General features: G+C 40.3%; 1 protein-coding gene across 6 annotated transcripts; it reads right to left on the bottom strand.

The window, feature by feature from the left end:
- Positions 1–25,777: 25,777 nt before the first annotated feature.
- On the bottom strand, positions 25,778–116,555 carry JPH1 (junctophilin 1). Of its 6 annotated transcripts, none has more exons than XM_039464759.2 (6): positions 115,799–116,555; positions 109,745–110,504; positions 55,668–55,786; positions 45,543–46,189; positions 38,277–38,372; positions 25,778–28,462 (listed from the first exon to the last, which is right to left on the bottom strand). In XM_039464759.2, exons 1-5 carry the CDS (start codon positions 116,175–116,177, stop codon positions 38,292–38,294), a joined length of 1,986 nt encoding a protein of 661 aa, XP_039320693.1. In that variant the 5' UTR covers positions 116,178–116,555; the 3' UTR covers positions 25,778–28,462; positions 38,277–38,291. The 6 variants fall into 6 exon arrangements, with proteins under 6 accessions (XP_039320693.1, XP_010349739.1, XP_003940742.1 ...); XM_010351437.3 differs by lacking the exon at positions 25,778–28,462 and adding an exon at positions 35,799–38,139; XM_003940693.4 differs by lacking the exon at positions 25,778–28,462 and adding an exon at positions 35,799–38,106.
- Between the last annotated feature and the right edge of the window lie 8,587 nt (positions 116,556–125,142).

Genomic DNA, 125,142 nt, shown 5'->3' with positions numbered 1-125,142 from the left:
CAATTATTGCATGAGTGACAGGTACCTGTTCTCCCATCTATGCCATGGTGGTCCGGGGACCTCCTAAAGGTTCAGATGCAGAACTGTGGGTGTGGTTTGGTCTGTGAGCAGCTGGGCAGAGCTACCACTCACACACACATGGTTCTACTTGATAGGCACGAAAGGCCCTCCCACTTAGAAATAACTTCCCCAGAAGCCCATATTGCCTGACCTTTCACTAATACAGATTCCTTGCTTCAAACTATCAATGAATGACAATTAAAAATAGGACTAATTCTTCAAATGATACTGCTTTGCAGCTATTAAGTCATTTCATTCTCACAACAACCTAATGCGGCAGGTATTGTCATTATCCCCAGTTTACACATGAGGATGGAAATGCAGAACTATGAAGGAATTTTTCCAAAGCAGGTCACACGAGGAAGTAGTAGAGGCAAGATTTGAATCCAGGCAGACTGACTCCAAATTTGTGCTATTACACTATGCTTTTCTAGAAAGAGCAGCATTGAGCCTTATTAGCAATTAGTTCCTTAGTTTAAATTACAGCAGCTAATATTTAATGAGCATTTATGGTGTGCCTAGCACTGCATCAAGTGGTGTTTATTATTAAATTTATTGTTAATAAAACCCATAGAGTAGGTACTGCTATTTGCATTTTACAGATGAGAAAAATAAAACTTAGGGCAGATAAAGAATTAAATTAAGGTCATAATATAAGCAGGAAATATGGAAACAGAATTTGAAATCAGGCAGTTTAACTCCAAAATCCACACATCCAATGGCTACGTCTGACTGTGATGTACAATTGGGTGAGACCAGACACTTGTGAGCTGTCATGCTTAGTTTGTCAGGGGGAAAGCAGGTGTTGTGGGGAAGGTCAGTCCAAGGGCTCTGTGGCACTCCTGGGGAGAAGAGGTCTTGGGACACTTTTCACCCCTCAATTCCATTTGGGGCTCACTTTGCCCACTGTCCAGCTCAAATTTGAAGGTATGGCTTTATTTACTAAAGCCTTACCTACCAGACCCAACATTCTATCACTGAACTTTAAAACAAAATAAGGTTAAAGATCTTCTATTTCAACATCCCACCCAATGCCACACGTAATCTCCCTGTCAGTACCAGCATTCTTATTTACAAGAACTTGTCTTTCTCGAGGCAACCATTCCTCCATTACAGCTTGCTATGGTAGTCAAATTATTGAACTGTAATCTCTCCTCCTGTAACTTCCATGTCTACCCTCCAGAGGCTAAATGAATCAGGTCCCTCTGAGGCAATCAAGAAAGCTATGTTCTCTGCTTCCACAAGACCTTTGCTCCTGCTATTTCCTCTGCCTGGAAGGCTACTTCCTCTCTTCCAACCCATTTTGTTAATTTTGACTTGTCCTTTCACTTCAGTATGGTCATTTCCTCAGAAGGCTTTCCCTGGCCTCCCTGACTTGGTCAAATCTCCCAATGATGTACTTTCAGAATATCATCGTCTTAGATCATGTTCTTTAAAAGCAGAGCCTGGGGTGGGGGATGTGTGTTCTCACAGTTTGTTGAGGGAGCACTCCCCAAAAATTGCAAGGGAGTAAGGGAACCAAGATAGGGAAGGAGAAAGAGCCACAGAAGAATATGGTTTCTGGTGAGTCTGGTTTAGCCTGATTTGGAAGGCAGTGCAAGAGGGTAAACTGAATCTGTCCTTCCTTGAGGCAAATGTTGAGGGCTCTTGCACTACTACCTCAGTCAGTGGTTGGCCATGGGCTGTCATGGGTGGGAGAACTTCCAAGCACTTCCTGCAGGAAATGTCATGGGCAATGCTCAGGAAAGGCTGCAGGCATCAGCCATTAGGCAGACTGGCAGCAGCTACATGGGCTTGCTCACCAAACAAGCTAAGGGCATCGCAGAGGTCCAAGTGGGGCACCAGCAGTGTGTGCTACAATCACAGCCTCTCCTTCATGGAACTTGCCCAAATAAGACTTTTACATTTATGTGCATGGTTATTGGATTGAAACCTGACCCTTCTGTTGGAGCATAATCTCCTTGTGGCCAGAACCTGAGTCTTATTGAATTACTTAGGAAGTCAATGTCTTTGCTTGCACAGTTTCCACAGTGCCAAGCACAGGGCTTGTAGATAGTTTGGTGTTCAGTGAGGACTAGTTGAATGAATAAACAGATCAACAGATAAATGATTGAAGCCTACTTCCTCTTCTAGATGGTAACAGTCTCGTTTATGTCCATATCTCCTTTCCTACTTTTCAGCTTTTAGACACTTTCAGTTCCCTTCTGTCTTACAGAATCTTTTCCTTTCTGGCTTCCTTAAATTACATTTTCTACCCTGTCTAGGAATCCTATATCCTGGTTATTAACAAGCTGGGGTGTCTAGAGACATTTATCAAGTATAACAACCCATAATTCCTAGGGGCCTCAGGGAAAAAGACAAACAGCAGATATCCTTTAGATAAGGTTCTTTCAATGTTCCTTTCTGAGTGTCAGGGTAAACAGTGGTGAATTACACTCGTTTTTCTTCTGGAGATTTTCATGGCTAACTTTCCATTGGCCTTTTGCTGTATCCCACTACCCTGCTTTATACTATTTAGACTGCTGAGGATTTTAAATTCGTTTTTGCTAATCTATCTACTGGCTAACGAAATTAGCCAAATCCCACCTGTTGTCATATAGATTGTTGAGGGGTCAGGGCCCAGAAGCAATGGGATGAGAGAAGCCTAAGTGTTGATGGTTGAGAAGCTGTTTGGAACCTAAATGCTTTTAGAATGTTTAGGGTACCGAGCATTGGGTAGAGAGTGTTCTAATGGGCGATAGAAGGTTCTGAGGCACAACTAGTCTGGCTTAAATTCTAGGAAAGACTTTATTGGATTAGGAAATGGAGTTCCAATTGTGTTTTGCCTTGATGAAATATGTGCATGTGTCTGATTTAATCAGTCACCCTTATTCATAGCTTTCAAATTTGTGAACTTTCTTAAACACTGTGAGTTTTTTTGAGTTTTTTTTCCTCCTCATCAGCTGTCATCAGTGTTAGTATATTTTATGTGTTACACTAAGGAGATAATTCTTCTTCCAATGTGGCCCAGGGAGGCCAAAAGATTGGGCACCCCTGTGGTTAGCAAGATGCTTGGAATATTGTCTCATTGGTGCCTAGCCACAAAAACTGGTCCCTGGCAGAGCTGTGAGGATGTTCACAGCGTGAGACCATTTCACTTTGCACAGAAGGACTCTAAGTCACAGAGAATATGGAGAGGGTGACATTAGAGTATACCGGCACAACATGAGTTTGTGTTAATGAATTTCTCTCTGTTCCTGGGTATAATGGGTCACACCTAATACTTCTAGACTGGATGCAGGGGTGCTTCAATTTACTGAACAGAGTCAGAGTTGGAAATGGGATTTGGAGATTAGGCCTTCCATACCCAGTATTGTAAGTGCTGTGTATGTGTTTGGCTGATAATCCTTCCGTTTCTCGGTGTTGGCTCCCTGTTGTAGAGGCAGAAGCTGATGACTTTGAGGCTGCGTTACAGCAGAAGATTGCCTGAAGAATGTGACCATTACTCTAGCTTCTGGAAAATGTAATCGTGAGGATTCTCACTTAGGTCATTTAGCTCCAAAGACATGGCTCCCTAGGCCTGCAGTTTTTATACTGGCTGCCAGTCAATTTTAGAATTGGTGTCAACATAGAAACCTCTGCATGGCCTTGGAGTCTCTGATGTTGATCCTACAGTCTGACAGATCAGATTCCAGGATGATGGGATTTTGACTGTCTCTAAATTTCAGGCAAAGTCAGTTGAGGACACCATAGGCAGGTGTTCTCATACATTCTTGGTTTTAGCTCTGTCCCTTTGCGTTTCAGTCATTCAGCAGAAATTCATAACCTTTTATGTATTGTGGTTTAAAATACTTTTGATTGTTTACTGCTTGTTAGGCTATGTAAAAGGCCTAATGAGATATACTAAGAAAAACAAGGATGTTGGGCTGTGCTAGAAAAAAAAAGGACTTATATTTAATGTTTTGGTTAACTGGAGAAATAAAAAGAATTTATGGAATGGAATAGCTCCCAATCCACTGGCTGGGGTCTAGTGCCCTCATTTGTACACTGCTTACTAGGTTTCTAAAAAAAAAAAAAATTAACTAGTTTTTTTAATTGAAAAATCAATGCATGCGTTAGTCTGGGAAGCCACCTGAAGAAAACCTGAAGTGCTACTGCTTAATTGGGAGGTACAATGCCAAGGCAGCAGGAGCAAGGGAAGGCATGTTGTGGCAGGGAAGGATGGGAAGCAAACACCAGGTGGTGTGTTACTGTACATATACATAGAAGGTGGCTGCTGTTCACAAATGCATCAGCCCCATGGAGTGGCTCTGGACAAGATATGCAGAAACACCATATCCTGCAGCAGTCTACGGAGGGCTGAATGATGAAGACATTTATTTGTTGGTTCTTTCTCATTTCCTGTCCTTCCATAGTTAAAGTTCACCCTATGGGGTGTTATTGGCCCTTAGGTTGCATCCCCTGACTGCTTGGCAGCTGTTGTAGAAGTCAGACCCCACAAGGTGTCACTTCATCTGAAGCAGTGGGAAGAACCAGAGACTTTGACCATTGATCTCACGTGGGTGGACCAGTTTGTCACAACAGCAGTAAGTGGGTAGGGCAAGCGAAAGAGGTCAAGGAGAGGGCTGAAGCTAGAGAATCTGAGGTAGCCCATAAGGACGGATTCCATATAGACATGGTAAAAATTTCAGTGATACCAAAGAGTATACAATAAATACATTTTCCTTCCAGCCCAGACCACCAAGTTACCGTCAGTAGTTTACCCTAACATCTTGTGTATACCATTCATCTATGTTTATAAGATCATATGTTACAAGATTTTGCTGCTTGTAACAGAAACCCCACATACATGGCTAGAACACGAGAGAAATTTATTGTTCTTTGTTGTGTAGAAGTCCGAGGAAGGCAGGAAGGCAGACTAATGGCAGCTCCCTCATTCTGCGTCATCATGTTTAGCATGGTTTCTATCCTCGAAGCTACTTTATCAGTGCAAAAGAAAAAAAGAAGGACAAAAGATTGTCTCCTAGCTGTGGTGGTCTCATTTAAGCAGTTTTCTCAAAGGCTCTACCCAATAATTTTCACTTCGATTTCATTGGCCAGGCCTAGCAGCAAAGGAGGCTGGGAGGCTGAGAAATAGAACCTTTTAGACAGGTATTTTGCAGCCAAATAAAATCAGCATTTATTTAGTAAAAATGAAGGAAAGAATGAATATTGGGTAGACAACTAGCAGGTTCATTTTACACAAATTCAACACCTTGCTTTTTATAATGTAATGCATCTTGTTCAAGAGTAATGTATGCAGACACACTTCATTAATTTGAATACATGCATTGTATTCTACTGTGTTAAAATACTAAAATTTACTTAATATGTTCTCTATGGGTAAAAATTTAAATTATTTATGATATTTTGGCTGTCATAAACAGCACTACAATTAACATCGTTAGACATATATACTTACTCATTATTTGAATATATATTTTCTAGGATAAATTTACAGATGAGGAATTGCTAGATTAAAGGGTTAGCTGCATTTTGAATTTTACTATATATTGTCAAATGGCCAACCAAACTGCTAGCATTAATTTTCATTCTCACCAACAGTACATAAAAGTTGCCTATTGCCTTCCACCCCAGATAGCAATGTGAGTTATTGAACGTTATGGCATTTTCCAATATGATAAGTAAAAATGCCATCTTACGAATTTGATTGTCATTAATTGTCTCCTTAACCTTCTAAGTGATTATAGAAGTGGTCAATCCCACCTATTTCCTAGCCCAAACCAGTTAGATCAATGGGCGATTATGTTACTCTTCACAATTTATGGAAAGGAAGATTTAGATTCTCAGTATGTAATCCATACTAGTCATGAAACATTTTTTAAAAAAGAACAGCTTTATTGAGGTATAATTTACATACCCTAAAGTGTACAATTTAATGTGCAATTCAGAGGTTTTTAGTATATTCATAGAGTTGTGCAACCATTGCCATTATATAATTTCAGGACATTTTCATCATCCTCAAAATAAATCTTGTACCCATTAACGATCATTCCCATTTCTCTCCCCTCTTACAGTCCTTGGAAATCCTTAATTGACTTCTTTTATGGATCTGCCTATTCCGAACATTTAAATATAAATGGAATTATACAAATATGTGACCTTTTGTGTGTAGCTTCTTTTACTTAGCATAACGTTTGTCAAGGTTCATCCATGTTGCAGGATATACTAACACTTCATTCTTTTATTCCATTTTTCATTGTGGTAAAAGGTACATAACATAATATTTATTATTTCAAGCAATAAGTATACAGTTTAGTAGCATTAAATACATTCACAGTGTTGTATACCTATCACTACCATCCAGCTCAGATCTTTTTCATCTTCCCAAACTGAAACTTTGTACCCATTAAACAGTAACTACCCATTCTCCTCTCCCCCAAGTTCCTGGTGACCACTGTTCTACTTTCTGTGTCTATGAAGTTGACTACTCTGGGTACCTCATATAAATGGAATCATACAATATTTGTCCTTATGTGTCCGGCTTATTTCACTTAACATAATAGCATAATGTTTTCAAGAACATTCATATTGCAGCATATATCTAAATTTCATTCCTTTTAATGGCTCAGTAGTATGCTACTATATGTATATATCACATTTTGTTTATCCATTAGTATACTGATGGACATTTGGGTTGTTTCTACCTTTTGGCTATTGTGGATAATATTGCTATGAACATTGGTGTACAGATATCTGTTTGAGTCATTGCTTTCAATTCTTTTGTATATATGTCAGTGGGTGTGAAGCAGTATCTCATGTGGTTTTGATTTGCATTTCCCTAATGACAAATGATGTTAAGCATCTTTTCATGTGATTATTGACTATGTGCATAATTTTTCCTTAGAGAAATGTCTACTCAATCCTTTGTCCATTTTTTAAATAGACTTTTGTTGTTGTTGTTGTTGAGTTAAAACAGTGCTTTAAACAATCTGTATTTCCAATACTGTTGATATCTTCTCCTGACTGCTTATTTGTCAGTTTCCTTTTTTCTCCTATTATCCTGTGTCTTAGTTTGTTCAGCTGTGGTATCATAAAATACCACATACTGGGTACTCTATAAGCAATGAAAAGTTATTACTTATAGTTCTGGAGTCTGGGAAGTCCAAGATTTGGTGTCTAGTGAAGGCTTCCTCTCAACTTCAAGATGGTGCCTTTTAGCTGAGTCCTCTAATGATGGAAGAAGTGAGCATTTCCCTTGTACTTCTTTTGTAAGGTCACTAAATCCATTCATTAGGGCTCTGCCCACATAGCTTAATCACCTCCTAAAGGCCCCACTTCTTAATACCATCATGTTGGTGATCAAGTTTCAACACATGAATTTCCTCAACAAGTTTAGACTATAGCACCTTGCTTTGATGCTCTGCAATCATCCACCTCTTAGCTGATCGTCCACCTCTTAGCTGTATCTGCTCTTTATAGAAGATTCCTTGATCAGTCATTCACAGCTCTCCACTGCCTTCTTATTTTTATTCTCCATACCCTAATAATTCCAGGTTACTCGTATTTAATTTTCAAGCTTTCATGACCTCAGGACTTAATTTTTTATGTAAGATAATTCTGTGCCCTGATGTTAAATTTGTAGTCAACTTGATGCATCTAAAATAAATGTATATGATCATTTTTTTTTTTTTACTTTGTTTTTGTCCTGTTCCCTCTTAACCAATTGTGTGCTGGTTAAAGGGGCATAGAGCCCAAATGAATAGCCACTGGAAAATTGATTTTCTTTTTTTTTGTTTGTCATTTTTGGTTAGTTATCTTGGTAGATGTGAATTGGTATTTCAATATGGTTTTGATTTGCATTCCCCTAATGACAGATGAGGCTGAACATCTTTCACATGCTTATTTGTACATGTTCTTTGGAGAAATGCCTATTCAAATATGTTGCCTATTTTTTAATTGGGTTATCTGTCTTTATATTTTTGAGTATAAATGTTCTTTATATGTTCTAAATACAAATCCCTTAAAAGATATATAACTTGAAAATATTTTCTGTCATTCTATAGGCTGTCTATTCACTTTCTTGATGGTATTTTTTTCTTTTTTAAAATTGTAGATTCAGAGTTCATATTCAGGTTTGTTACATGGATATATTGGATAATGCTGGGGTTTGGGCTTCTATTGAACTCATCACTCAAAGAGTGAACATAGTACCCAATAGGTATTTTCTCATCCCTTTCTCCCCTCCCCACATTGGAGTCCCCAGTGCCTGTTGTTCCCATTTTTATGTCCATGTGTACTTACTGTTTAGCTTCCACTTATAAGTGAGAACATGTGGCATTTGTTTTCTGTTTCTGCATTAATTCACTTAGGATAATGGCCTCCAGCTTCATCCATGTTGTTGCAGAGTATATGATTTCATTCTTATTTATGGCTAAGTAGTATTCCATGGTATATATGTTCCACATTTTCTTTGTCCAATCCACCATTGATGGGCACTTATGTTGATCCCATGAATTTGTTATTGTGAATAATGCTATGATAAACATTGGAGTGCAGGAGTCTTTTTAATAGAATTATTTCTTTTCCTTTGTGTATATACCCAGTAGTGGGATTGCTGGGTTAAATGGTAGTTCTATTTTTAGTTCTCTCAGAAATCTCTGTGCTGTTTTGCATAAGAGTTGAACTAATTTTCATCTCCATCAACAGTGTATAAGAATTCCCTTTTTTCTGCATCGTCATCAACATCTGTTATTCTTTGATGTTTTAATCATAGCCATTCTGACTGGTGTGAGATGGTATTTCATTATGATTTTAATTTGCATTTCTCTGATGATTAGTGATGATTAGCATTTTTTCATACATTCATTGGCTGCATGTATGTCTTCTTTTGAGAAGTGTCTGTTCATGTCTTTTACCCACTTTTTAATGGAATTATTTTTGTTGTTGGTAGTTTAAGTTTCTTTTTTTTAAATTTTTTAATTAATTTTTTAAATTGCATTTTAGGTTTTGGGGTACATGTGAAGAACATGCAAGATTGTTGCATAGGTACACACATGGCAGTGTGATTTGCTGCCTTCCTCCCCTTCACCTATATCTGGCATTTCTCCCCATGCTATCTCTCCTCACCTCCCCCCCGTCCCTCCCCCATTTCCCCCCAACAGACCCCAGTGTGTAGTGCTCCCCTCCCTGTTTCCTAGTGTTCTCATTGTTCAACACCCGCCTATGAGTGAGAACATGCGGTGTTTGATTTTCTACTCTTGTGTCAGTTTGCTGAGAATGATAGTTTCCAGGTTCATCCATGTCCCTACAAAGGACATGAACTCATCATTTTTGATGGCTGCATCGTATTCCATGGTGTATATGTACCACATTTTCCCTGTCCAGTCTATCATCAGTGGGCATTTGGGTTGCTTCCGGGTCTTTGCTATTGTAAACGATGCTGCAATGAACATTCGTGTGCATGTGTCCTTGTAGTAGAATGATTTATAATCCTTTGGATATATACCCAGTAATGGGATTGCTGCGTCAAATGTAATTTCTATTTCTAGGTCCTTAAGGAATCACCACACTGTCTTCCACAATGGTTGAACTAATTTACACTCCCACCAACAGTGTAAAAGTGTTCCTATTTCTCCACATCCTCTCTAGCATCTGCTGTTTCAGATTTTTAAATGATCACCATTCTAACTGGCGTGAAATGGTATCTCAATGTAGATTTTTTTTTTTTTTTTTTTGGAGACGGAGTTTTGCTCTTGTTACCCAGGCTGGAGTGCAATGGCGCGGTCTTGGCTCACCGCAACCTCCGCCTCCTGGGTTCAGGTGATTCTTCTGCCTCAGCCTCCTGAGTAGCTGGGATTACAGGCACGCGCCACCATGCCCAGCTAATTTTTTGTATTTATAGTAGAGACGGGGTTTCACCATGTTGACCAGGATGGTCTTGATCTCTTGACCTTGTGATCCATTCGCTTCGGCCTCCCAAAGTGCTGGGATTACAGGTGTGAGCCACCATGCCCGGTGGCTCACATATAGTTTTGATTTGCATTTCTCTAATGACCAGTGATGATGAGCATTTTTTCGTATGTTTGTTGGCCTCATGTATGTCTTCTTTTGTAAAGTGTCTGTTCATATCCTTTGCCCACTTTTGAATGCGCTTGTTTGTTTTTTTCTTGTAGATCTGTTCTAGTTCTTTGTAAATTCTGGATATCAGCCCTTTGTCAGATGGGTAGACTGCAAAATTTTTTTCCCATTCTGTTGGTTGCTGATTCACTCTAATGACTGTTTCTTTTGCTGTGCAGAAGCTGTGGAGTTTGATTAGGTCCCATTTGTGTATTTTGGCTTTTGTTGCCAGTGCTTTTGGTGTTTTGGTCATGAAGTCCTTGCCTACGCCTATGTCTTGAATGGTTTTGCCTAGATTTTCTTCTAGGGTTTTTATGGTGTTTGGTCTTATGTTTAAGTCTTTAATCCATCTGGAGTTAATTTTAGTGTAAGGTGTCAGGAAGGGGTCCAGTTTCTGCTTTCTGCACATGGCTAGCCAGTTTTCCCAACACCATTTATTAAACAGGGAATCCTTTCCCCATTGCTTGTTTTTTTCAGGTTTGTCAAAGATCGGATGGTTGTAAATATGTTGTGTTTCCTCTGAGGCCTCTGTTCTGTTCCATTGGTCTATATCTCTGTTTTGGTACCAGTACCATGCTGTTTTGATTACTGTAGCCTTGTAGTATTGTTTGAAGTCTAGTAGTGTGATGCCGCCTGCTTTGTTCTTTTTGCTTAGGATTGACTTGGCTATGCGGGCTCTCTTTTGGTTCCATATGAAGTTTAAGATGTTGCTACAAAGAGAATAAAGTACCTAGGAATACAACTAACAAGGAACGTAAAGGACCTCTTCAAGGAGAACTACAAGCCATTGCTCAACGAAATAAGAGAGGATACAAACAGATGGAGAAACATTCCATGTTCATGGTTAGGAAGAATCAACGTCGTGAAAATGGCCATACTGCCCAAAGTAATTTACAGATTCAACGCTATTCCCATCAAGCTACCAATGACCTTCTTCACAGAACTGGAAAAAAACACCTTAAACTTCATATGGAACCAAAAGAGAGCCCGCATAGCCAAGTCAATTCTAAGCCAAAAGAACAAAGCGGGAGGCATCACACTACCAGACTTCAAACTATACTACAAGGCTACAGTAATCAAAACAGCATGGTACTGGTACCAAAACAGAGATATAGACCAATGGAACAGAACAGAGGCCTCAGAGGAAATACAACCTACCCACAACCATCTGATCTTCGACAAACCTGACAAAAACAAGCAATGGGGAAAGGACTCCCTGTTTAATAAATGGTGTTGGGAAAACTGGCTAGCCATGTGCAGAAAGCAGAAACAGGACCCATTCCTGACACCTTACACCAAAATTAACTCCAGATGGATTAAAGACTTAAACATCAGACCTAATACCATAAAAACCTTAGAAGAAAATCTAGGCAAAACCATTCAGGACATAGGTGTAGGCAAGGACTTCATGACCAAAACGCCAAAAGCAATGGCAACAAAAGCCAAAATAGACAAATGGGACCTAATCAAACTCCACAGCTTCTGCACGGCAAAAGAAACAGTCAGTAGAGTGAATCGGCAACCCACAGAATGGGAAAAAATTTTTGCAGTCTACCCATCTGACAAGGGGCTGATATCCAGAATTTACAAAGAACTAAAGCAGATCTACAAGAAAAAAACAAACAAGCCCATTCAAAAATGGGCAAAGGATATGAACAGATACTTTACAAAAGAAGACATACATGAGGCCAACAAACATACGAAAAAATGCTCATCATCACTGGTCATCAGAGAAATGCAAATCAAAACCACATTGAGATACCATCTCACACCAGTTAGAATGGCGATCATTAAAAAATCGGGAAACAACAGATGCTGGAGAGGATGTGGAGAAATAGGAACACTTTTACACTGTTGATGGGAATGTAAATTAATTCAACCATTGTGGAAGACAGTGTGGCGATTCCTCAAGGACCTAAAAATAGAAATCCCATTTGACCCAGCAATCCCATTACTGGGTATATATCCAAAGGATTATAAATCATTCTACTACAAGGACACGTGCACACGAATGTTCATTGCAGCACTGTTTACAATAGCAAAGACCTGGAACCAACCCAAATGTCCAACGATGATAGACTGGATAGGGAAAATGTGGTACATATACACCATGGAATATTACGCAGCCATCAAAAACGATGAGTTCACGTCCTTTGTAGGGACATGGATGAACCTGGAAACCATCATTCTCAGCAAACTGACACAAGAGCAGAAAATCAAACACCGTATATTCTTGCTCATAGGCGGGTGTTGAACAATGAGAACACATGGACACAGGGAGGGGAGCACTACACACTGGGGTCCGTTGGGGGGAAATGGGGGAGGGGCGGGGGGTGGGGAGGTGGGAAGAGATAGCATGGGGAGAAATGACAGATACAGGTGAGGGGACGGAAGGCAGCAAAGCACACTGCCATGTGTGTACCTATGCAACAATCTTGCATGTTCATCACATGTACCCCAAAACCTAAAATGCAATAAAAACAAACAAACAAACAAAAAAAAAGAAGTTTAAGATGTTTTTTTGCCAGTTCTGTGAAGAAGGTCATTGGTAGCTTGATGGGAATAGCATTGAATCTGTAAATTACTTTGGGCAGTATAGCCATTTTCATGATATTGATTCTTCCTAACCATGAACATGGAATGTTTCTCCATCTGTTTTTTTCCTCTTATTTTGTTGAGCAGTGGCTTGTAGTTCTCCTTGAAGAGGTCCTTTACATTCCTTGTTAGTTGTATTCCTAGTTGTCTTTGTAGCAATTGTGAATGACAGTTTGTTCTTGATTTGGCTCTCTTTAAGTCTGTTATTGGTGTATAGGAATGCTTGTGATTTTTGCACATTGATTTTGTATCCTGAGACTTTGCTGAAGTTGCTTATCAGTTTCAGGAGATTTTGGGCTGAGATGATGGGGTCTTCTAGATATACAATCATGTCATCTGCAAATAGAGACAATCTGACTTCCTCCCTTCCTATTTGAATACCCTTTATTTCTTTTTCTTGCCTGATTGCTCTGGCTAGAACTTCCAGTACTATATTGAATAGGAGTGGTGAGAGAGGGCATCCTTGTCTAGTGCCTAGATTTTGAAATCTAGTGTCTAGATTTCAAAGGGAATGCTTCCAGTTTTTGCCCATTCAGTATGATATTGGCTGTTGGTTTGTCGTAAATAGCTTTTATTATTTTGAGATACATTCCATCAATACCTAGTTTATTGAGGGTTTTTAGCATAAAGGGCTGTTGAGTTTTGTCAAAGACCTTCTCTGCATCAATTGAGATAATCACGTGGTTTTTGTCTTTGGTTCTGTTTATGTGGTCAATTATGTTTACAGACTTGCATATGTTGAACCAGCCTTGCATCCCTGGGATGAAGCCTACTTGACCATGGTGGATAAGCTTTTTAATGTGCTGTTGCAATCGGCTTGCCAGTATTTTATTGAGGATTTTTGCATCTATGTTCATCATGAATATTGGCCTGAAGTTTTCTTTCCTTGTTGAGTCTCTGCCGAGTTTTGGTATCAGGATGATGTTTGTCTCATAAAATGATTTGGGAAGGATTCCCTCTTTTTGGATTATTTGGAATAGTTTCAGAAGTAATGGTACCAGCTCCTCTTTGTATGTCTGGTAGAATTCGGCTGTGAACCCATCTGGACCTGGGCTTTTTTTGGGTGGAAGGCTCTTAATTGCTGCCTTAACTTCAGACCTTGTCATTGGTCTATTCAGGGTTTCAGCTTCTTACTGGTTTAGGCTTGGGAGGAGGCAGGTGTCCAGGAATTTATCCATTTCTTCCAGGTTTACTAGTTTATGTGCATAGAGTTTGTAATAATCTCTGATGATGGTTTGAATTTCTGTGGAATCTGTGGTGTTATCCCCTTTATCATTTTTTATTGCATCAATTTGGTTATTCTCTCTTTTCTTTTCTATTAATCTGGCTAGTGCTCTATTTTGTTGATGTTTTTGAAAAACCAGCTCCTGGATTTATTGATTTTTTTGAAGGGTTCTTTGTGTCTCTATCTCCTTCAGTTCTGCTCTAATCTTAGTTATTTCTTGACTTCTGCTAGGTTTTGAGTTTTTTTGATCTTGCTCCTCTAGCTCTTTCAATTTTGATGCTAGGGTTTCAATTTTAGCTCTATCCTTGCTTCTCTTGTGGGCACTTACTGCTATATATTTTCCTCTAGAGACTGCTTTAAATGTGTCCCAGAGATTCTGGTATGTTGTGTCTTCATTCTCGTTGGTTTCGAAGAACATCTTTATTTCTGCCTTCATTTCATTGTTTATCCAGTCAACATTCAAGAGCCAGTTGTTCAGTTTCCATGAAGCTGTGCGGTTCTGAGTTAGTTTCTGCATTCTGAGTTCTAACTTGATTGCACTGTGGTCTGAGAGACTGTTTGTTATGATTTCCATTCTTTTGCATTTGCTGAGGAGTGAGTTATTTCCAACTATGTGGTCAATTTTAGAGTAGGTGTGGTGTGGTGCTGAGAAGAATGTATATTCTGTGCATTTGGGGTGGAGAGTTCTGTAAATGTCTATTAGGTTTGCTTGTTCCAGGTCTGAGTTCAGGTCCTGGATATCCTTGTTAATTTTCTGTCTGGTTGATCTGTCTAATATTGACAATGGGGTGTTAAAGTCTCTCATTATTATTGTGTGGGAGTCTAATTCTCTTTGTAAGTCATTAAGAACTTGCCTTATGTATCTGGGTGCTCCTGTATTGGGTGCATATATATTTAGGATGGTCAGCTCTTCTTGTTGCATTGATCCTTTTACCATTATGTAATGTCCTTCTTTGTCTCTCTTGATCTTTGTTGCTTTAAAGTTTATTTTATCAGAGATGAGAATTGCAACTCCTGCTTTTTTTTGCTCTCCATTTGCTTGGTAAATCTTCCTCCATCCCTTTATTTTGAGCCTTTGTTTATCCTTGCATGTGAGATGGGTTTCCTGGATACAGCACACTGATGGGTTTTGGCTTTTTATCCAGTTTGCCAGTCTGTGTCTTTTGATTGGGGCATTTAGTCCATTTACATTTAGGGATAATATTGTTATGTGTGAATTTGATACTGTCATTTTGATGCTAGCTGGCTGTTTTTTTTGTTAGTTGATGCAGATTCTTATTTGTATTGATGCTCTTTACCATTTGGTGTGTTTTTGGAGTGGCTGGTACTGGTTGTTCCTTTATATGTGTAGAGCTTCTTTCAGGAGCTCTTGTAAAGCAGGTCTCATGGTGATGAAATCTCTGAGTACTTGCTAGTTTGCAAAGGATTTTATTTTTCCTTCACTTATGAAACTTAGTTTGGCTGGATAGGAGATTCTGGGTTGAAAGTTCTTTTCTTTAAGGATGTTGAATATTGTACCCCACTCTCTTCTGGCTTGTAGGATTTCTGCTGAGAGATCTGCTGTGAGTCTAATGGGCTTCCCTTTGTGGGTAACCCGTCCTTTCTCTCTGGCTGCCCTTAGCATTTTCTCCTTCATTTCAACCCTGGTGAATCTGACGATTATGTGCCTTGGGGTTGCTCTTCTTGAGGAATATCTTTGTGGTGTTCTCTGTATTTCCTGGACTTGAATATTGGCCTGCCTTGCTAGGTTGGGGAAGTTTTCCTGGATAATATCGTGAAGAGTATTTTCCAGCTTGGATTCATTCTCTTTGTCACATTTAGCTACACCTATCAAAAGTAGATTAGGTCTTTTCTCATAGTCCCACATTTCTTGGAGACTTTGTTCATTCCTTTTTACCCTTTTTTCTCTATTCTTGCCTTCTCGTTTTATTTCATTGAGTTGATCTTCGACTTCTGCTATCCTTTCTTCTGCTTGGTCAGTTTGGCTGTTGAAACTTGTGCATGCTTCGTGAAGTTCTCGTGTTGTGTTTTTCAGCTCCATCAATTCACTTATATTCCTCTCTATGTTGTCCATTCTCATTAGCATTTCCTCAAATCTTTTTTCAAGATTCTTAGTTTCTTTTCATTGGGTTAGAACATGTGCTTTTAGCTCACTGTAGTTTCTTACTATCTACCTTCTGAAGTCTGATTCTGTCATTTCATCACACTCCTTCTCCATCTGGTCTTGTTCCCTTGCTGGTGAGGAGTTGTGATCCCTTTCAGGAGGAGAGGTGTTCTGGTTTCAGGTGTTTTCATCCTTTTTGCACTGGTTTCTTCCCATTTTTGTGGGTTTTTCCACCTGTTGTCTTTGTAGTTACTGTCTTTCAGATTGGGTCTCTGAGTGAGCTTCCAGTTTGTGGATGCTAAAGTTACTTCTTTTTCTTAGCTTTCCTTCTAACAGTCTGGCCCCTCTGCTGTAGGACTGCTAAGGTCCACTCCAGGCCCTGCTTGCTGGGGGATCACCTGCAGCAGCTGCAGAACAGTAAGGGTTGCTACCTGTTTCCTCTTCTGCTATCTTTGTCCCAGAAAGATGCCCACCAAATGTCAGTCTTTTCTCTCCTTTATGAGGTGACTCTGGATATACAGGGGTCAGGGAGCTGCTTGGGGAGACAGTTTGTCCTTTACTGGAGCTCAAGTCCTGAACTGTGAGCTCCATTGTTCATTCAGAGCTGCTGGGCAGGTACGTTTAGGTCTGCTGCAGCAGAACTCATAAACTCCTTTTTTTCTTTCCCCAGGTGCTCTGCCCAGAGTTTCCGTTGTGCTGCTGCCTTTTTTTTTTTTTTTTTTTTTTTTCCTTTCAGGGCTGCCCTGCCCAGCAAGGAGGCAGCCTAGTCCCTGTCTGCCTGCAGAGGCCTTGCTGAGCTGCTGTGGGCTCCACCCAGCTGCCGTGTGATCTTCCCTGCAGTCCTGTTTATATGGGGGTAGTTAGAACAGCCTCGGCAATGGTGGCCCACCTGTTATGGCGGACTCGCTCTGTAGTGACAAGTTGCCTTGGCAGTGGCGGGTTGCCTCAGCAATGGCGGGCTGCCTCAGCAATGGCAGACTGTCTCCGTAGTGGTGGAGTGTCTCAGTAATGGCAGACGCCCCTCCCCCACAGAGCCGGACTGTCTGGGGTTCAGCTGTGCTTGCTGTGAAACTCTCAACCAGGAGCGTTTTCAATTACTTTTTTTTTTTTTTTTTTTTTTTTTTTTTTTGGGAGGTTGTGGGTGGGAACAGCCGAGCCTGAACACCTGGCTCCCTGACTCAGAGTCTTTTTGTTGTTGTTGTTGTTGAACAGTCGACTCTCTCCCAGAGTTCCTGTTGCCTGTTGAAAAGGGTCGGGAATCTCTCGTGCCGCGACCCACTGAGCTGGCTGAAACAGCGGTGCCGAGATTCCTGGTGGTTTTTTTTAACCTAGGAATCTCCTGGCCTGGCTCTATTTCAGATGAATAGGTGACTCTGCCATCTCAGGGCTCTAATTGCCAGCTGAGAGGGCACCCGGACCAGTGTCTTTTGTACAGAGAACCGCCGTGCCATGTTGCGGGCAAAGCAGCCGCTCGGGTCAAAACAGCCACACCGGCTGGCGGAAACAGCTGTGCTGGTGACCTGTGGGGCTTTTCCGCCTGTGAATCTCCTGGTCTGTGGGCAGTAAAAATCTGTCTGGAAATGCGACATCCACTCACCCTCTGCACTTTCACTGGGAGCTGCAATCCTGAGCTGTTCGTAGTCGGCCGTCTTCCCCCAAAGTGGCTTTAAATTTCTTACAGATTCTGGATACTAGTCCTTTGTCAGAGGCATAGTTTGCATGTTTTCTCCCATTCTGTAGGTTGTCTGTTTACTCTGTTAATTGTTTCTTCTGCTGTGCAGAAGCTCTTTGGTTTAATTAAGTCCCGTTTGTCAATGTTTGGTTTTGTTGCATTTGCCGTTGCAGTCTTAGTCATAAATTATTTGCCTAGGCCAATGTCCAGAAGAGTTTTTTCCTAGGTTTCCTTCTAGTATTTTTTAGTTTAAGGTCTTGCATTTAAGTCTTTAGTCCATCTTGAATTGATTTTTGTATATGGTGACAGGTAGAGGTCCAATTTCATTTTTCTGCATGTGTCTAGCCAGCTATCCCAGCACCAGTTACTGAATAGGGTGTCCTTTCTCCATTGTTATTTTTGTCAACTTTGGCAAAGATCAGTTGGTTTTAGGTATATGGCTTTATTTCTGGGTTCTCTGTTCAGTTCCATTGATCTATGTGTCTGTTTTTGTACCAGTACCATGCTCTTTTGGTTACTATAGCATTGTTTGAAGTCAGGTAAAGTGATGCCTCTGGCTCTGTTCTTTTTGTTTAGGATTGCTTTGTTTATTTGGGCTCTTTTTGATTCCTTGTTGGTGTTCTTTGAGCACAACAGTTTTAAATTATGATAAAGTCCCAAGTTATTTAGGGTTTTGATTATTTTGTTTTTGTTTCTATATGTGCTTTTGGTGTCATAGCTAAGAAACCATTGCCGAATCCAGGATTATGAAAATTTATTCCTATTTTTTTTTTTTGCTAAGAGTTTTATAGTCTTAGCTCTTACATTTAGGTCTGTGATTCATTTTGAGTTAGTTTTTGTATATGGTATGGGCTTAAGGGGAAACATTTATAAAAACCATTTTTATGAAGCAGAAGTTTTTTAAAATTGTTATTATATCTAAGCAGTATACTTCCTCCCTTAGGTTTAGCTCATTTTCCTTCAGTAAAGATTTGTTCATTCATTCATTCAGCAATGATTTGTTGAGCAACTGCTTAGTGCCAGGCTCAAGCATACAGTGTGAAGGAGAATAAGGAGTAGTATCTATTTCTAGTGGGCTAACACTGGAAAAGAAAAAAAGAGAAGGAAATCAACAATTACTGCATGCTACAGTAATAGGAGAAGTGCTTAATTCTGCTTGAAGAGGTCAAGGGAGAGTGCTTCTCTGGAGAAACAATGACTGACTTAAACTTTGGAGAATGGAGTTAAAATGTGTCAGGTGAATGAGTGTGGTGGGAGAAAGATGATATTCCAGGAGGGTGAAAACAACATGTAAGAAAAGTCACGGAGTCTATGAAGAAGCATGGTGCATTTGCAGACATGAACTATGTAGTTATTTTTCAGGGCATCATACTGGGAAGTTTTAGTACAATTCTGTTAGCAAAACAAAAATAAAACAGAAACAAGAAAAAAACAGGTGAACAGACCTTGTTCAGGAAGTCCTTTGCTATAACACAGATTAGAAGTTATTAAAGGCTTACCTGAATCAGAGTTAGTGAAAATGAGGGGGGACATAGAGTCAAGGAACACTTAGGAAAGTTGAATTGATGGGAGCTGGTAATTGATTAGATTTGGGCAGTGAAAAGGAGATGCCTAGGAGACAGCTTTGGAGTATGGGGGGATTGGAGTGCAGTTCACTGAGATGATGAATTCAATTTGGGGCCTAACTATGGTTTGTAAACTTATCTACCACATTTTAAGTAACTTTGGACCAGACCCAAACCTTTCAAGAATTCCAAATAATGTCATTTAAGTGCTTTAGTCTTCAAAGTCCAATTCAGTTCTTTTACATTTGACTTATTAAAATAGAAGAATTTCTTATGCTTTGCTAATGTATCTCTAAATCAGGCTCATATTCTTTTGTATACCTCTGTCCTGCCTTTAAAACTTTTTTTTCCCCTTTTCAATACTCTTTTAAAATTTGTGTTGAGCTAGCTTACTGCAGCTGGGGAAAGAACCGAGGAGCTCTGATTCCCAGCACTGCTTTTCCCCTCTGCTTCCCTGTGTAGAGTTTTCTCTCCATGTTGAAGAACTTGTCAGATACAAATGGATGCAAAAGAATTTGTTTTTCTATTTGTTCCCTTCATAAGAGCATTGCATGGAACTAGCAGATTCCTCAGAAGGAGAAAACACTGCTTGTTAGAATAGGAAATGCAGATAATTGGCATGCTTCCTTTCCTGTCTGCCAACACTGGCCTGAAAACAAGCCATCATTGAGTGCAGCTTTTCCTCAGTGCAGCTGTGGCTCCCAGCACTCAGTGTCTGTTCTTTGGGGATTAGAAACACATTGATCTGAACTGTAAAAGCTGATGGCTAAAGACAGTTCGATTGCATAAGTCATCTAAGAGGCTCTAATTAATGAATCACTGTTCGGTCAGTGGGGCTGCCCAGGTGGTGAGTGAGCTGCCTCTTTGCTTCTGTTTCTCTTTTGCCATTACCCACCATTTCAATGGCAAGGTAGTGAGTATCCTCACGATTGGGCCAGGAGACCCAAGGGGAGCCAGAGAGGCAGTGTGTATGTGTCTCCTTTGCTAGAGTGTACGCTGCTTGAGGACAGGGGAGTAGAATTTATTTTTGTATTTCCCGTAGCACCTAACATGGTGTTCTTCCAGGAGAAAAGTTAGTTCAGTTTAATTCACCTAAGTAGCCTTGCTCTGAGAAGGTGGCAGATTGGCTTCATCTTTGACTCTTTCTCTTTCTTGGCTTATTCTCAGGTGAGCTAATGGGGCTTGGAGTAGGCATTTGAGCCATGACTCCAGATCTCTAGAGAGAGAAGGCACAGGATTTCCTTCTCCCTGGTATCTCGAGAGGGCTGAGGGATTGGCAGAAGAGGAGAGATTTTCTCACCTTGAGGTCTAGGGAACACTAACCTTTCTTGGTTCCCCATGGAGGCTGAAGCCAGAGAACTCCTACCTGTATTACTTTCATCTGGTGATCCCAATGGCCCCCCTCTCTGAGCCTCAGTCGTGTGGTCCTGGTGTGCTGGCTGGCTTGTGGCTTCATCTGCTCATGATGGTCTACCTTCCACTCATCATTGGTTTTCCCATTTGCCAAAACCCCCAACAGCCTAACTTGGTTGTTTGTAGGGCTGGGGTGGTCACAAAATCATGAACAAAGAACCACAGTCCCTGGATATGAAAGGCAAGTGAGGTATCTGGCCCAGGTGACTCTCTCCAAAGCTAAACTCTTTCCATAAATAAGGTAAAAAGGAATTTGAACAAAATACATCATAAAAAATTTTAAGGCATTGAAATCACAGCATTAAAAGGGCGTTCTACAACAAAAGAACTATGATTTTTAAAGAAATTCAGCAGATGCATTTTGAGTACTTAGTATTAAAATAAAACTTATGCTAAATGCTATAGATACAGTGATGACTGGGGTTGTCCCTTCTCTTGAGGAGTTTACAATCTACTGAAGAAGACAGACATATGGATAACTAGACATGGAGGATGACATCAGAGCTTACGTAAAGTAGGAAGAAAGTGTTTCACATATAGAAGCAGGAGCTATTAATTCTAAATGGCAAGATAATGGAACATTTTCAGAGAAAGTGTTGTTGCAGCTCAGATCTGAGAGATGAGAAAGGTCTCAGCAGTGGGAGGATGAGGGGAAGGACAGGCAGGGCTGTGAGGAGTGCTGGGCTTGGGAACAATGTGTGTAGGCCTGTGAGGCTGGAGAGAGGTCACGGGAGCTGAAGCTGGAAAGTGGATTCGTTCCACAGGTATAGAAACAGCATCAAGGACCTAAGACTGGCATCAGGCACAGATAGCTTTCAAGGATTATTTTGTCACTCCCAGTTGTGTGGCCTTCTGCAATGGCACTGTTACCATGAAAAGAGAAATGCTGTAAGAACTAGGAATAATATATGCACAATGTTTAAGGTACATCGTGGCCTCTTGGGGTAGGTTCGCTGTCTGAATAAACAACCCAGAGAGAGGCATAGGTATGTTATCTCCATTTTTATAGTTGAGCTATTTGAGATGGAAAGAGTTGAAATAGTTTGTTTAAGCTATTTCAACAAGTAACAATTCCTGTCCAGATGTGAGCCCACCTTTTGCCCCTTGAAATACACTGCTCCATGGGGAGAAGGCATGACGTGCAGAGGGGCAGTATAAACAACATGTGTTGCTGCCTTCAGAGTGTGCAGTCTGGCTTGCTAAACGTGAAGGTTGGACTGCAAAACAGAAGGGGCCACAGTGAGGCAGTGCTAGAGGGGCTCAGAGGAGGCACAGTCCCAGTGAGGGGCAGTGGTGGTGGGGGATACTTGGAGGAAGTAGATCTTCCCCCTGGAGTTGCTGAAGAGAGCAAGCAGAGAGGGAATCCCTAGGTGGGGGCTACTGGGATAAGGCGCCAGTGACCTTCGTAGGAATGAGGGACTTACTCCTCTGGCTGTCAGACATGCTGCTGGCCCTCAGCTGCCAGTCCTTTGGGGACTGTCTCTGCTGAAGAGACTGCCTCGCCCAAAGCCCTACCTCCTTCCACACCCAGGAACTAATGGAGCGGGGCTTATAGGCTTGAGTCTTGCCCAACTTCTGCTAACTCTGAAGGCTCTGTCAGAGCTCATGGTCCTCATGGAGTCAGCTAAGGTCCTCTTTGGGGCTGCACCTGGGGTAACCGCTCCCTCACCCACTCTATCCTCACCATAGGTGCTGCTGGCCCAAGAGTACTACTAGGCGTCTGTATGTCTGTGAATCTGTTTTAGCTTCCCAGGGAACCAAAACTGTGACATCCAGATCTGGATCATAGCTGGTAGCTTTGGACTGCAGCTGAGTCTGCAGGATGCAGCCCACCCCTGGGTGCTGGGTGGTGAGAGATGAAATCAATATAGGTGGCTGATGGATACCCCAGAGCCTGCTAATGTGCTCTGACACAGGACCTGTGGCCTATCATCCTCCACCTCCACCCACCCCCTTAACATTCTTTTCTACGAGGGACACATTCTTTTATGCCTGATGGGTCAGAGCTTAAGGGTATGTGTGTGGCGGGGTGGGATGGTGGTCAGGGCGAGGGAGGACTGCAAAGTGGAGACAGCTGTCTTTTACACGGCTCTGTAGCCCTCACTCAGTGGAGAGAGAAGCAGAGTGTGGGAAAGGAAACCTGTGAGTGACTGGCTGAGAATGAGGCCCAGCATTGAGCTGGAAGGAGAATCAGAGTCTAAGAAGGACGCCTAGGTGGTCTAAATCTAATAAAAACCTGGGCTCACTTTTGATGAATATGAAAATATCATGCTCAATTATAAATATTAATATGAGTACTTTCATTTAAGTGATTTTTTTCCCCCTAAGATATATATATTTTTAATATATTTAGGGCCGGACATGGTGGTTCATGCCTGTAATCCCAGCGCTTTGGTGGCTGGTGCCTGTAATCACACCTCAGCCAGGAAGATCATTTGAGGCTGGAAGTTTGAGACCAACCTGGGCAACACAGTGAGACCACACACACACACACACACACACACACACACACACACGTGTGTGCACACACACATGCACACACACACTTTATTATACATATTTCATAACATTGTTATATACTCTAAATCAAATACACTATATATATAGTTATATACTCTGTACTCACATAACATGATATTATAAAATATATATATGGTATAATAAAATGGTTACTATAGTAAAATAAATGAACATTGGGTTAAAACATAATTAAACAGGCATAAATAAATAGCACATCATAAGACGAAAGCAGTTATGCCTGAAAGGATCACAGATGTGCAGAGTGGAGAGCCCAACTTCTGCAAATCCCCCCAGGAGAGATGGTTCCATTGGGATTTATTTTCTGTAGTTTGGATCAAAAAGCAAGTTATTCTTCATTCTACTTACTGAATGTAATACTATCATTTATAAAGTAGAGACTCCCCATTAGAAGCACAGCAGCCTGAGGCTGTGTGTATGTGAAGCTGGAAAATCTGGCTGGCCCAGTCAGTGGGGATCCCCTTAGTGTTAAGCAGCTCCTTGGGGAACTTGGGGGTCCTTCAGAAGTCCTCTTGCATTCCAGTCACAGGAGGGCACAGGCCTGACAAAGTACCTCAGGCCTGCCTGGCTTGCCTGTGTGTGCACAGATGTAGCCCTCGTTTCCAATGAGTTTTCGGAGTGATTTACCAGAGTCTGCCCTCTGCCCTCTCCCCTGGCTGATTTCTTATGGCCAAGTACTGGCCGCTGAGAAACTGAGACCCAGCAGGGGGCCTGGATCCCATGGTGGAGGTAGCCTCTGACTTTCTTGAGACACTGAGACCCTTAATCAGAAAGAGGTGGATCTGATCTTAGGAATACACGGGGACTCGTTTCCCTGTTTCTTCTAATATGTGGGGCAGCAAAGCTGGTACCCAGTTTTGAATAAGAAAGCATGAGGATCAGAGCTGAGTTTTGGAAAGATTTGGCTTTGTATCTCTGGCAAGTCCTGGCTGCAGCAGTGGAGAGGACAGATTGAGGCCAGGGAGACCAGTTTGGATGTGTCTGTGACCCTCCAGCTGGCAGTAAGGAGGAGCTGCTATGGTAAGGAATGGTGGTTGTGGGAATGGAAGAGGGGATCATCTGAGGCACACTGGAGGCAGCAACAATGGCTCAGACACAGAGAAGTCCGGTTTCAGCCCTGAGGGAATGGTGGCTGACAATGCCATTAAAAGAAACTGGGAAGTCAATTCTCACAAACTCTGTGAGACAGGCTTCAAAAATAGATCTGGTTTCAAATTCTAACCCTATTACTACCAGCTGTGTGGGTGCCACTGGATATACAAGTTACCTTAGGGAGTCCAATTTGGTTTTCTTTTTTGTTTATTCTTGAGACAGAGTCTCGCTCTGTCACCAAGGCTGGAGTGCAGTGGCATGATCTCGGCTCACTGCAACCTCTGCCTCCTGGGTTCAAGCAATTCTCCTGCTTCAGTCTCACAAGTGGCTGGGACTGCAGGTGCATGCCACCATGCCTAGCTAATTTTTATATTTTTATTAGAGACGGGGTTTCACCATATTGGCCAGGCTGGTCTCGAACTCCTGACCTCATGATCCACTTGCCTTCGTCTCCCAAAGTGCCGGAATTATAGCTGTGAGCCACTGTGCTCGTCCCTTGTTGTTTTTTTAATTTGTAAAATTGGGGATGATGATGATGATGATGATGATGATTTCATAGTTATTTATTGCAAAGAATAAGTGAGAAAACATCACAGCATTTTCAAGAGGCCAGCACAAAATTGGCACTCAATAAATGGAAGTGGTGAAATAGAGTCTGATTAGTACAATTTATGAGGTTGTAGAGGAAGTCGGCCCCTCAGAGAAGAGTGAAAGGTTCTATTTGAGCTGCTCAGGGAAGGCTCATGGAGGAGCCAGAGATTGTGCTAGTGTCTATTCAGGGTCTTTGAGGTCTTAGGAGCCCAACTATTCTAAGCACAGAAATGAATTAATTTATAAAACAGTCTCTTATTTTTCAGAGTTAGATGCAAATGGCAAGCATGGAAATTACTGATAATCTCTTTCATACATAAGGTTGAAATAATTTTCTTCCTCTTTTTGCAATTTTAATAGCCGCTGAGATTTTTAAAAAAGGGAATTAAACCATAATGACATTTATTGTTTCATAAACATGAAACGTTCAACAATGTTATTAAGAATGCAGGTTCTTTCCCAATTCTTGTTGGATTTTTCATCTTACACTTGTTGCCTCATGGTTGCAAGATGGCTGCCATAGCAGAAGGCATCACTTTTAAGTTCAAGACAGACAAAAAAAAAAAAAAAGAAAAAAAAAAGGAAGGTACAACACCATTGAACTCTCTGATACCTAGCCCTCTTATCAGCAAAACAAGTTTTCTAGAAGAGTTTCATTGGCCAGAATTAGGTCACATGGTCATGACCAAGGATTAAAAAGTCTGAGAGGAAAGCAAATTATCTGGCAAAGAGGGACAGGATTGCCTGATAATGATTCTGTACCCTAGTGAAAGATTGTTAAGCAGCTGAGATTCTGGCAACTTAGAATTTTGGTTTATCCAGTGATTTATCATTTATCTGTAGATCAATGAACATTTTCTTGGATGACTGTTGTTTTCTAGAGGATCAGAGAACTGAAAAGGCATTTGAGAAGACATGTTTTTGCCTTTTTGGTTTTCCAAGGCCTACAGATGCTTTAACTCTGTTTCCTTTTTTTCTTTTCTTTTCATATTTCAATAAGTAAGTAGAAGACCTCTCCAATTAGATAATGAAAACATATTGGTGGACTTCAAGATTAAAGTTTGTTGTTGCTTTTTAAATTTATTTCTGAGTTCAGCACTCAGTTGCACTGGAAGATGAAACAACAGGAAGGAGTACAAAGAAGCTCGTGTCACCTCGTGCAGGAAGGGGCTATGCAGTAGTGATCAGCAGCTGTTCCTCTTGTGCCCTCAAGCCTGAGATTAAAAAAAAAAATCTTTATTTCAATAGAAGCTGAGATTTAAAAAAAATCTCAGCTGCTATTAAAATTGCAAAAAGAGGAAGAAAATTATTTCAACCTTATGTATGAAAGAGATTATCCTTCTGCTAAAGAAAAACCCTCCTTGTCCTTCATGTTTCAGCTGAAGATAGCTTAAGCATCTAAATATACTTAACAGTAGTTTAATTTATCAAATTCCTTGTTCTAAAATGACTTAGAAAAATTGTATATTTGATTTGATATTCAGTGACTTCAGCGAGTTATGTAATAACCTCAAACACCTTTGTAGTAAAAAAGAGCTTCAAGTAGTGAAACTACAAAATAGTTATTGTTTTAAAAGGCAATTTTAAGAAATCTTAATTTTAAAAAATCTGAAGGTGGGCAGTATGATGGTTGCACAAAAATGTGAAAGTACTTAGTACCACTAACCTGTACACTTAAAAAATGGTTAGAATGGTGTATTAGACTGTTTTCACACTGCTGATAAAGACATACCTGACACTGGGAAGAAAAAGAGATTTAATTGGACTTACAATTCCAAATGGCTGGGGAGGCCTCAAAATCATAGTAGGAGGCAAAAGGCACTTCTTACATGGTGGTGGTAAAAGAAAATGAGAAAGAAGCAGAAGTGGAAACCCCTGATAAACCTATCAGATCTCATGAGACTTATTCACTATCATGAGAATAGCACAGGAAACACTGGCCTCCATAATTTAATACCGCCTCCTGGATCCCTCCCACAACACATGGGAATTCTGGGATATACAATTCAAGTTGAGATTTTGGTGGGGACACAGCCAAACCATATCAAATAGTAAGTTTTATGTCACGTATATTTTACCATACTAAAACAAAAATTTACTGAATGTACCCTTGTTAAGCCTGCTTAACAAGAGGCCTGCTTCAATGAATAGGTAAAATAATTTGTAAAGAGAACAAACAGTTGCATTTAAGTGTTTTCTTGTCTCTCTACACTTAATACATATCTTGATCACAGTGTTCTCTTGAACCTTGGACCTGTGTATTCTGTCTACTTGGCATGTCTCATAGACACCTCAGGTTCACGTGTCTAAAAGTGAATTCAGTGTCTTCAGTTCACCTGTGGACACCTGCTCCTCCTCTTCTGTTCTCTATCTGTGCAGCCAGCTGCCCAAGCCAGAAATCTGTATGCCATTCTTGAATTCAACTTTTCCTTTTCCTTTATCCTCTACATCACTGATCACCATGTAGGTTAATTCTATCTCAATGTTGCTCTAATCTGTCCACTTATCTAACCTTCACAGTTGCCACACTAAGGTAAATAAAGACTCAGGGCCGGGTGCGGTGGCTCATGCCTGTAATCCCAGCACTTTGGGAGGCCGAGGTGGGTGGATCATAAGGTCAAGAGATCGAGACCATCCTTGTCAACATGGTGAAACCCCGTCTCTACTAAAAATACAAAAAATTAGCTGGGCATGGTGGCACGTGCCTGTAGTCCCAGCTACTCAGGAGGCTGAGGCAGGAGAATTGCCTGAACCCAGGAGGCGGAGGTTGTGGTGAGCCGAGATCACGCCATTGCACTCCAGCCTGGGTATCAAGAGTGAAACTCCATCTCAAAAAAAAAAAAAAAAAGACTCAGGAACTCTTATCTCTGAAATAAGCTCCAAGCATCCATTTTGCCATGTACTGATCTTGTACTGATCTTAATATGAGTCTTTCCAAGGAAATAAGAAATCATTTTCTCAGCCAAGGTAGATGATCTGCTGGCCTTCTTGGAGATATTATCAAGTTGCTTAGCAAACCAGTTTTATAAAGGCACTCAGCCATAATTTTTGAAAAATGGAAATGACTGATCTCTCAGCTGGACTTTGGCATATGCTTAAAACTTCTTACCCTTCCACAAAATATTTAACCCCCCACTCCCCTTTTAGCATAGCGACACCGACAATGTGGGGCAAAAGTATTGGGGGATCAGGTCCTCACGGAGTGTTAGGGAAAATGGCTATCTTACATTAATGTGTGAGTTGTCCAAGGACAAGGTTATTTTAGCTTCATCAATTTACTCATCAATTAATTAACACTTATTCAATATCTATATGTATGGGGCACTGTTAGGAGTAGAGAGATGGGACAGTCTCTACCTGCAGAAAGCACACGGCCTAGGGGTAGAGATAGATGGAAAAGCGGATGATTGCTTTGCAGGATGGAGTGCTGAGAATAGAGCAAGGTGGTCTGGAGTCATGGAGAAGGGCATTTCTCACAGCCAGGGATGATCAGAGAAAGCTTTCCAGACCTGGAAAGTAAAGAAGATCTGAATTTAAGATCCAGTCCTGATCTCACATCTGGCCCTTTTCCCATTTCAGCTAAGAATGTAATCAATGTGACAAGGCCCTGGACTTTCACAGTCTCAGTATTATTTCACTTTGTACTTCCTGCCTACCAGTCAGGCTGAGCATCTTCTCATGTTTACTGACCCTCTGCATTTCCTCTTCTGTATATCATTGAGTTTTATCATTTGTGGAAAATCTTAGTATTGAGAATAAATCTCTGAGGCAGATAGGGAACTTGGTTTTTGCTCTTTGAAGGATTGATGTCCTAAGTCCTCCACACATCTACAGACTAAGAATCAGGGTGTGTTTTCCTAAAAGCCCCCTTGCTTCCTGCCAGTCTCTGCCTTCTTGCCAGTAATCTGGCTTCCTAAGGGAGGTCAGCAGGACATGATGGAATCTGTATATGCAGACACCATCGTCATCTTTAACAGTTTTTTTCTTTCAAAAGTAAGCGAGAAAGTCTACCCAGATGGACAGAGGGAGTTATGTGTAGTTTTGCAAATGTGAGAACTGTCTGATAAATCGAAGTATTTGAGTGTGCAAATCTTAAAGAATGAGGTCCAATTTCATATCTGGTATGAGAGAAATGTCTATAAACTACTACATGGATTTGAGAATAACTCTCATTCATGTGACAGAAAATGCATTGCCTTCAACCACAGTTATCAATGTCCCAATTAACACAAGGACTCAACATTTCTGCTATCTTGCCTCATGGCAGGCAGAAGGACTCTCCAACTGTGCTTTGTGTTTTAAATGCCTGGTGGCCAGAAGACAGAATTAAAGCTGCCTAAAATGTAGGGGAAGCAACACTCAGGACTTAGAGCCAGAAGTACCTGGGTAGGATTCTTGGCTCTGTTACTTAACAGCTGTGTTCTGTTAAGCAATTCTCTCTACCTCTCTATGCCTTGGTTTTCTCATAGGCAAAATAAAGGAAATACCTCCTAGCTCTCTCTGAGAGATTAAATAACATGATAATAAATTATTATACAGATGTTATATGTGTGTACGTATTCTTTTCCAGTCTTTCTTCTCTTTACTATATCACACACAGCCAAGCAAAAGGCCTTGAGTATGTAGTTGATGCCTAATACTTGTTAATTGCTTTACTAAATACTACAGCAGTTCCTTTAGGGACCACTTTGATGTGGCTGCCTGATCTGCAGCATCGGCATCACCTGGGAACATATTAGAAATATAAACTCCTACACCTAATCGATCAGAAACTCAACAAGCTGTTTTCACGTCTAGGCGATTCTAATGCTTGTTAAAGTTCGAGAACCACTGATATAGTCTCCTTTCTACTGTGGTCAATATAGAATGAGTTTGATAAAAGAATGTTTTACTGGCCTGGGCATGGTGGCTCACCCCTGTCATCCCAGCACTCTGGGAGGCCAAGGTGAGTGGATCACCTGGGGCCAGGAATTCAAGACCGGCCTGGCCAACATGGTGAAATCCATCTCTACTAAAAATACACAAATTCACTGGGTGTGGTGGCAGGTGCCTGTAATCCCAGCTACTCGGGAAGGCTGAGGCAGAATTGCTTAAACTCAGGAGGCGGAGGTTGCAGTGAGCTGAGTGTGCACCACGGCACTCCAGTCTGGGCGACAACAGTGAAACTCCGTCTCAAAAAAAAAAAAGAAGTTTTAATGACATAAAAAGTAACATTTAAAGTCCCAGGAGGTGACTTTCATCTAATGTCATATTTTCATTAAAATAATTGATATGTTTAAAGTAGAATTGTTTCTTGTTGCTTATTGAAGAAAAGCACAAGAGTTTAGCTTAACACAGGATTTGAGATAAGCTATCTGGATGTCTACACTGAACTGGAATAGATACGTTTTTATCTTTTCTATTCTTTATACAAATGAATTACCGAACTTATAAACTAATGGTTGCTACCCTGACTACTCAGCTATGGAAGATCTAGCATGATACTTTGCCATGCTATTATTTCTCATTAAATATATTAATTTTATTTAAAGCCAAAACCATTTGTCTGTGTTCATAACCACAGTGATTAAACATAATAGCTAGGCCTGTTAACACATTTCTGCATATCAGTGAAAATCCTGAGGCTCTACACACACCAGGAAGTTTGTTTCTACAACCAAGAGTATAATCATTGTGGGAAGCCTTTGTCAGGCTCATTTCTTATACACCTTAATTGTATCTTTTTATCATGCAGTCTTTGTAACAGACATTAATGCATGGTTGTACCTAGTGGATATAATGAGTACTCTGTGTTATTGAATATTCCTAAGCCTCTTATGAAAGCTGCATCAGTAATCACCAGTGTACCTTCTGATTAGCATTAAAAATCTTTGAATTTTATCTGCCCTTTGCTTTGGAGAAGAAACCCATTTAATTTTGTGAATTACAATTTGATTCTGTATGTAGAGTACATTTCTTAGGGCGGGACCTGATGCTTAATGACCTAAGGCTTGTAGGATTTTTTATTTCAGTGAATTTAAAGAAGTATCAATTAAGCATATAATAAATGTTTGATGTAGAAATAAGTAAAAATTGCTAATAAGGCCAGGTACAGTGGCTCACGCCTGTAATCCCAGGGCTTTGGGAGGCCAAGGCGGATGGATCACCTGAGGTCAGGAGTTTGAGACTAGCCTGGCCAACATGGAGAAACTCTGTCTCTTCTAAAAGTACAAAAAATTAGCTGGGTGTGGTGGTGGGCACCTGTAATCCTAGCTACTTGGGAGGCTGAGGTAGGAGAATCACTTGAACCTGGGAAGTGGAGGCTGCTGTGAGCCGAGATCATGCCATTGCACTCCAGCCTGGGTGACAAAAGCGAAACTCCATCTCAGAAAAAAAAAAAAAAAAAAAAAAAAGCTAAAACTGACATTATTAACATAATAGTATCTACTCTATGTTGAGAGTCTACTATGTGCTGAGGAGTTTACTGAAGTTACCTAATTTGATATTAAAAACACTATGAGGCAGATATTATTGTTCCCATTTTGACACCAAAACAATCCTTAGAGTGTACCAGAATTGGACACATGGTGTTTGGTGCTGGCCTACCATATGGGGACGACTCAAAAGGAAGTGTATGCTTGGTTTCATAAAAATGACATCTGAGAAAGGAAGATCAGCATACCCAAATTCAGTTATTCTTACACTTCTCTAACTGAATTAATATCCTCAACTAATCTGACCCGTCTGTTAAACTTCACTGGTGAACTCTGAGTCTGAGCATGCTACTGGTGTGGCGATGCTGACAAGGAGCTGTGGTCAGGTGAGAGGGAGAGCTCAGGTTTTGCAGGGGACTAAGGGACTAAACTGTACTGAACACACAGGCAGTGTTAACATTCCTGAAAGCTTGCAGCAGGGGAGCAGAAAGGTTTGGAATGCTTCCTTTATAACCTACTCAGGTAGTCTTTAGAATGTCAAAACAAATCCACGTGAATTGTTGATGATTTGAGTGAACCAACGAAAACTCCCAAATATAGTCTGCCAGGGCATTTTAGATTAGTAATACTATTTTGTGAAGAAAAAAATGAACACTATTATTAGTAAAAATGGAAAACGATTTCTATACACAATAATTTGAATGGAATAAAGCTGATACCGAGACACAAAAATTATGCTGAATTCCCCACTTTACTTGCTGTATCATGACAAATTGAATGTAGGTAACATCAAACCTTATTTTGAGCACTTAAATATCTCATTCTTTGGTGCTCTATTATGTGAGATTTTATAAATTCTTGCTTTGTTTCAGTGGATAAAAACACACTTCCTTTTTGATAATGTATGAATTAGAATGTTTCCAATCTTGACTTTTTATTTAGTCCAATTATATGATGTAAAACTGCCTTTTTTTTTTTTTTTTTTTTTTTTTTGAGATGGAGTTTCTCTCTTGTTGCCCAGGCTGGAGTGCAATGGTGCAATCTTGGCTCACCCCAACCTCTGCCTCCCTGGTTCAAGCAATTCTCCTGCCTCAGCCTCCCAAGTAGCTGGGATTGCAGGCATGTGCCACCACGCCTGGCTAATTTTGTATTTTTAGTAGTAGAGATGGGGTTTCTTCGTATTGGTTAAGCTGGTCTGGAACTCCTGATCTCAGGTGATCAGCCCACCTCAGCCTTCCAAAGTGCTGAAATTACAGGCGTGAGCCACTGCATCCGGCCAAAACTACTTTTATGATTTCTCTGTAGTTCTTAGGCCATGGATTCTACCACCTGTTGGTGCTATAGCAATTCTATGTTTGAGCACCTCCTTGGGGGCTTTATCCACTTGCAAAGCAGCTTTGTGACTTCTAGGTAGGTACTTGCTTTACTGGTCGGAAGCAGTTGTTAAAAAAATGTACATAAAATAATTAATCATGTCCATAAAATAATTAGATAATCTTTGGCTTCTCCTGACCTTTGCTTCCGCTTTTATGTGCAGATGATGTGATATTTATGACTCTTTTCTTCCAAATATATGTTGTAAGTGGCAAGGCTGTGACATATACATTCCTGAAACCAAAGACCTTCTCTGTTTTCCCATAAGCAAATATCGTCATGAATCCCAGTGCACATGTTTAATACTGTTTTTGACATTTTATGAACGTGTTTGCTTGGGTCGAGGCAGGGGACAAGGAAGAATGTATACATCAGTGTTATAATCTTCTGTTCATCTCTGCCTCCATTCAAGGATTGATATACTCTTTACCACACTAGGCAAACAACTTTATCAACCACCAGCTGAACAAATTTCAGGGCCTCACTTTTGTGTTAATTCCATGATGGCTTATCTAAATCAGACTTCAGATTCAAGAGAATACCAGGGAAGGTTTATGGCAGGCGTCCCCAAACTACGGCCACCCGTGGGCTGCATGCGGCCCCCTGAGGCCATTTATCCGGCCCCCCGCCGCACTTCAGGAAGGGGCACCTCTTTCATTGGTGGTCAGTGAGAGGAGCACAGTATGTGGTGGCCCTCCAGCGGTCTGAGGGACAGTGAACTGGCCCCCGGTGTAAAAAGTTTGGGGACGCCTGATTTATGGAATATTGACATAAGGTATCAAAAGAATACCACAACATTGGTCCAAACCTTTTTATGTCTTCTAGGTTTTATGTGCAACTTCCATGTTAATTATTGAGCTCAAGTTCAAACACAGATACCAAGTTCATATATAACATGCCTCTTTAAAACACCATTACATAAATGTTAACTTTTGGTAATGATAGTTCATATTTTATAAGGTTCAAATACATTACTATATAAATACCTTGCTAAAAGTGATGAAACAGTAGGATTGTAAACACACACTATTCAGAACTTCTGAAAGACTCTGCTATAGTAATATCAACTTAGAGGCATATGATTGAAATGGAGCATATGATTGAAATGGGCTCATTCAACCCACACTGCTACCCTGGATTCATGGTATTTGCTATCACATCCTCATGGGTGACGGGTGGCAGTGTGGAATAATGCTAGCCAATATGTGAAATGAAAAAGCACAGGATTTAGTATCAGATCTGGGACTCTGATACAGATTTTTATGATTTTATGGCTACGTGATCTTGTACAAGTCATTTAACTGCAGGAAAACTTTCACAGGGAGATTGTAAGAATCCAATGAGACACTGATGTGAAAGCTCTTTTTAAAGCAAATGTCTCGTATTCTCCTATACTGGAAAACACTTGTTAGCACAGAGAAGGAACTCCGTAGGTGTGGCCTTTAATTTTCCCAGCAAGAAAGACTCACGTGTCACCACTAAAGCAAGGACATCCCATAACCCATGACCTAATTAGCCATTATAAAAAGACCCTTAGAATGGAGTCTTACCATATTTTTCAGTGTGTCTGAGACACAAATAGGAATTTAATAATTTTATCCCCACTTCTTTCAATCAGTTAAACACATATACAAGGCATTTACTATGTGCCAGGCACTATAGTATAAACATTTAACATAAATAAGGTCATTTCATTCTCATCATCACCCTGTGAGACCAGTGCTGTGACTATACCCACTTACAGATGAGGAAACCAAGGGCATGGATTAGAGAAGGATCCACAATCAATCATGACCAAAGCCAGAATTTCATCTATATTGACAACATTCACCAGTATTCATTGTCTTCTCTATCTTTGCTATTTTCTCCTATTCCTATAAACCAGACCCCTATAGAGGCCATTGCATTTCAGCACCTTTGGGGTGAGAGCAAACTGTCAGAACATAAAATTCTTACACCTGGAGTAACCAAACACAGTCTGATGAACTGTTACACTGTACTAGCAGAATATGCCACGTCTACAGCCATCTATTAAGTTGGGAAGATGTGGCCATGTAACTTTCTGAAGCATGGCAGGAGAGCTGCAAATGGCAGGGAGGGTATGCCTGGGGAGCCTGCTAGCCACAACTTTTGAGAAACAGTTATTGAATTAAAAGAGCATGTAGAATATTTTCCAGACTTCCCAACCACACAAGCTTCACCCTAGCTTTGGCATCAGTGCTCCAAATGTGTGGCTTGGACACGAATCTGGAATCAACTATCTCTCTAGCACCTTGTGCTTCCCTTCCCTGCTTCCAAAGTCTGTTCTGCATTCTCTTCCTTTAGGATTTGCTAGGAGATTAATTACTGAAGTTGAGTAATCTGTTCAGCCCTTGAGGTGATAACTCTGTGCATTATTTATATAAGGGGCTCCAATATCTTAGCCGTCAACAGGGGTGATGAATCTGGGAATTTAAAATCTCCATGGCAGCTCCCTGGGAAGCTGTTTTGGAGATGTCCTTTTATCATAGTGCACAGGTGGCTTCCCTATGTGTTGAGCCAGCAGCTTAGGCAGGTACCTTGGATGATTTCAAAGGGAGCACAGTGGCTGGAAGTCCTGGTGGTGGCGGGTTTATTCAACCCATATTGTGCTTAACCTTCCAGGAATGCACCTAAGTGGCAGGGGTCACAGCAACATATTAATTTATTTGGGGCACAATGGTAAAAAAAATTCTAATCAATTGAAAAGTGCCCATGTAGGAGGGAGATTTACTTCATGTTTTCTTTAAAAATAAGAGCAGTCTTTAAACTCTGGATAAGGCACTAATCCAATTAATGAAGGCATTAAGCAGAGCAATGAAACTTATTTTGCAAAATTATCTGAAAGGTCCAGGATGAAAGAAACGTAGAAACAATTGGTGGAGCAGTATAACTACATTCTGCCACATGGTTTCTTTGAGCATTTCCCCCCCTTCTATTTCTGCTGTTAATTTTTCAGCAGATCTCTTTCAACACCACCACCAAACCATTCCATATAATTCAAGACAGTAATTTACTCACAAAGAAAACACACCTCCACTTTATTAATAACCAACTTTTTTTAATTAGAGCAGATACAGTTGTGAAAACTGTACATTATACATTTTGGTTTCAAGGATTATAAATAAAGGAACTCACAGGTAGGGAGTTCTTTTTCACAGCAAGAAACTTTAAATAAAGTCATGTTTAAGTACATTGGCAGACTTCATGTGCTGTCCAAAATGTTGAGTACAGTATAACAACCCATTAGAAAGAGCCTTCATGTAAAATACAGCTGTGCACATTTTAGAAAAATACCAACAATTTGAGCTTTGTTTTAAAAAAGCTTATAAATCATACATATATTTATAAATGGGACCAACATGCTCACTTTATAAACATATCCTCTATCTGTTACCCATTATTTCCAAAACATTACACATTTTAAATAAACACTTAATAAGATTAAATATTTTATTATTATTTTTTTAAAAACCAGCTTTCCTAGCATGAGGAGCTATGGGGTTCAGGAGGGGCGGTGAGAGTACTGAGACTGACACAGGAACTTTAAACGTTTGTTCTTAGGTAAAAACGGACTTTCCTAAATTTAAAAGTCAAAGCAAAATGTAAAAAATGAATATACAAGTTGTAATTTTTCATTTGCTCTCTTTCTGCCTTCTTCTTTATTCCATATTGGTCACACCCAGGATTTTCAACATATTGCGCTTCTGCAAGAAACATCACTGGGTTACTACCCTGCAGGTGACAGCCCACTCAGTGCACATCTGTGGTAACCAGGGAATTGTGTGAACTGTCTCTTCTGCATTGAAAAGGTAGCTAATATGTAAAAAACAAAATCTGATGAAACCATGCAAATCATGAAAATATTTCAGAGAAGCTCCCCCCTGCAATGTAATGTTTTAAAAAGATTTAATAAGATAGATACCTTTCTTCCCCGGATTTCTTTTGAAGTAATTACTTTGATAAAGACCATTTAGTTTCTCTACGTAAGCATGCTTCTGAATAATAAAGGGTAAATTGTAAAACAGCAAAACCCCAGAAATGTCAGAATGACGAAAGACTGCAAAAGACACATATTTGAAATAAAAATGTCTAAGCCTATAAAATTTGAAATGAAATTACAAAAGGAGTTTGAAAAACAGGAAAGGCAGAAAACTGAGAGGCAGTGATTGAACGAGGCTTTATGTTCTACCTGAATGTATTCAACAGACATTTAAGTTGGAAAAAGAAAACAAGAAAGAGCAGAGCAGTTTATTAATAGCATCTTGCTTAACTTTCATGGGAATTAACACAGCCACCGACAAGATTTTATTTGGTTGTAAAGTACGTCAGCAAAGAAACTGAATCCTTTAAACACTGATTACTGCAATCCATGCAACGTTTGGACTATACTTCTTAGAATTCTGTTGTCTTTCAGCTTTTAAAATTTAGCACTTTCTAAGTACATAAATAATTCACCTCAGTAATGTTAAAAATATTTAAAATTAAATTAGTTCTTAGGAAGGCATAGTGTCTTCAAATTGCTAAATTTTAAAGATAACCTTTTACAAGTGTAGGAAGAATAAATGACATAAAAGATGGTATATTGCTATCAAAATAAGCACAATTTTCACTAGCATTTTATTGTTTCTTTTCCTTGAGATGCAACACGTGTATTTTATCCGGCCAGGACTGCAGGTGGTAGATGACTATACATCATATTTAAATAAACAGCAAAAATGAACAGAGTCGTGCACAAGCAAACGAAACGTTCTCTCCCAGAACATTCCAGGAGATGTTAAAGCAGCAGGTCATGGCATAAGACTGGTGAGTGATGCTGCTACCTATTTCTTCTAATGAGATAGGAGTGAATGTTGGAACCACGTCCACAGCAACACAATCCTCCGACCGCATTCCTCGGGCAGTCGTTTCCCCAGCTCCCTACTAAAAACGTCAGATGGTAAAATAGTAAGGCAGCTGTTGACTTCCATCAAAAAGAAAAAAAAAAATGCAGCTCCATACATTTCCAGTTTAGTCACACTCTGCTAGGACAGATGGAGTAGCCAATGCCAAGAACTTCGCCGGATGGGGCTGCTTCAGCAGATTTTAAAAAAGAATTATTATTAAGTTTTGCTCTCCAACATGGCTGTGTGCTTCAGCTCCCAGAGGACCCCAAAGCCACAAAGCATTCCCAGGGGAACCGAACAGGTCCTCTGGCTGAATTTTCCGAGTTTCAGCTCTCTCGCGATCCCATTCTAATTCCAAGCCTCCTTCCCTGTGTCTGAGTCTGCCTGGGGTCGGCCATTTAAAGGGCTGACGGCACCACTGCAGAGAACTGTGGGCTAACACCACTAGTTGTCATGACTTCACTGAAGGGTCAAAACAGTTATAGCATTAAGTAACTATGTTGAATCACATTCAGGCGTAGCCAAAATTAAAGTGAAAGACAATATGTCATTGTTAAAAAAATAGCAAATTTGAACATGAGAAAAGAATGTTATTAACTATGATTTTAGATAGAAATTAAGGCGATTCTTACCTGTCCTAATTCCAATCAAGTTAGAAAGTGAACAAAAAGAATGGCCAACCCGATATTCAACAGCATGACAAGGACAATCATGATTGAATTAGGGCCCTGAAAATGAAACAGAACAAAATAATTGTAACTTTTCTATGTTAACATCAAGATAGCACCAAAGCCAATTACTGAAAAAAATAAGAAAATTAACACGATTGCAGTAAATAAGGAATAAAAGATGATAGCAGTTCCCAAAAGGTATAGACTAAAAATGGCAATGCTATGTTTAGACGGAGACATTTCAGAACTTTCACTTAAAAATGAATCCAGGCTTGAATTAGTTTAAAAATGTTTTAAACAACTGATCTACTTCATTCACCTCAAAACAATGGACAACAGCATGGGCTGAGATGCAGCTCACAACAACCGGGCCTGTGAACTGCTAGGAGTTAGAGGTGCATTTGTTGTTAGGATGAGTTGAGATGAGGAAGAGCTGCTTCCTCCTCAGGGCAGATAGAATATGACAGCAAAATCTGTAGGACAAAGCTGCCCTCAAGGAAAAATTCAGGGAAATCTCAAAGCAAGGTTCTCTACCTCTTGTTTTCTCTCTGGTCCTCTGTTTGGACACTGCCCTTTCCGTTAAGTAAAAGCTGTAAGTGAGAAGTTGGAGATGTTCAGAAGTTATCTTCAGCCCTAGCTTTTTAAATTTTTCTAACCACAACCACAACATTTCAGAAATCAAGTTATATTTTACAAACTACAGGATCCGATTTTGATAAATATCATAATACCAGATAGTTCAAAGGCCCCAAATTTTACTTGTTTAAACAAACCAAATTCATATAATCCATCTTTTCAGATCTGCTCCATGAAGAAGCCACCTGTTTGTTATTGTGTGGTATTTACTGTTAAAATAGTGTCTAATTCTTATATAGCATTAAGTGTTCTAAACTGGCTTTATGAGGCAGGTAGTTTTATTGTCCTTATTTTACAGATGAGGAAACAGTGGACTCTATATATTGAAGGAGAGTACACTGAAACAGTGGCTTCAAAGGTATTAATGTTTTTTTTGGATGTGGGGTAAGTGAATAAGGGAGACTGGAGCTGTCATTAGTCAAACACTCATCAGTTAGGGTCTAGGGTTTGGGTCACTCATCACTTACTCAAGAAGGTCTCTTCCCTGACTGAGGCCACATCCCCATGGTAGAGGTCAGAGGACCCTTCTCTTTCTCTATAATATGTTTCACACTTCATTGTCCTTTGTTGTTTAACTGCTATTTCCCCCCACAAGACTCTGAGCTTCAGTGGCAGGGGCCCTGTCTTATTCCCCGATATGTACCCAGTGCACAGACACATGACATTGCCCAATTCATTCAGGCAACCAATATTTAATGAGACCCTACTATCTTCCAGCACTTTTCCAAGTGCTGTGGATGTGGGTTGTTTTGGTTTAAGACAGGCTCTTCTCTGTCACTCAGGCTGGAATGCAGTGGTGTGATCTTAGTCCATCATAGCCTTGACCTCCCAGGTTCAAGCTATCCTACCACCTCAGCCACCTGAGTAGCTGAAACCACAGGTGCATGCCACCAAACCTGGAGATGAGGTCTCACTATGTTGCCCAGGCTGGTCTCAACTTCCTGGCCTCAAGCGATTCTGCCATCTTGGCCTCCCAAAGTGCCGGGATTCCAGGCGTGAACCACAGTGCCTGACCCAAATGTGGGTTTTTAAACAAAACAGATTAAATCACTGAATTAAATGAAGAACAAACAGGGTAATGAGTAAAATGGGGGAGGGAGAGGAAGTAAACATGGGTCCCCTTTAAGTGGGGAATATTTAGGAAGAGGAAAAGCACCAGTTCTTAAACCCCAAGTAAATGGGGGGAAAATAAACATTTATTGTAGGTTTTTATAATGCCGGACAGTGAGCTAAGCATCTCTGACATCTCAGAGTAGATTTTTTTTTGTTTGTTTCTTCTTCACATGTGATTATTAGTTCCATTTTATGGAGCTTAAGAGGATAAGTGTCTTGCTCTAGTTTCCTCAGTGAGTCTGAACATATTAGAACTCGAATTAAGCTTTAGTTTGGCTATTTCAGTGCTCCATGCTCTTTTCTCTATATGTCTTATTAAAGATGCAGACCTTAGTTTAAAGGCAATTTCCCATTAAGTTCTTAAAAATGACATTTTCATCTATATTCTTTAATTTCCACAGTATCAGAAAAATATCAAATTGTGATAATAACCAACTGCTCTTTTAGAATAGTTGTGTTCTGAATTAACAGTAGAGTCCTAACCTGTGCAACTCCTCCATTATAGTTAATTTAGAGCATAGAAATATAACAGGAAATTCTTATAACTCAGAAAATAGTGGAGATACTCTTTCACTGCCACAACTGAGCACAGATTAAGGGAATGGTATTACAGGCTGAGCATCCCTTACCTGAAATGCTTGGGACCCTAAGTGTTTGGGGTTTCAGATTTTTCCTGATGTACAGGTTGAGCATCCCAAATCCAAAATTCTAAAATGCTGCTATGAGCATTCCCTTTGAGCATCATGTTTGTGCTGGAAAAGTTTCAAATTCTGGAGATTTACAAAATTTTAAATTTTTCTGGCTACATAGTATTTGTATATATTTATAGGGTATATGAGATGTTTTGATACAGGCATACAATGTGTAATAATCCCATCAGGGTAACGAGGTATGCATCACCTAAAAGGTTTATTCCTTGTGTTCCAAACAATCCAATTATACTTTTAGTTATTTTATTTTATTTTTTGAGGTGGAGTCTTGCTTTTGCCACCCAGGCTGGAATGTAGTGGTGTGATCTTGGCTCACTGCAACCTCCACCTCCTGGCTTCAAGTGATTCTCCTGCCTCAGCCTCCTGAATAGCTGGGACTACAGGTGTTCACCATGCGGCCTTGCTAATTTTTATATTTTTAGTAGATTCAGGGTTTCACCACGTTGGCCAGGCTGGTCTCGAATCCCTGATCTTTAAGTAATCCCAGCCTCCCAAAGTGTTGGGATTACAGGCGTGAGCCACCATGCTTGGCTCTCTTTTAGTTCTTTTTAAATGTACAATTAAATTATTATTGACTATAGTCACCCTGTTGTGCTATCAAGTACTAGATCTTATTCGTTCTATGTTTTTTTTGCATCCATTAACCACCCCGCTTCTCCCCATGTCTTCACTTTCCTTCCAGCCTCTGGTAACCATCCTTCTACTCTCCATCTCCATGAGTTTGATCACTTTAATTTTTAGCTCCTACAAATAAGAGAGAACATGCAAAGTTTGTCTTTCTGTGCCTGGCTTCTTTCACTTCACATCATAACCAGATTTTGGAGCATTCTGGAGGTTCCACGTGTGCTATATACTTTGATTAGATTTTGTCATAAGTGTTTTAAGAATTTTGTATCATTTCAACCCTTCTGGGCTAGTGGATTTATTTTATAATTCTCAAAGCTAATTTAGTGCTATGAAAGATGAGGAAAAATACACCTGGTTAGAACAATACAACATAGACTTCAGTGTCTTACAGTGGATCCAGGAAAGTGAAATAGCGGAGAATGTCCCTTCCATGAAGACCACTTCTAAAGTCTAAGGGGCGCCTGAACCTTAACTCCCATTTCATAAATCCTTATAAGATTCTGTGAATTTATCTAATCCCTTTGAATTAGTATTTTGAATCTGTATATTCTCTTGATTTGAATTTAGTTTACTATCTTTTCTTCAGTTTTTAGCTCACATATCATTGTACTGGCAATCTAGATTCAATGAATAGTGAATGAGTGCTTTATCCAGAATGAAACATCCATACATATATATGTTTTCTATTGCACACACACACTTCTCCTGTATATATTCTAACATACACACACATATATATTTATCCTACCAGGGTAGCTCCACTTAGAAAACTATTTTTAAAGGTGACTCAGTGAAGATGAGAGCAAACTAGACATGAAAGAGTCAAACAGTAACCAGGTGAAAAATAAAAATCCGGGATGCTATGTTCAGTGACAGATACTAAGCCCTGGCCTCTGTGTTCTTTATATACCTAGGCACAGGATAGAGGGTAAAAATCTCTAATGTTAAGAAAGTCCCATAAATATGACTATGGTGGCCAGTTGTAGCTTAAAATAGCAAAATGAAAAAAAAAATCAGTCTTGCTTTTCAAGACTGACTGGGACAAGTATAATACAAGAAGCTGTAGCAGGGCAAAGGGTAAGTCTTGATTGGAAGAGAAATTTTCAGGCGCTAAGAAAATAAAAAACAGGAAAGCAAAATACAGAAAGAAATTCTAACAAATGAAATTAACTTTTTTTTATTTAAGAGATTCTCACTCATATTTAAAACTGTGAGCAATTTTCTGCTAGAAGAGTTATTATGGTTTATGTGAAATCTAAAGCTTCTCTAGTTAGAAACACGTGAGAAGAACAAAGTTTAAGTATTAATAGCAAAGTTTAATTATATGTATTTACGTTTTCTTGGGGTGAGGTTCAAACCCGATTTGATGGGGATGCTTTAAATTTTACACAAATTCAAAAGAAAGATTAGATAAACCACAAAGCAAGCTTGGAAACAAATCATAGCTGAAAAATAAAGTGCAGTCGTTTTTCAGAATGGGCTGAGATACCTAATTGGAAAACTCCTCACTTGTCTACTTGACGGCAAGATGCTAAAGATGCCTCCTCTGATCCTACCAGAGTTGTCATATGGCAAAAAACCTACAAAAATCTCAGGATCACATAGATGTGTGCCCCTAGGACTGAGTCCATATTGCAAACATTGCCCACAGGGGTCACAGAAGTTTCTTGAGGAAAATATTCCTCAAGGAAGAAATCAATGCCATAGCCTCCCTTCTCCTACCTCTCATACTCAAGTTAACTAATTTCCTGTGTTAGTTTGTGTCCCAGGAGATTTTCTGTATGTCCAGGAGATCAATATCCAGGGTGATCCTGAGGATGGATCAAATCTATTTGAGTATTTCTCAACTGCTTATGCTTCAAGTAGCATTGTGTTGAAACAAACATCATTATAATAGCCAATGTTTTTTGAGCACTTATTCTGTGCTAGGCACTATGCTAAGAACTTCTAAAGTATTAACTCATTTAATCTTCACAACAACCCTGAGACAGGTACAGATGAGGAAACCAAGGCACAAAGCAATTAGTAAACTGTCCAGGGTCACACAGCTGGTAAGCAACAGAACTGAGACTTGAACCAAGGAAGTGTGGCAATAAAGTTCAATCCCGTGAATTTTAAAATTATTTACAAATGTCTAACTTATACAGTGTCTTTTTCTCAAAACCGTATGTAGTACTCCGCTGTCTTAAAGGTCATCCACTGACAACCTTTATGATGACTGTGTCACTTCCTAACTCTCTGGAGTAGGGAAGGCAGCTTTCTATTATACTATTAGGAAGACAATGTTAATTGTTAGAACCACATGAAGGTGTCGAGTCAATCTTGAATTTTGCAGAGGCAGTCTAAAGCTCAGGGTGGCTGTGGACCTGCCGGGGTCTCCTTTCCCCCTTGGGGTGTAGAGGGGAACCCTAAGGACCAACTACTGTCATGGAGTATGCTTGGCTTACTGAAAGTATCAGAGGATTCTGCACATAAGTAAAACAGATTTTTTTTTCTAAGTTAAGAGGCTGTGAATTTATCAAACATATATATACTACTGCTTTACAGAGAGCCTCTTCCAGGTAAGAGCTGGGTAATTCGACATTTTTTCCTCCTATCACAGCCTGATGCATAGGACACTGGGGCATATGCTTCCCCTAGAAGTCAACTAAAAAGCCCACAAATGGCTACCCAAGGTGTAAAAAACATGGCCTTGCATTGTTTGAATTTTCCACCTTGTAAATCAGGCAAACTAATATTGATATATGCGAGGCCTTATTAACCTGAGGATAAACATGCTGAAAGTTAAATGAGAAGTAACCATTACATTTAACGAATTCAACAGTGGTTATTATAGTTATAATATCAAGATACTGACATATTAAGGATAAAAAAAATCTTTAAAATGAATGCTTACTGAAGAGTCAGAGTCTTAAAGTTAGTCTGTTTTGAAAATAATTTTTCTCCATGTAGGTGGACTTTAAGGAAGTTAGCCGAGTTAATCTGAATAATTTATGTTTGGCTAATTAAAAAGTTGAAAATTTGAAAAAGAAGAGAACCAGAACTAGTGTTTTATAGATATTAACAAAATAAACGCACTTAAGAAATTTCAAGCGTAAGTCAATTGAACAGAGAAATTTTAATTGTTTAATCCTGTGAATAAACAGACAAAAATAAGAAACTGATGGCTGTGCTATATTGTTGGCCAAGATACTAGTTCACACCATTATGCAAATAGGTCTCTGTAATTACTAGTGAACACTAGGTGTGCAACGTTTAACACCTCTGTTCTAAAGGGATGTGACCAGCTCAAGAGGTCACTGATTAATTTTTTAATCAATAATTAGTTAGCTTCAAATTTTATAAACTCTATAGAAATTGATAAAATACTAATTGCATATATTATTCAAAAAATCTCATTTGAAAGAGGGTATATAAAGATTTTTCGTTAACACAGAGCTTTTGTGGCTGAATAATAAATATCTTAAATGCTCAAGATTAATTGATACTAATAACCTGCATCTACCAGAAAAATGAAATTGTAAGAGTTCTCACACATTGAAGACAGAAGACCAAAGAAATTCTCTTGAACTGTTGGAAATTTTTAGTTCTCTTTTGGGAAAGAAAAATGTTCGAGCTGCGAAGCCTGGCTGATGAAAATCTAAACTAGACATGTATGAGAAGAATTCACAAAGGCTAGAGGAGACTTTCTTTTGTGTAAAGATGTTAACCGCTGTGGGGAAAACAGGAGGGCTAAGAACTTGGTGGCACCCTTTTCCTAGAGTTCTGAGAGTGGCTGGCTCTTGGCAGGGGTCATGATTCCTTTCTAGCAATCAGAGAGCAAGCTACCAGGAAGCTCACCAAGGCACACTGTTAAAGCCTTGCTAAAACGTGCTAAGATGCTGTGCTAAGCTGGTCAGGTCTTACCTACCTGAATTACATCTATAGTGGGGCTGAGTGAACACAGGGATGGTGGGGCGAATTTCTGCCTGGAGAGCTCTTTACTGTCTCAAGGTACAAATGTCTTACGTGCTGCTCTGAACAACCCTGTGCTCCTAGAACCCTGGTTAGCTTGGCTGTGATCAAGATGCACAGTGACCTCACATAGCTCGCTGAAAGAACCAAAGGGAAGACAGAGAAAAACAGTACTTGTAGGACTTACTGAATTGGCTTCTTTTTCCAAAGCAGGACATGAATCATTGCTTGCTGGATTCTTTGGTATAGCAAGTTCAGACTTCTTAGCTTTTGGCTCAGCTTTGCTTTCTTTGGCAACTGGTTTTGTCACAGATTTGGAGGGACTCCACTTGTTAGCGGATGGCTTGTGCACCAGTGCTGAGGAAGACTGGCTAGATCCATCGCCGTCCTCCACATCTACTGGAGGGTGCTGGGGGGCATTCAGCTTCACGTAGTAGCCGTGATACTGAGAATGCAGCTCCCCATTACTGGGGTTAGGGATGTGATGGCGGCCAGAGTACTTGGACTGGGGCACAGCCGCTCCTGCCTCCTTCGTCGGAGCCTTTGACATCAAGGGCTTATTGACAATGGCCATCACCTGCTCATCAGCCACACTCCTTTTGTCTTGGTTGAGTCTCGCCCCTGAGCTGGGGTTTTGCTTCTTCACGGGCTTTGGGGAGGAAGTGGGAGAGTGGCTGTGCATGGGACTTGTCTCAGGAGATCTTGGGGGTGTCGTGCCTTTGCGATAAAAATGAGGAGATTCCTTTGGTGTAGGTGGCTTTTCTGGTACCTTTTCTTCTGGATTTTCTTTAGCATCTACACCTTCCTGAAATCTCTGTTTGACATAATCAGGGCCTGCCAAAAAAATTAAAAAAAGAGGAAGGTGGTGATAAAAAGTACAAAGGTCTGTACTTTGTATATATTTTGCTAAATCAGATTAACCTTTTCTATTTTAAAAAGATATATTCGTAAGTCTTTGACTAAGTACACATTTCATTTTCTAGGGGAAAAGTTTATTTATTATGGAAAGGCTGCTTTAAGATAATACAGAATATAGACAGTTCTGGCTTCCCTAATAATTACATTCTTTCTGCCTCCTTGCAGAATACAGAGACAAAATTCATGTTGATGGAACACTGGTCGCAATATCATAATTAATCTGCTTATTCAAATTATGTGGTATAACTAAGACATAGGAAGTGTATACCTGTATAAGGAAATAAGCTGACTACTATATGTGTGTGAAAATTTTAAAAAGTACACTGTAAGGGGAGAAACTGTAGATAACATTTTTAATGATCTGTCATCAAACACTCATTAAAACAGCTTCTGAGGCTTAGGTTGCACTACACAAAGTCACTTCCATGTAGCCATTCACAGCTATGGAAAACATGGATTTGCACAAGCCGTGTTTTCTAGGTATCAAAGTCTAGACAAGGCAGTTGTCTGGTTCTGTTGCTTTCGGATTTTTTTTCCCCTTTTTTATATACCTCAGGATTGTTTATAAAAATCATGGTTTTTTTTTTTTTTTTTTTTTTTTTTTTTTTTTTAATATATAAATGGGAACAAATTTTCATTAAAAAAGTGGCTATTCTTCTAAGAGAGGAGAAAAAAATGAAAAAATAAAAACAGCAAAAAAAGTGTCCCTGCTGCATTGTGATTTTGTGGGGAGTGGGCTGTAAAGAAACAGGATATGTGCCACAAGATGTCCAGGCCCTGGGAACTCAAGGAGGCCTGTGGTCCAGAAAGGGGTGGCTCTGGGGCTGCAACAGAGTCCTCAGACTTCTAGGGCCTTCAGCTCTCAGCAAGTCATGTGCATACTTTGGCTACCACTCCACCCATCTGCCACTTGTCTCCTCGGAAGGTGAGGTCAAGGTCACATGCAACGCAGTTGGCCCTCTTCCTTGCAAATGGGCAGAAGCTGACAGTAATCTCTCGAGTATACATGGAAGACACTGTTCCCACCGACATGCTTATAGAGAGCTGACAGGCTCTTGTCAATTCCACAGCACTGCATCTGTTCATTTTCCTTCCTGTCTTCCACCCTCAACCCCAGATAAACTCACTAAAAGATTTACAGAGGGGCTGAACACCAATTATCCTTAATTATGAAAATACATACTGCATACTTATACTTTCAATTGCTCTTTTTTGTGGTGGTCTGAGTAATAAGTTATTGTAATGAGACTGCTATTTAATCATACAAAGAATTTTCCAAAATGTAAAGCCTCACCAAAATTTTAGGGAGTAGGTGTTATTATCCCTATTTTACTGAAATGGAAACAGCTATAGCAGCTGAGAAAGAAAAAAAATCATATAGCTTTCATGTCTGTTTTAAGAAAAAACATGATGCAACATGTAATATTTTAAAGCCAGCGACAAGAATTCCTGAGCACCCACCACTGCAAGTTATATTCAGGGCACAAAACATAATAGTATTATCACAGTTTCCACCTTCTAGAAGATATATCCACTCCTTGGGATTCAAGGTTCCCAAATCTGTCAAGATCGCACATTGACAATTGAGACTTGCTTTCTAAACTGGGTAAGCGCTCCCTTTATGTAACTGACAATTTTCTTTGAATTCCTCCATCCAAAATGGCAGTGTGAATTCTCAGGCCAGTGAAAGGTATCTCGAATGATGAAAAGGGGCAACTGAAAGCATTCAAAAGGTGATGTCCTTCTGTTTCTGAATTCTTTCTTGGTGCTGTGTGTATGGACATAGCACCTAGAGGAAGCAAAGCAGCATGAGCACAAAAAAGGGGTGTTTTCTATTAGCCAATCTATCCCTGCTCTTTAAAACTCATTGGGTCATTGACACTGGTTTGTCATGGAGAAGTACCTTGTGATCAACTGCTGATGTATTTTAACAAAATCCCTCTTCTTCTGTGACAAAGTATATTCTCCAATAGATCTTGATGCAGTGTGATGCTTACATACTTTTCCTTCACTTTTCCACCCAAAATTTCACTACGGTTGGTTTTCTTTGTGCTTTACTGATATTTGACTTCATAGCATTACTAAAATACCCATCTAGGTATGGTAGTGAATTTACTGTGCAAAGATAAAATAGTCAAGTGTCTTAGAGACAGTGGACTTTTAAGTCACTTAATGCTGAACCAGTTAACACGAAATACAAAGTACTTTTAACGTCTTCGATCTAAGAAATAAATGCAAGTTATTTTTGCAAAGAAAAATTGACAATGTCTGTTAAGATTAAGGCACATTAAAAGCTAATGTTTAACTTAAATATACAGAAAAGAGTGAAAAAATAGACTCTGGCAAACATTATTTGTTTTACATTCCCAAAGTTGGGGGGAAAAGAGAGTAACTGTGCCCTGAGAAATGAAGCTGTCACAAAGCCCATGCATTTCATTTCGAAGATGTGAGACCATTAAAGCATAGCTTACAAATTTAGGATTTAAATATTTGTGATGGCCTCATCACAAAAAAAAAGTCATTTGTTTGAGGTAATAAATAGGTTAATTAGCTTGATTTAATCATTTCATATTGTATTAAGAAATTGTAACATCACTTTGTACTTCACAAATACAACAATGACTTATCAATATATACATTAAAAACATTAAGATGTATCCTAGTGACCGTCAGTACCACCAGCCTTTACAGCAAAAAGTAGATTAGAAGCAGAAATGGGAGCTGCTTTGACAGATTCTAACAAAAGTGACAGCTATCATCAAAGGATGAGACTGAGGAAGCATTAGCAGCTACAAGAAGCCATTTATTTGGCAGAAACTCAGGCAGTTAGATAATGGTAGCTCCCCCAAAATTAATAGTAATAATTTTTAAAAGTCAGCCTTTAAAGGAATGTGCTTTAGTTATCTGAAGAAAAAGCAAAAACTTTAATACTTGAATGCAAAATTTATTTTCACATGCTTTTAGTAAGTAGTGAATAGAACTCTCCCTACCTCTTAACTTATACTACCTATGGATAGGTCAAGGTGAGAATGATTTGGCTACTGGAAGAATTTATATTAATGAACTTAGGAAGCTAAATTCTGGATTCCATTGAAAGTATGTCTTACAATATTTATGAACTCTCAAATACCAGTCTAATCACTTCTTTAACCTTTAGAATCTAATGTGTCACCTCTTTGGACACAGTTTTCTTGTCCTAAATGTATTAAGAAAGGCACGTCTTAGATAATTATCATGCCCACTCTGCTAAGTTTAGGTATACTCACTCCAATTGATCTATAGGGCTTCTGATGATATTCAAAATATGTTGAGATCAAATAATTTACTAGAATGGTAGAAGTACATTTTAGTGTCAACTTTCACATTTAAAAAATTTCTACCTTTATTATTCATTCAAAAAATATCTGGGTAAGAGAAAAAATGTACTTCCAAGCAGAGTCACCTATGCTTGCTGCTTGTCAGAGTATCTAGAGGTGTTATGCCCAGAGATCTTAATAAGTATAAATTGAAGCCTAGAAATATTGATGTTTAACAAATGATCCAAGTGATTCTAACGCACTGGGTTATAGGCATTTGACAGCATGCAAGAAATATGTTGAGTGGAGGTGGACATAGCACTGACTTACATGACTATGTCCCATTGGAAATGGTTCCAATGTGTTGCAGTCATGGAAGGCCTAGCCAACTAAATGAGGATATATGGTTAGATTTTCCAGAGGAAGATTAAATGCTTTTAAAACAAGACATTTAATATAATGCAGAAGACAGAAGTTTTTCCTGGACTATTTTCTCTTGGAAGGCACATGTTGTGCCTGCTACTTGTTCTGTGTAGTAAATGTGTGTGTCAGCATTGCAAAGCCAGCAACATAAAGTTGATGAGATGCAGCAGTTCATTAAAAAGACTAGTCAGAATACTGCCAGGGAGGGAAATTATGACAAATGTTGATAGTTGTTGCAGTCAGCATTTTCATCTGTTTTTATAGACAGTATCTATGAATCCCAAAGGATTTTCTCCCCCTAGAGACTCACTGGGAGGAAGTCAGATACAGGTCACCTGCTCACAGATATGGCTGCCACACAATGTGAAAAAAGAAACAACATTCAGCTTGTTATCCACCAACACTCAAAGGTTACTCGTTACAGTTGGCACAAAGGCTCAGAACAGATATGGCAGATGGTGGCAGCAGGGTATCCAGCTAGTTCTGTGGAGGTGAGCCTTGCTGGGCTGGCTCCCGCAGGAGCACCATAAAGACTGCCCAAAACAAATGTCTGTGAGGGCAGTGTCAGTATCAAATGCTTTGTAGCAACAAGAGTAGTCATTAAGTAGAAATTAGACATTTTCTATGGAGACTTGACAATCAATGAAAAGAGGACCAGACTAAAAGAGTCTAAAAAGATTGTGTAACTGATAACAGGGTCACTTGTGTTCAGTATGGGAAGAATGCTCCCTTCCTACAGGACTTCACAGTCCCATCTATAACAATCCTGCAGTTCTGTGACCATAGCCATAGTGCTCTGGTCTGCAAACTGTGGGACATCCTTTCCAGTACCTTGCACTGGGCTGGCACTCAATGCCCATTTGTGAAACTGAATGTACCAGAATGAATATGTGGTATGAGTAACCAGCAAACTCATGAATTACTAATTTTATGTCAACTAATGGATTATTCAGTTTCCCTTTTTAATGAAAAAGTTTATTCAGAATTTGGGGTTTGGAAGGTGAGCATAGAAGTCATCTATTCCAGGATGCTTCCCTTTTCTTAACCACATCTATGACATATTAATAATAGGCCTAGACAATTATGTAATGAAGATACGCTTTGATTTCTAAAGTCTTCTAATTCGTACCAGAAACGCAAACTTAGTTAACACTGGTCCATATTAAGCTATGCTAAAGAATTCACTCTAAATAATCGATGGACTGTGTATATGAGCACATTTACACTTAAACATGGGAAGACAAACCTTTTTGGCGATGCTACCCAGAGGAGCAGGCTGGCTCTCTCCGAAGAGGGCTCCAAGTACTAAGTTTACCACATTCCAGGGCAGTGTTTTAATTTCTTTAAATCATGCTCAGCCCCTGCCCCCATTAATAAATATAAAAATTTTACATGCTACTTAATATCACTTGAAATTAAAAACAAATTGAGTATCTCGATCAAAAGGAATTAAATTTTTTTTTTTCTTTTGAGACAGAGTCTTGCTCTGTGGTCGAGGCTGGAGTGCAGTGGCACCATCCTGGCTCACTGCAACCTCTGCCTTCTGGGTTCAAGTGATTCTCATGGCTCAGCCTCCCAAGTAGTTGGGATTACAGGCATGTACCACCATGCTCAGCTAATTTTTGTATTTTTAGTAGAGATAGGGTTTTACCATGTTGGCCAGGCTGGTGGTGAACTCCTGGCCTCACATGATCTGCCTGCCTTGGCTTCCCAAAGTGCTGGGATTATAGGCATGAGCCACCACACCCAGCCTAAAAAGAAATTGAAACAGTGGGAGAAAGAGCCACAAATCTAGTCTCCTGATCTTCCTCTAGTGCCCCTGTCCCTCCTGCTTCCTCAGTGGTCACCCTCTAAAGCAAGCTTGTGTAACCCATGGCCCAACACAAATTCGTAAACTTTTCTCAAAACATTTTTTATTTGTGATTTTGTTTTAGCTCATCAGCTATCATTAGTGTTAGTGTATTTTATGTGTGGCCCAAGACAATTATTCTTCTTCCAATGTGGACCAGCGAAGCCAAAAGATTGGACACCCCTGATCTAAAGGCTATGTCAGCTTTGCTGGCGTAGAAACCTGATTTTACCAGCATTCTGAAGCAGAGCCATCCCTTGGGGCAGACCCATGTTACTAAAGCTCACAAGACTGATGTACAATCCTAGAAGGCCAATTCACTAGTTTACAACAAGCAATGTAAATGTTACATAGGTCAAGGGACTCATGCTGATACCACCAGTACATGCTCTCCTTGTTGGCAGACCTCCATGGAAAGCTCAACCAAAATTAGAAAGTTACTGGTGAACATGGAATCAGAAAAAGAAGCATGAGCTGAATCAAATATCTAATGGCATCAAGCTGGGCTAGCCTGATGCATCCATTTCCTGAGTCAGGATGATCTTGCCAGTTAAGCCGTATGCCACTGGGCTGGCCTGGTTCCCTGCATCCTTCCCCATAATAGAAATGTCCTTGCCAACGTGAGAGCAATCCTCCAAGGTTCTGGCTCAGGCTTCTCCTCCTCTGGACAGTGTTGGGATGAACACTGCCAGTTTTTGCCTCTGTGACTCTTTTTATCTATACTTCCTTGGTATATAAAAATTGGTGACCAATTTTTCCTTAGATGTTTTAATAATCCAATCAGGTTACAAGGAAATCTTGTGGTTCTTAAAGTCATCTTGTTACTTAGGATCACCTGATCTACCTCTATGCAGTTTCAGGGACTCATTTTCGAGTTGAACTCTCAGAGGGCAGTCTTCTAAGTTCTTGGGGGATGACTCACTGTGTCACTGCCACTAACAGCAATTTAGGTTTCTGTGTATGTACACAATTATTTATATATACATTCACAAATATCCATTTGTATGGTTTTTGTTTATTAGAGCTTACCCCTTTGAGGGAGAAAGCCATGTTACGTGCTATTTTTTTTCTTTAATGACAAAAGTTATTCTTTAATTTAAAAAAATTTTGATTAATCTACATATAATTTATCAGCAACCTTTTTTTTCATTTTTCGCTTTTATAATCAAGATGCTATGTTTTTTTCCCTTAGTTTCTAACTGAGTTATAGAACAATACAGTTTTAAACTAAAAAACGTAAGCTTAAGATGGAAAATATCTGCAAATACTGCCAGCTCCTGAAAATAGGTAATTTGCCATGGAAGTGTTCAACATGTAAGCTATGACAGGCATCCTTTATTCTAGGGTTAACTACTTCTACACATGAACACTGCATTCCAGACAATGATGGCTTTTATATCTGAGATATGTAAATTAAATGGCCAGCCTAATTTAGAAGTACTTGAAAGCCCTTTTTGAAAATGTCTATCTGATTTGCTCACCCTGTACATGCAAAGTGGAGAGCATGAGTTATGCTCCCTTGAGAAGATCAATAATACCCTCGACAGAAAAGGCTTTCTATACAGTTGCTGAAGGAAGTGCTGGCTATGGGTCAAAGAGGACTGCAGCCTCCACCCTCAAGCTCTGGTCTCAAATAGACCTGCTGTCGTCCATGCTACTGTGATTTATTCATTACTGATGGACAGCTTGCTTATATGAAACTGTTTTAGCTAAGAAAAGGGTGGAATTACATTTTCCCACAATATTTTTTTCCCTTCAAGTGCTTTTATACCAGAAAAGGCTTTTAAAACCATTCAGTCTGGGAAACCGAGATGATCTTTTGTATCATTTACCTCTTGGTAACACCTAATAGAAATCTAAAGGGACCCCATTCCTCAAAAGAATTAACAGAATTGTGAAATTACCATCTGCAGACAACAGTGAGTTTGTTTTCTTTCAAAGTTGCTCAAGCCCAGTGTCTTCTGATCAGTCAGGTTCTTTGCAGTGGCAGCACTGCTAGGGAGGAGAAAACAAACTCTCCTGGGTGGCTGTACTCTTTCCCCAGCACTCATGCCCTTGAATAGCTAATTTGCCAATGTATTTAGGTATCAGGGAAGTATGAGTTCATTTCACACCAGAAGAGAGTTTATTCCTACCAGAGGTCACTGCAAAAAATGCATATATATTAAATCATTGAAATCTCAACCAGAGGTTTAAAAGAGATGCATGTGAAAGAAAACACCCTTCTCAGTGGTTGCTTTGGACTTGAACGCTTAGAGAAGTCACTCCATGATGATGATACCTATCCTTCAACAACCATTCTGGGTCCCTCCCCAGCCTTTTCCTTATAAAAACTGACTCTTCTTTGCCTGACCTTTTAATGTGTTCTTTCTTTGCAGGAACCTCCTGCCCCCATTCTCCAGGTCATTTCTCATTGCTCCATCCTCAATTATACCCAAGTTTCTAGCTTTCCTATGAATCTTGCCATTTCGTTCACTTTGACTTAGTTGTTTCTTAGGGCTCACTGATACCCTGTGGGTTCCAATAGCGTATACCCCTTACCAGAACCAAATACTTTTCAAACAGCTACCTCATGCAGGGTGCTGGGCTAGGGACAGGATGCTAGTTATACAGCTTGATTTAATAAAAACCAATGTGGAAAAATTCTTTACCAAGAAATGTAACTTTTGATAGAAATTGAGAATATTTATTTTGGTTTCTTTACCTAGAAGTCTGTTGATGCCTCATACGATCATTAGAAAGATGTTCTTTAGAAAGCAGTGGAGAATATATATAAAAAGGTGAATATTGCCTTTTTGAAATTAAAAACAAACACACTAGTATATTATAGAAAGGGGTAAAGAGAGTCTCCTAGGAAACTACTAGAAAGTGAATTAAGTATTTAAACCTATTGCAAATATTAGTTGATTGCTATTTTGTAACATCTGAGAGGCAGATAACCAAGATCAATTTTTTTTAGGGTTGTCACTTTTATTTTTTCCATCATGACATGCATTTCCTCTTAATCTGTGCATATTAATCTCTTTAAGTGGTATGCTGCTTTACTTCCTAACTACACTCCTTTGAACTTTAGTTCAGATACGTTAAAAAAAATAATCACGGTACTGACTGGCTCTTCTCTGACTGCTAAAAGTGCCTCTGCATTTGGGGGTATTTGTTGCAGAATCTGTGGCTGTCACTAACACAATTTCTTAGAGTCAGATACTTCTTTTAGATTCTTGTCTAGTTTACTGCTATCAGCTCAAATTCTGTTGGTCATATGTAGGGGGGAGGAAGGGCGATACCCTGGGGAATAACCCATCTCCAGGGCTAATGCTCAGACTTTGGCTGATATTTATTACTACAGTTGAACATTCCTAATCCAAAAATCTGAAATGCTCTAGAATCCAAAATGTTTTGGGCACCAACATGATGCCACAAGTGGAAAATTCCACTTGTGACCAATGGTCACAGTTAAAACACAGTCAAAACTTTGTTGTATGTGCAAAACTATTAAGAATATTATGTAAAATTACCTCTGGGCTGTGTATATAAGGTGTCTATGAAACATAAATGAATTTTGTGTTTCAACTTGGGTCCCTGCCTCAAGAGATCTCATTATGTATATGTAAATATATCGAAATCTCAACAAATCTGAAATCTGAAACACTTATGGTCCCAAGCATTTCAGATGAAGGATCCTCAAGCACACGCGCCCCTGCTTGTTTTGCATAATAGTATTGCTGGGATTCAGGAAGCACAGACTCTTAACATTGAAAGGAAAAGAAAAGAAAAGCAAACCAAAGCCAGTGCTCCTGCCTTGCCTGTCAAAGGAGCACTGTTTTACCTGGTTGGTAGAAATCAGGTGACAGCTCCCTGGCCACAGCTCTCGCGATGTCGCACTCCTGGCGAGCGGCCAGCGCGGCTTGGTCGGCAGCGTCGGCCTTTGCTCTGGCGTGTGCAGTCCTACGTGGGGCACAAAAGGATAAGTCAGCACAGGTGACCCCTTATTATAATACTTACACAGAGACAAGCAAATTGTCATCTGGGAAAAGAAATGTTAATTATGATTATGGTCCGATACGCACAAGAGGAAAAAATTTAGAGTCCTATTGCTGTGAGAGTTCAGTGAAGATGACGTAGATGAAACTAAACTACTCATGAGTTGCCTCAACCCTTCTCTCAATGGAAATGAAAAGTAAGAGCAAGGTCTGTGTAGCTTGATGCTAAGTGTGGTTTTCAAAACTTACTGGATCAAATTTCCTGTTGACTTTGTTTGGTATTCCTCCCCACCCCTAAAATTATGGAAAGTAGAATTAGGACATAGGAATTAATACAGTGTTTGTCTGTGGTACAATCAGCATAAGAATTTGACTAAGCAAGGTCTGCCCGCTGGCATGCTGGTGAAGCAGCTCTTTGAAGAAAAAAATGAGCAAAATGGTGATTGGTAGTGTTTACTCCTATCCGTGGTGTAAATGCCCTCACCATGGCCAATTTCAGGTTACCAGCATGATGCCGTTGGACATATAGCAGGGAGGAGGTGTGCACTATGGGCTTTCACCAGCAGGAGCAAACGACAGGGCCCGCTCTAAGCATGTGCTCAGAAGGGTTCCCGAGAAGTCCATTTAGCTGACTTTTAGGCATGTTTCTTGCAGGAACCAAAAAGGAGACTGTGAGGCAGAGCTGGCAAGGATGAAATGGATCTTTCAGTCTTTCATCACCTCCCTGGCCTGTCCTCACTCACAGAAACCTCTCGTCTTTCTGGAGGATTAGGGTTATAGAAGAGGTGGCAGGAAAAAGAATAGGGCTTCTTATGGCTGGACCGGGGAACAATGTCTACCAGTCCCAGAAGGGGTTGAAGGGAAGAAAACAAACTCTGGTTTGTCTGCTCTGCAAGGGGGAAGGCCTTGTCCCTTTAGATGGAGACAGAATTTTTGATAATCTTTAGATGATTATGGGTACCTATTTCTCATGATTTTGCAAAGTTTCTGTTGTATTTTATTAGCTCTAGGCAGGGCTATAGATAACTAGCAGTGAAAGCTTAATGGTAGTCTGAAAAAGGTGCTTACACTTATGTCGGAGGCAGCAGGAGAGAGGAGGAGTTGGGGAAGGGCATGGGCTTTGGATGCTCTTTAGGGAGAACACACAGGCAGCCTCTGGAGGAGGCCAGCAGGTGGAACTCCTGGGACCACACTGCAGGGGAAAACATGCTGGGGAGTGGGCCTGGTCTAAGATAAGGGGGGCAACTGGTAGGAGGTCCCTTTTTCATATTACTCTTTTTAATAACCTCCTTTCGTCCTGTGCTCTCATGGGTCCTCTTTCATTCCTATTTAGGCTCTAAGCAAGCCACTAGAAGTAAGCTTTGTGAAGATTGGGACTTTTGATTTTTGGTCCTCTGTCATAATCCTGATGTGCAGAATACTACCTGGCACATACTATTTATTGAGGGACCACTTTATGAATAAAAGAATGAATGATGCTTCCAAAGCTGGGTAGTTCTTAAAACAGAACGAACAACAAAACTATAGAGATAGTAAAAAGATCAGGAGTTGCTAAGAGTGTGGGGTGTAGTAGGGAAGGATGAATTGGTAGAACAGAGCGAATATGTGGGGGAGTTATTCTGCATGATACTGTAGTGGGGGATCCATGACATTACATATTTGTCAAAGTCTATAGACTGTACAACACAAACAGTGAAGGAAGCCTGATGTAAACTATGACCTTTAATACTAATGTATTAATACCAGTTCATCAGTTACACCAAATGCACCCCAAAATGCAGGATGTTAATAATAGGGGACATTGTGTGTATGCATGAGGTGAGGAGAAGAGGTATACGAGAATTTTGTAGTTCCTGTTCAGTTTTTCTGATAACTTAAAACTGCTCTAAAAAATAAAGTCTATTACTTAAAAGTGAGTGGATCAACTTCGAATCATCAAAACTGCTATTTCTAAACCATGGAGGATGCTTTAGATTATCTGTGTATGGAGTATCAGGAAATATGAAATGGAAACCACAGGGAAGGGACATATCCCTAAACAACTGGCTGTGGGGATAACCCCACATGGGTGCCATTGCTGATCTGTGATGGTTAATGCATTAGTCCTATGTGTTGTGACTGACAGTCAACGGATGCCCTCTGCTAATGTTATATTAGTTTCTCAGAATTTAATTTTTCCCCCCAAATGATTTTCCATTTTGTCTGCTATTCTTAGCTAGAGCCTAATTATGTCTAGATACCATAATTAATGAAGCCATAGGAGAATTGCTATGCTGCTTTATAAAATAATCTGCTAGTCCTTTAATGATAAATTTACAAAACTCAAGTACAAATAACTTATTCTGATTCAATCACAGCACACCACAATATAGTCAAATAAAACAGTAGTAGTATCTTTACTACTTTTTATAATGTGCTAAATTGGAGAATAGACAAATACAGCTTAATCTTCATGCAAATATATTTTGGAAGCACAGCATCAGTGAATCCTGCTAGTAATTAACCCTTTACTTTTTTACTTGCCATTTCCTGTAAGACCACACAGCAAAGGAGGACTGCTCTATCTATCCCAGCTCTGTGGCTCAGTACTACTGCATAGCTGGCCAGATGAGTCAAGGCTACATTCAAACCTGAATCCTAAAGTCTGCTCAAGAGCTTTTAGAACTGATGACAAGATGGGAAGAACAGGAAACCACTCTGAGTTTGCTGTTAACACCAGCCTGTATGACTAAGGCCACTGGGATGTCTAGATTTTGCCCAGGAATAATCTGGACTTGCCTTTGGCTCATATTTGTGAATTCATGTGATCACATCTCAGGCTCAGTTCCAGAGTGACATAGGACCCCTGTAATCAGTCAATTGTGATTGTTCTTGCATTGGGGGGTGGGATTCAGGTTAGGCAGATCAGCTGAAACAACTCAAACTGGATGCTCTGATACTGTTGCTGGTCACAGGCAAACATGCATACACCGAAGGGGCATACATGCCCAAAAAGCATTTCATTTATCAAAAGACTGTTAACATTTACAAGTCTTCAGACCCTCAAGAATCTCCAAATACCATTATCACAAATACTTTCTCCCATCAAATATAGTAAAAAGTAACTGAAAAGCCACTTCTTTAAATTAAGCATCAGCTGCTGACTTTCTTTTAGGGCTCTGTATTTTGAACAAATAAACCAAATTTTTAACTTGTGAAGAGCTGCACCTTATGGGTGAAGACACCACAACGGCGCTGGGCTGTGGAGAACTGGGCAGCTGGTTATGCTCACTGAGAAGCTATAGGACTCCCTCCTGGACATAAGCTCTGTAGAGGTCAACCGTGACCAGCTGCAGTGGTACGTGGGGAAATTCTGAATGCCAGGCATCGCCTGTACATAAAAACTTAATGACAAATTGTTTTCCTAACCAGCAATTGGATGAGTTAGTATCTGGATGAGTTAGTATCTGAGGTTTTCTTTGCTTCAGTGACTCAAATAGTGTTTCATGAGCTCTCTAGTCAGCTTAGGAGAAAATAATCTGTTTCCTTTTCTTAAATGTATAAGGCTTTAACAAAAAGCATACTCAATCATACATGGAACATGTTGAACATACTCTCCTCCTGCTGAGGTACCTGGGTCCCTGAGACATCTGTCCAAACTCTTTTCAATCTCTTATACATCTGTGGCCTTACATAGCTGATAAAGATTTTCATCTGGAATGGAGAATAATTCTGCTAAAGGTAAAGTGCTATTTCTACTTTTTTACATTCTTTTCTCAACAATAAACTGCTTCAAAGTTATGCTGATTTTGATTTTTAAAAATCTGTGACATTAAGTCTAAGTTAGTTTGCTGATCTGACTCTTAAAACTTGATAGCAGAGGCCACAACCTATTTGATTAAGGGGCTATCCTTGTGATTTGCTTTGATGTCCAAGTATTTGAAGAAAATTATTAGAAAAATTAAAAAATAAAATCAATTGGCACATAAAAACCCAGGTCTTGGATGATAGCAACACCATTCTTGCAGTTGCTCAAGAGAAACCTTTCAGTCCTCCTTGACACCTCCCGTTCTCTCACATATCACATTCACTGTCAGCAAATCCAGTGGGCACTACCTTCAGAGTATATTCCCCCCACCCAGCCATTTCTCGTTTTCTGGTTCACTGTCATCTCACCAGGGTTAGTGCAAAGGGAAGTGACCTCCCTACTTTGATCCTCCTCCCTGCCATTCTATTTCCTTCCAGGTGGTCTTGAAAATGGCTAATAACAAAAAATTCATTCCTGGGTTATGGCACCACGGGTAAGAAAATGCAAAAAATAGGAGCTGTTAGCCTTTCTTTAGGACTGTGACATTAGTCATTTATGAGAGACCTAGATTTGAGAAAACCAATTATCCTGTGAAGACAGTTGCAGCCCTGAAGAAGAAATCTGTTAAGCAAGGAATACTCTTGGTAGAGACAAGAACCAACTGGCTTTACAGGTGTCAGTTTAAAATCATAGTTATGATTTCAGAGTTACCTGCACCTAGTAAGAAATGGAGTGTTTCAGTCTTGATTTGGTTCTCTGATAAGACAGACACAGCAAGGCCTGCATAGGTACATGGAGGGCCCTGAGATGTCTGTCCCATCTTCTAACTTCCAATCTTTTATACATCTACTAACTGATGAAGCTGATAAAGACTGTGGTCTGGAACAGACAATAATACTGTTAAAACTCCATCCTCAGTAAACTTGATTTCAGAAGACGAGTTGTGTGAACCCATCTTTACCATCTATTCATTACTGAATGTTAATTTTCTCCACAAATTCCTTTTTTTAAAAAAAAGATAGGATCTGGAATAATAACTTTAAGACAGAATTCTCATGTCCTGGTTTAAAACAAGTTATATCACCAGTGAATAGTTGTCCTCTTTGTCAAGGCAGGAGTTCCTGTCTTCCTTTTCTCTAAAAGCCATATCAACTTATTTATATATAAAATGTAAACTATTGTTATTTAGTTATTTCTAAATAATATAAAATGTAAACTATTATGCCCCATGTTAAAGTAAGGGGCATAATATCTCTAATGAAGTCTGGTGTTTGATATTTCAAGGGCCCAAACTTTTGCAGAGGTGTTATGATACAGACTTTGTAAGTATTAATAGCCAGAGAGTAGGTGAGGCTATTCTGAGCCGTAAGTGATTTTTGTCAAAGAGATGAAAAGTTAAACCACATTACTTTATCATACAAATGCATCCACAGATTCGTAGGGAGAGGAGAGGAGCCGAGATTCACGTGAAGAATGTTCATACACCTTTTGTAAAAGGCTATCCATTATGGGAAATCGTTGTCATACTTATAAAGATTTAGGTGATATACTCCTCTTAGAGTTTGGTGCCAGGAAACATGTGGTCTCTGATGCTTGACTGCTGTGCTTCCTTCTATCATACAATATGTACAATAGGATTGATTGTTTTGCTTTTTGTCAAGGCTACCAGCAAACTTGGAATAAAACTATTTTCAACGTATGCACATAGTAATCCTCTCTAACCACATGACTTTATTTTTATACCTCCAATATCAGGAATTCTATCATGTATATAACTCATCATAGTGTCCTGCAAATACTTTTTGGAAAGCAGGATAAATGAAACAAAACATCCCTGAATCAATAAGCTCTTATAATACTAAGTTTTCTGAACTCTAGCCCCCTGTAGTGTGCTCATGCTCAGGGGATATATGTAATTATTTAGGCATAGCAGCATCTACTATTCAGCCTCCTTTTGTAAGATTTATTTTTATCTATCACCAGAACATTTTCTAAGCTTGGAAAATAAGTACTTATTTTTAATTAAGTACTTTATAGACTTTACTCCTTAACATTTAATCAAACTTAACAATCTTAAAGGCTATATTCTCTGGATAGGCTAGGTCAAAGCCACATTTTAAATCCTTGATTAGAATATGCCAAATAATTGGATATTCTGCTTCATTGAGCTTTATAAAACTTACCTAAAATTTACCTTCCCAAGTTATGTATGCATTGATAAAAATATGAAGTAAAAATATTTAAGGGATGTTTTCTTCTTGAAATGATTTTTGGAGAAAGGTCCTTTACAATGAGGGTCATTCAAAAGTTCAAAAACATTACCATTAAATAGAATTAAAACTTCTCTTAAAACATAATCACTGCAACCCACTGAATGGGAGAAAATGTTTGCAAATCATGTATCTCATAAGGGGTTAGTATCCAGAATATATAAAGAACTCCACACTTCAACAATGAAACAACCTGATTGAAAAATGGGCAAAGGACTTGAATAAACATTTCTGCAAAGATACACAAATGTCCAATAAGCACTTAAAAAGACACTCAGCATTATTAAACATAAAGGAATGCAAACCAAATCCACTATGAGATACTATTTCATACCCATAAGGATGGCTACTATTAAAAAAACCAGAATAACAAGTGTCAGCAAGGATGTGGAGAAACTGAAGACCCTGAGCACTGCCAGTGGGAATGTAAAATGGTGCAGCTACTGTAGAAAACAGTATGGTCGTTCCTAAAAACATTAAAAATAGAATTAGCACATAATCTGCCAATTCTACTACTCAGTATATATTCAAAAGAACTGAAACCAGAGTCTCAAAGTGATATTTGTACACCCATGTTCATAGCAGTGTTATTTATAATAGTCCAAAGGTGGAAGTAATCCAAATGTCACTGAAAAAAATAAACAAAATGTGTTGTATGTATTCTAGATACTAACTCTATCAGAGGTAATCTGCAAATATTTTCTACCATTCATTGGGATGCAGTGATTATACACATACTGGAATATTAATCAGACTTAAAAATGAAGTTCTGATACGTGCTCCAACATGGATGAATCTTAAAGACATTATGCAAGGGTGAAATAAGCCAGTCACAAAAAGACAAATATTATATGCAGTACCTAGAGTAGTCAAATTCATAGAGACAGAGAGTGGAACAGTAGGCCGGGTGCGGTGGCTCAAGCCTGTAATCCCAGCACTTTGGGAGGCCGAGGCGGGTGGATCACGAGGTCGAGAGATCGAGACCATCCTGGTCAACATAGTGAGACCCCGTCTCTACTAAAAATACAAAAAATTAGCTGGGCATGGTGGCGTGTGCCTGTAATCCCAGCTACTCAGGAGGCTGAGGCAGGAGAATTGCCTGAACCCAGGAGGCGGAGGTTGCGGTGAGCCAAGATAGTGCCATTGCACTCCAGCCTGGGTAACAAGAGCGAAACTCTGTCTCAAAAAAAAAAAAAAAAAAAAAAAAAAAAAAAAAGGAAGTGGAACAGTAACTTCCAGAGGGTTGAAGGAGGGGAGAATGAAGCATTATTATTTAATGGGTACAGGTTGTTAGTTTTGCAAGATGAAAATATTCTGAAGATTGGTTGCATGACAATGTGGGTGTACTACTGAAATGTACACTTAAATGGTCAAGATGGTAAATTTTACATTATACATATTTTACAACAACTAAAAATAAAAGAAAATCAACTGATGTGCTACACTATTTACAGAGCATCCTATATGTCCAGAGGAAGTGAGGAGAGAAAAACCAAAGGCTGGGCTCTCTGTTGAAAAGTTGCTGCATGCAGCCCAGCCCTGGCATGCTAAGAGTCTAATGGAGGAAACAGTCATAATGTAAAGCAATAACTGATGGGCATTTTAAGGAAAGAGGTGTCAGAACTTTGTAACACATGAGCAGGCCTGTCTATTTCTCTAGCTCTTAACATAAAGCTTGGCAGAGAGGCTGTCTTCAACAAATATTAGCGGATGAATAAATAGGTAAAAAAGAGAGAAACATAAAAGATAACCCCAAGATTTCTAACTTGGTATATGAATAAATGACCTTACTTATGGTCTGAGGGTGATGGATGACAAGTTCTGTTTTAGACAAGTAGGATTTTACATGACATAGGCATCTGTAGTTGGAGATACAGGGCTGCTATGCAAATTAAAGGTCATGATTCTAAATGGAACTATGAGCATCATGTCACAGAAGATGAATTCAATGCAGCATGGTTGAACTCACCAAATAAATGAGCCAAAAAAGCAAAGAACTGAGGACTGAAACAAAAGTGTCCTTGGGTGAAGGAAACAGGAAGGTAAATGGAACAGCAGTGGCATACAGGTGGAAGGGGAACTTCTAATAGGGCAGTTCTTGTTCTTGGATAAATCCTGGGCTTCTTTTAGGAGGTAAGTGGGCCAGATCTGAATTTGCCTTATCTCTGGGGCAGCTGCATGTTTCTCAGGCTGACTGGCTGATTTATGTGCAGTCACTGAAATAAGTCAGTCCTGAAGAAGGTAAAGGCTAGGGAAAGCTTGCTGAATTTGATAAGAACTTTTCAGAGAGCAGTTCTCATAAGGAGGCCACCCCAGAAGCTGGACTAAAGGGAGTTGGTGAGGAAGTGGGCAGAGGAAGCCGAGGAAGCAGGTGTGGGCCACATGCTGGAGACTTTTGACCCAGAAAGGAAGGAGGAAACTTGGAAAATAACCAGAATGATTAGCTGGGTCAAGAAAAAAGACATTTCACTCGTATTTTAAGAAAATGAGAGCTGATCCTGTCGGAAAGTGGGAAGGATGCCCAGAGAACAGGAGAAAATGAAGCAGCTCTGAAAAGGTGACAAATGCTGGAGTCAAGTCTTGGAGATGTAAAAGAAAGGAAACAGGAAAATATGTAAGAACAATGAAAGGGATAGTCCAGTGGTTTTAAGGATCCTAAAACTTGAAGGAGCCTAACCTTGAAAAAGACCTAAAGTGTCACGGGCTTTAGTACCAGGCAGACCCAGGTACACACCCCACTTTCTCACACATTTGCTGTATCATCTTGGTCTCAATTTCCTCACCTGTAAAATGGGGAGAATACTACTTTGAAGAGTTGTCCTGGGATGAGGACAGATTTATATGAAGGACTTAGTACTAACATAGAGAGGTACTTAGTAGATAAATGCCCATTAATAGTCTTCTGTGGAAATAAATAGCTGGCGGGGAGAATCTGGGACTTAAAGGAAAGAGGTAAAGATCTGGAATCAGCACTGTACAGAAGTTCTAAGGAATGGAAGAAAGGCACATTAGAATCCCTATGATTCTGCATCGTTCTCTAGCAGGGCTGTCTCTTCTGGGAGAAGAAGAGGGATAAGGTGGCTTTGATGGAGGGTCAGAGACATGAAGCAACAAGGATGGGGAGCACGGTGTAACCCATGACAGCGTTCTGGGTAGGAAGGAAGTGTACAGAGCCAATGTGGGCCTTTGGACCAGATGAAATATAAAGGATGAAGTTAGGATCCAGTGAAAAATCAGTTAGGCCAAATTATTTTAAAATGGATGCATAATTTATAAAATGATACTAGATAGAATCCTGACTCCATGTTCTTTTGAGCATTGGAGCAAACAGCTGAAAGTGCTTGATAAGAACTTCAGAACCTGAGAAGACCTTCTGGGTTTTCTGTTTTTGTTCACATATCAGTGTTATTATGCTGCTCCTTTACCAATGGTCCACTATGGGCACACATTTAAGTATGACTAGGAATTAGAGCAATTCACTACTACATAATGGTCAAAATACATGATGGAAGCTAGGATTATTCAGCTGAATGACACAGTGATCGAAGCATAAACTGACCTAATCTCCACTTAACAGCTGCAAACGCCCATTAAATGCACACTGTGGTGCTCAAATGATTCCATTTTATAAATACTTATAAAGACATTAAAAAAATTAAGCAAACACCGTTCACTCCTTAAAAGTGACATGCACACTCCAGAACTCCTCCTTAAACTCACAGTTTAAAAACATTCTCTAAGTAAGATATCTGTTTTATATTATCTGAAATGGCTCTCTAGAAATGTCAAATCCACCAGTCTGCCACCTCACTTAGTTCTGTCTAGATATGCTCAAGTAGTGAAGAACAAAAGATCTATTCTTCTATTGGGCTTTTGATGCTGAACAGTATGAACATGAACTTGCTTGGGACTGGCTGCACAAAACCATTCTGCATCTTAAGCTCTATCCTTTTCAAGGTACACATTTTGAAGTTACAGAATTTATGAGAGAACTGTTTTGCGAGGAATGTTAAAACGTTAGAGGTATAGTTATTCTCTCAGTGAACTTGTTTTATTCACTTCATGTTTCCTTGTAGGAACTGTCGTTCTGTCACTCTATTTCACATCTGTTCGGTGACGAGGAATCATTCATTCAATAGTTCAACTAAGAAGCTCATGCATATTTTTACTTTAAATCTTCAGTTTCTTGCTGCAACAGATATTGAGGACAAAAATATAACAAGCACAAGGATATTTGCTTTGATTTATATTAAACTTCTGGCTTTGCTCTTGAAACTTCTGCTTTGACAGACATATTAAAAAACACACTGAAAGGGGCTCTGAGAGTCCATATGGTGCCTCCTGGTGACCAGGCAATTACTTTCACTTCTGCAGAGACCCGAGACTCAGAAAGATTAAGGAACATATTCAAAGTTACATAGCGAAGTCATACTGCTGTCCAGAGGAATGAATGAGTGAAGCCCAGGTCACCTAACCTTTAGGATGAAGACCGGTGACTATGTTGTGAAAAGAGGGTTTTTTTTTTTTTTATTACCATCTTCTAGATTTGTTTTAGCAAATATTTTGTTACTACCATCTAGTTATGCAGTTTTCTTTCTACTATAGGAATTCATTCATATCTAGAGCTCATCTTTTCTTTGTGAATCTGCCACTGTTTTCCTTACTTCTCTATTCAGTCTTTTATTTTAATACATTTATGCCCCTATTGAAAAATGCATATTTTGAGCTTTCCTCTCCTAATATATTTTTTTCTTTTCTTTTCTTTTTTTTTTTTGAGACGGAGTTTCGCTCTTGTTATCCAGGCTGGAGTGCAATGGCGTGATCTCGGCTCACCGCAACCTCCGCCTCCCAGGTTCAAGCAATTCTCCTGCCTTAGCCTCCCCAGTAGCTGAAACTATAGGCACGCGCCACCATGCCCAGCTAATTTTTGTATTTTTAGTAGAGACGGGGTTTTATCATGTTGACCAGATGGTCTCGATCTCTTGACCTCACGATCCACCCGCCTTGACCTCCCAAAGTGCTGGGATTATAGGCGTGAGCCACCTTTCGGCTGAACTTCAAATGAAATAACACAGCTTAGGAAACATCTTACTAAAGATATAGGACAGATTTGGTTTTCATCAAGGTTATTCTTTAGCAGGAACATTTTTAGGTGGTGGTAAAAATACTACAGATTCATCCAACTCATAGTTGCCTTCCCCAAATCACCAAATTAGTAATTAATGCCTCCAAGTTTAAAAGGAAATATCAGAAGATCATGTAGTTCTTCCTGAATTCTTAAGTTTTCTTATTTTTCCTCATGAAGAGTCTCAAAATGTGTTGAGTTTACCTATTTTTAGTATTTGCTGTGTTACATCAAAAACAAAATTTTACCCCAGTGCTCAACAGATAAAATAATAGCTTATCTGAAGACACTGAGACAAATGGAAGCAGATATAAACATGCAAACCAGGGCAACTTGTTTTCTGTTTAGTATTCTTAAATGAAAGTAATGCTGGTACAATTTGGGGAGCAAAATCAGTTTTGAAGATAAATACATGTACATCAAGATAAAAATGTTCAATTCTCCTTCATTAGAAATGGTTGTAGAAATGCAAGTCAGGATTCAAGCCAACTAAGTAGAAGAATCATGTTAAACCCTGGCTCAAATAACAGGAATCTTTTCCTCTGGTCCTGACAGATTGTTAGTGAACTGCTTCAATGCTTACATACTTACCATGCTTATAGCACTTGGGATATTCTTAACCAGCAACCTGCTGTCTGCCTGGGTATCTCCTCTAGACACATTTTGACGAGCTTTTAACCTTTATCTTTGTGGTAGAATTGATTCTGGGCCCTGGGATGCCACGGCTGTTGGTGGGATGGATGGACTCCTGCTGCAGCCACTGAGGAATGCAGGGTCTGCCCTCCTGGACTCCATTCCTTAGTGACAGATGCATTAACTTGAATGGAACTACTCACCAATCCAAGGTTCAGATGGAGTCCAAAGAATCTCAAGAATTACTCTAGGCACAATGGGAATGTTGCACATCCCCCAAACAACAGGGAAATTTAGGATGTCATTTCTACCAAAGCAGGAATTTATCTTGAGGCCCAAGAATTCAGAATCAGACTGCCATCTTGTAACTGGGGGGAAGTCAACTGAATCGAAAGGGGTAGGGAACATTACCCGCCAACCCCCACCAGGTCTGCCCTCCCTCTTGCCGTAAGTTGTCTAGTATTAGTATTGGGGTCCAGAACCTTGCTTGCTGCTTTGCCAGTATCTGACAGCTACTTTAACGGGGTCTGCAGGATTGCCCTAGACATCAGGCTATACTTGCCAAGTTAGACTTGTTCAATGTGTTAAGTCTTGGCCAGCAACAGTAGTACTGGAAATAGTTCTTCCTGCCTTTTCAAGTCTTCTGACATGATAACAGACTTGGTGACAAAAGGATGTGCCCTCACCTTGCTGGCTGACTCTGCCCTACCTAAAGCACAGATGTGAAAAATCCCTTTCCATTTAAGGTAGAGAAACCTGTAGCCATCAGGCTCTCTACGATTCTGGTGGAAACTCGTAAAATGTATTTAAAATTTTGGACCTAAATGTTGCTGCAATGGAAATGAGACTTCATAGGCAATGCTTTGTTTTGATATGAAGAAAATAAGGGCACAGAAAGCCCTTTTATAGTTTCGTGTGGAGCCTTGTGGGATGAGAACTTGAGGGCTGTCAGGGAAAGGAGAGGCCTGTGGGGTCCATCACATTGTTTGGAGGAATCACATCCTGCAGGAGCCCCAGGGCTTCTTCCAAGAGTTGGAACACCCTGGAAAATGGCATTTGTTCCACAGAGTAAGAAGGACAGTTAAGAAGCCTCTTCCCATCCAAGACAAAGGAGCAGGCAACTGCACAGAAACTCCGGGGGGTGGGGAGTGCTGCTCGCTGCTTGCAGCTACGTCATCAGGAGTTCTTACTAACATCACATATATCTTGCTGTTCCTTGTCTTTCCAATGATATTTCTCCAGGTTTCAGATAACTTTTGAATTTGTGTTCCCTAAAATAATCAACCCTGGCCTGTCTCCCTGAAATTTTGTCATTGTCCAAATCCTCATTTCCTGACTGACTATATTTTCTACCTCCAATGAAACCTCAACATACTTAATGATCTACACATGTCCAGAAATGCTTTTACAGTATTTGCCACTCTGGGCACACAGGTAATTCTTCCTAGTTTTAAATATCACGTTCACTCTTCTTTCCCTACTTACTACATATGTTGCATGCATCATCCTGCCCCAACCGCTCTGTAATGCTAGGGATGAAATGAAAGCTGCTTTTCCCCTCAGTCTCTCACTGGCAGAAGATTACTACTGGCAACAGTCAATTATAAATATCAAGTTTCTCCATAATGTTTTTCTGAGACATAACAACAGCTCCAAGAGTGATCTTGTATGGAAGAGTGAAATGAAAAGGTTTTGATTTGATCAGAGATGCCTCTGGTGGACCCTGAGCGCTGACATACTACAACACAAGTACGGCTTCTTGCAACTTGCTTACTAAAATATCTTTTCCAGGGTGCTCGGATAATTCCAGAAAACAGGTTGTCTATCTTGTTTCTAAAAGTCTGAAATTAATTTTTTTTTTTTTTGAGACGGAGTTTCACTCTTGTTACCCAGGCTGGAGTGCAATGGCGCGATCTCGGCTCACCGCAACCTCCGCCTCCTGGGTTCAGGCAATTCTCCTGCCTCAGCCTCCTGAGTAGCTGAGACTACAGGCACGCACCACCATGCCCAGCTAATTTTTTTGTATTTTTAGTAGAGACGGGGTTTCACCTTGTTGACCAAGATGGTCTCGATCTCTTGACCTTGTGATCCACCCGCCTCGGCCTCCCAAAGTGCTGGGATTACATGAAATTAATTTTTAAACCACAACCTTTTCTACTCTAAATATAATGGAAAGACCTAATTATTTTTAAAGTCTTCTTTGTAATCTTAGAATAAATAGTTTAACCACACCATTTGTAACTACCAACTTAAATGTTATAAGGTAATGAATCTTTTGTATTATGGAAAATATCTCAACTACTGAATGTTTGCTCTGTGGGTTTACCATGACAGTGAATTCTGGGAGGAGAATATATAAATATGTACACACATTTTAAAATGTATACAGTATATTAGATTGAAATACGTATCTCTCTGCACCAACTTATGAGTATCTGAAGGTTTTTTGTTTTCATTTGGGGCAAATACTCAACTGAACTTATTATCCTCTAATTTTTTTTTGCTGATTCTCAGGAAAAACAACAGAGTTGAAATCAAGAAAAACTAATCATCATCATCAACAGAAAAACCCAACCAAACAAAAAACTTCAGGAATGAATAATTTCACCAAAATATTAGATACAACTCTTATACTAGCACTGCTTTGACAACAAGTCAGGATGGCTGATATTTTAAAGTTGTAATTTCATTACATACAGTACCAGGCTCCTCCGTCAAATAAGGCTGTATTACAGGGCTATTATGTAATTCAATTCATGGCTTAAAAATGTCTCCTATGCCTGGAAAACCTAATTGCATTGGTGCTGTTCTGGACTCTTGGTAAGAAATCATTAAACTGGAATTCATTAACCAGATTTTATTTTAAAAATAATATAGCACATTTTATTCAGTTTTTGAAATACCCTTCTAAGCTTTTGAGTGATTTAACTAGTCTTCTTTTTTATGCTCTGGGACCTTATGTTGACCTGAAGTTTAGGTTACGAAGGAGGTGTCCTATCTTCTGTTGTTACTTGAGCCTCTACAACCTCTCTCAAAAGCCCATTTTTCCCATCCCCTAGACATCTCCTGGCAAGAAGCCCCACTCCCTGCCATTTGCCACTTGTTCTGGGCTATTTTAATTCTGGACAAGTTGTGGTAGTAGGCTATATTTAAATTGGCCTGCTCTGCGAAGAAACACGGCAAATGCATGTGGCACCTTTTCCCTTTTTGACATAATCCAATTGTGCTCTGGCTCTGAATCAAGCCGTGAGATTCTGCACCACACACCCTGGCTTGACTCCCATTCCCTGATTGCCAGGTGTTTACCACCCAATAGGTAGGGCAGTGGGCGTTTTCTGTGAGAAATAAGCCATGGCAGGGACCTGTGGAGCAGTCACCAAAAACTCAAGAGAGTGAATTGAGAAACATGAACAATAATGAAAGGAAAAGTAAAGATGCTTCCTGGCTCCAGCTGAGCACTGCTGGAATATTTATAGAATAATTTTTCAAAGACCAATTTCCAGATAAAAATTTTGTAAGGTGTACTACATTTATCAAGAGAAGCTTAAAAGAAACTGCATGCACATAAAAAAGCTGGCTTTCTCAAGTTTCTGAGCTTTCAGACATGGACACTCTAAGAACATTTGGTTCTAAGAGGCGCCTACCTCTTGCCCCCCCTGCACTGCCATCAGTTTAGACACTTTTGTGCTAGGCAGAGGGTATAAGTTCTTACCTGGTGTTATACTGTTGCTTCAAGAAGAAAAATAGGCCAGAAATGCCCCCTCATCATAAAAAATTAAATAAAATGTACAAAACACCTTTTCACAGAACAGCTTTTGAGGGCTTGTAAACTTTCACAGTTCAAAGTTGATCTAAAGCCAGAATTATCCCTCTGTCATGAAAAATCAGAAGACAGTTAACTTTTATGGAAGTATTTTACATGTCTAGGACTTTTGCCTAAAGACCTAACACACATGATGTTGATATCAACATCTTCACTTTGCTGGAACTAAAATCTAGCTTAATTTATATGATCATATTCATTCATCTAGCAGATATAGAGGAATTTTGGCATAGAAACCAAGGTTTCTGTTTACTTTTAAGATGTTTGTTTTGCCTGCCTGGATTATGAGAATTTTCCTACTGTCAGCCAAATTTCTATTTGATTTTTTTGCTGAATAAACATTACTACTCAAGCACGTAGTAAATAACAGACTGGGCTTTTGTTTTCTGGAATAAGCAGGAAAACCATCTTAGAAATGTTATGTTAAAAAAAGTTTTCATTCACCTAGACTTGAATTAATTCAAAGCCACTTTTAAATGTCCCTAACACAGGAGGGGCCATTCACAGACTATTTGGTTACATGTAGTCAGGGATACAGACTTTCAAACTTATCTACATAGTAGCAAAACAGAGATGAAGAAAATGGATCAAAACAGAGATGTCTGTTTTTACTGGAGGGCACGTGAGTGCTACTGAATATAATTATGCTTTGAATATCATGAAAACACGACTCAAAATAAATTCCATGCTACCCTCTCTGAGCTTTCAGAGAGCAAGTTCCAAATTTTAGTAAACAAGATGTCATCTTCTTTTCTGAATGCCTTCCCAAGCTCCCTGGTATTCTTTTAAGTAAGAAAATTACCTAAAGTCTTCTTAGTTTTTCTTTTCTTTTTCTAAGATGTTTCTCAAAGCTCATTCTTAAAGCCAGCATGACAACAAAAAATGCGAGCGACTCTTCCACTGTAACTATGCAGAACTGTACTTAGCAAGAGGTTGTGTATTCACTAGTCTGGATCAAGAACCTGCCTCGGAGGCTGGCTGTGACTACATCACAACAGACAATGGGAGCGTAGCGTCCTTAAAGGAACTTCCAATCCTTTAATGTAACAGTCATCAGTTTTTCTTCACAGAACAAGGATATGAGGTGGACATACTTCCCCACCCCCTGCTCTGAGAATGGGGAGAAAGGTCTCTGGGTCTTCTTTCGTACATCAGAATCAAATCAGGAAAGAGACAAATTCTGGCCTTAAAAAACAATCTAAGTGATTATTATTAAGCTTTAAAAATATTTTAAAAATATTCCTAATTATTGTTCAAATTTGACTATATTGTATGCTTCCCTGTAATATTATCAACTAGAAACACACATAACACACATATAGCTCATATATGCTCTAATATTAAAATGAACAAAAGGGTTATGGGTCATTATTTCTACGAATGACAGGGTAAAGGAGAAGTTAAGAAAAACTGTACATATTTGTAAGGAGGCCAGGAGAGAAACTTACATTAAACAGACACATAAAACCACAGGTGTTGGGAGCTAGAAAAAAGGGGCATAGGCCAAAGTTCTTAGATAAGAGTCATGACAGATGGGACAGGTTCCGGATGTCTACACTAGCCACAGGCCTGTGGTTCCACTCATCCTGAACAACAGGCTGATCTGAGGCTGTGAAGGTGGGTGCAGGGAGATGACCTGTGAACTCTGCCTTCTGTAACATGGAAGTCAAGCCCCAAGTTCTCGTCTCTATGTGGCAGTAACAGGACAATATATAAAGGAGAGTGGCAGACTCTTCCTAGTTAATGACTTGAAACCCATAAAGTATTACCATTGCAAAAATATAAATATCTGGGATATACTGACTATATTAAGTCAATCAAGTAAGTGTGGATAATGATGATAATTATTGTTAACACTGTGTGCTTGTGATATGCCAGGTTTAACTAGCATTGTCTAAGAAGTTTATGCACACTATCTGTAATCTACCTTGGGCCACCAGCTGGTGAGTGGCAGAAGCTGGGATGACCTGAGGTAAGAACTGCACAGGCACACCTGCACCCCACCCCACTGTCCTAGTTGAGCTGTAGATTTCTCCTATGGTGGCCTTTCTGTCCACTCTGTCTCTAAATCCTTGGTTTCCCTCATCATCCGAATTAATAAAAGATGAACATTTTCTTCCAAATGATTTCAAAAATTTTTCTCAAATCAACATATACAGTTCTCCTTATTGTATGAGTCCATTCTTCTATATAATGGCCTTTTAAGCGACCAAGAGTTTTTAGTTTAAATAAGTGTATAATCGACCATATTATATAACAAGTGATTGTTAGCTATACTAGCTCTTCAAATTATTCTACTTTAAGATTAAAAAACTTATCAAGTTGCAACATCTCCCTTAAGTCCTTTTAAAATGTTGAAGTGTTGCCAGTGTTGTCTGTTCTTTCACTGAGGTTTCAGCAGGTGATGCCGGCCAAACCTGCTCTAGCGGGCACTTGGTGATCTTGGAGTGGCATATGAAGCCCTCTGCCTGCAAGGCCACCCTGAGGCCATCCCATCCGGGTCCCTGCTGTGCTCCTACCATCTGGAGGCCCTGACTGTTCCCTTCCCTCTCACTGCCCTTGGCATGTCCTCAGGTGTCTTGGCACCTCTAATATTTGGCATTGAAAAACCAGCTACCTCAATCTACAGCATACTGTTGCAACCACAGTATAAATGCAATCCTTGGATTAGATAAGCGTAACAGAGTTTTAGTCTCCCTGGACTTGCTCTCTAAATGTAGACACATTATTTAGAATTCAGAGACTTCAAAAGTGCCCAACTCAGAGTACCTCTTACACCATATTTGAACACAGCCAAAGTCGCGTCTCTTGCCATGTGTCCAGTCCATTCCTATGGTGGTTCTGGAATCAGACTGCCTGGATGTGAATCAGCTCTCACCACTCACTAGCCTGTAACCCACAGTCAGTTACTTAGCCTCATTGTGCCTCAGTTTCTTATCTGTGAAATATGAACAGTGGTAGAACCCACTTCTCAGGGCCGGATGAGGCTCAGAGATGATATACATAAATCCTAACCACAGATAATACACACAAAGCTGGGCACAGAATGAGCATTTAATGGAATGTAGATAATATTTATCCATTTTATTAATAACTTAAAAATATATTGTTTCTAAATAACATACTCATATGGCTCAAAGATATATTAAAAAAAAAAAAAAGGAAGAGTCTACCATTCACCCTTATACTAACCCAGCCATAGCTAATCAGTGTTGCTTTTTTTGTTGTTGTTAAGCAAAAGGATTTCCCCAGAGTTTAAGTATATACAAGAAAGTCTGAATATAAAATCCTATTTCCCATTTCCAAACAAAAAAGAGGCAATATATATAATACTTTTTGATACGGGTTGGCTGTGTCCCCATCCAAATCTCATCTTGAATTCCCATGTGTTGTGGGAGGACCTGGTGGGAGGTAATTGAATCATGGGGGGCAAGTCTTTCCCATGCTGCTCTCATGATAGTGAATAAGTCTCATGAGATCTAATGGTTTTAAAAAGAGGAGTTCCCCTGCACAAGCTCTCTTTGCCTGCTGCCATACATGTAAGACATGACTTGCTCTTCCTTGCCTTCCGTCATGATTGTGAGGTTTTCCCAGCCATTGGTACTGTTTCCCAAACCAGTACATTGGTACTGTTTTTCCCATAGCCAGGATTCAACAGGTCCAGGAATCAAGGGGTGGAAATGGAAGTGGAAGCACTCACCATCACCCATAGTGATCCACTAGCAAAATCCTGTGATATTACATTCTGCTGGCCTAGAGATATCAGTTCCAGAAGGAGGAATGCTGCCACCAGAAGACACAACAATTCCATTAAACTGGAAGTTAAGATTGCCACCTGGACACTTTGGGCTCCTCCTACCTTTAAGTCAACAGGTTAAGAAGGGAGTGATAGTGTTGGCTGGGATGACTTACCCAGACTAAGACACTTACGTACCTTTGTAAAATGCTACCAGAAAACAGTAACCAAGCATAAGGCAGTATGTTGTGTCAAACTACTGTATCCTTTTCCCTTGAGAGATGACAGGGAAACAGGACAGCAGAGAGTTAATGGAATGCTGGTCAAAGACTTGGATTTGGGTCTTGTTCTGCCATTTGTAAGCTGTGTGACTCTGGCAGACCACTTTAAAGTCTTGGAGGAGTGGAAGTGGTATAGCCAACATGTTTGTTGTGGGGACATAATGAGGGATGTGTTCAAGAGTTTTGTAAATTATAATGTAAGACAGACAGACAGACACCCAAAGCATCATTACAAGTTAGAAGCTGCCACAACCCACGACGCCAGTCTTTCCACTCTGGAAACACCAGTATGTGGCTGTGGAAACACCAAGTCCCTATTTCTGACTGAGTATCTGGCTGGCCAGAGGATGTTCCTTGTTAGGGTCCCAAGGCCCTACCGTTCCTTAAGAAACAAAGACCTGGTGTGAGGTGCACTGTGACTTAGCTCAACCTTGTTCAATGTTTCCACTATGGATTCAGTTTCTTTGGGAGCTGAGCTAAAATGTCATCAACAGTAATTTTTACTTAATTCTAGGCTTAGAAACAAGAGGTAAATTGGGAAGGGGAGCAGATGACATCAAAGACTTCCCAGCAGTTTTTACTTCCTCAGAAGCAACCCAACCTGCTTAGTCCTAAAACCAGGGCTGCCAGGCTTTATTCCCTCCACGTTCCTGACACTGGCAGCAGCTGTGATCTTAGGTTCCTAGGGGGCTTAGGTTCCTAGGGGGCTGAGCACGGGTTGAGGAGTAGCTCTGCATGGGGGCTTAAGAGACTGGGTTCCTTCTATTGCGGACTCCTCACTACTTAGGCCTAGGGCCTTCTACCTACCTGTGATATATTCGTTTCCTCATTGTAAAATTAAGGGGTCAGAAATACAGCAATTCCAATTCATTTCTTATACAAAAATCTAACATATTCTCTACCCTTGCTATAAAGCAGATACAAGTGTGTGTTCTGGCTTACAGCTACCTATGTCTACTCTGTGGCTTCAATAAAACCTATGAATTCTGAAGAACAGAGTTTGAAAACCACTGGAAAACTAGAGTTCTAAAATTCCCTTCAACTTGAATATTCAATAATTGTGGTAGCTACACTTTTATTTTTAGAGAAATTCATTTATTTGTGTAAATAAAAACTAGACCTCTGTTATTGTTTTTCATGATAGTCTTTATATTAAATATGATGAATTGTTTTGCTTTGGTAAATAAATGTAGAGGTATCAGATTCAAGTAGGGAGACGAAAATACACCTTTGAACTAAACTTCCCTATCATTTGAATGATAAAAAATCTTAAATAATGGCCTATGCCCAGCAATAAAATCATCTGTAAGTAAAAAATGAAGTTATATGTATTTCTAATTGTACACTGTAAAGTCTAGCAATAGATGTTTATGTATGTTAACATAACACTCGAGAATTAATAGTTATTTTTATAAGTGGATCTCTAATGCTAGCCACAGTCTTTAAATATCCTGTAAACTGCTATTTAGACCCAGAATAATTAATCATTATATCAACATATTTCACAAAATCTGGAAATCAAGAAAGACCTCAGAGATATACATAAATGAGTTCTAACTCATTTATGTAGATAAGGAAGCTGAGGCCTGGAGCAGTTTAAGTTAACTCTCCTGCTACTCCCCCACAAACATACTCATGGTATACTAAAAATGTTTGCATTATATGCAGGAAATCTATATAATTATATGGGCATTACGACCTTAGCCTACTCGGTTCCAGCATCCATGGTGACAGCATTGTAGGAGGCATCATAACAGAATCATACAGGATTCAAAGTACAAATATTCCCATGGATTGGGCAAAAGGTATCACTTCCTCAGTCATGAGGTGGTGAAAACTTGGGAGGCTTTGCCATCCTCATAAGAACTCATTATGTGCAGAAATGGCCATTTTAAATTTGACTTCCAAGAACTGGGCTACTCTTCAGCAAAGCAGACAGATGGTTCACATAATATTGGTTTTTAATTTTTGATTATTCCACTGACACATTCACCTTTCTTATTAGTGATGAAATGTATGAAGGTGGGAGGGAAGAAGGGAGGCAGGAAGGGAAGGATCAGCACAGGGAAAGGTGGATTAACAGGGAAACTGAGGAGAAAAAGAAAATGGCGATAGATTGCCTACTGTGGAATCACAGTAGGCAAACTAACCAGAAGACATCCTAGAGTTACATTTAACGTCAAAAAACCATCTTAAGTTCTCAAAAATTTGGAAATTAAAAATTTAATATTTATGTAAGACTAAAATGCATGAAAATATACACTCGAATAATACACATATATAATACCGCCTGCCCTGAAATTACTGAGCATCTATATTTTAGGAACTTTGCTAAACACTTTATGAACAAATCATCATGCTGGACTCTCACTACAATCCTGTAAGGTTATTATTCCCTCTATTTTATGTATAAGGAAATACGCTGTAGTGAAATATGCTCTAGTAGGTAATGGTTTGTCCAAAGTACACATCAATAAACAGCAGAATCAGGACTGAACCTGAGTGTATTCAATGACTCAGCTCATGTTCTTTCCTTCACATGGTTCTGCCTTTCACCTGGAAATAATTAAAATGTTACGGGGAAATATCTGCCAGCTTGTGCTATTGTTTGCTTATTACACTAGTTCTTGTGTTTAAATCTTAAACATCTTTAACTTTTGTATTTAAAGTCTTAAAATGAACTTTTACTAAATTGATCATTCAGATAAAGATGATTTCTATCAATTCTGCAAATCGCTAAACCAGCTCTGCTTACTGTTATCCTCCCTGCATCAGAATGTTATCAGTGGTTACTTGGACATGTAAGTCTTTCCTTAATATAGTAGGAGCAAAAATCCTACTGATCCCTTAGTGAGCCAATTTCATTAAGAGTGACGAAAATACTAAGTGGACAGATGTGTTTACCAATTATTTCAGTTCGACAGACCTGGCCTTAATACCCAACACACTGAAATAGCCCCATACTTCTTTAGAAACAAGTGACTATGGACAACTTTCTAAATAATGTTTGATAAGAACATTTAGTTTTCATGAGAGTCTGTAAAAGATACTAAGAGCTCTGATTGCGGGGAATCCAAGCTCCAAACCCGGGGATCACTGTGATGTGTTCCAGATTTGTTCTCATCTGTCCTATGTGGTTGGTGGGAGCTACCCCAACCCTGATCTGACTCATTCCACAACTATCCCCTCACATTCATCCATCTGTGATCTTAGGTCATGGGACAAATCTTCTTGGATTTCCCCCTCCCACACCCTGCCCTTTTCTTACAACCACTGGTACCGCCCACTGCCAGCCTCTTCCTTCCCAGGAGAGGTGAATGGCAGCCACCTTTGACATTATAACAGACTGGAAGATGGGGAGAGGCTACATAGAAATGACCAAATTGGCTCTTGGCAACATGCTTAAGAAGCTGTCTAATTCAACCTGAGGTTAGATTTTCCAAATGTTCCATAGTTCCGTGTGTTGGAAGGATCACTATGCATCAGGCATTACACAAGATCCATCTCACACGTGAACCCATTTAATCCTTTTGATTTCCTCATGAGGAGGGCTCTATCAGTATCCTAATGTTATTGATAAAGACACCAAGGCTCTGGGAGGTTAATTTACTTGCCTAAGGTGGAGTCAAGACTTTGCCTGGCCCCAAAGCATGTGTTCTTCCCATACTCCACTACCTTAAATTACTAAGTGTGAATAAGATCAGCCCCCTTTGCATGCCTACTAGCTTAGGTCTTCCACCAAGTTTTGCCTATCAAAGACCCAAAGCTATTATTCAGCAGATGTGTGTGCATATTTTATTCTAAAACCAAACACTCAGGGGTGATCTGCCTAACCACAGAATGTATTCCATACCCTACTGGGAAGTTTTTAAGTTTTTTTCTGTGCCATTAGGACAGAGATGTCATGAATATGCATGCTGAGGTGGGTACCAACAGTCTTTTAAACTGTAGGAAAACATGGTAAGAGCTTTAGAATGTATATATCTGAAAATAAGCCAGGCGCAGAAAGGTAAATATCACATGTTCTCATTCTTTTGTGGAAGCCAAAAAGTTAATCTCATGGAAAGAGAGAATAGAATAGTGGTTAATAGAGGTGGGGAAAGGTAGGAGGGAGACAGGGATAGCCAGAGGTTGGTTAACTGAGGCAAAATTACAGCTAGGTAGGAGAAATAGGTTATAGTGTTCTATAGCATTACAGGGGTGACTATAGTTAACAATTCATTACATATTTTCAAATAGCTACAAGAGAGGACTGGGAATGTTTCCAACACAAAATGATAAGATGTTCAAGGTGATGAATTTTCTAATTATCCTGATTTGATCATTACACATATACATGAATCAAAATATCACACTATTCTCTATAAATAGGTGCAATTAGATGTGTCGTTTAAACATAATAAATGAATTTAAATGGGGGTAATATTTTACTAGAGGTGTTTTCATGAAGGGCATCTTGATTTTTAAAAGATAATGTTTATTATAGCAATGCTTGTGACAGTGAGGTATTAGGGGTTATTGGGGAGCAGTGAGTAAAAAGTAAAGCAGACTTTACTATGCAGCAGTCAGAATGAACCAGGTGTACCTGTGGCTGCATGGATAAATCTGAAAATAGTGCTGAGTGGCAAAAAGTACATATAAAAACAACTGAAAATGCATGTAAAATATAAAATGTCACTAATATATATATTTTAAAATTATAAATAAAATGACCTGTGTGGCACAGTGTCTTTTATGTAAGTTAAAAAAATATAGAAAACAACACTACATTTTTCAGTGTCTACATAATCAATGACATATAATAAGCATATGACTGAGTGCATACAGAGGGGAATGGAGTGGGCTTGGTAAGAGAGAACACAAGGGAGAGGCTTTGCCTTGATGGTTGCATACAGAAGGCCAGAAACTGAGGGCTATGATTACATCAACCCTCTACACTGAAAGGTTAAGAAAAAGGAAAGGAAGGTGGGAAGGAGGAAAGATGGGCAGAAATAAAGGTAGGCAGAGCTAGAATACAAGTTATGAATCTAGCTCAGAGCTTTGACTCCACACACGCAGTTTTATCTTTTAGTTCTATTTTTATTTTATCGTGGTATAATACACAATCATCAGTTTCAGAAACTTCTTTAACAGTGTGCCTGTGCACACACAGCTCCCCGCTCCCCAAGCCCTGAGTAGAAGCCCAGATTGTAGCTTGAATACTAACATACACTGAAAGTGGTACTTGCTGGCATTAGAATTGAACTCTTGGCTTTAGTCCTATAAAAAACCGCTCCTTTTTCTTTTTATAAATATATAGACTGGCAGAATATAAACATCACAGAGCAAAGAGATGGAGGAAATGAAACGAACAGTGGCAAGCTAGCGCTTGGATGGGGTTTAAAGTCTGAGTCTTTCTCCTTTTCCTCACTTTCCTCCTCTCCACCCAGGAGACTCAAGGGGTGGCAGTGATTGCAAATTTCTTTCCCTTGGACCCCAGAGTCCTCCTGTCTTTTAACCTCAAGCCAGCTGGGGAGGGCTGTGGTGATTGGGGAAAGAGCCCTCAGGAGCCAGGGCCGGTGAATGAGCTCTTAAACAAACTCCCTATTGACACATCACTAAAAATAAGTATGCTTACATGCATAACACATTTTTGGAACAGTAGGCTGAACTCTCTCCTTTATCCTCTCTAGAGACTTATGTTTCATTCTTATTCAATGTTTTATAAAATAAAATGCAGGTGCAACATCTTCTAGCACTGTAGGTAGTAACTTTTCATGTGATGAATGCACATCTGCTAAGAAGTTAAGGAATTGTGGAGAGAGTGGCTGGGTGCTGTATATCAGCTAGCTAGCCTGTATTCCGGTCAAACGCTGATAAGGCTCACTTGGGCATTGCCTTATTTAGTCAGACTTCTCTGCTGAAACACCGGTGCACGGTGACAACTGTGCATGCTATTACAAGGCTTTCTCCTTTCAATCATCTGCTGACACACCAATTAAAAAAAGCGTCTCCATTATTGAAACAGTCTTTCCTACTAGCAACTTTCCTACAAAGACTAAAGATGATGATATTATAAATAAATCTGAATATGTTTACATGGCAAAATAATTCTCATAAGGAATAATACAAATTGAGTTCTAGTTCTTAAGGCTTTTTTCCCCCAACACTAAACCAAATTATAATATTGTATATTGTTACTCTATTAGCTTGGCTAACCTGCATTTTTTTCATAGACCAGTATAGTTATTTTTTCTAACTGGAGATCTTTTTTTTTGTAAACCAGCAGACATTATAGTGTTGTAAAGAGCCTTACACACTCAAAGTTAGTGACTTGATCTAGACCTGATTCTGCTATTAATTGCACATACGCACACACATGGATTTTTCCATATAAATAATATATATACTACATGAATTTTTCCACATAAATGCTACTTATAAATACTATGGGAATTTAAAATATTTTCTTTCAGTCTAGCATGTGAGTCAGTATTCCTTCTAGAATGAGGAAGCTCTTTGTGTAATGATATGGAATGAGTTCCAACATACAGTATAGTGTTAAATTAAAAAAAAAAAAAACCAAAGAACTTGGGTGCAGTGTTTGCTGAGCTAGAATCCTTTATCTGCAACTCCAATATCTTTAAAGCTTTAGAAACCAAAATTTCCTTTCTATAAATTTTGTGTCAAAACTTGACAGTAACACCTGAATGCAACTGACATGAGGCTATTTATGATTATTCTTTATCCCCCTTAGTGTGACTATTCAGTTTCCCAGGAGGATTAATGTGTTTGATTGCTTGGTGCTGCTCAGACCCCCTGAGGATATTACATAATCTGTGTCATATGCACCATGTTGGTTTTCTAAAATCCAGTAAGTTCTGAATTCTAAAACATATCTGGACCCAAATTTTGGATAGCAATTATGGACTTGGAGTATGCAGCCATCTGCACCAAAGAGGATAAAACACATTTCTGTATGTGTAAATATCAGAAACAGTTTTATGAAGATACTTCACTTTCTTCAGGGAAAAACATGGTCAGCTAGAGTGAGGAGGAGATTTATTAGTCTGTACCATTTGTACTTTAAAATTTTGAACCATGAACATATATCATTTATTCAAAAAGTATGGAAAGTTAAGTGTTTTAAAAATCATCACTTGTAAACACAGGGCAAGAGCCTGCTCTATTTAAAATACATCCTGTTAACAAGCCTTTGGTATGCAATGCTTTACACCCATTGCTGGTGGTTACCTTAATCCATATCCTGCTCCGTTACCATAAACTCCCATTTCTCTTGACTCTCATCTTACACATTTCCAAGTCTTTCCAATGCAGCTGTCCCTTCCTTTAAAACACTGTTAAAAGTTATATTTTTCTACTTTTCTCCCTAAAATTTTGAATATTTATAAGTGGCATAATAATTGTACACATATATGGGGTACAGGGTGATGTTTCAGTGAGTGTATACGTTGCACAATCATCAAATCAGGGTCATTACCATATCTATTACTTTAAACACTATCATTTCTTTTTCTTTTTCTTTTTTTTTTTTTTAGTAGAGACGGGGTTTCATCATGTTGACCAGGATGGTCTCGATCTCTTGACCTCATGATCCACCCGCCTCGGCCTCCCAAAGTGCTGGGATTTGGGATTACAGGCGTGAGCCACTGCGCCCGGCTAAACATGATCATTTCTTTGTGGTGAAAACATTCAAAATCTCTGCTAGCTATCCTAGAAGAATACACTACATTGTTGTTTGCCAGAAGCACCCCCACTGAGCAACACAACACCCAAACTTATTCTTCCTAACTGTGACTTGGTACCTATTGGCCAACGTCCCCTGGTCCCTCTTCCCCACTACCTTCCTCTACAGTTTTAATGAAACTTGTATCTCCCTAACGTACCTGATGTTATAATTCTGTCTGTGACTCTATAAAAACTTAAGTAATTGGCCAGATACATGCTGACTTATTTCTCTTCTCCATGACACTGGAAATTCACAAAAGCAGAAATAAAATAATCTGGCTTTAATATTTTTACTTGGTACAGTTTTTCTTACATTGATGGTTAAATACATGTTTTATCTTCCTAATGAGTCTTCCAGGGCCTGCCCAAACAGTAAGTGATAAATATTTGCCAAACTGAATTAAGCTTATAAAACACAATCATTTCCCAGGAAGGCTTTATAATGAAAATAAAATGGGAAAAATAATCAAGGCAGGCTTTTGAAGACTGTAATGACAAGAGTCTATGCAGGAGATAGAACCCTGGGCTACCAGGGAGCTACTCTGAATTTACAACTCTCAAGTGCTGAAACATGCACTTATGGAGAAAACCCAGTAACACTTTGGGAACTCCTGCATGGGTAAGAAATGGGTTAGTTAGAATTACTGTGAGTTGGCCAGGTGGTGGCGACTCACACCTGTAATCCCAGCACTTTGGGAAGCCGAGGTGGGCGGATCACCTGAGGTCAGGAGTTTGCGACCAGCCTGGCTAACATGGTGAAAACCCGTCTCTACGAAAAATACATAAATTGCCAGGCATGGTATGTGCCTGTAATCCCAACTACTCAGGAGGCTGAGGCACAAGAATTGTGAGGTTGCAGTGACCCGAGACTGCTCCATTGCGCTCCAGCCTAGGCAATAGAGCAAGACTCTATTTCACAAAAAAAAAAAAAAAAAAAAGACTGTGAGTTTAAAGTTACATTTTTTCTTGTAATGTTAAAGAAAAAAGCTATCTATTGATTATGAGTCCCAAGTACCTAGAGTTGAAATCTTTAAAAATCATGGGCTACTAAATTTAGAAATAGTCTAGATCTTTTTCTTAGAATCCTTGAAATTACTTCAAAATAATGTTTGAAAAGGTCACAGAATTGCATTAGTATACACATATAATTTATTAGTGTAGGTTTTTTTTTTTTTTTTTTTTAAGGCAGAAATTGGAGACTTTTAAAGAAGGGTGAAATTCCGTCCAATGACGTGAAATTTGCCTCTGACTATACATTTCATTCACATCCACTGTTTTGGCACTGGTAACAGTTGCACTCAAAACCAGCAAAAATGAAACCAAATAATGTTTTTTTCCTTGAAAATTAATCTTACTAACGAAATTAACTTTTAAGCTATGTCCCTATAATCACAAACTAAAGACAAAGTATCTACATAGTTTTCAACACAAATATGTACTTGTTTTAGCTGACAATTTTTTTTTTCAGCTAGAAAATCCCTGACAACAATTCTAAGTCACTATTCTCATTTTACTGCTAAGAAAATTAACTCCAGGGAAGTCACAGTTTATTGGATGTGTTCTATCTGCAAGGTATACACAATTATTAAAGAGAACTGGCTGGAGTCAGTATAATATTGTCTAATACGTATCATACCAAAACAGAGGTCTGCACTGAATGCCATGTAGAAGAGGGCAGATGGAGGCGGGTGAAGCAGCTCCAGGAGGGGTTTTGGCGAGGACAGGTTTCATCTTCCCATCCTCCGTGGGTTGCTAAGCCTCCGCCGCCCTCTGCAGCAGAATTTCAGCTGCACCAGCACTTACGCCATGCAATTGGCTGTGCACTTATTTGTCTCACCCAAGGGCTGCCTCTGAAAACCCATTTCTTCAATAGCGTGCACGTCATCAGCATGGAGTAGGCTCTCAATCAACATCCAGTAAATGAACTAGATGGATGAACAACTTTGGAGTGAAGATGGGGAAAGTAGGGCCAGATATCCAGAAGGACAGAGGATCATTGTCTGTTAAGCGGGGAGGTGAGAAGAGTAAGAAAATGGGGGTGGGCAGGAATGTGAAAAGAGGGCAAGGAAAAGCAAGAGGGAGAAGGAAAGGAATAGTTAAGGAGCACAGGAACAGTCAAGGAAATGCTTTACTAGGAAGGTGAAACATAAGCCCATAGACAATTTCTCAAGAGGGATGAACGCATGTCATCTTTGGAAAGTATCAAGGTTGGTGCAAAAGTAATTGTGGTTTTTGCCATTAGGTTGGTGCAAAAATTGCAATTACTTTTGCACCAACCGAATATTAAATAAACAGATGGTGTGAAACCACAGACTTACATAACTGTAACAGTCTTAGGTTATTTGAATAACTTTTGTTTGCGTATTTCAGGTAAAAGCTTGTAGATATTTTAATTCTGTAGAGAGCTGACTTGGCCTTAAAAATGACACTCAAACTATGCCCTTCTTTTGTGCATGGAGTAAAGACTTCACCTAAGAGTTTAGTGCTGGGCCAACGTGGGCTCACCCACCTGTGAAGGGCATAGGGAAGCTGCAGCATAAACTCTGAAAGGTGCCAGCAAACTAGTCCAAGGAAACACATCTATATTAAAACCATGGGATCCTGTAAATCAAGCAGCCTTCAGTAACGGGAAAGGATGTTTTCTATAGTAACCTTCCTGTTTGAGAAAACGGAGCAACAGTCCAGTCAGATTTGATTTTTATTTCTTTATAGGATTAATAGGAAATGGCTACTGTGGGTTAACATCACTGAAGTCATGGCAAAGCCTGCGCCCCTCCCACTGAACCGCTAGCAACAGCGTGGCCTTCTTCAGAGAAAGGTAACACCAGCTTAGCGAGAACAGAGGGCCTAACATATTAATAATGGTAATTAATGCTTTGATTTTTTTAAAAAAGGAGGAGATAACTCTAAAGGTATTTAAATGAAAAATGTACAATATACATAACCATGCAGTAGCACATTAGGAACTGGCCATGGTCCAAGGTGTTACCATGGGGCCGCGGGCGCCCCCAGCACCTGCAGTTGGTGCCCTTTTCTCATTCTTTGCTCTGCTTAGAAGACTCCCTCTCCATTTCTGCTTGCCCAAATCCTTGTCATGGTTCAAGATCCAATTCTAGCTCCCCTTTCCCCATGACATTTTCTGATGCTGCCACACGGATAAGACCTTTGTCCTTATGAACACTACTTAGCACTTAAAAGGTTCTGAAAAACACAACTGATTTCCTCATGGCACTTACTCTCCACCCTGTATCACAGTGATGTGGAATGTTCCACTACTAGCGAATACGCCACTTGAGAGCTGGCATTATTCCATGTTCCCTTGGAACCCCCTAAATGTCCAGCAGTGTTTACTCAAGGAAGCAACATCAAACGGCCAAGAAGCAAGGGGCTTGGTCTAGGTCTTACACGAACTGCCATAATACACACGGCAGAGGGGGTCTATGAGCACTGGAACTTCTAGCTCCCTGTGTTTTACCTAATTCTTCTGATGCCATTTTGCAGATTGCAATTTACCCAACTGCATATGGGGAAGAAGAAAGGTTTCAGTTATTTCCTTAAAGCCTAAACAGACACACTTAGAAAAGGATGAAATGAAGATGTTTAAATAATCTTAACACAGACATTTCACATTGCTCTTAAAAAAACAAAACAAAACAAAACAAAAAACCAGAAAAGCAGTGTAAGGAGAATTTCCTAACTTTAATATTATTTTCTCATACTTTAAATTCTGGCTATTTCTTCTGAATGGGTTGATCGAAGCCATATGACGTAGCAATGCAGAAATATAGACGTGTAGGTGGACAATTGTGTTGAAAAGAGAAGTCCAATCAAGTCCCGTTTAGCAAGGCAAGAGGCAGGACAAAGACACAGGTGTTCAGCTCAAAGCTGTTTAAACTTCATAGCAGATGGCAGGCACGGGTGAATCAGGCTGGTCCGAGTTTTAAAAAGGAACCCTCCCTCAAAAAAATCTGTCTTTATAGCCACAGTTTACATACACCCTGGAGTGGCCGCTGGGAATGTCAAACAGAGGTGTGGCCACACAAACCACAGGCTGGGATTTTTCTTCATATTTGTATGCAAAGTATTAGGAGAAAAGCATTTACCCTTTTCTAGAATTTGGGTAGGAACCTGCACGACTATCTTTCTCAGAGAACGGTGAATGCCGATGAACTTCTACTACTAATCCAGTAACTGAAAAAATATATATTATGACCTGTATTTCACAAAAGCCTTGGGTAATGCCTGAAAGATACTATTATATCCTGGGATAGGCCTAGTGTGGCCACAGGAAAACATGTTCACCAAAAATCTCTTGATGTGCCCCCATAATAAGAGTAAGGGCTCACACCTGCACAGAGTTCGAAACACTTAACATACACCAACTCATCGAGTACTCATTCTTACCCTGTGAGGAGGTGCCACTAAATAGCATCCCCATTTTACAGATGGGGAAACTAAGGCTTGGAGAGGCGAAATCAGTTGCTCAAGACCACTTAAGTGACAGAATCAAGATCTGAAGTTGCTCTGCCTCTCAAGTTGCAGAGCTGAACCACGACCCCATCTTGCAGAAAGATTTCAAAATCCCTAAATCTGAGCAAAAACCAGGCTGTCATGTTACAGATTTTATAGGCATGCTTTGCCTCTTCTCCCTTCTGAAACGCTTGGTGATGCAGTTCACATTCACTTCTTTGATTTCTAGCAACCGTAATTGAATGAGTTCACTTACCACCTCTCCTTCCAGGACCGGACTGACCAAAAAGAGGGGAGGGCACTTTATCGGAGCTGAAACTATGGGACTGTGCCAGGGTTGTACCACTGCTCGTGAGATATTTCTGGCAAAAAAAGGATAGTCTGGACCCAGCTGCTGGAAGACAAAGACACTGCGGCCAGTTGACAACCGCCTCCCACTCAAGAACCAGCAGCCCGTAGGTTTGACATGAAGTCTCTCTTGTAGAGCACAGACCAGGGTCCCTCTTCACTGCAGAAAAGCGCTTTCAAAACACGGCTGGGGGCAAACCCTGCACACCTGAAGGAGCTCCTCTGAATGTGGGAGGCAGCAGCATGAAGGGCCACAAGGGGAATTATGCGAATGTGCTCCACAGCTAGAGCCTGGGGACTTCTCTGTAACCTGATTTCTTCTCATTGAAGATAAAGTTCCCCAGGTGCTGCCTGTCCTCAGCTCCTGCTCTTTCTGCACCTCTCTCAAGCAGCTGAGAAAACTGATAAATCAAACCTACCTTATTTACCTCTCCAGCTTCAATTCTAAGTGAATCATTTGAACACTGTCCAGGTAGACCAGAGAGAAGCCAAGACAAAGTCGGCCACAGTGAGGAAACAGGGCCAACAGCAGGCCGGGATGCACCTATCCTGATTCACATACGATCAAAACAAAGCTAGTTAAAATGAGCACTGGGCACAAATTCTACACCAATCTCTCTTCTCGCAAGGATTCTTCTTCCTCAGAACAAATTTCTTTTTTGGTGATGCTCCCACACATTGCCTGAACCTCCACGTAGCTATTACTTAATATCAAGCTGCATTGCTAGTTGTTTACATATTCATCTGTCTCTCAGTTATAAATCTCCTGGAGGATAGAGTCCATACCTTTTTCATTTTGGTGAGGTACCTACCGTACTTGCTTTACACAGAGGAGGCATTTGGGAAATGCTGGTTCAAATGATCACAACATTTACTCTTACATGAAATATTTAGTGTCCACTTTCTACTTCAAATTTGTTGACTCTTTTAATCTTCACAATGGTTCTCTGAGTAGCTACTGCTGTTCTTTTCCCATTTTGCTGATGAGGTAGCTTGAGACATGGAAAGGTTAAGCCCTCTGTCCAACTCCAGCATTGGCAGGGCCAGGGTCTGAACGACTGGCTGGCTGCACAAAGTGTGTGCTTAACCACTAACCACACGTACTGCTTCTCTGTGCCCTGGACCTACACGAGTTTGAATGACAATAACACTTTAGCAGGGAAGAAACCAACGAGGGCTCCTAATCCTCCATGCTTTTGCCCATGCAGGTCCCTCTGCTTGGAAAGCTTTTCTTTCCCTTTCTATTTCTAGAAACTCCTATTGGTTACCTCCAGGCTGTTCTCAAGAATCAAGTCTCTAAAAGTCTCTTAGTTACTCCAAGTGATTAGGGACCCTCTGCTGGGCTAACGTATACATCGATAATATAGTCACCCATGTGACTATATGTATGTGTGTGTGTATATAGTTCTATATGTGTGTCTATATAGTTCTTTGCTACATCACAGCTCTCATCACATTATATATTACCTGCTGGCCTTCTCAATTTCTTGGCCCAGAACACTCTTGAGAGTGAAGACTGTCTTTTCACAATATTTGGTATGAAAATATTCAACAATTGTTGGCTGTACCAGTTTATTTAGCAACTATTAAGTGCTATTCACTGTTTCAAGGCTGCTCACATATATTTGATCTCATTTAATTCTCCTAAACGCCTGTAAGCTGAGTACCAAATCATCCCATTTTCTGGGTAAGAAATCAAAGGCTCAACAGATCTCACAGACAACACTTGAATGAAATTTCCCCCCTTAGCTCAGTCTAATAAGGTCCCAGAGTCTTTCTGGCATTCTTGGCCCTAAACATAGGGCAGGGCTAGTATCCTGCAGGATATTCTCTTGCAGTTTGTTTGCAGATGGGTCTCTTGGGTTCTTGCTCATAGGCCTTCATCTGAAATCTGTGCAAGGAGTGGGTATAGTTTCCAGGTCATGAGTCAAGAAAACCTCCAAAACTACAACTCACTGGTTTTATCTCACATCACTGAGGCGTCACATGTGTGTTTTACCCGAGTCCTGTGAAATCATTGTCACTGTCACTAACCACAAAGGACTTTCGGTAATGAATAATCACCATTTCCACTAAATGGAACAACTTCTATGCAGCAGTCTCAGTAAGGAGACACACACACACGAGACACACAGACACACACAGAGTATTGGGCTAATATATGAACTGTCATAAACCTGATTAAATCTTAGCGTACTACTGCCTATTCTAAATCTCCATGGAAAAATATTAACTCAAAGGAGATAAATCAAAACCAAGTATTTGGAATGCCTACAATGTCTTGATATCTGTGCTCGGTCCCATGCAAGATATAAAATATAGTTATTTTTATTAGCTATATAGTATATATTAATAAGCATAAAGTAGGCCACTGACATCTAAAAATGACCTGTTCATAATTATTACTTTCTTTCCCAGAGTGGTAGAGGCAAACATTTATTCTGGATACAAACCCAAAGTTAGTTCTCACTAAAAATGATCCGAACTTGGTTTAGATTTATGCTTAATTATTAGGCAAAATCTTTTATAGTAACTCTATCTGGCTTTAAAGTTCATTAGTTCCATATTTATTCAGACTTCTAAAAGTTCTTTAGAATGTAAGTGAGCAGAATTTCATAGTAATCACAGAGATGCAATGAATGGGAAAAGGAGGAACAAAAAACTCAAAGGAAGAAAAATCTTCAAAATGTCATAAGAAAATCCAGTTATGCAAAACCTATTTTAAGTTCTTAAAGGTCTTTATAGCTGCTTGATGTAGGACCTGCAAATAAATCAACTTTCCTAAAAATTGCATTTTTTCCTAAATGGAACAACTTCTATGCAGCAATCTCAGTAAGGACACACACACACACACACACACACACACACACACGAGACACACACACACACACACGGCCTTGGGCTAATATATGAACTGTCATAAACCTGATTAAATCTTAGCCTGCTACTGCCTATTCTAAATCTCCTTCTCTTCTTCCTATCTCAAGATATAATTAACAAATAAAAATTGTATATATTTATAGTGTATAAAGTGATGCTTTGATATATGGATACACTGCAGAATTATTAAATCAAGCTAATTAATATATGCAAGAAATCCCTTCTTATCTTCCATGGCTTGAAAACTTAAAACTTTTACATCTCTGGCTAACTCAAAGTCCACATATAGACAGAAAGTATAAGGCATGAGCCAATGCAAACTATGATATTGTAGGAGAAACTGATACCTGAAGAGTTCAGGACATAAACAGTTTTATATTTTGACTCATTTGTTCATCATTTAGTAAAAATATTTTTTTCTTTACATATTTTCATGTTTGATGAACAGTAGGAAAAACTGCTGGTGGACTAGAGCAGAATACTCAATAACTAGTATTTTCTTAACAGAAAAATCAGACTGCCCAACAGAGGCTCCTGGACTTCGTCAAACACACCCAACACCTGGCTGTTCGTTTGCAGGAGCAGGGCTGATCAGACGCGGATGGGCAAGGAATCCTCTCACTTAGGGACTTGCCACCACCAAAGATTTGCAGCTGGACTGTGCTCCAGACCAGCTTTGGGGCCTATGTAGATTCCCTATTAAAAACCAGAGAGGGACGTCAAACACAGTAAACCTGTGACAAGTTCCAGCAGGAACCAAGGAACGTAAAGACACAGATGGTACCGCTGAACGTAACACAAAACAGACTCTCAGCTCCCGTTGCTCTTGTTCTCAAGCTGCACCCAAGTGTGCTTCGCAAGACTCTTAACTCACTGTTCTTTGCCCTACCGACTCCATGCAGTAAAAATGCCTGGTAATGTACTCCCAGAGGTACAGCCCCCAACCACATGTTTGGGGCCTGAAACTAGCCATTGCAAAGTTTTCACACTGCTTAACTCGTAAGACAAGCATCTTCATTTCAGCCCCGTGCTCATTCTTTTGCTCCATTTTGCACACAACTAATAAAAACTGGAAAATGCCTTTTCTAAGGCAAAGAACGTCACAGATGTGAGTTTCATTCTTTTATATAAATTTAGTCAAAGAGGCAGCATGAAGAGTTAAAGCTTTGATAGTGTGTGGCTATCTAGCGTGATGACTACTCTTATTACATCTTAAATACAAAGGATTTGCTAATTTGATTTTAGAAGAAATTATGCAAATAGAGAAATTACATTTATAACCACAGTCGAACCTTGTCTGGCATTTAACAGTAGCACAAAATAATTCTCTGCTTCTTTCCATACAGAGGTCACCATGTCTGCCTCTTCTTTAGAGATTTGTCTATTCCAGCCCCCTCTACTCACTTTCCTAATAATTGCTGTTATAAATGACAGTGCCAATCTCTGATTTTGATTTATTCATTTCCATGAGAAGCTGCTAAGTGCTCAAGGCTTCAAAGTATTATTCTTACACAAAACTCATGTTATCTTTTTATCTTCCACCCTGGATGTCCATGAATCAGATTCACTATCTTCCTCCCCATAATGTCCCCAGCAGCCTTTACGGTGCCTCGTGTGCTCTTATCATATTGTACTCACACGCTTAGAATGTTAACTCCCTTGCATGCAGCTGGTTGCTGTATACAAGATGAGCTTTCCTTCACAAATTTCGAGAGTCTAGTTCTTTATTACCAGATAGATTTATTCATGTCCTTTACGATCGCATCCCCAACTTCTGCTGCTTGCAATCTACCTTGAGCACTGTAGCTAAAATCACTCTCCTCAGATGTTGTTTTGCTCCTGTTAATAACTTCCTCGGCACTCTGAAACGGTTTCAACTTGTGTGTTGCATAATACCCTGGTTAGTGCTTTTCAGATCCTTTAATAGTCAGGCACCCCTTATCTAATTGTCCTCTTCTCTTGCCATGACTCAGCTGCACTCGACAGCACTGCAACGCAAAATCCAGGTGGGTTTGCAAGACTTTTCAAAAGAGGATGAAGCTCCAGAGCACAAATCTGATAGAAGGGCTGTATCCAATGTCTCTACACCACTTTCCTAACTTTCTTACAACAGCATTCATTTTCAGAAATATGAGTAGTCGCACCATGCTGTTCTCCACAAATTTATTACCTTTCTAGATGTTTCTCCGGGTGGTAAGAGGAGGGGATGGGAGAGCTGTTTGCATATGAAAGATCCTTTATTTCAGGTTCTACTGGCAATTCAAATCATTATGCAACATCAACCCAGAATATCAGGAGAAGATTAAACAGGCCATGAAGCTAAAATTAAGACTTACTACAAAAAGCCATGAAGACGACACTGTCCACAAATAATGAACACTGGTGATCTTTACTGCCTTTGAGGGAGTTTCTTCCTCCTCGGGCTGTGTGTCATTAGATGGGGTCTCCTTCTCCCACCTGGTAAAACTTCCATCCACTGTGACAAATCTTGCCTTAGCTTCCCTTCAAAATGTTGCCCAAGGACCAAATTCTTCACAAAGTCATTCCAGATCAACTCTTCCTGGCACCATAGACAATAATCCTAACGGGACCTTCTTTATGCACCCTGTCTCTCTAATATTTTTCCCTTTTTTTTTATTATTCAGCATTTCTTTAGGGTGTTAAGTTTAGCCTAAAGCTGCGTCCTTAAATATTTTAAGTTCAGCCTAAAGGTTTCTCTGTACATCATGAACTATAACCTGAGTTTTGGGCCAATCAAAGGAGGTCAACGGTTCGAGCTGTGTTCAAATAAGGCAAATGATGAGCTGTAGCCAGTCGGCTGTTTCTGTACCTCACTTTCCTTTCTCTGTCTATAAATCTTCTTCCACTAACTCAGCTGCACAGGAATCTCTGAACCTCCTCTGGCTTGGGAGGCTGCCTGATGTGCGAATTGTCCTTCGCTCAATTAAACTCTGCTAAATTTAATTTGGCTAAAGTTTTTCTTTTAACAATGGCCACATATGCATATTTACATAGACACTCTTTATGGGAGTGGGGTGCTTGTCTGACGCTTGTTTTTTTGTTGTTGCTGCATGCCATCTATTATATTTCCCTTGAAATATATTTAACATGTTATCATTGGGCGTTGAATACAGGGGCAGGTCTGTAGCTATTACAAATATAGCAACTCTAATTTAAAGAAAACTTTTAGTCAATGAAGTTTAGTAGCTGAACTTTAACACCACAAAATTGATTCATTACTAAAAAGTTTAAAGAAAATAAAAAGAAAACCCCTTCAGTGTGTTCTTCTTGCCCTAATTTTCACTTATGGAATTAAACATTAGTGACTACTTACTCTAGAATAACATTTCAATAGTTCCAACATGGGCTGTATTCTGATCTAGTGAAGAGTTTGAATAATTTTTCAAAATGCTTTTACTGTCAAATTCATGCAAATTACCATGAAACAAACAAACAAAATATTACTAGGATATAGGCAAAGTAAAAATTCTCTGGAAATGCTTTATAAACAAGTCAATCCACTCCTTTGTAATTCCTAGAAGACTAGCCATTTTGACATTTATGTAAACTATGAAACCTTCATGGAATGTGGCAGAGCACTAGTAAACAAATATAGCTGACTGAATTGCTTCGTGTTATTTTTCAACTACCTCCCATGTGCACGCATTTTCTCCGACTCTAAGCTTGTGTGTGTGTTGGGGGAAGGAAGTCAGGCCCACCCGTTTTCCTCCCTTCACATCTAGCACAGTACTAAGTGTGTGAGTATTGATAATACTTCTGATATAAACAAGAATAACTGGTAAGTGAGTTGTGCTTGTGGAATGTTTACTGGTACTTCAAAATGGTTTTAATTTTGGTTAGAGGGTCCTAACCATAATCTTGTTCCTAAGAGTATGCAGTAGGACATTTTCCCTTTCATACCATCTTCTGACTGTAGATAAATCTGGAGTTGGAAAAGTAAAATGTCAATGATGTCTCACTACATTTACTAATTGAACACTTTCTATAAGAAACATTGGCATTGTTATATAAAGCCAGGTTCAAAAACAGGCAAAAGGACAAGAATTCACAAAAGAGTAGAGACCCAAACTCAGGTTTTCTGTGACAATCTGGTCTAGTTTCCCATTTCCTCACCCCTGTTTTATTGATAAGAAAGAAGCCTGGGTATGGTAGCTTACACCTGTAATCCCAGCACTTTGGGGGGCTGAGGCGGCAGATCACAAGGTCAGGAGTTTGAGACCAGCCTGATCAACATTAGTGAAACCCCATCTCTACTAAAAAAAAAAAAAAAAATTAGCTGAGTGTGGTGCAGCTTGAATGTAATCCCAGTTACTCAGGAGGCTGAGGCAGGAGAATTGCTTGAACCCAGGAGGCAGAGATTGCAGTAGGCTGAAATGGCACAATATTGCACAAGAAAGAAGAAAGAAAGAAAGAGAGAAAGAAAGAGAAAGAGAGAGAGAGAGAGAAAAGAAAGAGACTCAGAAAGATTACTTGTTTCATATGTTTGAAATAAATCACCCATATACTGGGAGTGAGTTAACCTTTCTTATTAATCTTAATAGGGGTATAAGAGTATCAGCCATACAACATCTCAGACTTGCCTCTGTTCCTAACTCACTACTTGTATTCCATCAAGTCCTGCTAATTTTATCCCTTATGTCTCTGCCACACCTGACCTCAACCAGGGCCTTTTATCTCCTCCTCCACAGACCAGGCCTCCACTGCTGGCCCCACTTAAATTCTTTCTCTATGAAGCAGTCAGACCATCCATTCAAAGGCAGATGGCTCCCTTCTCAAATGCCTTTGAAGACTCCCCAAAACCAAAAGTAGAAAATATGACTTCCAAACCCTGGTAATTTTGTTTCCTATCATATCCCCTCCATGCAAGTACCAAATTTTAGTGTGGCCAAGAATAATCTGTGAAGTTTGTAATAAATGCAAATTTCTGCACCTCGTGCAAAGAAACATTAATTCAGTACTGGGTGGAGGACTAGAGAATTTTAAGCACCCCTTGTGATCTGCTGCAGTGGGTGGACAGATTACTCCTGGAGAAAGCATTCTTCCGCTATCCAACTGGTTTCAGGAACTCACACTGTACTTTCATTCCACTCTACCTTTGCTCAGGAGCTTCCTCCCATATGCAACACTGGCCACTGTTTGCTCCCTAACTTCTACTCATTCTTCGCCTGCATAGGCTTAGTCTCATCCTGCAAGCCCCATATGCCCTCAGTGTTCTTCCCTCTTTTTCATTTTCATAGTTTTTTTCTTCAAATTTACCATGTTATACTGACCTTATCTTTTTATAATTGCTTGGCTCCCAAGATTTGTGGCTTTTGAATGAACAATGTCTATTAAATGAAACAGTGGCCAAATGAAGTCTATGACTAAATGATACCATTCCCGGACAGATATTCTTTTATGAGCCTAAGGAGAGTACATGAGTTCAAAAAAAAATTCCTATTCTAATTCTCTAAATCCAGTGGAGGGGAAAGGCTTGGGGTCTGATGCTGTTGTGTGCTTGCTATGTGAATTTTCTATGCCTCAGTTTCCTACCAACTCATAGGGTTGCCATGGGATGAGATGAGATGACAGATGTCAAATCCACACAGCAGGTAACTACTCAAGACCTGTTGGGTCTGTTTGTGTGTAGTCAAAAGGTATCACCCAAATTACTATCCTCAGACCACAAGGAGAGAACAATGTGCACCAGTGCATAACACACTTGGGGGAAACCTAGCAGCCTCTACATTGTTACCTTATCTGGAAACACTGCCAAAACATTCATTTACTGCAAATAGCTAACTTTAATGTTTCTGTATACAAATACTGCTAATAAGATCCTGCTACCACCCAAAATCGTACCTTATAGATTCTATGTAGAAATAATTTTTTAAACTTTTTAAGGAAACCACTAATAATTTTCTTTTTTGCATTATAAAATTCGTATGTGTCTTTTGTATGCTTTACTGATAGCATTCCTATTATCAGGTGTAAAATAACTTACTGGAAGAGACATTTTGTTTCTTAATGCAGTCCATGCCTTGAGTGTAATCGCAAAGGACTGACAGAGCTTAGGCAAGGAGGGGGACAAGGGAGAATACATTGAAGCAAGGAGTGCTGCTGGTGCAAAGAGCTCCAGGAAAGTGTTGGTGATGAGCTCACCCCGAATGGGTCACAGGTGCCTCTCGGTGGGTCCCTCCAACCTGCAGTCCCACGGCACCTGCCAGTTGCACAAAGGTACTGTAGACTTGGCAGGGTATTTGCTTTTAATGACAGGTTTTGTTTCTTATTCCTTTCTGTATTCCCAGGGCCTACTGTTGTATTTGGACAGAGGTGGCACTAAATACATGTTTGCCAAATGAAGCTTCTTTAGCATAATAATTTGTAAGAGTGATATTTTGTTCTAGTAGATTGCCAAGGAAAAAAAAAAAAAAACAGTCCAACAGAGCTTGCTCACTGGGTAGGTCCCTTGAGCACAAATCTTAGAAAGAATAACCTCACAAATTCGAGAATAGAAATTCAGATACCTGAATTGCATTGCCATAAGGCAACAAATTCCTAGTCACTTAATGTGAGAACTGATTCACTTGTACTTCTTTTTCTTTGAGGTGGCGTCTCACTCTGTTGTCCAGGCTATAGGGCAGTGGTGTGGTCCTGGCTCACTGCAACCTCTGCCTCCCAGGTTTAAGCAATTCTCCTGCTTCAGCCTCCTGAGTAGCTGGGATTACAGGCATGTGTACCACACTTGGCTAATTTTTGTATTTTTAGAAGAGATGAGGTTTTACTGTGTTGGACAGGCTGGTCTCGAACTCCTGACCTCAAGGGATGTGTCCATCTTGGCCTCCCAAAGTGCTGGGATTACAGTTGTGTGCCACCATGCCTGGCCTACTTGTACTTCTTAAAAAGAGCTCTGTCTAGTATTATATACACAGATTTCCTCTTTCTCTGCATGTCCCATTAGAATCTTTTCCAGGGATTGGCTCCAAGCTCTGCAAGCACAGCTCAAATCTCTGAGTTCCAGACCCATCTTCCCCCATTATCTTCTGGGCTAGCATCCTGAAATTCAAGAAGCCAAAATCCAAACTTATCTTCCTCCCTAAATCTTTCCCTTCCTGTCTGGTATCCTTCTGAGTAAATAGTACCACCATCCATTAGTTGTCTAACCCAAGAACTTGGAGCCAGTCTGACTCTTCCATTTCTAGGGTTACCATGCTTACTCCACCAGCCATGGGTCCTTGTGAATCTGCTTGGGAGGCTCTCATTCAATCATATGCTTCTTTCCATCCCACTTCCATGGCTTAGCCCAACACATAGGCTACCACCTAGATTACTAGTTAGCAAATAACTATTTTTATTTTTAGAGACAGGGTCTTGCTCTGTCCCAGGCTGAAGTGCAGTGGTGTGATCACAGCTCACTGTAGCCTCAAACTCCTGGGCTCAAGTGATCCTCCTGCCTCGGCCTCCCAAAGTGCTGGGATTAAAGACCTGAGCCACTGCGCCCAGCCTGTGACTATTTAATCTGTCTCCAGTTTCGCTACCCCTTACTCTCCCCAATCCCTATGCCACCTGCAGCCAGAGTGATCTTTCTAAAGATAGTGATGTAATTCTGCCTAAGACCTATCAATAGCCTTGCCCTATCCTTGGGATAATGTCCAAACTCCCCCATATAGGTTCGAGAGACCCTGCTCACGTCTCAACACCCTATACCTAGCACTCTTTTCCAACCATACTGCACATTTTACTGGACCCCAAATACACATGGTCCATTGTCCTTTGCACCCACCTCTCTCTTCTGGAAAACACTCACAAATCCCTTGGTTCTCACTCTGGTTGCAGCCTGCAGACTCCTGCCTCCAGCCCTAGGCTATGATCAAATACCTTAGGGTTACCTAAGCAAGGGGCTGATAATCCAATGGGTAACAACTGCTTTTTCATCTGTCTTAACCAGACACCATGATGAAAAGAATTAGGTCTTAATCACAATTTTATATTTCCATGGTATGTAACAGATTAATGTAACTAAGAATGATTAAAGTTGGTAATTCATTAAGAACTGAACATTATAAAATGGGCTGGACTACCATCACCCCTACCAGGGTATTTGGGCCTTTACAAAGTAATCTATTAGTCCACAGTTCAACTGATTTTCACATCACTTGACTGAGCAGCAAGGGGGCTGGGGGCGGGGGTAAGGCCCTATCATCTGAGGCTCTTCCATTCTTACCCTTGAACCCTAAATTGCTAGCTTCCGTGAGTTATCTCAACATGTCAAAACATGTTCTCCACCTGTATCTCAAATGCTTCCTTAATGGATGGAAGGTGTGAAATCTTGAAATAATAATTCAAAAAAGCTCCCATGCCAATTTAAAAAATGACATGGATAGGCACTTCTAGACCAAACAACTGAGATCAAAATTCTATTGATTCAATACAGTAAAAGTCACCAAAATTTTTGCCATATTTAAGTTTAAAAATTTAAGAAAAACATAATAAATTATTTGTTAATCTCTGACAATCTATTGTATTAAAAGTGCTAGAAAGTAAATTAATGTATTTTACTTGGCTTAAACAGCTTCCTTTTGGCCCACGTGGAAGTCCTAAGAAGATTGACTTCAAAGAGTTACACTATTTGAGAGCCAATCTTGATTCCTTACATATTAATTAAATTTTTGAGAAAGCAGCTTATTTTGAATTTAACATATTATACAAACAAATGTGAAACACCAACTAAAACAAAAAGGTGAAATGATTAAAAGCTGATTTGACTTTATTCTCAAGAGGCTGTTGTACTAAAGCTGAATGACTTACATAAATACCTTTGGCATTTGTTGGATCCTGTTCCTAAACACAATGTTCATATTTCATCTATAATAAGAAAAGCATCTCAGAGATTTGCAAGGCACTAGTCTTGCAAGCGTCCAGTTTGGTGTCTTGAGTAAAGTGAGATTGGCAGAGTCAGCTTAATCCATAATGGAAAGTTGTGAGCAGGGTGCTTCGGCTGCCTGGCAGCTGCTGCTTGGAGAAGTCTACCAGCTATGGCAGCGTGCATGCAGAACTCTGCCACTGGCTTAAAAACAGAGTTTCTCCAGGTCAAAGCTGAAACTCACACAAAGCATACAGGATAAAATATGAATGCAATCCCATTTTTGGGGGCTTTCCAGAAAACACAGAAGTAGGATGGTTATCATTACAAATGATGCTATACTAAAAAGAAATTGCTGCTTTAATTCTTCATCTTTATACTATGGAGAAAGGGTTATATTTCAGGGCCTATAAGCTGGAATCTGTTGAAATTTGTACTATCTAAGCAAGATGAGGCTTCTACAGTTAAAATAGGGTCAATATGTTTTCCTAAAGCCTGGTTTATCATCATCTTGGAATTTTATTTTTCCCTTCCAGTCTTCAGTGCCAGCTTTCACTAAGTAGATCTCTGTAGGACTGTATATTGTCTCATATCCCATTCATAACTATATAGAGTGTCTTCTCCTTGTCCTCCCTGTTTAATCAAAGTGGAAGTCCATGCCTACACAATTTGAGTTTTTAAAAAACATGCTTTTAATGGCTTAAAAGTCTGGAGAACTGTGTGATCTTCTCATTTATTTTGGCCCAAGACTAATTTTAATTACATCTGTATTCTCTTGAACCTACATGTTAGTCACTAAAACATATGTCCATCTCAATGCCTCTGAGTGTCTGAATGGGCCTGGACTTGGGAGGGAGCACTGGAGAAAGATTTTTTTTTTTTTTTTTGAGACGGAGTTTCGCTCTTGTTACCCAGGCTGGAGTGCAATGGCGCGATCTCGGCTCACTGCAACCCCCGCCTCCTGGGTGCAGGCAATTCTCCTGCCTCAGCCTCCTGAGTAGCTGGGATTACAGGCAGGCGCCACCATGCCCAGCTAATTTTTTGCACTTTTTAGTAGAGACGGGGTTTCACCATGTTGACCAGGATGGTCTCGATCTCTCGACCTCGTGATCCCGCCTCGGCCTCCCAAAGTGCTGGGATTACAGGCTTGAGCCACCGCGCCCGGCCTTTTTTTTTTTTTTTTAATAAAGATCTTTAGAAACAGGATACCCTAAGGAGTTTTTACAAGGCTGTCATATACACGGTATGACCTGTTGCATGGTGACTGATATGACATCAGAGCTGAAGGACAGGAGCTGGCCAGAGGAGTTTCTCTGTGCTCCCAAGTCACAACTCTCAGTTCTATTACATCCAAGCCTAACCCTTTGCTTGGGGAGGCAGGAGAGAGCTGGCACCTAGGTCATCTTTCTGGTTTCAGCTGCTCCCTTGGCACATGAATAGAGAGAATGCTCAATGATTGCCCTGGATCCCTTGATATGGATAATCACGTCTTTCCTTAAACAGCCAAGAAAAAATGTGAGGAAGTTAGACTAGGACCCCCCCCCACTTTTCTCCCATGGGAAATGGACATTCTTTGATAAAGAAGAGAAAAATGTATTTGAAAACTCTATGTTCAATACAAAAATTATAAAGGATAACAATATAAAAATAAAAGGATGATGATCTACAGTAACTTTTGTTTTTTTTGAGACCTTGCTCTGTTGCCCCGGCTGGAGTGCAGTGGTGGGATCATCATTCGCTGCAACCTCTGCCTCCCAGGTTCAAGCAATTCTCCTGCCTCAGCCTCCCGAGTAGCTGGGATTACAGGTGTCCGCCACCATGCCCAGCTAATTTTTGTAATTTTAGTAAAGACGGGGTTTCACCATGTTGGCCAGGCTGTTCTCAAACTCCTGACTTCAAGGGATCCGCCTACCTCGGCATACTGAAGGGCTGGGATTATGGATGTGAGCCACCGAGCCCGGCCTACACTAACATACTTTAAGGTAAGACCTTTATTATCCTATGTTATCTTCAGAATAGTACCTGGGGCATAACTTGATATAAATGAATATGCCATTTCCTTGCTCACTTTTCAGTCTTAAAAAATAAAATTGCCTGCTGACTTCACATAGCTCTGGGGCTGGAAATGGGCTGAGTTTTGATACAATCTCATGTCTGCATGCAGGTGGTCAAGCTCAGTAGATTTAACTCTCTTCCTTTTGCTTATCCCCATTTCTGCTTACCAAAGCTTCCTTCCATTCATGTTTCCTTCCTCACTTCATCTTTACCTCCATCCCAGTTTGGCTTCTTGGTCTTCTATCAACTTTCCACTTAAGAAAATAGTACTTCTAGGATTGCAACATTTTATGAAATATCAACTGCAATGTGTGGTTTACGGTTTACAAAGACCCAGGATACCCACTCTCCCATTCAATCCTCAAAACAACCCTGCCATGAAGGGTAAGGTAACCATTGCTCCCTGTTCACCATAACTTTTCTGAATTTCAGAGTCTGGGTGTTTCAACCAAGCCTCTGGAAGCACTGGTTACCGACAGTTGCAAAGAGTGACAGGCAGCCAAGGTGCAGATGTGGAAGAACACAGGTAGCAGAACTAAAGAAAATAACTAATGCTTGCCTTAGCAATAAATGCCCACATTTTAAGGTGATTTTGTCCTAAAATTTCTTTAACTATTTAACAACCTATTCATTAAAATGACTTAGAAGGCATCAGATGGATTTCCTCTTCCCATAAAAATCACTTGTGCTAATACTCAAAATTAACCAGAACACCAGTAAAAGAAAAAAAAAAAAAAAACCCACGGAAAAGGTGATCTAAACTCTGTTTAAAAATGTAATACAGGCCGGACGCAGTGGCTCACGCCTGTAATCCCAGCACTTTGGGAGGCCAAGGCGGGTGGAATATGAGGTCAAGAGATCGAGACCATCCTGGTCAACATGGTGAAACCCCGTCTCGACTAAAAATACAAAAAATTAGCTGGGCATGGTGATGCATGCCTTTAATCCTAGTTACCCAGGAGGCTGAGGCAGGAGAATTGCCTGAACCCAGGAGGCGGAGGTTGCGGTGAGCTGAGATCGCGCCATTGCACTCCAGCCTGGGTAACAAGAGCGAAACTCTGTCTCAAAAAAAAAAAAAAAAAAAAAAAAAAAAGTAATACAACACTATCATTACAGTACAGACATAAAGATAGCTTATCAACAGCTTTGACTTGCAAGAGAGAAAGGATATCCCTCTGTTAAGGAGAATTTAAAAATGTCAAAGTCAGCTGGGTGCAGTAGCTCAAGCCTATAATCCCGGCACTTTGGGAGGCCGAGGCGGGTGGATCACAAGGTCAAGAGATCGAGACCATCCTGGTCAACAAGGTGAAACCCCGTCTCTACTAAAAATACAAAAAATTAGCTGGGCATGGTGGTGCATGCCTGTAATCCCAGCTACTCAGGAGGCTGAGGCAGGAGAATTGCCTGAACCCAGGAGGCGGAGGTTGCGGTGAGCCGAGATCGCACCATTGCACTCCAGCCTGGGTAACGAGCGAAACTCTGTCTCAAAAAAAAAAAAAAAATAATAATGTCAAAGTTTTGGCCCTTTATAATAACTTAGCAGAGAATGGGCTTTTTTCTAATATTGGTAATAGCCAGTGTTCTATCCCATCTAACTTTATGTGTTAAATCAAATGATATTGTTAGAGCCTAAGGAAAATGACCCCCATTCAAGAAAAACTTAAAAAAAAAAAAAAAAAACTCCCACATTCCGACATATTACATGTTTTGGTGCTATCAAATACGGAAGCTAAGCCAATGTTATTGTAGTCAGGGTAAGCTGACTTCCTGGAGTTTTCACATCTAGAAGGGAATCTCTCATACGTATCACTGACTAGCTCAATACTTATGAAAGTGGAGATAACAGTTTGGCTTAACCTGATGCCCTTACTCCCTGGTTATATCTCGTAACAATGTTGACTTAATTAAGGAAAAGGATACCCGTAGCACACACTTTGGCATTTTCTGCATTCCTTGACCACTGTCAGATTACAGCATGATGAATTATGAGAGCTAAGTTTCCATCCTTAAAATGTAGTTTTACCCAGAAAAATCAAATTAGGAGCACTGGCAGTGGTCATACCCTAAGTCGTCAAAATTTAATTAATTCATTCACCAAATATTTACTAGAGGACTTATTAACATGCCTTGATCTAAGCTTGCTGCTGGGCTTACAAAAGTGAGCAAAGCTGACCTCAGTCAGTCCATCCTTCCCAATCTAGTTGGGGTGAGAGATATTCAACAAATATTATAAAATTAAATGTCAATTTAGACCAATGGAGGAATTTTAGACTAGAAGTGGGCTAAGAGGAAGTGGGGTTGAGGAAAACTTCCACTAAGAAGGGACTTAGGCTTCAAGCAGAGTGAAGACCCAGCAGCCTGAGGAGCTAGCCAGGGGGAGCAGGGACAGGGGCTGAGACCTCCCTTCCGACAGAAAGCAAGCTGCCATGGTCGAACCATTCTGAGTATGGAGGAGTGGGGAACATCTGCATGAAAATGCAATATATCCTTTTTTATACAAAAGTATGGAGAATAGTTTTTGAAAATCCTACAGGAAAAGTATGTATCATTTTGTATTTAAGTCCAAAGTTGGCAAACATAGCATCAGATCTTAGTTCTGGGCTGGACAGGGGACAGAAGAGGACTGCTTCCTAAGATTACACATGTCTGGGTGCCCCTATCACCTGAAGTGGCAGCAATGGTCGGGGAGAGGGTGGCAACAGGAGCAGCCCAGTCCCACGTGACCAGCTACCCATCCCCATCACTGACACTTCCTGGTCGTACTGGGAGCCTTCCCAGCTGACTACCAATGAGCTTCACTAGCTTCAGTGAGGGTGATCAGAGTTTGCCAAAGTCTACAGAATGCAGCAGTTACCTACTGACTTGCTAAGCTCCTCAATTTATAGTCTTTTTTCTTATAACAAAGCCAATAAAAGCAAAGGCTTGTGGTTCTTAATTGATTGAGGCCAGCTCTCTCCCACCCCTCCTACATCTTCCATATTCCTGCAAGATAATTATTTCTTCCAATACTTGGATCACACTATGCTCTGTCCACACCTCTTCCTAAGCGATCTGTTCATTTCCACAGAAGTGGAGCTCTCTACAGGTCATCTCTTACTTGTTTTCTCAGCCAAATGCCTTATCTTAAAATGCTTTCTTAGACTATTTTTCTCAAGTAGTGACATCCTTGAACATCCCATTTAAGGAATTATTGAGACGAGAGTCAATGGAGTAAAAATCGACCAAATGAGAAATGCAGTTGAAATGACAGGAAGCTGAAGGAATTGAGGAGGCAAAAACGAAGGGAATGAAAACTGAATGCCTAAGAAACAGAATGGAAACAACTGGGACGGTGGGGTGATCTTAGGCAGAGCCTCAGTCTCTGCCTCTGAATGCAAGGGGCTTGGACCAGATGCTCTTTCTTGCCCTTTCCAGATCTGAAATTGGAGGCCCTCTGTCTCTTCTACCAAAACAGATTCTGCCTATATTCTCTAAAAAGTAAATTCAGCATACTGGGGGGATCCAATTCTAAATTATAAGGCTCTAGCTATAGTTTAGGGCTCTGAAAAAACACGCCAGGGACTCAGAAGGGTCTGACTGGCCAAGTTACCATCAAGGGTACACACTGACAAAAGAAAGGTCATGGAGCTTGGGCTTAGATGCTAGCTCCACTCTCCCTAGTTCTAACATCTGTCTCTCGGAGTAGCATCTTCACCTAAGAGCAGAGATGCTGGGATCCCAGGACTAGAGGTGGTATGTCAGCTACTGGCATGGAGCAGCCTCAGCAGCTGCTAGGTACACTCATTTCTTGAGATATTTAGAGTTGCTCTCCCGCCTTTTGAACATCTCTTAAAAAAAAAAAAAAAAAGGTTGAGACCCTTTCTCAATCCCAGGTGATGATTTATATCCTTAGGACCAAGACAAAAGGGAAGTAAAATTTTGTTAAATCTTATAAACACAGTACCTTTTGGAGCAGAGCACAAGACTAAAAATAAGTTCCAGGAGTCAGTAAATTATTAGCATTCCTATGGTCTTGACTCTAAGTGCTAACCTGCTAGAATCTATCAACTCTATATCTACTATGTGATATCTACTATCTACCCTATGCCATCCCGATAGTTTTTGACCTGTCAGAATTATACAGAGGCCCATAATAAGCCTTCGGAAACAAGCCTTCTGCACGTGTTTACTGGGGAGCAGCACAACTCCCTCTTCAGAAAAGCAAAGTAAAGATCCACAGATCTACCATGCTTTCATGAATCTCTGGGCCAAAGATGTTCTGTGTCTCCTGGAGACATTACTGGAGAATATAATTGTTTTCCTTTAGAGCCAGCTTGAACCTTTGCTTCAAGATAAAATAGAATGATGGTACAAAGGCAGGCCCATTTCCCTGGGACTTAAAAAACAAATAAAAGTCTCTAAAGCATAAGTAACAGAAATGGAATGAAAACATTACAGAAACAGTGGGGTGATCTTGGGTAGAGCCCAGGTCCCTGCCTCTGAATGTGAGGGGCTTGGACCAGATGCTCTCTCTTGGCCTTTCCAGATCTGAAATTGGGGGTCTTCAGTCTTCTCTACCAAGCTATCCTCCCACCTCAGTCTCCTCCGTAGCTAGGACTACAGTTAAACGCCACCATACCCAGCTAACTTTCTTACTTTTTGTAGAGACGGGGTCTCACTATGTTGCTGAGAAACAGTGATTTATACTACCTGGGTGGACAAACTGAATAGTCAATAACTATTCATTGATCATCTCCGTTTGTTGCTAATGATGAATTAGTGACTTCAATAGCAGTAGCTGCCAAGAGACTTAGTTTCTAGTTTTTCTTCTGTCATCACTGGGCTAGGTGGGAAGGGTGTCATCTATGTTCTTAAATTTTCAGTAGTTTTAAAAACAAAAACACTGATAACAGTAACCATAGAGGGGTCGTACAGATGTTCTATATGGACATTTTGTAGCTATTCTGGCATTAGAAAAGAGCCATGGTTTATGACAATAATGTAGGTAAAAGTCCTATCCCCCAGGCAGCAAATCTTAAGAGAATATTTTCTTTTTTTTAAAGTTTTTAAAAGAGTGTAGAACTCTAAACTCAGAGCTATTTTAAGGGGAATGTCATTCCTTTAGCTGCTTTCTCCAAAAGCAAGTTATGAAGCTCTAATCTGAAGTGCTCATTGTGTAATAGCAAGTAATCTGGGAAAAGGACTAAAACAGTGAAACTGAGTAAAATACAGAAGGTTAATCGAATGCTTTTATTTTTAATTTGTTGATTGTGTCATCCGAACAATATTTTATTTACTGTGGTAAGAATACTTAACATGAGACCTACCTTCTTAACAAATTCCTTTTTTGGTTTTGTTTTTTGGGACAGGGTCTTGCTGTGACATGTGAGCAGGGGTGCAGTGGCACAGTCACAGCTCACTGCAGTCTCGACCTCTGGGTCTCAAGCCATCCTCTCACCTCAGTCTCCCAAGTAGCTAGGACTACAGGTGTGTGCCCATTACGCCTGGCTAGTTTTCTTATTTTTCGTAGAGAGGGGGGTCTCACTATGTTGCAGAGATGGGTCTTGAACTTCTGGGCTCAAGTGATCCTTCTCATCAGCCTCCGAAAGTGCTGGTATTACAGGCGTGTACCACAGCACCTGACCTTGACAAATTCTTAAATGCACAATACAGGATTTTTAACTATAGGCACCATGTTGTAGTGCCGATTTATAGAACTTACTCATCTTGCACAGCTGAGAGTTTGTATCTGTTGAACAGCAACCCTCCATTTTCCCCATCCTACAGTCCTTGGCAACTAACATTCTACTCTATGTTTCTATGAGCTTGACCATTTTAGATCAAGTGAGGTCACTGCAGTACTTGATTAAGTGAGATCATGCAGTATTTGTTTTTTTTTGTGACTGGCTTATTTCATTTGCATAATGAATTAAGCATTTTAAACATAGCTAGGTGAAATCTTTATGAAGTAACTGGCTAAAAATATAAGGTGTTAAACTAAAGATCTCTTGATTATAACTATATCTCAAATGAAATACTACTACCCCCAAAAGACTTTCAACAGAGAGAACATGGCTAGGACCTCGGTGATAGTTTGATAATACTAGCCTAATCAAAGATCACCTGTGCATTGCTAGTCCCTTTCTGTTATACAAACTCCTCCAACGGAAACTAATCATAAGAATAAGTCATTTGTTGAAGTGTTCTGCAGAGGTTCATTTTTCACCTGCCAAGACTGATCTGCCTTTAGCATATCACTAAGTTGTAAGGAGAAAACGACATGGAAGAATCCAAGTGTGCACTTAAAATGAGAGGCTAGGGCCTAACAATATATATCACTAGTAAGCTAGCAAGATCAGATGTGCTGAGTATCTGATCTATAAGCAAAATGAAAAGCAAAGTAGATCCAAAACTGTCATCTAAAGTAAAAGGGGCCTGGTAGAGAAGACAGGAAAGACCCTTCATCAAAGTTTGTGCTGATCAACAAAAAATATTAGCCTGGAAATGGGATTAGTTTGGGATAAAAATGAAAAGCTTGGGGCCTTTTAACGTAATATATATAACATAATATACATCTAAAAGTAATGCAAAAAATGCAGCCTTACTTTACTTAGTAGCCCTACTTATTTTTTAAGTAGGGGCAGTTAAAAAAAAAGAACTCTATAAGTACTAAGTTGAATCATATAAAGTCACCATTTTTTTGTACATTTAAAAGTTCAGTGGAAATTTCATGTGGCTCAACCAAAAAAAAGGGGGGTTCATCAATCCAGTGCCATGAACCTGAAGACATGCTAACATTTTGTGGTTTCAAAAGGATATTTACTTCTGTGGAAGAGTATTATTGAGGCAGAAACGGGATTTTTAATATTCTATACTAAATTTATGCTTCAAGTCTTACAAAGTTGTGGCTAGTCAGTACCCACTTAAATCAGCCTAAAAATAAAATGTTCCATTTATAACCACACCTTTTTCTTTTTGTCTCACCTATGATGTCCTTACCTAATAGAACTCTATTCCCAATAGATTTCTCCATCCCTCTTGCTGGATACCTGAAACCAGCTATTAATGGTAAAACTTCAAGCACATAGTCCTTCTGTGCCCACACATACACCCCACTTGTCAATCTATTATTCACTGGCTTTCTCCTACTCACTACAGCCTTTCTTCACTGCTCTTCTTTCTTCCAACGTTGGCACATTGAGAGTCCCATCTGTCCATGTCAGGTTCTCTCCACCCCTTTCCTTTTAATACACCAGTGACCTAATCTCTTCTGCATAGAATGTGGTGATTCTTGTGGGTCTCTTTGCCTTTCCTATGTAGCTCTGTTGTTTTAAACAATGCATGGCAGATTTTGTCATGTTAGTTTCCACTTTTGACACATGTAGATTTTGGTAGCTGTCTCAAAATCAATTTCACCTCTGAAGTTTCAGTAAACAGAATATGAACTGTATAAGCTAGGATAAGTATATATACCTCCAATGTAAATATCAGAATAAAGGTACACATCTATACTAAGTATGTTTCTACATGGATTGCTACTTTCTTTTGGTACACAAAACACAGTGCTTTCTATGGCAGTATTTCAGAGGTCCTTCTTAAAAAATACAAAAAACAAAAAACAAAAGAAAACAGTAACTTCCCTGGCCCAGGAAGATGAGCACAGGGTCTCAGTGAACTCCCTCATGCTGTTAAATATTAGAGAAGTAATTTAGAGTAGGAAGGGGAGTTTAAACTGCCTTCGACAGTTTTTGATGATGGCAAGTTTCAGAACAGTGCAGGTACATTTCTGATTTTCATTCTACTGTGTGTAATCATTTTTCACCTTTGATTTTTTAGCAGTTCTAGAACGCATTTAGCGATGCCACCTGCAGACAGACAAACATAACATTTGATACTCCATTGTTCTGACCGACCTGGCCAAACTGCCCACCCTGCATTCACTCACCTTGAATTTGCTATTTCCACTTTGGTTCTCGCCATGGCAGCTGCCCTTTGGGCGCCTTCAATTGCTCTGTCCACCTTCTCCCTAGTTTTTGTATGTCTTATTGGTATAAGCTGCTTCCTTATCCCACGGACCAGAATATTATTTTTGTATTTTCCCTCTTCTTTGGAGCCGTCAGGAAACACGGTACAGCCATATCCATGCCTCTTGTTATTTGCCCACTCGCCTTCGTACTTCATGCCATTGGAGCGCTCGCTAACGCCAAAGCCGTTGCGCTTGTCGTTCTTCCATTCGCCCATGTAGGTTTCCGTGGTGGTGGCGTCCACGTGGTCTTCCACCGCGCAAAAATCACAATCTACGTCGCCGAAGCTGATCGTGGAGTTGGCATCGCTGGAACTAATTCTGCTCATGGCCGCGTCGCTGCGGACAGAACTGCGCTTGCTTGAGATGGAAGACTTGGATTCGGACTTGCGAAGTTTCATGCTTCCGAGAAGAGAGCCCCTCCGGAAGAGGCCGCCCTTCTTCTTGCCCGCGAGCTCAGCGTCTGCGTGGAAGTTGAGCACGAAACCGCCGCGGGTGCCGGCCGGGCTGTCGGTGGCGGCCGCGGCATCGTGGAGCACGCTGCCGTTGCTCTGCTCGCTGCGCAGCGAGGCCAGCGAGGTGCGCAGCGGCGAGCGGATCACCGTGGCCATGCCGTAGGGCACGCTCTGGCGCACGCCGTAGCCATGCCGCATGCCTCCGGCCCACTGGCCCTGGTAGGTACCTTGGAGAGACCGCAAGAAAGCACCGTGTGAGCAGGGGGCAGAAGCTGCGCGATCGCCTGCACCATCCGGCGCACTTTGGCACAGGCCTGCCCAGGGTCAAATCTGACCCATTTCAAGTCAACCCTGGGGGATACTTTGCATCCACTTGTGAATCCCCCCTCACCCCCGCACCGTAATTCTGCGTGTAAGGATTTAATGTCATTGTATAGAGTTTTCCAGTACTCAGATATTTTTTGCTTTTCATTAAAAAATTTATGTATTTCAGAGGAAAACCACTACTTTCTAATACAAAAAGTTGATACTGAGAAACAACATTCCCCTCTGAAATTAATGCATCAAAAATTCCTCTTAGGAAGACAAGGAAAGAGGAGAAGAAGAAGTGAATTCTATTTGTAAGTTTTATTCTAAGATTACTAATTTAGCTGGAAAACTCTAAAAAATGACTTTTAGGTCTACGTCAGTATAACATTCCAAAAAGCACACAGGCTTAAATCTGAATACTTGGGACACAGTCATCAAATGAATGTTTAAAATTTTCCATTATATTCAGCATCTCTTTTTTTAGTGTAGAGAAAACTGTTGAATATTTAGGATTATCATTTGAATTTGGGTGAGCCTTTTTGAGCTAAGAGTGAATTGACAACCACAATACATATTATATATTTTGAACACAATGAATTATTATGAAAAAAACTGGGCAATTTAACATTTTTGTGCTTCTAAGTGAAAAGATCAAAGCTTTGTGCCATATCACTTGCCCAATCTCTGCATCCTCTATGGATTTCCTTAGCTGCCACTGCATTGTGAATCACTCCACGGACTAGAAGCACCCTGAGGACAGGAGTTACTTCATATGAGAACACAAAATTTTCTTGTGTCCTGTGGTCTGTGTTTGTGGACTAAGGGTGTTTGATGACTATGTTGATGGTAAAAAGCTATGGTGGCTAAAAACTATACCCTTTACCCTTGGAGAAACTGATATGAGGCCGGATGAAATCTTCCACTGTTAGCATTTTGGATTTAGTCTCAGAGGAACGGTGTATTTGACAGTATCCATTAAAATGTTGTTGATACCAGATCACTCTGTCAACAAATACTATGCTTTCTCAGGATAATCTCTAATCTAAACCATTTGTTCATAGTGAATTTTTTTGCTACTAAAATAAGCAAAGACATTAAAAAGTAACCTGGTACAAGCTTTAAAATAATGTTAGGAGGAAATGAATGTTAAATTAGGGAATTTAGAAGTTTCTTTTCACAATCAAGTCCATTTCCTTTAATTAAGAATAAATTTTAGTTCACAGTATCCCTCAAAAGAAGCTATCTGGAAAATTTTAAATGTAATTACTTCTGTGTTATTCATAACAATTCACAATGTCATAGAAAATAAATCATGATTAGTCTGTCTTGACCTCTTTCAATTTCTGATTATATAGATCTACCCTGCAGTCACTTTGTATTTTATAATGCCATGTACAGATTTCCACTGCATGGCATACATTCACTTTTAAAACACTAGGCAAAAATGCTAGTGGCTTTATGTAACTCTTTTAACAATGGCCGGTTATTTCATTGCACTTGAAAGTTAAAACCATAATGACTCCCAAGTCAACAGTTTTGACCAATTTCAAGACTGCCTTCTCTTGTTCATTCTGACATATGTGACATAGGCAACAGTAGATATACAATGAAATACTAAGTGGGTCTGGTACTCTGAATGTCATATTCTGAGTAGATGTGAAGTATTAACCTGACATCCATGAACTTTTGAGGAGGTGGGTGGCCCATAGTTTTCTCCAAAAGATTAACCCAAGAGGATAAGATAGTCATGTAAAACATTTCAGGCTGAGAAGCTTCCTACTGAATATTGGCCGTCTCCAAATACCATCATCTCAACAGGAATGGGAATGGAATTACTAGGAAATTTTGACTTTGACTTTTCCTTTGCCTCTAGGTAAAATTTAAATTCTAGGATGAAAGTTATACAACCTGGCCTGAATGTACTAAAATAAATCACCTTATTTTTAATATTTTGTTGGTTAAACGAATGCTATAATCATATCCTCCTAACTTTTGTCTATAGTGACAAGTTAATTTTGCTAAACAATTTGCAGAAATGCTGTTTGATATCACTAAGTATCTGCACTTTTAAAACACAACCATACCATCTTGGTTAATGTCTAACACTGATGAAAAATTAACAGCTAGTTTCCTTAAACTGTTATCTCCAAAAATAAGACAAGTACAGTATTTAGAATTTCCAAAAAAGTATGGCTTGAAAATCCAAGCTGTTTAAGGCAACAGCAATAATTAGAAAGTTTAAGTCTCTGCTTAACTGTCAAATAAAGAAGGGAGGACAAGAGCATTGGCCACATTCCCCTCCGATTTTGTTAAATCACAGTGTATGAAAGAATTCCTCCGCAGAATTGCTAGAAACCAATTTACAGTCAAACTGTTAGCAGTTCATCTGAAATTTAAAATAGGTTTAGTTTTGTCAATGAACCTAGAAAAAAAGGGCCAATTTCTTTATGAAGCAGGTGGGTTCCAACTTCTTCCTGCTGCTCAAATAAAGTTCTAATTAGTTCCTCTTGATTCCTAAAATATAGATGCATATTTCACAAGTGTAAAAATTACTTTTACCAGTTTTAAACTGTATTCATTTGGGAGCTAATTTTTTAGATCTAGTCATTTTAACTACACAGTCTTGTAGTGGAAGGCATCCAGCTTAGGAGTTTCAGTCAAATTTGCACTTTGCTATGCCAAACCTAAGTTTATATGCTACGAATGGGTATGTGCAAGAATGCATCTAGTTAACAAAACATTTGTGTTTTCCCAGATATTTTCAATAGTTTTATGACAAATGAAAAAAACAAAGTACAGATCAGAATTAGCACAAAAAATTCTGGGCACTTAGACTTGGATTTCATGAGTATGATAACTTATTGTTAATATTCATGGGGTTTTTATTTCAGCCACACTTCACAAACAAATCACTAATAAAATAAATTGATACTTCTCACATGGAATTACTGCTTCCTTCCTCCTCCAGTTTAATGTCACCACAAAATACACGGAATCAGATTTTTCCTGAATCTGATAAAGGGTGTACAGGAATGGACACGTGGTGGTGGGGAGAGTGGAGACAACAAGCAGCTAACTCCTTAGTGAGAACAGGCAAACTCAAGCTAATTTTTTAGTGATATTCCTATTTTGGCCAATATGTTTGTATAAAATAAGTTACAGCAATACCCTTGCTTTAGACTCCCTTTATGATTGAGGACTTTCTAATGAAATAATATGAGAGACAGCAGAAAATCCACTAGCACAGAATAGACATTCAATAGTGATTTTTAAGGTTTTTCTTCCTAACTAGCATATTAGATTTTTGGGGGGTAGAAAAAGAAAACCACAGTACCACCCATGATGATGCCAAATTTTAAGTTTTTTCTTTTTAAAGTTTATTTTAAAACTGAAGGCAGATTATTCATAAAGTCATTCTGGAGCCTTATTTGGGCTTCTATGACATGCACACAGACAGCCTCTACCATGCTATATATATTTTGATTACTAGGTATAATGAATACTCTAAACCAAGAGTGTGTTTAATGAATAGCATCTTTAAAAGGAGACTATTTTAAACCTTCCAAAACTGAAGAGAACCATCCTTGGCCTTCTTAAAAGGTTATAAAATGATGCACACATTAAAAAATAAATAAATTTTGCCTCCTATTTTTGAGCATGGAATTTAGTTATATGGAAGAGCTGGGTCCTCCAATAAAATCCAGTCACAAAGTAACATATTTACAGGGCTGTCAACCAGGCATTTTATGCCCATTCAGAACATTTAAGGGTCCCAGTTAACTACAGTGAAACTCGGGACTCATACAGCCCCCACAGAAAAGTATTAGAGAAAGTTTTTCTCTTTTAATCCATGAGAACCATATGCTTTATTTATACTGCAGGATGAAAAGATGTCCTTTTTAGCAAGTTCTACCATTCTGCCATTTCGCATTTGAAACACGGCCCAAGTGTTCTAAGTGAAGTGTACAAATTGTGTGAGCTTTTATATATGCAATGGTATAAATGGGGCTGCTGTGGGCTGGAGAAACTTTTAATTGGATCCCTTTAATATCCTCCAACTCTGAGCTGCTTAATTCCAAAAAGTGATGTCGCCTCCTACAACCCTTTTCAATTAAAAATGATTATGTTTATTATCAAGAAATGCACTTTGCTAAAGCAATAAGCCATTCACGAATATCTTTCTCAGCGTATTACACAAGGAAATTCAGCAGGTTTTGACACCTGTTTCAATAATGTATACCTTTCCTAATAAAAGAGGAACTTCTGGTATATACACAATCTCTTTGGCAAATATTGTTAAATACTAAAATAAGGTGATCTTTGTTCACAGCCAGGCATACCGCTTAGGTCATACATAATGCAAATTATTGTTTCAGTATTGCCATTCTCAGGAGTAAAGTAGCTGCTAGGAACCCACCGGTCAACTGTATTTTTTTAAAATATAGACTTCGTTGCCCATTTCTAAAATATTTTCCTAGTAATTTGTCCAAGATCTCCAGGTCAGCAAAGACTGCTATGCTTTTCATGGGACGACCAATACTGTAAGGAATGGAATGAAAACTAGGAACTCACACGCTCTGAACTCCACCTGCATCAGGTGGCCTTTCCGCTCCCATAACTAGGACGTTTCCAAATGCACCCCCAAATAAGGTACAATTCCCCAACATCCTAGTTATGGGGTTCTGGCTTCTATCTTTAGGCTACTAGAGGACCAGAAGCGAAATACGACTCCACGTGAAACCAATCCGGGGAGCGGTCAGCACGGACCGCCAGCCTCACCCGCTCAGGGTGTTCGCTCTAACTCCACGGGAGTGGCGATTTCAAACCCGGCCGGGAGAGGGAGGGATCAGGAACGTAATGTGACGGGCTCAAGTGACAGCCTCCTCTCTCCAGCCCAGCCCTCCCGGGCGGCGTTCCCTCCCGGTGGCAGCGCAGCGCTGGCGCCGGCCAGGTACATTCACGCCTCGCTCCCCCGAGTGTGGACACACGGCCCGCTCTAAGAACGGGGTCAGATTCAGCCCTCGCGCCCCAGTCCGGCCCCAGCGCCCCTCTCTGGGGAGGGCGGGCGCGGGCGAGGGGTAGGAGGCGCCCCCAGGTGTTTTGGCGGGTTTCCGGACACGTGCGCCCGGCGTCCTCCCCGCTTCCCCGCAGCCGGGGCAGAGCCCACCGCACCAGCTCGCGGAGCAGCCGAGCCGCCCGCTACGCCGCTCACCTCCGTCCCCGTAGGTCTCCACGCCGTACCCGTCCTGCAGCCCGTTACTCCAGGTACCCTCGTAGCGAGCGGGGGTGCACAGGCTCTGCCGGACCCCGTAGCGCCCCTTGAAACCATGTGACCACTCCCCCCGGTACATCCACTTGCCCTTCGTCTCCACCCCCAGCCCATGCCGCTTGCCCTGCGCCCAGTAGCCCTGGTAGGTGTTGCCGCTGGGCCAGGTGTAGCCTCCGACCACCTCGAAGCCGTGCGACCAGGAGCCAGAGTACTCGCCCTGGCCCTTGGGCCCCGTGCAGATGCCATGCCCGTGCGCCTTGCCCTCCTCCCAGCCGCCGCAGTAGGTGCCGCCATCGTCGAAGTCGAACCTTCCGCCCGTCATTCGGGGGGCAGCCCCGGCGCGCTCCCCGCAGGGGCACGGACGCGGGCAGTGCTGGGCACGGCAGGGTGTAGCTCAGGGGTGGGGGCCCGGCGGGCGAGCTCACGACAGCGGCCCGGGCAGCTCGCGCCGCCGCTCGGCTCCAGTCCGACGCCGCCCCCGTCCTCCCTCCTCTTTTGCCGCCGCCACCGCCGCCTTCCTCCTCCTCTTTCGCCGCCGCCGCCGCCCCGGCCAGCGCCGCGCGCGAGAGGACAGCCCAAGCTCCGGAGCGGACCTTCAGCTGCTCCCGCCCGCCCACGTGAGCCGGGCGCCGCCCCGCGCCCGCCCCTCGTCCCCTCCCCGGGCACGGAGGCCCGGCCCCGCTGCGCTCCCGCCCCACCGGGCCCTGCCCCCAGCCCCGGGAGCCGCCGCTTCCCCGGCTGGCGGGCGCGCGCGCGGGGACCGGCTGGCGAGCATGTATTCGCGCAGTGGGATGCCGGTGGGAGGACGAGTGTACCCGGGGACGCACGAGAATCCCTGCCTGGAGATGAAGGCGCGGCTGCCTGTGTGGGGGCCGCTTGCGGGCGCCGGAGCCTCCTGTGTTTGTGTTTGGGGTTTTTCAATGTGGTTAAGCTCCTGTGAGTGCGGCCACGTGTGTGTTGAGGGAAAACTCGTTGTATGCGTGTTTGTCTGCGTGGGTTATGTAGTTGCATTGTTTTCAGCCTTAAAACTTGTGTACTGTTGCATTTGTCATGCTCAGCTGTCACCGCGAATTAATATCTCCTAGATATATGTATGCATGTGATGTAAATCTGCGGCAGCCTAGATATAATTGTGCAGAGTGTTCTTTTACACCTACCCATTTCAAAGCACACGTGTTTGCATTTATTTAATGAAGACACTGAGGGAGAGCAGTACAGTTTGAAAAAGCACAGAATATATTGGTTAGTTTTTATTCATAGTGATGAAGAGGATGTTTTAAATCGGCCTTTGGAGGGGTACAGGATATTCCTTTTACATCAGAGCCTGCTCCCCCTCGTGCCTCGTTTGTGCTTCTTAACAACCTTAGAGATTCTTCAGCCTGGAGCTGTACAACACTGCTTTGTCGAATTCACTTTAGACAACTTTTCTAAACCTTTAAACCTCGATTTCACTGTCTTCCAAATGGGAATGACAAGATTTGCCTTTCTCTTTCTATATTAGGTAGTAACCGAGTATATTGTGGCTGCAGTACCAAACCAAAAATTAGAGATTTGGTAATAGGCAAGTTCAATCAGCGTTGCCTCTGGTGAGAGCAGGCATTATTCTCCACCTCACCCTCACAATGCCCATGGGGGACATTTCTCCCAGGTTCACGGCCTAGGGTCTAGTTTGGCCTCTCGAGGAAACTGATTTGAAGTGTATTCCTGTTCTTTCTTAGACTGAGAGGCCTTTGGATGACTAGGTGAGCATCAGAAGCTGCCAAAGATTCTTTCACTAAGTATTTGATAATCAGATGTAAATATAAGGACAGCTGTCAGGAAGGCAGCCTGGGAAAAATTAGAGTAAACTGCACAGAAAAGGAACTGAAATTGACTTTGATTGCCTTGATCTCAGGACCAGAGCCGACCTTTCCTGCTTACCTGGCTGAAAGCCTGAAAGAAAAATCTCAGTTTATACAGAACCAAATCACCAAAGAGAATTAGAAGCCCTCATCCATGGCACTGCCCGCAGAATTGCCAGGAATAGTGCTTACCCTAGTGGCCTGAAATAATTATGCATCTCTCAAAGCATCTTGTCCTGGACTGGGGATTGATTTAGGCCGATGGGAAGCTGAGGGCCAGGACTTTGCGACTGAGCCATAATTCCATTTCCCTCTTATGGGATACACCAGAATCAAGATCTAGTATAGAGAGATGCATTCCCAGCTATTTTGAAGTACTGTATGATATGAGAAAAAGTGTGATTGCTCAAGCCAATATTTTGAATGGGGGAGTCTGTTTCTAAACTAGATTTATTTACAGAGTGGTCTTTGTTGGTTTGCCTTTTTTTTTTTTTTTTGGACCCACCCAGTGTGTTAGCACCCATATATATTCCTTAAGGGGATAAATTTTGGAAACCTTTATGTGTTTATTTATTACTCTTTCCAATTAGTTGTCATGAAAAGAACCTTAATTAAAGGCGAGACTTTACCACTAGATATCTATAATTAAATTTTAATTTTAGCCTAGCTCTATATTGGCTTTCTTCATGGAAGAAATTAGTATTTTTGATAACTTACTAAATAATTTTTGGCAAATAACCATATACACCATGTTTCCATTTACCTGCTGCCATCACAATGGAATGTTTCCCCAGTCACGAAGATGTATGTGTTAGTGTAAGTGTTCAGGGTCAGTGGTAATGGTTGGAGAAGACCGGGAGAGAAAAGTAGGAAGAGGAAGAGGTGCTGAGAGTGATGGCAAAGCAGATAGTAGGCAGTGGACTAATGTTGCAGTTTAATAGTCAGGGTTAGTAATGTCCTTATTTTCCCTCTCCCTCTGAACCTTTGCCCTGGATAAGGGGGAGTTGAAATTAGCTTTAAGAAGGGATTAGTAAGAAGAGAATGTGAATGTTGGTTTGACAGGTGGAATGGGGGAGGTCGTGAAAACCTAGGGCCCAGCAACTGCCCTACTAGTTTGTTTTCCTTCATGTTAAAAACTAGCTATTTTATATTTCCATCCTAAAAAATTTTATGACATATTGTAAGCTATTTTGAGTGTGACTATGACCAGTTAACAACATGTCAGGATGTTTCGCTGGGAATTTAATGTATTTTAAAATATGAAGGTGCATTTAGAAATTTATTGGTGACTTCATTTTATTTACATATTAGATTAATGATTGGCTGGATGAGGTGGCTCATGCCTGTAATCCCAGCACTTTGGGAGGCTGAGGTGACAGGATTGTTTTAAGACTGGGAGTTTGAGACTAGCCTCAGCAAAATAAGGGAGACCCCATCTCTAAAACAACAATAACAACAACAAAAAATGACTAATTATATACTCCAAGAATGTTAAGTTAAAAAAGAAGACTAATTATTGAGAGTTTTTAATAAAAAATTTACAAATGACAAAAAGCTAATCAGTAGGTGTTTATTGTATAAAGACCATGATTCAAAATGTATAGAAAAGCACATACAATTAAAGTCACTTGATATGTAAGTCAAAAAGTATTACCATCTTGATTTATAAAATCAAATAATCAAAATAATTTGAATATTTGCAGTAAAGCACTCATAACCATTCAAGAAATTTGTCCGTCATAAACATAAAAATTAAGAAATATGGCCAGAAACTTTGTAGGCAGCGTGAAATCAGAAGAGGAAGAGAAGATACCCTTTTTCCTCCCGAAGTTCTGGATCAGTTCCTTCTCTCTCTCTCTCTCTCTCTCTCTCTCTTTTTTTGAGATAGAGTCTCACTCTGTCACCCAGGCTGGAGTGCAGTGGTGCAATCTTTGCTCACTGTGCAACCTCCATTTTCTGGGTTCAAGCAGTTCTCCTGCCTCAGCCTCCCAAGTAGCTGGAACTCTTAAGTGTGTGCCACCATACCCAGCTAATTTTAGTAGAGACGGGGTTTCACCATGTTGGCTATGCTGGTCTCGAACTCCTGACCTCAAGCAATCCACACGTCTTGGCCTCCCAACCTTCTCTCTTTTAAATATGCTTTAATTTCTTCCCTTTCAGCCAAGAAATAAGCTCTTGTGTTTTCTGTATTAAAACAGTCCTAATTTGCTGGTCTACCATCTCCTTTAAGTCCTCTATGTCTATTTTATTATTGAAACTGGAGACCTTGAAAGAGCGTATTCTGGTCTTTACGTGCCGCCTCTGATTTACGTACTACTTGATTTGGATTCCATTCTCACCGGTCTAGGGAAGCTTGTCTAGCCATTAGGGACCTTCTATTTGACAGACATGGTGGCATCTCTTCAGTTCCTATCCTGCTAGTGGCAGCAGTGAATTTGATACTTGGCTTCTATAACGCCCATATCTTGTGCTTCTCCTCTGCCTCCTCATCTCCCACCACTTCAGCTGTGCCATTCCCTGTGTATTTTTATTCTTCTTATCCCTTTCTAGTCTTCTTAACTTTAGGCTATCTGTTGTATTCCAACTATTAGCCTCATGGTACCAGAATTTTGTATAAATTGCTGGATACTTGTTGTTGGCTTATCTTGTATAACTAGGCAATCCTGCCCTAGAAGCTAAGAGTCTGATTTAGAAATAGTTTAATTCTGATATGAAAACACCAGCTGAGCCTATTTAACTCTCAAGGGCAGTGCTTTTTGGTTTCTTCTTATGATGTGTCCCTTGTGGCCCTCTGCCTCCTTTTCCTAATGAGGAAAGCTCCATATAGACCTGGATACCATCCGTGTTCAATCATGAGATTCATAGAGGATTTCAGGAAAGGTCTAACAATAAAAAAGGTAATGACAGATGAAAGGGAGACCTGAAATGGTGGTCACCTTGAAGACAGAGTGGATTGCAGGCCTGTATTAGAGATGTAGCACCTGAACCAAACCACAAAATGTATATGTGTATGTATGTATATATGTGCATACGTTTATTCATTATATATGTGTGTGCATGATTACTGTCTTAGGTTCAGCCTTTGCACTTAAGGACATAAAATATCTCTAAAAAGACAGAAGATAAAAAAGAAACACAATAAAAATACAAGGGAGATAACTACAAGTAGTCAATAAATACTAAGTATCATAAGAGTTCAGAGGACAGAGTGATTTTGTGGACTGCTATGGTTGAAACAATTTTGGGTAATCATTGGCAGGTTGTTTAACTTTATGGGTACAGTAAAGGCACATCCTTCCAGATATTTATGATGCAATGATCTTGTTGAATTAAGAGGCACTCAACCAAGGCAAGGAATGAAGACTCTTTCAAGTCTCTGTTTCAATCTGTGATTGTAAGAACAGAAGAGACCTCCTGAAAAAGAAGTCCCAGGAATCCGAGGAGACATGTTGATGAGTTAATCTCTCTCATCCTACATTTAAAGTCACAATGCTTTGTTCTGAAACTGTGGCTGAAAGGCAACTCAGTATTTGAAATTGTACAACTTGGAGATAGCAAGGGAATATAAAAGCATTTTGGGGAGTGACAGTATTGAGATGTTGTTAAAAGTTGTAAAAATTGTTGAGATAACCTTTTCATAAAGCAGTTGCATAATGAAGGGAGGTACACAATATTGTTGAAAGCAAAGCAGTAAGTAGCTACTAAATGACTCATAGCTGAAGGAAAGAAAAAAGAAATCAATTATTAGGCAGTAAAAGAAATGTAAATTATAATTGAGGAGTGAATGGTTCCAAGAGCTTGGGAATGGGATTTGAAACAATAGCCAATAATAGAAGAGGCTTTCCTCTAACTGAATGATTGGGTGGCGGGGGGGATGTGGTATCTTTGCCAAGCATTGCAGTACCAATCTGCATATCAGCTCAGCATGCACACCTCAGAACCATTTAGGATTCTTCACATTCTGATTGCATTCCAAATAAAGCTAAAATTCCTCTTCCTTTCCTTCAATACACTCTAGCATTTTTGTCATCTCTTGAATTTTATATCATTTTTACATGGCAAGCACTTTTTAAAGCTTACAGAGACATCAGAACACCCAAAGAGTGGCCATGGAGGTACACTACTCAGATCTCCCTTCAAGAGAACCTGCAGTTTGGAGGGTACTTGGCAAACAGACTGCAGCTGCCACAACTTCAGATCTCCTGTGGGTTTTGCATCAAAAGGCTACTGCCCCTGACAACCCCTCCAAGTAAAGGGCAAATTGATGCACCTTGTATCCTCTACTGCAAAAAGGAAGCAAAGCCTACTCTTTGGTTTTGGAAGTAACATATACCACACTTAGACACCACTTTAGCTTATGTGCTAGGTGACACAGAAGAGAGGCTACCAGCTTTGAGAGGGCTTGGAGCAGGAAGGGGTTTTGTCAGAGGCCCAGGTTGTGATGCAAGCAGCTCTGCCATGTGATTAGGCGGATCCTATGGTGTTTAGGTACCAGTGGTGAGAAAAGATATATGAAGATTGTGGCAAGCCCCTATGGAAGAATCACAGTTGCAGGTCAAAAAAAAAAAAAAAAAAAAAAACCTTAAAAAAACAAAATGAAAACAAAAAAAGTTTTTTTGAAAGCTACTTGGCCTTGGTAGTAAAGGAATGTTTGGCCGTGGGACAAAGTGCTTGTTCATTCAGAATTTCCCATTATGAGCTGAGTCTTCTTGACTCTGACAAGACAAAGTTGGACAGACCCAGAAGCAGTCTATTGTGAGTTGGAACATGGGATATCCAGGAGCAAGCTGAGCGGCACCAGAGGGCATGAAAAGCTGCAAGAACAGATTGCCCTTTCTTGAGGGCTGAGTGGGACAGACCCTCATGTTCCCCACCCGGGTTCCATTGGTTTGCTTCTCTGAACAGATTGGGGTTTCAAATAACCAGCTGAAGCGGAAGGGAAAACCTGTATCTGGTTTATGGATGGACGAGCTCAGTATGTGGATGAAGCTGAAAATGGATGGACGCTGCATAATATCCACACTCAGGAGAGGTCTTGAACGTCTGTAGATAGGGCAGAACTGTGAATGTCGAAGAAGTCAAGTATTTTGTGCGGAAGGAAAAGTGGCCCCAGATAGGAATATGTATAGATATCCGAGCAGTGGCTAACAGCCTTGCCTGGTCAGAGGCTGGATGGAAAAGGACTGGAAGACTGAAAACGTGGAGGTCTAGGCTAGAGACATGGGGCTGAACGTATGGAAATGGAAACAAAGCGAAAGAGGCACTGAAAACACAAGTAGACTACAGGACTCAGCCAGTTAATGTTAGGCTTCCTCAGCAGACATCCCAGATCTGGAGCAAGGGGCACATGAGCTTAGTAGCCTCAGTGGCAGAGATGGACATTGTACCTGGGCCCAAGAGTAGGGACTGCTGCCTATTGAGGTCAGTTTAAACTACTCCTAACTTTGCAAGTCAGATCTGTTAGTAACAGAGGGTATTCCTTGCGAATACCACCAATCAACTACTTGGTGATAAATTGATTATATCAGATTCATTTCAGCCTAGAAGAGCCAGTGGTTCATCCTTATTAAGGATACACATTCTGGATATGGATTTACCTTTCCTCCCCACAGGGCCTTAGCCTGTAGCAGCACTGTCCAGGGACTTATAGAATACCTGATTCACAAACATGGAATTTCACACATAAAATCCAACCAGGAGACCCACTTCACAGTGAAGGAGGTGCCAGAATGAGTCCTGATTGTGGGGTCCACTGTCCTTAGACACAGTATTACTGCATACCTCTGTAATCTATGAGGGGCTAACTTCATAGAATAATGGAATAGTCTCCTAGAGGCACAGCTAACAGTCTAGTTTGCTGTTAATAATCTGCAAAGGTGGAGTGGGATTCTTTGGGATACAGTCTATGCACAGAATCAGATTTCTCTATGGCACTATCTCTATTAGGGAGGACATATAAGCGTAGGAACTAAGAGGTAGGAGCAGTATTACCTCACTTACTTTCACATCCAATGTCTTTCCTATCCCTGCAACTCTGGGTTCTGCAGGATCCTCAGAGGGGAAGCACTCTTGCCAGGGGACAAAGCAGAATGGCAAGCTATGGTTCCCGCCTGGCAGATTCAGGGGTTGTGCCCAGGGATTAGCAGGCGAGAAGAGGAATCACCAGATTGGCAGGAACCATTGACTTTGATGAGCAGAAGGAGGCTTTTATCGAATGGGGACAATACATGTAGACCCAGGTGATCCATTTGGGTGCTTCTTGGGACTCTACATATCCCTTGTAACCATGTATGCACTCATGTGGCAACCCAGGTCTGAGAAACGTATGATTTTCAAAGGGTTCAGGCCTTCCAGAAATGAAGGATTAGGTCATAGCACTAGGTAAGCCACCAGAACCTGCCCATGTGATAGCTGATGGTGAGGGGAATGAAGTAAAGAAAAGGAAGAAGATAAGAACCATTTTCAGCCACAAGGCTAACTTCAGAAACAGGGAAGTTGAGGAGCCCCCCAGGAGCTGTTCCCGGATACCTGTGAAGACAATCTTTGCGGTGCAAGGGGAGATTGTGTTGGTCATAGGTGTGCACCACTCAGATCTTTCTTCAAGAGAACTGGCTGTGAGAGAAGAGGTTGGTGAACAGCCTGTAGCTGCTGCACCTTTGAATTCCAACTGCATTCACGATGAGGCCACACTCTGTCTAAGCTGTTTCCAGCCAATAACCAAGCACAGTGGGATTCCAAGAGCTGGGTCATTCCTTCTCAATACAGACCTCCTCTGATGGGTGAAGTTTCCTGTGCTCCCCACTGACCTGACTAAAATCTTTTCATGGCTACACTGCAGTCTGAGCCTTCTCTACACAATTCTTCCTTCCCTGCTTTCCTTTCATGGGTTTCCTACCCACTCTTGCTTCCCGTGGCCTTTATCTTGCATGTGTGTTCCCCTGGTAGATGTCTGATATGTCTAATTCTGTCCTGGCATCTGCTTCTTGGAGACCCTGAACTGATACACCCAGTGATCTTTAAAGAACACACAGATACACACACACATGCACACATACACACTTATATTTACAGGTGGTTCTTGGCCAGAGAGAGATGGAAAGGTCCAAACAGAACTTACTAAAACTGAGTTAAAAATCAGATTTCTGGGTTCTTAAAAAAGAATGAGGAAGGTTTCTATGTACTGATGTGGAAAGTCCCCAAGATATATTAGGTAGGAGGAAAAAGCAAGATACTGAACAATGTATGTAGTATGCTGCATTTGTATGTATGTTAAAACCTGTGAAGATACAAATAAAAATAAAGGGGGTGAGAAGGGAAACCTTTGCTGAAAAGCAATTTGAAACTTGAAATTATAGTAGTTATTAATAATTAAATTGAAATGTGAGTCTTCAGCATCTTAGCATTTTATTATTTTAGTTATTTAAAAATTCAATTCTATATATGTAA

Source organism: Saimiri boliviensis, chromosome 15, assembly GCF_048565385.1.
Source record: "Saimiri boliviensis isolate mSaiBol1 chromosome 15, mSaiBol1.pri, whole genome shotgun sequence".
Lineage (NCBI taxonomy): Eukaryota > Metazoa > Chordata > Mammalia > Primates > Cebidae > Saimiri > Saimiri boliviensis.
The sequence above is the reverse complement of the archived record's forward strand: the minus strand, read 5'-3'. Positions and strand labels throughout refer to the sequence as shown.

What these genes read in the sequence shown, in the direction of transcription:
- JPH1 (XM_039464759.2), bottom strand. Translation starts at nt 116,177, where the DNA reads ATGACGGGCGGAAGGTTCGACTTCGACGATGGCGGCACCTACTGCGGC. An exon ending in GGAGACCTACGGGGACGGAG is followed by an intron (nt 110,505 to 115,798) that starts GTGAGCGGCGTA and finishes GGTCTCTCCAAG; the next exon opens with GTACCTACCAGGGCCAGTGG. An exon ending in TGGAAAAAGAAGCCAATTCA is followed by an intron (nt 38,373 to 45,542) that starts GTAAGTCCTACA and finishes TTTCATTTTCAG; the next exon opens with GGCCCTAATTCAATCATGAT.